This window comes from Macadamia integrifolia, chromosome 12, assembly GCF_013358625.1.
Source record: "Macadamia integrifolia cultivar HAES 741 chromosome 12, SCU_Mint_v3, whole genome shotgun sequence".
Taxonomy (NCBI): domain Eukaryota; kingdom Viridiplantae; phylum Streptophyta; class Magnoliopsida; order Proteales; family Proteaceae; genus Macadamia; species Macadamia integrifolia.
Genome location: NC_056568.1, coordinates 16,943,362 through 17,087,540, shown reverse-complemented (window position 1 = coordinate 17,087,540; position 144,179 = coordinate 16,943,362). Strand labels below are relative to the sequence as shown.

Below are 144,179 nucleotides of genomic sequence, written 5' to 3'. Positions count from 1 at the left end.
CTTGGTAACACACATCAGCATGACCCGCAAGAACCTCAGCTACCCTAACAGGTACTGTGTAACTACTATCATTCAGAGGTTCTCTCATCCTATACATACTAAGCATATTTTGGAATTGGTGTACTATAACCATGTCATCATCGTCTGACGATGACCCTGTGATGTCGGTTGGAAATTGATTTGACATCTCTGTATAAATAGACACATTCAATATATAAAGAAATAGAGTCCATAAATGTACCATCCTATAGCATTGATTGTTTAAATGAAGAAAAAAATAACACTTCCCTAAACCTGTCTACAAGGCTCCATAAGCATTAGCTTAATTGTCCATATGTAATATCTGTATTTTAAATTTTTTTCAAACCTATTAACAAGCAACAATCCATCCAGAAATCGTAATAATTGACAACGACTTACTTTCCTGTTAATATAGTGAAATTAATACAATCCTATATCCCAAAGCTACAAAGAAACACACACTAAGGTAAAACGCATAATATTTGACAATCCTAAATAGTTATGTACACTACTGTAAGTCTGAAGCACATGCAATCAAATTATAACAAAGCAACATAAGTCAAACATCAATATCATTCATAGTAGGCAAAACATATTAAGTGTGTTAGTCAGTACGAGGCATATAAAATCCAAACAAACTAACAAGTCATTCATTCTCCCTTAAAACCATTCATTTCAAAAACGGTTACTTCCACTCCTTCAAACCATGTAGCATCCATAACCTCCTGTCAGGTCTCACTTCAACAAAAGACATGCGCCATCCAAGGTCACTGTGTGTCTTACGCTATGCCAACACTTACAAATCCGTCGGGATATTCTCTAAAATGTCTAGTAGCTTCTGATAGCCCATCATGCTATATGGTCCATCAACAATAGGGTCAGGAGGTCAGATAACTATTGTGGTGGTAGTGGTGGATCCATTTTCCATCCTCCATTGGATAAAGGTTCTAAAGTCCTCAACGGAGTTCATGAGGGTCCGTGTCTGGCTCTTCCTCCTACGATCCGTAGGAGTCCCATCAAGTCGCCGCTTCGAAGGAGCTGACCCCTTGGGTGTCCCAGTACAAGCATCACTGTCATCATTATCAATGTCCTGTAAATCATCATCAATTTCAAGGTTAGTGGACGTAGGAGTTACAACAGTTGCCTGTGACAGACCTCTATTCCCACAGGCACTAGAGTCAGAGAAGATCTCTAACAACTCTAGCTACAAGGGGAGACCATTTATTCTATACTTTGCCCAATCTTTGTTTCCCTAAAATTCAAAAAAATTTCAATTAATCATCACATTTTGTTCAAAAAGTGAATAAAAATCCATTCTATAAACCAAAGATTATATCATACTTGAGTAGCATATTCCCACACTGAATCATCAGTTGTCGCAGTCCGAGCATTTGCATCCCATCCGAAACTAGTTGTTTCTAACAAAGGCCTGAAGCTGTTGTACTTCATGCGGAACTTATTCATCTTATTACGCAGTTGCTGCTTCGCAAAGGGCCTTTTGAATTCGGCTTCACGCCCTTTTGTAATGTTGTCCCGACCAACCTTTGTGAATGTTGAGTTTGTCTTCAAACCTTTTCGGACATTCTCAACCATGTGATTGATGAATGATCTTAGCTCTGCTTCATTCCAGATTATAGTAGTACTTTTAGGGGTTTGGTTCTTGGAGATCTCATACCTCTGAACATGCGTAATTGATTTAGGTAACATATTCAAACACAAACAAGAACATAGGAAAAAAAAATTCAAAGAAATAGGAATAAAAATATTGAGAAAAGAGAGAAAAAAAAAGGCCCTTTCTTCTTCTAAATTTTGAAATGGTGCTTATCTAATGAAGGAGACATGCATTAGATGGGGAATACCATAATCAATTGATAGTTCAGAATTTGCAACTAACAAACATATTTCTTAACAATGACACTCAGTAGGTGGTTTAATTTTGCACTTACTGTTTTTATGAAGGGCACAGATATCAGCTACAAGGGATGGGATGTGAATGTCATAGAGAGGGATGCAATTGAAAACTTCTGCTATGACCACGATCGGGAAATTCTGAAGTTTAAGGACAAACACTGACCAATATGAAGAAGTTATATTTAGGAATTCAAAAATATGGCTTGCATATGAAATTACAGCATAAATATATTATTAAATGTAAACATATACTGCACACATTCACTTTTTTAGATACTTTTTCTGCATTTAGTATATTCAAGGTTGGAAAAATTCCATGTGAGAAACATACCTACATATATCAGGCTGTATTATGGAGAGAAGTGGACCCAAATAAGATACACCTAGTAGTAAGTAGAAAAAAATTTACAAAATAAAGTTAAACTCAAATAATAACAAAGGTAGATACCTAATCTCTTAGATCTTAACTTCTGATGGTAGCAGTCTATTTTTAATGAAAAATTATGTTGGCTCTTGGGGTGGCCAATGAATTGGCTTGGCTGAGTTGACTAGACCACATTTGTATAAGGGGCTCTGTCCCATTGCCTGCCAAATTTGTTTTAATTCATTCTTGCTTTTACACTAATATCCATTTCTCAAACACTGCAACTGTGTCTTAAAGATTGTAGAACTCCGATGTCCAATTTCCAATACATTAGATGAAATTTGCATTCTTTTGTTAACTAATAACAATGTAACTTGTTTATATTATAGGATTGTGTTCAAACTTTGTTACTTAATGGATCATGCAGACATCAATTTTTTTTTTTTTTTTGGGAAGGTCATTTCAAATTAGTTATTACTTACCAGAAACAGTTAAGCTTCTGCTTCTTAAAATAGTTGAAATATAAAGGATCATAGGGATGAATATGGCCTAATTGCAAGAATCATCTCTTTGGTTTACCCTTGCTTAAAGTGGGGCTCTTGGCTCTTGATCAGCGTAGGTGTCACCTCTTCTTCATGATATTTGGGGTCACTTTCTCCCCTGAGATCATATCCAGAGATCAAAATGCCCCTGTTCATAATTGGGTATCTTCAGCCTCGGGTTTTGGGATTTCACTCAACTAATTAACAATTTTGAGTGGGGTTCTTGCCCTTTGGGGCGGGGCTCGATGACTGAATATATTTGCCGATGCTTGACTACCCAAAACAAATTCCGAAATGCATGAACTGATCAAGGTTTAAGAACCCAGAAATCATACCAAATTCAGCTTGGACCCAACAGAGGTTGAAGAAGAAGAAGAACAAAAGGTCACCAAAGCTCCCCTTTGTCCCTCTCTGGATTTTCTTCCCTTCTCATTACTTCTCTAAAAAAAAAAATTCAGATCCCTTCTACTATCACCCAATTTCTCCACTTCAACTTTATTACATGTAAAGCTGGAAGATGATAAAACAATTAAGGAAATGTAGGTACTTGCAGTAAAATGAGCCATATTGTAGGTAGAAAGACAATCAATTCACATGAACAACATCAACAACAAATGAATATATTTCTTAATCTACTATACAAACAACAGGGAATCGAAATGATATCTTTGACATGGATATGGAAATTTCAGCATTCAAAAGAACCGAAAAAATAGAACCCCCTTTGTGCAGAATTCATCTACAGAAAAAACCCTTAGCATGGTGGATGTGGAAATTAGGGGCCAATTTCATTAATATCAGTCCAAAATCCTCTACTATCATGAGAAAAATCCCAAATTTTACCTGGAAGGCAACTTTTGATTCCTCCCTTTCAATTGAACGGCACAATGTGTAGTTCCTATGAAATTGATGCTTCAGAATCGCTGGAGACAAGTTGCCATTCGCTGATGACAGGGTTTAAAGAAAAATTGATGGGACCTTAGTTCTTACCGAGCAGATGTGAGAGATCAGTTGTGGGAGGAGCAGCAGGACCTTCAAATAGAGAATATATGATGGTATACTCTTCAGATTTGAGGGGGAAACCTAGCCTTTATCTTTGGAGGTGACTTATCGACGAATCTGGACGAATCTCTGCAATAATGAAGCGAATCTGCCGCATGGGTTCACAAGGATGAAAAGTAGATAGTAAACCCTAGGGTTCACGAGGATGAAGATGGGGAAGGATTCGTACTATTTCAGAGGCTGAGGAGGCCCTATTCTGCCGTAGGTTTCCTTCTTTGCAGGCGAATCTAGCAGAGCTCCTTCTGGATGAATAGTAGAGAGTAAACCCTAGGGTTCACGACGATAACGAAGGGGAAGGTTCCATACTGTTCACGAGGGTGACGAGGACCTATTCTACCGACGGGTTCCTTCTTCGCAGGAGAATCTAGCAGAGCTCCTTCAGGTACTGTGGTGAAGCGGTGAAGCTTCAATAGGGAATAGAGGGAGGGGGTCCGTTTTATCGGGGATGAGTCAATATATTTGTCCCATTTTTGTTTCGAGAAACGGGCGAAACATGTGAAACTTGTTTCGTCATTCATGTTTCTTGAAACATAAATTGTTATAAATTTCAATTTATGTTTCAAGAAACAAGTGGAACAGAACACTTTTATCAAATGGTTTTAATGTCATTTCTTCGTTTCTGGAAACAGAAAAACACAGAAACACGTTTCTGGAAAAGTTATCAAACGGGCCCTAATATATTCCACAAGAGGCTTACTGGTTTGGTCAGGGCAATGGATGACGTGTTAGTTAAACTCATTCGTGTTTTGACCGAGTTGTATGACGCTGTCTAACCGTAATTAGAGGTAACTCAATGTCAATTGGAGATGAGCGTGTGTTTGACAGTTGTCGTGTAGTAAGATGCTAATTTGATTGGGGAAAAGCTGTAGTTATTCCATTTTTCTTCTTCTTCTTCTTTTTTTTTCACATTTTCTTCTATGGTTTTCCCTATTGCTTTGTTTAATTTATGTTTGTTTCTTTGCTGGGAATTTCTGCGTATTACCTTGTTTTACTGACAAATTTTTCTTTTTTTTTCCTATTATTTGTGTGTTGCCATGTGCAAATCGTCGGATGTTGAGTTTCTGCTAAATGGAAGCTATAGGGATGAGGCAAACGTGGGATTGTGCTATGTTTGTTAGGCTTCGACAATTTGGGTTGTTGGTAGTGTAACAGAAGTGGACAATAATATGAAATGTGTTGTACTTGTGTTATGTCAAGGTATATGTTGTCGTAGTGGTTAAGTCGTCTTACTGTATGAGCCACAACTTAGGCCAGCCATTGTATTGGTATACGTTACTGTATTCGGCTTTTGTATTTCCCCATATTTACTGCATGGTTTTTATAAGAATTACGGTGTATGCTACTTGATTCCTACTTGATTCTGTCCCTGTCTGTGAGTAGATGAGGGGGGGTTGCTATGTAGGACAAAAATTTTGCTGCAAAACTACCGACTATGTTGCATCGCCTAATAGATCCACGTATGTATGAAATTTTTAAAATTTTATAAACCAAATTACGATTATTTTAGAAATATGAGTTCATACTTCATAGTCGGTCAAGGATGGGATACATAATTTATCCTTTTACGGTTACAACGACTTCCTATTTTGTATTCCAAAATAACAGAGGGAAACTTCAATGTCGAGAAATGATTCAATCCAAGTCCCTTCATTACTTAGTATGTAAATCCACCTCTTTATTGCCCCCTATTGCTGCATAAAAATCAATTAATTGCCCAAAAAAGAGATGTTTTTGAATGATATGCCGGACCTCGAACGATTACTAGGTTGGGCCTTGATTAGGGATCTGGACAGAGGAGCTAAATACATATTAATAATTTGATGAATTTATGTCGGACAATATCTAATATTAAAGGGAAAAGACACCTAATAACCAAGAAGAGTGTGCAATTAATTGAGTCACGGGAGGAAAGAACGTGAATTATTCCTCGGCGAAGGGGTAAAACATGGAATGGTGATTTGTTTCTACCATGCCAATCGCCAACCAATTCAGGTGATGTTTCCACTATGGGTTTATAGAAAATATTCTCGTTAACTATAGGTTTTCTGTTAGTGACAGGGGTATGAGCTTCATCAATTTCTAAAAGAGTGCGACTAAATAGGATTGGTTTCATCTCTGCCTGGCAATGAACTCATATCTTGTTTAATTGGAGTATAAAGTATTAAAATTTTAGAAAAACATGGATATATGAGGCCCTGCCACGCATGGGTTACAACTACTTATCTACAACCCCTTCACCCTTCCCCCTTCCCCCTTCCCCCTTCCCCCTTCCCCCTTGTAGCTAAAATTTGAATGAGAAGTAAGGAGAAATGTAATCTACGCAAATCAACCATTCTACACAGCCGAGATTTGAGGATTGTCAAACTCATTTGGTACATGAGAGAAATAGATGGACCCTGATCCAAACCCCAAGCTTAGTTCAGAGTGTTGTGGAGCAGGCGACAATGACGATCTTGAATGACATTGAACAACAATCACATAGGGGTACTTGATCGCATCTGCTTCCTGATAACCATTTGATGACAGTTGTAGGGAAGATAGTCAAACCCTTTTGGTGCGGGAACATCAACTATAGATGGATTAGGAGATCCCATTGTCCTTAAATAAAGGTTGTTGACTCTTAACATTACGATCCCTGGTATCCTTCAAGGGAATGGAATCAAATCGGGAAAAAAATGGCAACTTACATGAGGGAAATAAATGTAATATTTATGAAACCCATAGGGTTCACAGATACCAAACAAGGATATTGTATTTTCGCGAATGGCAATTCAGATTCCATTTATATGGCACCCACTGGGGCTGCACCTACTTGGATATAGTTTGCTGCCCCCGCTCGAATTCTCTGTAAGCAATTTTGCTTCCCAACCCATACAAAAAGGATAAAAATAATTATAAAAAAATAACTTTCAAGATTCTAAAACAACTCACATATTTGTGTGTTGGGTCACTTTCTCCATGTGAGAAATGTCAAATATTAAGTTGTATTTATGTTTCAGACTGGCCTTTCCATAAAATTTTGTCTTGTGTGTGTCTCATTATCCCAGCAGTCGTACAAAATTGTATGACAATCGAGTATCTGTCAATTTAACTTGCATGTTAGACTTTTTATTCGATATGAAGTGCATTACCAGTAGTAACTAATCACGGTTTTGCCATAGTATTTTATAATTTTTTTCTCATTTCCAATCATACCTTGATTATAATATAAAAATAAAGTCTCACTCGAGGCTTGCAGGCAAGAGTCTTTCTCTTGGTCAGAACGTTCGGTTAGGGCTATGGATTAGAAAATATAAATTATATCTTCCAACAAACCAATATTCAATAAAATAAAAAATTTGGATTTTAGAATACGGGCTATTTCATTGGGTCCCAAGTTCATTTTCGTAAAAGTAAAGGAGCATGAGAAGTTATCAAGATAGGACTCTTGGGATTGTAACTTGATTTTTTCTTTAAGTGCCTTTTCATAAAAAGAACAGATTCGGTGGGTTATTGAAAAATCGGCCAAATTAACGATTCAATGTAGAATCATCTTGACCAGTATACATTCTTGTTTTTTTCTTGGTATTTTACATATGGCGAGTCTTCCTGACTCTTGACCATGAATCGCAATTTTTTGACTCGATTTGTACCAGGATTCCCTATCAAAACCTGGGTTTCAAACTATTACGTAAACATCTAGACCAAATTTTGATAGATAAATCAAAGGCCACAGTTCAAACATTAAACAGTGCTACAGACACATTTGAAATGGTGAAAAAGAGAATTCAAAATTGCAATACAAGGGGATAGTTTTGGGTGTATAATAAACTTAAGGGATACGTTTGGTAAATATACAACCGCTTCCATTAATACATCATCTTATTAGTGTGAACTGTCATAACTTAGGATTATTTGAAATTTGGACAAACAGTTGTTCCTATTCGTCGATCTATCTCCCACCGTAGTAAGATCGATGCAGGTGGCTTTTTCACCCGCCGACTTCCATAATCTCCATCAATGAAAATCTACCTTGTCAATGTAATCTCTAACCACTATTAAACCACCCTCATATTACTTCTCATTCTATCCACTGACCATGTTTGGACCACTTGTAGCGACCTACCCACCTCCATCTTTCGTGAACAACCCCACCATTTCATCTTCCTACTTTGATCTTGAATCTTTACAGTCCTTTGGATCTTCTACTGGCTCCACTTCCCTGCAGAAGATGGCTGACAGTTTGTCCTTGCCTACCACACCGTCTTTGGCAACCACGTTTGCATCTTGGATGGCTCCCCCTCTAGATGTCTTCCATGATCCTTTATCGGTCAGATGGAACCCTTGTTCTACAGCACTGTTCGGAACCATTATTGGTCCTTAACTTCCTTGTAAAGAGAGACTAAGAGATGTATTTGTCAGTATTTGGGAGGCAAAGGGCCTACTTATGGCTAGTTGCTCAGACGTCGGATCCTTTTACGTTGACTTTGCCTCTGATGTGGAGAGGAAAGCCATTCTGGATGCTTTGCATTGGTGGTACGATGATCAAATCATTCATCTTAGGACACATGCCCTGGATACTGAGTCGTCAACGAAAGAGCTTGACTCCATTCCGATGTGGTTACATGTTCTTCCCATCCAGCAGAGGTTTTTGCCATACCAAACCTCAAATCTGTAGTATCTTGTCTCAGTAGGATGTAAGCATTACATCGGGTCAACGCTGAATTGGGGCTTTCGAATGATACAGCCCGCGTGAAGGTAAGTATCAAGAAACATAGATCGGTTCCCCTTACCTCCAAAATCCCACTTCCCACAGGTTCATCTACCCCCATTCGGTTCTTGTTCAAACTCATTCATATCTTCCAACTTTGTGGCTGTATTACCCATACATCCAATGACTGTAACTATGAGGACCAAGTTCCCAAAGGGAAGAAGTCTTCCCTGCAGCTCGTTGAATCTCTAACCAAGCCCCTGCTCGCTAATGTTCTCACCACCCCTACTTTGGATGTATCTGGCAGTGCTACCCACCAGATTGAGGTTGACAAGGTCTCAAACCCACTGGATATTCCTGCTGCTCAGGTATGTGGCTCAGAGTTGCTATTGCCGACGTTGCCGGAAGCCTGTGGGTTTGGGCCTCTGAAGACCTTTGTTGGTGGTGATACTGTCATGATGAATGTGTTGTCCAATGTAGGGGTTGATGATCCTATATCTCCCCCTCCTGGTTTTGTCGATCCAATATGGTCTAAGATATCCATCTCCATCGACCATAAGGGGCCCATTCACTCTTTCTCCTTATCTAAGTTAAGAGCCCTGAACATTACCGAGCCGTTTGACCGCTTGTGCTTTTTGGTGTTCTCCATGCCTGAGCCAGTTGTATTTACATCTTCTCAACTACAGTCCATACCACCGCCAACTAGTGAACCATCCCCACCGGCTGCAACAGGAGTTGCGTCTGTTATTCCTACTCGTGTTTCGGACCCCATTCCCATCCGTCTTACTGAACTGCTTCCCATCCATGTCTCCGATTCGATTCCAATACATGTTTTTGAACCACTCCCCAGATGTGGTTCTGATAATCTCTACCCTGCACCATCCACTAATCGAAGAACCAACACCAATGCTGCCACGTATTCTGGAATTATCCGTGAACTTCCCCACTTCAGCTTTCGCGTTGATCAAGTATCAATACAATACAATATTCTGGGGTCATCTGATCAAGTGCCATCTCCTTTTGGTTCGTCTGACATAATGGCTTCTAGCCGTGCTCGCCAGAGGAAGTATCTTTGGTCACCTTCGCCAAATTGCGATTCATTCAATACTGTGGCTGAACTCATAAGTCAATCGGATAATCCGAATGAGACGCTTCAACAGTTGCTTGAGCATTTTCGGGTGAAGGTAACTTGATCCGATGACGACGGTCGCACGGATGACATTGAACATTTGGCCGAAAATGGGAAAAGGTACTTCATCTGCAACGAGGGAAGCAGAGGTCACAAATCTGTAAAGGGTAACCTCCTTTTCATTCACAGTACAGTAGTCAAGCTTTTAAAAGTTTTTAACTAAATTTTTTATTTTCTAGTGTGCTTCCTCATTTCAATTCTACAACCTCATTCGTGCTCAATGTTTATTTCCTTGTCGTTAATGGCTGGATTCAAAGTATATATTGTTTGTTATGTGCTGCTAGCTTTAAATTTTGTCTAATTTTTTTCCCGCATATGGTCTTTTAACATCTAGGTTACTCGATATGGATATGCATGTGTACATGTCTGCGATGACTATCTAAGTCTTAACTCATGATGAGCTACTTTCCTCATTACATTAATATTTATAGGCCATTTATTTTCCTCCCCAACTGCAAATTTAGAAAACCTTTGGTTTTGCAAACCTTGTTATAGTTTTGGCACTGTGGTGGACGTAGTGTATGGTACGTTCTGTTCACCAAATACCCGTCTAAATATAGTAACATTATTTGCATCATCAAATTGTCTATGGCTTTCATATTAGTGTGTATATGCACTTGTCTCATCAAGTACGAGAATCACATTTCTTGCACGTGTATTGCCTTTACTAAGAATTAAAAAACATAGTTGTTGGGGGGAGTGACAATATTTTAATCTACAATGACAGGTAGATTTTTTAATTCTTTTTTTTCCTTTTGATTTATTTAATTCTTATGACTGTGCACATGGTTTACCAACTGAGTACGTCTACCTTTCACCATTTCTAACTTCTTTCCTTCCTTTTGCTCATACTATAGCTTGCACTACATATTTACTACATTGGTGTCATCTGTCTTGGGTCTACTACCCCCGGTCTTAAGAAGCACTTCTCTACATATTAATTTTGATCTGTTATAGTTTATGTACGCTATACCCACTTGACAAACCTTGTGCAATGTGGCAAATGTATGTTCGGAGTAGAGACGACCCCACTTCAATTCTAATGTCGAAATTTTTCCCCTGTATATTATACTAAATTCTGTTTCTATTCACAAGGAGAGTTGGCTCATCTACACTTGAACACAAGGATATGACACAACTAAATTGAAGGCCCATTTTTTCAAACAAAAATTTTACAAACAAGTTCCAATTAATGCAATAACAGGTGTGCATGCTTATGTCTTTTCTCTCAATGGTGGCGCTTGTTTCAAAAAGTCACCTATCATCAGGAAATAACTTTGGGATTTTGGAGAATGGAACTGCAATGGAACCCACCTAAAGCCCTACTGTGTAATTGGATGGATGTAGATCCAGTCAGTGATCTATGTTTCTGAGTAGGATAACATACAACATATTTTCCTTGTGACTCATTATTGTCTGTGTGGAAGATTTTGGAATGCCTCTACTTTAATAATTCTAGCCGAGTGACTGCTTTAACTTCTTTGTTGTTTGAGTACTTATGTATTCGATTTCCGTTTCATATGTCGACTTTCATTGGCTTGAAACATATTATATATGCCTATCTGCATGGGTGTGTTGAAATTATGATTTCTCTTCTCAGTAATAAGTGCCGAACCACCAAGTGGGTTAAGGTATAATATTGGGTTACTAATGGTGTTCATTCTATGCGAGTTACTAATCACCTCGTTGAGGTGAATGGTTTTTAATATGACCAACAATTTTGATAAAACAAATTACTGAATCACATGGGATAATATCTCCCTTTGTTTTTTTGTAATTTCCACCCCCTCCTTTTTTTTTCCTAATTTTTTTTTTTCACTTTTTCTTTACAACCAATAAATCCTATGGTCTGTTACCAACACACCCTCGCTAGCGCCTTCACAGTGTCCTTAGCTTTACCCCATTTAGCTTATCAAACACAACATGGATTGGTGGGCAACATCACTATTCTGAGATAATGGGTCATTATTCCTTTTTTCCTAACTATGTGATAAAAGGAGAGGATGTTGAAGCGGCCGCACTGGGAGTCCCTTTCAGGTTAACGGATGGCATCTAGGCGATGACGGGAAAGATCATTGTGCACGTTCTGGATAATCCAATGGACATAAACAAATTTTTTTGTTAACTTTAGAAGGTCCTACTGCAACATTTTTTGTAACTGGGAAATGGTGTTGTGGTAGTACTTTTTTTTTATTTATTTTTTTTATTGTAAAGCCTGTTAACTTCATTCCTATTCGTCGAATTATGGACGTGACCTAACTAGATATCAGGTAATTGTAGTTGTTATGAAATCTTCAGGTTCTATGTAAGATGTTGCAACTCGTATTACCTTATGCTTCAAAGAACGACTACTAAATCCAACTCTATCTGTGTCACTCTTTAGTTTCTACCAATGTCATTGCCTATAGTTTATGTTATTGACTTACAATTTCCCATTCTTAACGGTACTATAAATACACCACTCGGGTCTCCTTTCGATATCCCTCTCACCCATTCTGCAAATTCCTTTTTTCTAGCTAAATTTTGTGAAATCCATTACTCTTCCAAACTTCCCATGATTATTTTACCATTCTCCTTCCCATGCTCTCTTCGTTTGTTTATTCATTTTTTCTTTATTTCTTCGGAACATTAATTATTTGATAAAGAAAATGGTGGTTCAAAATCTTGCTATCCTAATCCAAATTTTAATGTGTTAATTTGTTTGCAGGCTGACCGCGTATTATACGTCTGCAATATCTCCCCTGACTACCAATGCTTCCAAACACCTTATACTCATCTTTCGAGGAGAATAGGATAATGCACCTACTCTTCAATCTATTTGGTTTGAACCATCAAATTTCCATTAACTCTAAAACTAAATATTCTAAACATGTAGTGTCACACCCCGCTCGTACAAAGCTAAGTCGGTGACTGAGTTAACACCAGTTTACTCACAAACCTGCTAGGATCAACAATGTAGTAACTGCAATACAACATATCTCTACTAAACTAAGACAGTTGTATTTTCAGCGGAAGACCTGTTAATAATAATACCAGTAATTGTATCCCAAATACTTGATACTCAAATTGAGTTATAAAAGTTACATACATTTGGACCCAAAAGCATGATATATACACAAAAATATAACAATTTAAGCATCAAGTCCTCAAAAGGGAGTACATCAAAATAATCTAGAAGAACCACACAAGAGTCACTGCAGCCTTGCAGCACAATCCTCGCACGCGTAATAGGCACCGTGCTCAAACACATCGGGGACCCACCAGTCCTCAGATGGAAACTCCATGATGAGGCCCAACTCCTGATCTCCAGGTGGAAAACCTGTAAAATCACCTAAAAGAGTTGTGCACGTGGGGTAAGTTCACTAGCCCAGTAAGTGGAAAGGAAGACCACACAAGGAAAACCACACAAACAGTCACAACATAAATGCACCTATATGCAATTCATTTTAACCCTATTAGCCTAACAACATTACGAGGTCATAGGTTATGTGCTACTCACAACCATAGTGCGTGTATGCCCCAAGTACGAGCCGCGAATCCCATCCCACGATACGCCCATAGGGTTGTCAGAGAAGGCCCACCGTTGACACCGGAATTTAAATACACGTCGACCTCCGGCAAATTTAAATGACAGAAAATAAATGGGTGACTCCACCCGAAATAAAAATAGTACGATTGACCCTCTGAATATATCACTGGGGTTATCGACTGTCCTAGTGATCAGTCATGTGTACTTCTAACCGCTGCAGGAGTTCGATAATCGCAACCCAATACTTCCCCTTAATAATCCTTCAACACGTAAACCCCTGTTGGGAAGGGTCGTAGCACAAGGGTAAATCATATCCTAGTTACATGCCTCTACATGAGCATGGTACGATTACACAATGGCACTGCATCCCATTCCACGAGCTACCATGCACTCGTTTTCAAGTCGACTACGACATCTAATCTAGTATATACATCATGTTCAAATGAAATTTTTTCATCACATACATCAAGACATAAAAGATATTCATCATAAAGCAAAACATAGCATGTTATATAAATGCACATACAATGCGTGATATGGCATATGTGATGTCTAGTCTACACACAAGTGGTATGATGACATGGATAGACTAACACATGTTAAATGATACATAATATTTTGAAATTAAATCAGAGTCCACTTCCCACTTACTTGTATATGTACACGGTGCTTGTACACAGTACGAAAAAGATCCGATGTGTGAGTATACATATATTGAGTGTAACCTATCATAAACATAATGGTTTATCATTTCACTATTTTGGGGTCAAAATCATCATGTTTAAACACTAAAATCGGGTTTATAATCATAAATGGGGGTTACTCATCAAATTTGGACCAATTTTGAGAATTCTGGAAAGACAGGTGGGCTAGAGCGAAAGACATAGCCCACCGGTTACACCAGAGCCCAAAAATTGAGTTCTGGGAACTCAGGTGGACCAAAACCTAAAGACAGGTGGACTAAAAATACCCCCTAATCTTGAAATGAAATTCTTCCAACATCTTCCCGACTTTTTTCCAGCTTAAGGAACTTGTTTGGGGTCAATCCGGCAATTCAAATCATTCATCTAAGATCAAATCATGTATCCTCAACCTAGATCTAAGATCAAATCAAAAGAAAAAGGAAGATTCTTACCTCTTTCTCAAGAACACCAATGAAACCCCAAATTTCACTTCTTTTGCTTAAGAACCTCAAAATACTCTAGATCTTCACCAACACTCCTTCCAAATCTTTCAAAATCATTATACACACATTCCATTAGAACTTAGATTTGATTATCCAAATAGGATTAACAAGATCCAAGTGGGTTCTTTCCCAAAAATCAAAAAGTGGGTTTAAGAAAGGGGTTTTCCTTAGAATCTTTGGATTGTGTACAATACCTACCTCAAATCGAAGATCTCGACGAGTTGATCATTAATCTGGGTTCAAAATACCAAGACCCAACTCCGGTGAAGCTCTACGGTCAATTTTCCCTTCTTCTTTCTTCTTCTTCTTTCTCTTTTCCTTTCTTCTTCTTTCTCTCTCTTCTTTACTCTCCCACCGACCAACTATCATTAATGAGGGAAAAGACAATTAATGTCACCTCTTTAATACCTGCCCCCCCCCCAAAAAAAAAAATCTTCTATTCTCAGGTGAGCTATCTCAGATGGGTAATCTCAGGTGGGTTATCACCTACCAAATTTTCTTCTTTGATTCCCTAGAAAAGCAAACTCACTTCTCTTTCTCCTGCTAATTTTAAACCCCAAAAGTACCCCTGCTCCCTCCCACAACACTCCCGTGAGTCCTCACTGTTACAGCCTATCTCAGATAGCTTCCCACCCTTTTCCCCATGACCACCTCTCAACTGTGGCTTCCCTCTACTGTGAGTCACCCCCCTCTCTGCAACCCGTGTCCCACCCGCTCTATGCAACTCCCACCCCACCCGTCATCTCCCCCCCTCAAAATCTCGGTTGACAATGCTTGTATACCCTTTATTATGTGCCTGAACTCTAATTGATTATGGCCAAACTTGTGCTGAGATTGGTGGTAACCAATTGGATCCACGGAGTGGTAATACATGGCTATAATTCATGATATTTCTTTCATAGGATTAATAGGTAATGTCCCTCTAGTGCTAGCCTTTATTCCCTTTCCTCTTTCAAGCGGTTGACATGTTACAACTGAAGTACTACATCCACATGGTAGGTGAGTTTCTTTTTCCCAAGTTTCTGTTGGGGTTTTTTAGGCTATTTGCTTTATTGGCCGATGTTCGGATGATAATTTCTGAAGATTCAACAGTTAAATTTTGATGATCCATATGTCATTGGAAAAGACTTTCCAAGTATCATCTAATGATGTAGAGATCGACCACAATTTCTGAAAAAAAATAATAATAATAATAATAATTGTGCTTGAAGCGAGGGATTCACAAAACAGTATTTTTAATGAAAAATGGTGGCAAAATGAAGTCTTTTTTTGTACCAAAAGCTAGGTTTGGACTTGAAATGATGAAACAAACATATCCCACAAGTTTCAACTGAAAAGGTTTGGGCACTCAACGCACCTTCGGGAAAAATGGTCATATTTTACCGTATGACCTTTAAGAGTAGTGAAGGACCCAAATTATGGTACTCTGAAGGGTCCTTAAGTGTGGCAAAATTATAGTGTCTATACCATGTATATCATCTCGGAGGTAAAGAATAAATATTATTCTCATCATAACATTTGTACCCTAAACACATCATCAAAATATCTCCAAATGTGAAAAGGATCTCCTTGCCCCTTTCCAAGCTTCTCCTCAAATCTTGCTTATCCCTTAGACACAACATTGGCTCCATAAATTGAAGGTACCGGCAGAAGCAAGGATTTAGTTATTGATATTGGTATCGGATCGATGTGCATCAATCACTATTATCCCTAAAATGATACTAATAATCGATCCAGATCAGGCAAATATTGGTATTAGTCTCGAGGATGCCGATACCAATATGATATGGCCTATCCAATACCGATGCTTAAATCCATGTGCAGAAGTGATTCGATATAATATCTCATTAAAAATATTTAGAAACAAAGATGTCAATGAATATATCACATAAATCAAATAATCTGAATGTAATGGTTACCTAGAATACCAGGTGGCATGCTCTTCCAAGAGAATGCAGTGCTTGAACGAGATCGTTATCAATTGCACTTTCTCCAATGGTAAAATCCCAAGCTTGAAGAAGAAGAAAAAGACTCCTCTTTTACTTTCTTCATTTTTTCTTAGTCTCACTTCGTATAATAAGTTGTGCAAATTAAATTTCAGTCATAGCCTCTCTATATATAGACAAGCTAAGTTAGGAGATTACAATCTAATGGTATAGATCTTGCCAAGTGGTATGATCCTAATTAGATCTATTAAGTAATCCTTAATTATATAAAAAGAAGATATTACAAAAGGTGTAGCCTGGAAACCCCTAGTGGTAAACATTTCTGTACATTTAGGTAGGGGTGTCAATTCTGACCCCGCACCTGTAGGCCTGTCCGAGTTCGACACGTTTATGGCCCGATTAATAAACGTGTCGGGCCTTAAACGGGCATTCACGGTGCAAGTAGGTAGCCGTCGGGCGCCCGACCGAATCGATACGTTTATATGCCCGACTTGAACCGACTCGCTGTAGCCCAACCTAGCCTGACTCCCTTTAATCTATAGAAAATTTCTATTTTGCTACTTCTAGTAAGAAACTAATTAAGCTTTCTTACCCTCTGCTTTGTAATAGGATTTGATTTAATTAAGTTTTATTTTGTAAATTGTAATGGACATAATCTCTTCTTTTTTTAAAAAGAACAACCATATCTCATATCACTTATCTTCTTTATTAAAGATTTGAGTCACATATTTCTGGCCTTTTAACCCACTTAAGAATAGAATTTTACGGTAGACACATTTAAAGCCCGTTTAGAGCCGTTTAGACTTAAATAGGTCCGTAGTTCGATTAAAACCCAATTAAGGCTTGTTTAAGGAAGCCTGATTAAACCGTACCATGTCCCCCAAAGCTAGGTCCGTTTACTTAAACAGACGTTCACGGTGCAAGGCTTCCAAGTGATCAAGCCCGATCGAAATTGGCCCGGCCCGACCGGTTGACACCCCTACATTTAGGTACCTGAAAAAGTACATTTGGGTGTCAATTGACCTAGGGAAATTCCAAGAATTTCAAGAAGCTGGAAACTATTAGTCTATCCCCCGTCTGAGTTAAAAGTAATGGAGGAAGACTCTGATAGGTATAGGAATCTTCCTTAGCTATTTCAATCGTAAAGCGAGAGCTTGAGAGGTAGAACTGCCCTATGAAAGCTTCAGACACTTCTTTTGTGATCTTGCTACTGGCTCAAGATCTAACTTCACAGGTGCTGCTAGCTAAGGGAAAATTCCATCACAACTGGGTAGGGAGAGAAGGGGGATTTATACTTTTCTTTAAAGCAATGGGAGAATCCTGCCAAACCCAATGCGTTAAGGATATAGTCATTTCACCAATACGGATATTGATTCTCAGGAGAATCTTTCTTTGGATGATCGCTTCTTGCATATTCTTAATCTACGTTGATTACGCTCCCCAATACTACCACATCTGCAATGAACCTTGTAATCATGGAATAAAAATCTTACAAAAAAAAAAAATGGAATAAAATCACTACTATGATATTAATGAATTGCATTTAATTACGAGATTCTCTTGACATCAAATTGGACACATTTGAAACAATTTTTAAAAAATTATTTAACAATACAAGGAGAGTATGTGTCAAATAAAAAGGGTGTTTTAGGTCATTTCAGCTCCATTTTGTGAGAGCGGGGACAGGATTGTGCACAGCCATGCATGGAACCTTTTGTCATACAAAAATAAAAATAAATACCTTTTATACTCTTCACAAAACATTTATTAGACTCTGGATCTGAATCCGACCAACCCAAGTCTGACAACTCTCTCTTGGATGTTCTCTTTACACGGGTGATGAAAACTGATTGAGTGTCACCAACATTGCCATTTAGTGTACATTGAGCGACGGGTGTGTAGTAAGAGTTATCGGTAGACATCAACCATTGGCTCACCACAAGTGTACAAATACAAATGTAACACCAAGTGCCTCTTAGGTATAGGAAAAAGAGACCACCAGAATTTCTTGTTGCTTTACTCAACGTAACGGTTAACGATTTTGGAATTTCAGTGGATCAGTGTTTAACACACTAAAGTGTCTGTATTTATATTTTCATCCAATCCCCATTGGAAAAATATATAATACAACAATCTTAGAACTGCACAAATTTGTCTCTAGTTGAGAACAAGTAACGATATAATAAGGTTGTTGTATAAAATATAACTATTATAACAAACACATAATCAAAAAAAAAAAATTGATTTAATTGACACATCAAAATGTCAAAATATCTAATATATGCAACGGCCTTTTGGTAATCATCTATTATTTCTCACAAATGGCAACAGTTACCTAACAGATTCCAATGAAGCAGGATAGACATCAATCTTCTTAAAGCAGCGAGAGATTAAAGATAATTTCATTGTTTGGTTTTGTTGGAAACTTCAGTGAAGCTGAGGCAAGAGAGTCAAATAAAGAATCAAACAAACTTTGTCAATGGGAGAAAGCACCATAGAGTAATTAGCCGCCACTGGCCATGGAACTTTTCTTAGTACTTTTAGACATTGAATCATATTGTGATAACTTTATCTCTGTTAAATTAATCAAAAAAGGATAGAATGGATATAGACATTGCTCTACGATTGGCTGCTAATGCTAAAAAGGAGAAACCCTCTGGCCTACCATTTTTGGAACATAATATGTACTACTTTACAATAAGGACAGAGATGTTAGTTTTCTAGAAACTAACAACTCCAACCAGTCGTAACTTCGGACACTATTTTTCATGGAGCGGGAGAGAGAATGACACAAGTCTAGACAGCCCATTGGCTTGCCCATAGAACTTTCCCTTCCAATTATTATTATCATATATATAACAAGGGAAAGCAGTAGCAACTACTCATTTTTTGTAACTGCTATATTTTATTGTAGATAGCAGTCTCCCAACCTATTTTGAGTAAAAAAGTGATGCGCAAGAAAATTGCTTTCAACGTATGAGACAACCCATTCGAACAAGTAAGCTTGAAGACAATGGTTTCTGGACAAAGGGCTTTAACGCAACCGTAAAAGGTTTGAGATTTAGATATTTAACGCAACCTAAGTGCAAGTGGGTGGTGGCCAACCAACTTTTTTTTTTTTTTATTGCTGTGTTGAGGAAGCTAATAGCTAGATTCAGATAGGAACTGCAAAAATTATTGAAATATACTTGCATTGGGTTCATATTCATCGATGCAAGTGATTGCGAGGGGCAGAAGCAGATGGGTCGTTAATCAGAAACCAGATTGAAAGCTGATGAATTGGGGCCGTAGCCATGAACGAAAATGGACACAAAAAAAAAAAAAAATTGACAAAAAGAGAGAGAGAGAGGACACAAAAGCACCAAGTGCTTTATTCTCCAGCCACTGACTTTCCTTTGTCCTTTTGTAAATCTTTCTTCAGTTTTTGGGTTTTTTAATTATTCTTAAAAGAATTTGACTCCCGTATAAATTTTGGGTTGGAGAGTAGAGGGTTGGGTTTTGTAAAAATATGTTTCACCAGACTTCTAGAAATTCAAACATTGAGAAATCCTGATTTTTTTTATAACTTGATAAATCAATAAATTGTAAATTTATCATTTCAGTTTCCAGTTCCAACTTGATCGATCCATAAAAAAACAAATCATCTAAAAAAAGTTGAAACCTTCTGAACGACCCTTTTTACGCCCGGCCAAGTACCACTTTAAGGCTACTTATTTAGCCTAGTCTTGTTTAGAAAAATAATTTAAGAATGTAAATTGGAAGCAAAAAAGAAGTTAACACATCAATTACTTAATTCGTATTTGAATAGTGAATTCGTTATCTAAATTTGATCTAACATCTTATGGATATTTCATATGAGCATAAGTATATGCAAAAGAGAGGGTAGACATCGGTTGCTTCATGGAAATAGCCTCTTCGCAAAGCGAGGTTATGATTGGGTATATTATGGCCCTCCCTAGATCACTTTTACGCCCTTTTTATTTGTATTTACTAAGGATTCGAATGTCCAAATTGGAATCCGATAATATATGATTAAAAATTTTAATATAAAAATAGAACAAAATAATAAATAATTATTTCTACTTTATAAGAAAATATATAAATAAGGGAGAGATAAGGGAGAGGGTTGGGCATCTTGTTAACTCTCTTGGTGCTAGTGGCTAAACCAATGGGGGTTTGGGATGGATGGGGCATTAGGGTAATTTCCAAAGACAAATGAAAAAGAGTGACACAGGTTGGGTGCCCCAACAATATGCCCAACCTTTTTCCTATAAATAAATATAAAACATATAATATATATGAAACATAAGTTTTTAAAGAATCATTTTTTTTTAAATAATTATATAGACATGGAGTTTCCAATGGGCAAGTTTAATAAAAGATAGATGTTTCCAATGGGCAAGCTTTTGATTTTCTGCCCACCCCCACCCCCACCCCCAAAAAAAAGAGTAAGGTCACAAATATTGAAATTGGCTTTATCAAAACACATAATCGATCAATAGTGATTATAATTGACCAATGATGCTAATCACCTTGGATCTAGATCCTCTCCAGCGGTTGTGCTTCCCAAAGAAGCATCTAGTGGTTGGGAGGACCAGGGAACGCACCCCAATATATGGTTGGGTCCTCCCAACCACCGGATGCTTCTCCAGGCAGCCCAGCCGTTGGAGTGGATCCCTATGGAATCACCTCTTAGGAGAAATTGCATTGGAGCTTCTCCACCCAAGGAACAAACTTGAGTTGACCATAAGGGAGTCGTGATACCCAAGAATACAGAAAGTGTACCAAAAATCGCCTAGGAGATTGGTGAGGTGTCCCTATCAAGAATACAGCAAGTACCAGAGGGTTTGAGATATCAGTGATTGCATGCAAACTTTAGTCCCACATCGTCTAGAGGGAGATTGCCGGGCTAGTTGATAACCTCTAGCCTCTTTAACAAGGTACAATGCATTTTAAATTATTGAGGCACATGGGCTAAAGAGGACAATATTGTGCCCAAGTTAATAAGGTCAGGGCATTACAGATAGTATCAGAGCTGACCCCAACAACGTGTGGAGCCACAGCGAGGACGTTGTGCTCAAAAAGAGGAAGAATGTGACACCCAAGAATACCACACAAGTATCAAGGATTGGGAGATCGGTGAGTGTGGACAAAAGTTAGTCCCACATAGCCTAGGAGGATGTTGTTGAGCTAGATTGATAACATCTAGTCTCCTTAACATGACATAACGCATTTTAAAGCCTTAAGGCACATGGGCTAAAGAGGACAATATTGTACCAAGGTTAATGGGGCCGGAACATTACAGGAGTAACATAGTGTCCATTTGGAAGCATCACCATTATCCCCACCTAAGAGTACTAGTACCAATTACTAGTACACTTAGGGAGGTGGTTGTAGCACAATGGTGGAGGTTAGCCGGTGTCTTTGGTGTAAATCCAAGGAGCTCGAGTGATTGACTCTCCAACTCCCCACCCCTGGAACACAATCCCCCTCTAGGCAAGGATGTGAATTTGAAACCGAAACTGAAACCAATTATCAAAATTGAAGTGAACCGTTTACATCGAAATCGTAAAACTGTTTATTAAATGGTTTGGTTGGTTTTCAAATCGAAACTGTGATTTAGTTTTGGTTTAAAATTTTGAATTGTTGGTAAATCGTTTAAATAAACCGTTATACCGAGTAACAAATATCTAGTAAGTTTAGTTTTACATATATTTCAATAACAAAAAAATTAATTTTAAATTAAACAACTATTAAAAAAAAGCATATAACAAAAAATAATTCAATTCAATATTACAATTTATTAGAAAACATAAGAAAACTATTTAAAACAGTTTAAACTGAAACCGTTTATTAATGGTTTCGGTTTTAATATATGACACCATCTATTAAATGATTCGATTTTTGGTTTTACCCAAAATAACTAGAAAAAATTACATGATTATCCACTTTTTGAGTTTCTTTATACAAAATTATCTATCCAAAATCGGGTTTATTATTACAAAACTACCCACTCAAAGTTTTAGTTAATAAAAATACCAAAAATCGGGTTTGAGTTTACGAAGTTGCTCAAAATGGTGACTCTCCTTCATCTTCCACACACAATCAGATATTTTTGTTAACTGCAACTTTTAGTGGGTGGTTTTGTAAATCTAAATCTGATTTTTGAATATTTTTATTAATTGAAACATTGAGTGTGTAGTTTTGTAACCATAAACCTGATTTTGGGTATTTTTGTTATTTGAAATTTTGGATTGGCAATTTTGTAAAGAGAAATCCAAAAATGAGTAATCATGTAATTTTCCCAAAAATCTTGCACTAAACCGAATCAAACCATCTACCCCGGAACCGATTAACACCCTTACCTATAGGCCACCATTGGGTGGGCCCACCAAGTTTGGTTTCTCTATCTGCGTGGGGTGCTCCCTCATGTGAAATAGAATCTTCAGCTCAACTGAATCTACTATAAATAAGGGAGATTTGATTTCATAAGTGCTGAAGGTGCTTGGTCCAACGGTAAAGGTACAAATGTTTCAACTTGGTGGTCAAGGGTAGAAACAACCTCACGACAATCTTGGGATAAGGCTGCATAATTCTCGCCTCCCACCCCCACCTCGCACATGTAGGAGCCTCGTGCATTGGCTACGCCATTTTTTTCATTTCATAGGTGCACCCCTGTGTGGGTAGAGAATCTAGACTCGGGGCCCACCTTGGCAAAAAAAAAAAAAAAAAAATCAAAATGCCATGGTAATATGCAAATGGATGCACAATAGCTAATTGAGTTCCAACAAATACTTAGATTCTACTGCGCCGAGAGGAGCCCGCAAATGTGAATAGGTGATGGCTCTCTTCCAAGTAAGAAATTGGCATAATGGCTGAAACACATGACAATGATCTATCTTCTCAGTTGGTTTGTATAAATGGTAATGTCATATTTAACACTAAGATCGCGATGAACTGCAGTGTTAAATAGGGGGTAAGAAAATAAAATTATTTAAAAATTTGTGATCTTGGAGTTTCTGTTTTTATTTATTCACAAAGCAAAACATTAGAAATTTTCGGCTTGAGATGGAACATCATAGCTTTGCACCCTTCAGAAATGGTTGGGGCGGGGGGGGCGGGGGGGGAATAAAAAAGGGGGAAGAAAAAGGGAAACACATATATCAACTATTTATTACATTATGTTTGCTATATATGGCCTTCTGGTTCATCTTCACACTCGAATAGAGCCTTAACTACAGCATCCATGGTTGGTCTTTTGCTTCTATCCTCATCTAGACAAGAGATCCCTATCTCAACCACTGTTGCTGCTTGGTTCCTGTTGAATTGCCCTTTCAATCTTGGGTCCACAGCATCTTCAATCCACAAATCATCTCCATTTTGAATCTTCCTTCTCACTTCTCTCATAAATCTTGTGAGCATTGCCTCTTGCTCCTCATCACCATCCACCAAGGCCCAACTTGTAAGTCGAATCCCCTTTACAATCTCTAGAAGTACAACTCCGTAACTATAAACATCTACCTTTGCAGTGATGGGAAGGTTCAGTGCCCACTCTGGAGCCATGTACCCCTTGGTTCCCCGGATCCTAGAGAACTCGGAACCGGAACTACCTCTTTGGGACAATTTTGCAAGTCCAAAATCTGCAATCTTGGGTTCAAAATCACGGTCCAGTAGTATGTTTTCAGGCTTCACATCACAGTGGATAATCCACTCCAGACACTCATGGTGAAGGTATGCCAAACCTTTGGCAGCCCCTAAAGCAATCTTAAACCTCTCCTTCCATCCCAGCAAAGTATATCCATCACAATTGTGATAACCACTGCTATTGACATTGGAGAACAAATGCTTATCCAGTGACCCATTCTCCACATACTCATACACCAAGAGTCTATGGACCTTTTCTGAACAGAACCCCCACATTCTCACTAGGTTCATGTGGTTAATTCTCCCAAATGTGCTCACTTCAGCCCAAAACTCTTCTTCCCCTTGAATTACACCTCCTAGTCTCTTCACTGCCACTACCCTGTTGTCACCCAAAACTCCTTTGTAAACAGCCCCAGAACCTCCCCTTCCCAATTCTTCTTTGAACTTATTGGTTGACCTCCTCAGCTCTCTGTAAGTAAACTTCCTGAATTGGTTAGATATTGCTTGGTATCCATCCTCTACTGATGTTGGCATTCCATTTCCCCTAAAAATAAACCACCAACCCAAAGTGATGAACAAAATTTCTATTGCACCAAGGATCGAAACGAATGCATATAGATACACCCATTTTGTCTTTCCACCCTGCATTGCATATGTAATAGAAGATGAGGACTTTTGGATTTTGGAAGATCCACAAATGGCATCAGATCCATCGAAGAAAAACTCTTCTGAGGTTTTCAAAGTTTCAGGCAGTTTCAAATATATGCTACCTGGGAAGTTTGGAGAGTTGTACCCGTTGAAGAGTGCACTTTTCATAAAACATTTTGCTTCCCCTGTCAACCTATATCCAAAAGCCTGACAAGAGCAATTATTTGAGCAGAGATCCCTGCAAGCTTCAAACGATTTGTCTTGCAGAGTATCAAGGTCAAATCCATAGAAATCCACTTGTGGTAGCTTAACAAACCTTACCTTTCGGTTTGGGTCACAATTCTGATGATCAAACTTAGGTTTGCAACCTTGATTCCAGTCCTGCTGGTCACTCATTTCATAACCAGGAGGACATGAACACTTGGGTTCCGGTGTATAGACACAAATCCCATTTCTTCCACACAACCCATGGACATAGCACATCTGTTGGAGAGCTTCCCAGGTGATGTTCCACAACCCATTTGATTCATTCAAGCTATAGAGTCTCAGATTACCATCATAGTCCATGGTGAGTCTCCTTCTAATCCCAAAACCCAAATCAGAAGCAGAAAATGTCATTCTATCACTGGATGTAAATCTACCCATCTCATCAAGAATGGCAATTCTGCTACTATTGTAACTTGTTCTGCCATTCTGAAACACACTTAAATCAACATTGGGCCAATAAATGCTAGAAATCTCCGGTCCATCATAAATAAGCCTCAAAACATTGTCATTGTCAAAAAAGAAATTATAATATCCCGAAGAATACATACCTTCACCCTGAGCAGAAACGAGTTTCTTGATTTGGGAGAAGGTTTGCAAAGGGAGAAGCGTATCAGTGGGAGAATCAAAGCTTTGCCAGAGGATTATACCTTTTGGGTCTCTTAGGACAAGATTTCCAGTGTTGAGGAGCTCCGCTTTTTGGGCGTTGGTTACAGTATCGTTGGAAGACCAAACTATTGAGCCATCGAGATCGGCGAGAACCATGATTCCATCTTTCCGAAGTGAAAATGTAGAGCGACGACCATTCACAGGCTTGTCTCGATTGGCCATCCATAATACGGTTCTGTTCAACGAATTGGTAAACCAGATTGAGAAACAGAAAGCATTTGAACCGACTTCGTAAAACCCAGCTGTGAAGGATTTATCTGGAGAAGTGAGAAGATCTGATTGATCTTCAACAGACAGAGAAGAGCCTCTATCCAGAAAGTTTTGGGTTGCTGCAGACGTGAAAGAAGAGAGGAAGGAGGCGAGAATGAAGAGAAGAATAAAAGATAAGGATGGAAAGAAAGAAGGGCGTCTCATGCTTGCAGAGAGGAGAGGAGGTTTGTGGTTTGAACTTTCAACTTCGAACTTCATTTTCTATCAAAAAATATATATATATATATATATGAGTATCAGGGTATCTTTTTCCAACTTGGCCAATATTTCCTTATAGATAACTTGATGGCACAATTGGAAAACAAAGCAAAAGGTGCGATCAGCTGTGGTACTCCCGGGTAAAATAGTGGGACCCATGGTTTCAAGTATGGGTCCTGTATAGGTTGTATCGGATTAGTATCAACTCAGATCGATCTCAATCCTTGATCGATCCAGAATGATTATCTGTATTGATTCAAGAGTAAAATAGTAAAAACTTAATATTTTTTAAGAAAGTAAAATTGACCATACCCATCAATTCGATTTGGAATCGAATCGGTATTGACAGATATTGATATTGATACCGTCCCCTAAATCATTGGTGGGACCATAGTTTGAGGTATCGATCTTGAATCGTTTATATCAAATGGTTTGTGTTAGTATCATTAACCTTCGATCTTGATACTTAGCTGATATCATATCGATTAAACAGTAGATTGTAGGTAAAACTATAGAAAAAAGAACTAATTCTATCCATATTAGTATTGTATCAATTTTTACGATACCCGTTACCTTCTATAACATTCACCACTAAATCCACGGTGAGATCGTGACTTACAGAAGAGTGGGATAATGACGACTCTCTTTTTAGGAGCAGATTTTAGTCTATTGTGTTTGTGGCCCAGCTTTTTGTATCACATAATAGGTCTACTTGGCGGCTGAAATTAATACAGGTCTATGAAGGTCCCCATTTTTTATTTTTTTTAATAAAGAAAAATATACAAATATTGCCAAAGATAGATAGTTGATACATTACATCAGCATTATAAATTGACAGTTTCCTAATCATAGCCTCTATGGTCATCTCCTTAAAAATCAGGATAAATTTATTGTTAGTTTTTAGACAAAAATTAGGGTAAGTCACAAAATACTCCATTTTCTAAATGAAGAGGTCCAAGAGTCTAAGGCCAAGATAGTAAATAAAAATCGATGGTTCTTGCCAAAAAAAAAAACCCTTTAACTCCTTCTTCATCGCTTTAGATGATTTTCACCTTTCATACCTTCTCTCATGCCTTCTTTATCCAAGGCCAAGAGTATAATGGTCTCTATTTACGTATCACTGGTAAATGGTGCCTCTCTACTTGTTCAATTGAAGTAGGTTAAGTGGCTAAATAAAAATTTGAATCTTCTCCAACACGGGGTGAGAGAGAGAATTCTCACTAGTACCTCTCCAAAACCTCCCATGTTTAGGAGGATCCTTGTCCGACAAAATAAGAAGCATACCAATAATAGAATATCTTTTTTTTTTTCTAAATAATATCAATAAATATCAAGAAAGTGAATTGAATATATGAATACTAGAATATTTATATATATAATATCAAGAAAATGAATTGAATATATAATTAAATTTAAATATAAAATTTGTTAAGTGGTCAATCTAACCCATATGTTAGTATCCAATGGCAAAATTATGTATCACCATATAACCTATACATAGAATATTGATGAGGCAATAAAAAATTTTGGCTATTTTTCTTTCCTCATGTAAACAGAAGACTAGAAGTCTACCAAAAAAACAAAATAAGGTTAGCAGACTTACCATGGGTTTTCCCAAGCCCAATTGTCTATATAGTTCAAAATATCTACACGGAACCTCACTTTCGTTTTTCGTAGAACACATGAAATATAAACAATGAGCACTCAAAGCGACATTTTGTCAACGATACCTAAGGTGCACACATCATGTGTCAATTAAAGTCTTACTAAATTTGGTATCAATCGTCTATTATAGGAGTCAAGGAGTCAATGGTCAAGAGTCAAGCCATATTTTTTTTAAAGCCCAAGGCATTAAATTTTTTTTTTTGGGTGAAAACATTAAATTTGAATTGAAGAATTGAATATGTAATGCACATTTGCACATGTTTAGGAATTCATACTTAATTCTGTTGATGTAAGATCTTGAATATATTATTCATTAAATCCAATTTAAAATACTACAACAACAACAAACCAAAACCTTTTTCCAACTTAATAAGGTCGGTTATATAGATCTAAACATATTAATAATGGGACATGACAAATGAAATATGAAAAACGAGAAGTGAAAGATGAAAGATGAAGAATGAAAGTAACAAAATAAGAGAAAAAGGACACAACCCAACAAGATAGGAGGATTTCACTTAAATAAGGTCAGTGACATTGATCTTTGCTCTTCAATAGGATCTATTTGAGGTCATACTTCGTATGGGGCCTAAACTGCACATGTTATTCGTCACAACTTCTCCTATGGTTATTTTAGGCCTGCCTCTAGCTTTTGTAGCTCCGTCAATCTGAATCCTATAATCCTCTTTACTGGGGCATCGCTAGGTTTCCATTGAACTTGACCATATCACTTTAAATGGCTTTCTTGAAGCCTGTCATTGATTGGAGCAACTCCCAACTCTACTCTAATATGCGTTGGAGCATCCCCACCCAAGGAACAAACTTGAGTTGAAGCCACCATAAGGGAGCTGTGATACCCAATAATAAGGAAATTGTATCAAAACTACCTAGGAGATTGGTGAGGATATGCAAACTTTAGTCCCCACATCGCCTAGGGGGAGGTTGTTGGGTTAGTTGATAACTTCTAGCTTCTTTAACATGGCATAACACATTTTAAAGCCTTGAGGCTTATGGGCTAAAGAGAACAATATTGTGCTAAAATTAATAGGATCCAATCATTACATATAGTATCAGAGCATACCCCAACAGTGTATGGGGCCACAGAGAGGACGTTATGCCCAAAGGAGAGAAGAATGTAACACCAAAGAATATGACAAGTGTATTGAACCCGCTTGCGAGATCAGTGCACTTGGGGAGGCTCTTGTAGCACAATGGTTGAGGCCAACCAGTGTCTTTCTGTAAATCCAAAGAGGTCGAGTGATTGACTCTCCAACCCCCCACCACCCCTGGCACCTAATCCCCCTCCAGGTAAAGATGTGAATTTGACACCAAAATTGAAATTGTTTATCGAAATTGAACCGAAGCATTTACACCGAAATCGTGAAGCCATTTATTAAGTTTGGTTTTGGAATTAAAATTGAAACCGTGATTCAATTTTGTTTTTAATTTTAAACTGTTGGTAAATCATTAAACTGATTAACATATGCCTAGTAAGTTTAAGTCAATGTTAAGTTTACATACATTTCAATATTATTTTTTTATTTATTTTTTATTTTTTTACATTAAACAACTATTAAAAATAAGTAAATATAACAATAAATAATTCAATTCAATGTTACAATTTACATCTATTTCACTAAAACTTTTAAAAATAAAGAAATTATTTGGATAAAAAATTAGAACATAATAAAACTGTTTAAAGCGAAACTATTTATAAATGGTTTTGGTTTTAATATATAAAACCATTTATTACATGATTCAGTTGTGGTTTTACCTACAAAATCTTGCACCGAACCGAATCAAACTATCTATACCAGAACCGATTAACACCCTTACCTCCAGGCCATCATTTGGTGGCCCACCGAGTTTGTTTTCTCTATCCCGTGGGGTGCCTCCCCACATGGGGGAGCACCTATGAAAGAGAATCTTCACCTCAATTGAATCTGCTGTAAATAAGGGAGATTTCGTTTCATAGGTGCTTAAGGCGCGCTTGGTCCAACAGTAAAGGTATGAATGTTGCGCTGACCTTACACATGCAGGAGCCTCATGCATTAGCGACACCTTTTTTTTTTTTTTTCAATTCATATGTGCTCCCCCATGTGGGTAGAGAATCCTGACTTGGGCCCACCATAAAAAATAAAAATTCAACCCACATAAAAAATAGAAGAAAAAAGCAATGGCAGTAGTATTGAATGCCATAGTAATATGCAGATGGATGCACAATAAATTATCAAGTTCCAACATATACTTAGGCTGCCTTTGGTAACGTTCGAAAAAAAAGTTTCTAGAGTTTTAAATGGAATAAAACATTTGGTGCATTTATAGAGGGAGCGTTTCGTTTTTTGGGAACAAAAAGTGAAAAAAAAAAAGGGTAAAAACGAGAATTGACGGAATGAGAAAAGGCTGTTCCATCGTTCTAGTTTTCTTTAAAAAAAAAAAAAAAGGCATTTTAACACAGAAACTGAAATTTCCGTTTCTGACATGAAACGTTACCAAATGCAGCCTTAGATTCTACTACGCTGAGAGGAGTCCACAAATGTGAATAGGTGATGGCTCTCCTCCGTGTGAAAAATTGGCATGATGGCTGAACCACGTGACAATGATCTGTCCTCTTCTCAGTTAGTAATTAGTAAGTATCAATGGTAATGTCATATTTCCAATAACTTCTTCTCACACTGAGAACACGATGAACTGCAGTGTTAAATAGGGGGTAAGAAAATAAAAATATTTAAAACTATTTCTCAGACACCTGATAGGATCTTCACCGATGCAAGCATTACAAACTCTGTGATCTTAGAGTTCTGTTTTTATTTATTCACAAAGCAAAACGTTAGAAATTTTCGGCATGGTATGGAACACCATAGCATTCCACGCTTCACAAAAGGTGGTGGTTTTTTTTTTTTTTTTTGAGGTTTGTGGGGGATGAAAGAAAAAGGGAAACACATATATCAACTATTTATTACATTATGTTTGCTATATATGGCCTTCTGGTTCATCTTCGCACTCAAGTAGAGCCTGAACTACAGCATCCATGGTTGGTCTTTTGCTTCTATCCTCTTCTAGACAAGAGATCCCTATCTCAACCATTGTTGCTGCTTGGTTCCTGTTGAATTGCCCTTTCAATCTTGGGTCCACAACATCTTCAATCCACAAATCATCTCCATTTTGAATCTTCCTTCTCACTTCTCTCATAAATCTTGTGAGCATTGCCTCTTGTTCCTTATCACCATCCACCAGGGCCCAACTTGAAAGTCGAATCCCCTTTACAATCTCTAGAAGTACAACTCCGTAACCATAAACATCTACCTTTACAGTGATGGAAGGTTCGGTGTCCACTCTGGAGCCATATATCCCTTGGTTCCTCGGATCTTAGAGAACTCAGAACCGGAACTACCTCTTAGGGACAATCTTGCAAGTCCAAAATCTGCAATATTGGGCTCAAAATCACGGTCCAGTAGTATGTTTTCAGGCTTCACATCACAGTGGATAACCCACTCTAAACACTCATGGTGAAGGTATGCCAAACTTTGGGCAGCCCCAAAAGCAATCTTAAACCTCTCCTTCCATCCCAGCAAAGTATATCCATTACTATTGTGATAACCACTGCTATTGACATTGGAGAACAAATGCTTATCCGGTGATCCATTCTCCACATACTCATACACCAAGACTCTATGGACCTTTTCTGAACAGAACCCCCACATTCTCACTAGGTTCATGTGGTTGATTCTCCCAAATATGCTCACTTCAGCCCAAAACTCTTCTTCCCCTTGAATTACATCTCCTAGTTTCTTCACTGCCACTACCCTGTTGTCACCCAGAACTCCTTTGTAAACAGCCCCAGAACCTCCCCTTCCCAATTCTTCTTTGAAATTCTTGGTTGCCCTCCTCAGCTCTTCGTAAGTAAACTTCCTAAATTGGTTAGATAATGCTAGGTATCCATCCTCTATTGATGTTGGCATTCCATTTCCCCTAAAAATAAACCACCAACCCAAAGTGATGAACAAAATTTCTATTGCACCAAGGATTGAAACAAATGAATATAGATACACCCACTTCGTCCTTCCACCCTGCATTATTTTAGAAGATTAACAAGTGGCATCAGATCCATTGAAGAAAAAATCTTCTGAGGTTTTCAAAGTTTCGGGCAGTTTCAAACATATGCTACCTCGGAAGTTTGGAGAGTTGTACCCATTGAAGAGTGCACTTTTTATGAGACATGCTGCTTCCCCTGTCAACCTATGTCCAAAAGCCTGACAAAAGCAATTGTTGGAGCAGAGATCCCTGCAAGCTTCAAATGATTTGCCTTGCAGAGTATCAAGGTCAAATCCACAGAAATCCACTTGTGGAAGCTCCACAAACCTTACCTTTTGGTTTGGGTCACAATTCTGATAATCAAACTTAGGTTTGCAACCTTGATTCCAGTCCTGCTGTACACTCATTTCATAGCCAGGAGGACATGAACACTTGGGTTCCGGTGTATAGACACAAATCCCATTTCTGCCACACAACCCATGGACATTGCACATCTGTTGGAGAGCTTCCCAGGTGATGTTCCACAACCCATTTGATTCATTCAGGCTATAGAGTCTCAGATTACCATCATAGTCCATGATGAGTCTCCTTCTAATCCCAAAACCCAAATCAGAAATAGAAAATGTCATTCTATCACTCGATGTAAATCTACCCAACTCATCAAGAATGGCAATTCTGCTACTATTGTAACTTGTTCTGCCATTCTGAAACACACTTAAATCAACATTGGGCCAATAAATGCTAGAAATCTCCGGTCCATCATAAATAAGCCTCAAAACATTGTCATTGTCAAAAAAGAAATTATAATATCCCGAAGAATACATACCTTCTTCCTGAGCAGAGACGAGTTTCTCGATTTGGGAGAAGGGTTGCAAAGGGAGAAGCGTATCAGTGGGAGAATCAAAGCTTTGCCAGAGGATTATACCTTTTGGGTCTCTTAGGACGAGATTTCCAGTGTTGAGGAGCTCCGCTTTTTGGGCGTTGGTTACAGTGTCGTTGGAAGACCAAACTATTGAGCCATCGAGATCGGCGAGGACCATGATTCCATCTTTGCGAAGTGAAAATCTAGAGCGATGACCATTCACAGGCTTGTCTCGATTGGCCATCCATACTACGGTTCTGTTCAACGAATTGGTAAACCAGATTGAGAAACAGAAAGCATTTGAACCGACTTCGTAAAACCCAGCGGTGAAAGATTTGTCTGCAGAAGTGAGAAGGTCTGATTGATCTTCGACAGACAGAGAAAAGCCTCTATACAGAGTTTTGGGTTGCTGAAGACGTGAAAGAAGAGAGGAAGGAGGTGAGAATGAAGAGAAGAAGAAAAGGTAAAGATGGAAAGATAGGAGAAGGGTGTCTCATGCTTGCAGAGAGGAGAGGAGGTTTGTGGTTTGAACTTTGAGCTCAAGGATGGAATTTCAGCATAGGTCAGTTGGCATTGGCAACCCAAAGTACCCAACAAGTCAACAACCTCACCCTCGTAAAGGGCTTTCATTTTTTACCCAAAAAAAAAAAAAAGCAAGAAGCTATCCTTTTTTACGTTCGCTGTATCAGGATAGTTAGCGTCCCACTCAAAGTCAACCTCTAGAGCCATACTCATACTCAACAGCCTCTCCTACATTGTAGGCATTTTCAGTGAGCACAAACTCTAGAGACTACTTGCAGTCCAATACTACCTCATGAGACAGCAGAGTTGGTTGGAATAGGATCCCACATGTGATCATAGAGTTTGTCTATAACTCAAGAACTGTAATCTCTATATAAGAGCAACATTGTACACTCATTAAAGTTAATGCCAATAGACTATTTCAACATGGTATCACGAGCTGCATAAAGCTCCACCGAGCACCTTTCTCATCCCCACGTTTTTCCTCCCTTTCTCTTATTACACCCCACTACCTCTCCAATAACCCACGCCTCCCCATCTTCCTCTCTTGCAAAAAAAAAAAAAAAAAATCCTAAAGGGACCAACGTCCCTTTCACCATTCCCACTTCCCTTTTCTTTCCCAACAACCCACATTCTCTCCCTCTTCCCTTTCAAAAAAAAAAAAAAAGAAACCCCAACCCACGTTTCTCCCCTTTTCCCCTCACATACCTTTTTTTATACTCCAATCCCTAATGACCGAACCACCTCCTCCCTCTTCTACCATGGCCGAACCATCCCCACCTCCCACATCCCTATCTAGTGCTCATCATATGATATCTCTAAAGCTCACATCTAAGAACTATGTTTATTGGCGCACACAGGTCGTACCCTATCTCACTGGCCAACGCCTCTTCGACTATGTCACAGGTGACAATCGTTGCCCTCAAGACCCTATCAAAGCCAAGGCATGGCGTGAATAAGATGCTTTTATTATGAGCCTTCTCATCGCCTCTCTCTCTGAAGAGGCCTTTTCATTAGCAGTCGGACGGACCACTAGCAAAGAGATCTGGAATGCACTCCATGCTGCATTCAGTTCTCCGTCTACAACCAGGATTCTGTCTCTCAACGTCTCCCTTCAAAATCTGGTTCACAAACCAGATGAGACCATTACTCAGTTTCTCCATCGAGCCAAGCATCTCTCCGATGAGCTAGCAGCTGCAGGGAAGCCCCTCCCATCGGAAGACTTTAACATCCACATCTTTCGGGCCCTACGCCCTGACTATCAAGCCCTTGCCTCCATTATGATGGCACAAAAGGAGCCCATCTCCTACACCGACATGCATGGTCTCCTTATGAGTCACGAGAACCTTCTCCACTCACGCCTTCCCATTGTTGATCCTGCCATCGATGCATCAGCCCATGTCACTCACCAAGGTCATGGCCCTCCTTCCACTGGTGGTCGTGGTACAAGCTCCTCCTGAGGCCGCGGTCGTGGTCGTGGCCGTGCTAGTGGATTTGGTCGCTCTAATGCATTCGCTCACAATCCATGCACAATCTGTGGATGCACTAATCATCAGACAGACACTTGCTACTACCGCCCACAGGACCTACCAGAGCAGCCATTCTACCTACCCCTCCCCGTCCCTACAATAGACCACCACCTCAACCCAACGCCTATCATACTACACCCTTCCCTATCCCTCAACCCCCTACCATCGCACCTCCACCCCATCACCCCACACCTCCACAAGAGACCATGCTTACTGTGTCCAGTGAAGAGGGTTTGAGCAACAGGGAACAGTTGAACGTCGTAATAGGCACATTGTTGAAATTGGGATTACCCTACTATCCCATGTCGCTGTTCCCTAGGCTTACTGGGATTATGCCTTTGAAACCCCAGTCTTTCTCATCAATCGCATGCCCTCCTCTATCACAGGTAACAAATCCCCCCATCAGTTAGTTACAGGAAATTCTCCGGACTACTCTTTTCTAAAAATCTTTGGATGCCTTTGTTATCCATGGCTCCGTCCTTACAATCATCACAAGGTTGAACCCCGTTCTACCTCATGTGTTTTCTTAGGATATAGCCCTTCCCATCATGGTTATCGTTGTATGGATCTCATCACCCATCGTATCTACATATCTCGCCATGTCAGATTTGACGAATCTACCTTCCCATTTCACACTACACCACCATCCTCATCAATCCAACCCCCTCCTACTACCCCTCCCCCGTGGGGCATTGCACCTAACATACCTACCCCTCAACCTCACCCTAGCCCTCTGCCTACCCTCCCAAATCCACCATCCCTCTCCCTGCCACCCCAGAACCGCCCCTACCCGAACCACCCTCTCCCATATCCCCTCCTTTCTCACCTCACCTAACCCTAACCGGCCCTAACCCTGACTCCTCTACCACCCCACCCCGTCGCACCAGAACCCTACACGATCTCTATGCTGACCCCCTGACCCTCTCACCACCACCTCACCTGACACAGCCGAACCTACATGCTTCTCCCAGGCCCACAAGATTCCTCATTGGCGTTCTGCTATGTCTGATGAATTTAATGCTTTATTAAGTAATGGTACTTGGTCTCTTGTGCCTTACAGGGAAATTATGAATCTGGTTGGTTGCAAGTGGGTGTACCGCATCAAACGGAAGGAAGATGGCTCCCTTGAGCGCTATAAGGCCCGTTTAGTTGCTAAAGGATTTCATTAACAACCTGGTCTTGACTATCATGAGACCTTTAGGCCTGTCATCAAACCTACTACCATACGAACGGTCCTCTCCTTGGCCATATCTAACGGATGGGTTGTTCGTCAGCTTGATGTTCAGAATGCATTCTTGCATGGTATTCTATCTGAGGAAGTCTACATGGCTCAAACCCAGGGTTTTGAAGATGCCCTGCGCCCTAATCATGTCTGTCGCCTCCACAAGTCCCTCTATGGGCTCAAACAGGCTCCTAGGGCTTGGTTTCATAGGTTAACTGAGTCCCTCACTCGCTCCGGTTTTCGGTCATCCCAAACCGATACATCACTGTTTATCTACATGCAGGGCTCTATTGTCACATATGTCCTTGTCTACGTCGATGACATCTTGGTTATAGGGAACCAACCAACTCATGTTTAGACTCTCCTTCATCAGCTTGCTTCAGAATTCTCTAACAAGGATCTTGGTCGTCTCAGCTTTTTTCTTGGTATTGAAGCCCTATATCGGTCTGATGGTGTCCTCCTCTCTCAACACCGGTACATCACTGATCTCCTCCAGAGGGCTGGCATGACTGACTATAAGCCCGTCACTACTCCCATGGCCACCACCTTTGCAGCATCTTCCACAGGGGGTGTTCTTCTTTCGGACCCCACCAGATATCGCTCCATTGTCAGTGCTCTCCAATACATCACCCTCACCAGGCCTGATGTGGCTTATTCAGTGAACCGTGCCTACCAGTTTACGCATGCCCCCACCGAAGACCATTGGACACTAGTCAAACGAATTCTACGCTATCTCCAAGGAACCAAGGATCATGGGTTGTTCATCTCCAACTCTAGTTCCCTCCAATTACAAGCATTCTCTGATGCTGACTGGGCTGGTGACAGTATGGATCGTAAATCCACAGGAGGCTATGCCATCTATATGGGTTCTAATTTGATCTCCTGGGCCTCTAAGAAGCAGAAGACAGTTGCACGCTCCTCCACCGAGTCTGAGTACAAAGCAGTGGCTGATGCCTGCGCCGAACTCACTTGGCTTCGTTCTCTCTTTGAGGAATTAGGGATCCCTGTTTCCATTGTACCCATTCTTTGGTGTGACAATATTGGGGCCACTTACCTTTCGGTCAATCCGGTCTTTCATGCTCGTACCAAGCATGTTGAAATTGACTTCCACTTTGTTCGTGATAAAGTCGCCTCCAAGGAACTTCAAGTGCAGTTCATTTCAACCCATGACCAGATAGCCGATATCCTTACCAAAGCTCTCAGCTCTACACGGTTCTCCTTTCTACGGGACAAGCTGCGGATTCGATCATTCAAATCCCCACCTTGAGGGGGTGTATCAGGGCAATTAGCGTCCCACTCGAACTCAACCTCTAGAGTCATCCTCATACTCAACAACCTCTCCTACATTGTAGGCATTTTCAGTGAGCACAAACTCTAGAGACTACCTCATGAGATAGCAGAGTTGGAATAGGATCACACATGTGATCATAGAGTTTGTCTATAACTCAATAATTGTAACTACCTCATGAGATAGCAGAGTTGGAATAGGATCCCACATGTGATCATAGAGTTTGTCTATAACTCAATAATTGTAATCTCTATATAAGAGCACCATTGTACACTCATTAATAAAAAGGCCAATAGACTATTTCAACACTCCTCAGCCCTCCATTGCCATTCATATATATATGGTTTATTAGGTAAGTTCATGGTGCCAAAATGGGGGTCGGTAATGATCTCATGTTAGCCATTTTGTGTGGCTCCCACATGTGATGTTGATTTTATGTTGAAAATAACATATGCTTAGTTATTTACTTTATTATTTGGACCTTTGGGGCGTAAGCACAAATTTTGGGAAAACGACATCTCTAAAGTTTTACATTTTGGTACTCAAAATATCTCAAGTGGGATCCTTACCAAAGGCTGTACATTTACTTGTGTAATGTGGAAAGGTAATGCGATAATTCTAACTATAGGTACCTTGAAGGGAAATTTACTATCACTCCCCTACATTTGTTCTATATTTACTAAAACTCTTCAATCTTTTATTTTTTTTCTAATACTCTCCTACTTTTTAGACTTTTACATCTTTCTCCTCTGCTCTTTTTAAATACCCAAATTAACCCTCCTTGCACTTGTAACCTATTAAACTTTTTACAAATTGATTGTGAATGAAAATCAATACTTTATATGGGTCCCATTCCTCCATTAGAGGATGGAGATTTCCTATAAATTTAAATCTCTTTTCGTTGTCCTTACCAAAAAAAATAAAAAATCTTTTTTCACTGTGGAATGATTAAGTGGTCAATATCGGTATTGGTTGAGAACGATACAGATCCAATACTTTTATCAACATTTTTTATAATTTTTCTAATCCCTAAAACCATTTGTCGCAATACTAACGGAGAATGTAACATTAAAATTGATAATGATCCAAATTAGTATTGGTTGAGACCGATATCAATTCAATACCGATAAAAAATAAATAAATTACTAAACTCGTGATGATGGATGAGACAAAAGAAAAAAATAACAAATAAACAATAACCTTGATGAAGGATGATACAAAAAAAGAATAATAAATAAACAATAACTATGATGATGGATCAAAAAAAAAAAAAAAAAACTAATAAATAAATAATATCTTTAAGTGACTCAATACTAATTCATTAAAAAAAAAATAGAAAAATAATGTATGAAAGCCAAGGAGGAGTTGAGTTAACAAAGCAACATTTAAACCAAGTAATAATAGAAGGACAGTCGATTGGTTGTTTACTTAGATTAGTAAAAGCATGTTTTGAACAAAAAAATTTAAGAAAATTTAATATGTTACAAGTGATTTATACTTTAATTAAATCAATGGAATTGATCTCTCTATTCTATACATAAAATAACATCGTTGCTCTCCCATGCATGGTTCTAAAACTTGGATCAGATTGGGTCGGTCTATATGGCCAATCCTCGATCCTACTCAATTTGATATCGATCCACTAAAAAGGCACAAAGCTAAAATGATAATAAAAATGATTTTTATTGAAAAGTAGAGGTAAATCTATCAGATATGGTCCGATCCAAGGTTATCTCGATCCATATCTGCCTCGACCAATCGTGAGTTTGAAACCTTACTCCCATGTGAGAAACCAATCTCATTGATGCGCTCCTCCATACCGAGAAGCTTCTCTCTTAAATCATGTATTCTCCCATATATGTTTGACCATCCTTTGCCACTTGGAAAATTCTTCGTGTTAAAGCTTGACAACTGATAAGGGAATCATGGAATCTACTAACTTTCCTTCTCATATGTCTTGCCATGTGGTGGTGATCGTGAATGTGTTCAAACTAGATAAAGTTGGGAATGAGTTTCTAGCTTAGTTGTTCGACTCTCCCTGCACAAAAGAACACACACAAGAGAGTGAGTGTTGGGCTGATCTGAAAGGGGACTCTAAAATGCCCAAGTCAGATTTCTATACAAATAGATAATCTAATAAGAATGGAAACGTTTTGATCCCTTGGAAAAGGGTTTACTTGGGTATTTATAGCTGGCCATGGTGGTCATGGAGTGAGAGTCCCGCTTTGGTAGCTTCCTAGTGCAGGTAAGAGTCCAAATATGGCAAGAGTCGTAGTAGGAAAGTGAATATGGGGGGATGTCCATAGTAATGTAAATTCAATGTATAAACCATATCTCAGGGGATAGGGCGAGATGTCCTTCTTTCTAGGGAAGATTCGATATCCCTTCGAGAATCCTTTCCAGACTGGGATATGTCCGCTCCTTGCTCATAAATAACGTGTCAGACCTAGATGGCATGCAAATGCTTATTTTGGTGAGGAAAACCGTAGGCCTCCTATGCTGAGCGACCTAGATCAAGTGGCCTGATTGCTGAGCTACCTCGAATGATGGACCTTACATGCTGCTTGCGTTTTGGCTAGTGAAGCCTTAGGTCCATCTTCAGTCATGCACCTAGTGCCGTCGAGCTTGTTTAGTTTTTTTGATTACCGTGTACTAGACATCCGTGTTGACATCCTCATACCAGTGTTTGGCCACCCATTCGATAGTTGAGGTTCCTTTAGTAGAGTAGGTCGGTCATTTTTCTCCCGATCAAGGCGTCAAACCGAATAGTTGACCCGATATGGTCCAGACCATTTGTCTAGGCTTGTATTAATGCCTTTCATGTTTTTGGCTTATTACCCCATCGCCCTGGGCAGTACACCTTTGATGGTAGCAAATTTTTGCCATAACAATATCCATAATCATTCCCATACTATAAACTTACATAATCTTAAAATCAAAGCATATAGGATAGTCTATTTGAAATTCCAAGCCATGATTTAGAGAGCTCTTTTGAGTGAACACTATTCTCACCTACTCCTAAAAATGGGAAAATTATAAAATCTCAAAATATAGGTTTCATTTTTTTTCACACCAAAGGGGTCTCCACGTCCTGCACAGGGACACATGCATTAGAGAGTGAGTGTTAGGCTAATCTGATGGGGGACTCTCCGATGCCGAAGTTAGACCTCTTTGCAAATACATAATTCCAGTAAGAATGAAAAAAAGATGAATCCTCTTGAAAGAGGTTTACTTGGGTATTTATAGCTAAAGATGGCGGGCAATTGAGTGAGAGTCCCGCTTTGGTAGCTTTCTAGTGTTAATAGGAGTTTGAATATAGCAATATTTGAAATAAGAAAGTGAATATGGAGAACTTCCCAACTATGGAAATTCCATGTACTGGCCATATCCTAGGGGATATGGCGAGATATCCTTCCTTCTAGGGAAGATTTGATATTCCGTGAGTCTCCTTTTTGGATTAGGACACGCTCAGATCTTGTTACTCACATGCCAGTCCCTGTAAGTCCTTTTAGGTGTATCTTAATGAGGAAACCCGTTGGAAACTTAAATCGATCAACCGAAGTCGAGTGGTCTAATTACCGAGCTACTTATCCCAAGGGACAAGTTGTACATGCCACTTTTGGCTCAGCTAGTGAATACTTAGGACCTGTTGTTCGGTCAAGGAACTAATGCAATTAGGCTTAAGTGGTTCAAATAGCTGAGCAGCAGAACATTCATGTAATGCCCTCCCTATGTTGGTGCTTGCTTAGCCGTTTGGTTGTCAAAGTCTCTTTAGTAAAGTTAGTCGACTAGTATGCTTCTCATATGGGCTTCTAACTTAGACTGGATAGACTACCTTGTAGGGCCCAGGCCATTCATCTGGTCATGTATGTTCAGGGCCTGCTTCATGCTCGGCCTGCCCGCTTGGTTCACTCTGCATGCCCTCGACGATTGCATGTTTTTGCCATAACAGATTCCAATCCCCCAACTCCTACCAAGCTACTTGTAAAGGGTGGGAGTGTTTGGGTCATCTCATAGTCAAGGACATGGCTCTCTTCCTATCGTGGCTGAGCGCGAGGCCTGGTTGGAAGGGTAACCACCTCAAAGGCTCGACCTTTCACGTTTTGAAACTCTCTCCCATACATTAATGTGCCGCAGCCTTTTTAGGAGGTGTGTTGATGCGGTGGCAGCTTTTCATGCTTGGAAAGATGCCCCTCTTGATGGTTGAAGAATAGGGAGGTGCCATGTCAGCCTTCTTACCACTAATCTTGTGCCAAGGGGATGGAACCGGTATGATCTGTTTGTTTGGTTCACATTTTTCTCATTAGGAACATCTCATGACGTGTCCCTCCATTAATGCCCCCCACTCATGCTTTTGGAGGACTAATATATTAGACTTCTTCATTGTCTATCTTCTTCATGCTCATCTTTTTCCTTACACTCAAGAATCCTCTCTTCTAGTACCTCCTTCCCTGTAATCGGTACACCCTGGGATTACTCCGTTCTCTCTTTAGGACCGTCACTGCTGTCATCGTGGTTTCTCGCTTTCCAAACTTCATTCTTTTACCAGTAAGCAATCTTCTAATTTTCTCTATTTCATTTCCCATTCTAGTCTCTACTTTTCTTCGTTAATGGCTTCCACCCGAATCTTGGAGCAGAGATTACAGTGATCTTCGATGCCAATAGAGCTACATTCGCACCCTCTATCCCTATTATGCCAGACATCACTCAAGAGGGTGACTCTTTTCCTTCAGTTACATTGACTTTGGTGACCATACTCTCTTCAGGGGTTGGTCCCAACATCACCGTGCCTGGCGTCCAAAGGGGCATCGAACCTGCCTTTATTTTCATGAGCATTAGGCTCGAGGCCTTGAACTTCCATAGCCATCTGAAGGTAGAGGACTTGGTCAATATTAGGTCTAAGTTCAACATCCCCAAACCATCACTCTCCGAGCGCACGCCTTTAATGAGTTTTCATGTACACCGGCTAATGGCAATGTCTGTTTGTTTCAGATGGCCTTCGGTTTCCTATATATCGTTTGGTGACAGAGGTGTTTCAATACGTCGGCATCTGTCCATCCCAACTCCTGCCGGACAGTTGGCAGATCTTAATAGGGCTTTGTGTTCTTGTTAACGAGATGGACCAAGTGATGTCCCTCAACCTCTTCTTATCCTGTTTCACTTGAGCTCGTAGGGCGATCATCATAGTTGGTATACACTAAGTCAACAATGTAAGACCAAGATCATGGAGGGGAACCCTTTTTCTGTCAACGGATGGAAAAATAGGTTCTTCTTCATGTCTAGAGTTTAGGGTCTGTCGATCGACAATGTTTAAATCGAGCTGGATATCACCGCGGTGAACATCCGTTCATCCTTGGCAGGTACTAACAAGCAGACCTACCAGGCATTGAAGGATTCAGGCCACACCATCGATACAAACCTATTGGGGGATGAGGAATTTCCCTCCCAGCATGGGTTATCCATAGGTAATCTCATTCAAGAGTAACCTTTTCCCTTTTTTTGTACTGACTTTCATCTTATCCGCGTGTCGTAATGTTGCCAACCACAATACGATCTTTGTAACCTTCGCTTCCCATGAGGCTTCTAATAGATGTTGCACGGAGATCTAATAGGAGAGAGAGACTAAAGTGGCCAATCACCTACAGAAGAGGAGACATAAGAGGAGAAGGTTGGTGTTGGCTGCTGACTTGTCTGCTCGACGAGACACGAAAGTGATGACTGTGGCCACCCATCAAATCCTTAGGACATGGAGTTGGTGAGCGAAGATTTTGCAGCTCACACTTCAAACGATGTGATCCCGCGCACTTCAGTCGATTTAAGTGCTTAGGTTACTTGGTCTGTAGAAGGTCAAGCAAAAATGGGAAATCCCCATAATTGGGTTTTTCCCCGCATGGAGAATTGGAACAGGTGGAGGATCTACCTCCCTATGTGACCCATGGGTTAGGGAGGACTTTACTACATGGTCGCACTTCTCACCAAGCAATCTTTTCCGAGTGCCCTAGTGGGCATGGTCGTGTCCATGGTAAATAGCCTACAGATGAGAAGAATATGAAGAAAGGAATTCCTCTTCCCTCACAATGTTAGATTTGCCTGTCAAAAATGGAATTTATTACCACATTTTTATGGAGTGCAAATTTTCTAATTAGTGTGGAATTTCTTTTTGGAATGCTTTGGTGTTATGTGGCAGCTATTTATCTCTATTGTGGATTTTTCAATGTGGTGGAAGAGGAAATCTCACATTCTATCTCTCAAAGAAGTGTGGCTGGCTAGACTTGTGATAATTCTCTACTTCATTTGGTTGGAACATAATTCACGTCGATATGATGGACAAAAGGCGAAATCCAACCAAATTTGGGGTTTGATTAAAATTGAAATTAGACTATTATCGATTAAATTTGTGGAAGAGGAAAGCCCGAATTTTTTTTATCAATACTATTAGAAAAGAATCAGAAGCAGAAACGAAAACACACCAAGGACCAAAAGCAAAACCAAAGAAATCAAGTCAACATTTTCCCACCTACGGCATTGCCATCAGAAGAAAGAGGTCAATTTAAAAATTAACAGAATCTAAATCTTGGTTGAGCCATAGCATCAATAGCTACTTCCTCATTAATATGGTATGGCAGGGCCACCATGTCACTCGAATAACCAGTCTTTGCAAGCTAGAAGGATAGGTATTCACTCCTCGAAGCCGCAGAGATCTCCTGGAAATTTTCTGGTGTCCTCCTGTACCAGAATGAATGAAACTTGATGTGGCTGGATGCTCATTAGGGAATCTGAGAACGTCTGGTGCGAATGGGATCATTTGTTCAGTCTGGTGTTCTCTATTCTCTTATGAATTTCCTAGGAATGAAGACAAACTTTGAAGCTGAGTTTATAGCCTTCATGTGTGGGTTGGAGCTGGCATGGTTAGGAAGTTGGGCATTCAGAAGCTATGCTTGAATGTGATTCAATTTTTTGTTACCAGTCTATTAGTGAGGAGATTTGTTCCTTGGTTTGTGCGGCAGCCTTAGATTTCTCTTCAATCATACCATGCTTCTATTGAGTAAAAAATCAATCGTTACTTTGAAGTGGCGAACCCAATTGAGAATTTTTTGTGAAATCTATGGCAAAGTTGGAGATATCCTTGGAGATGGGCCTTCCCCCATCAGTGCAAATGAAGCTTTCTTATGATGCCCAGCTTCGTCTAAGATATCATTTTACTAGTTAATTATAAGTCTTTGTCATTGCTAGTTAGTCCCTTCTGCTAATGGCAATGCCAAAAGTGGGAATATCTGATTAAGCTTTTTTATTGGAGTTTCTGCCAATTTCCAGTTGGTATTTGTACATTCTCTTTTTTCTTAATTTTTAATACAAATGATCCTTTTAGAGGAAAAAAAAGAGGAAAATGTTGAAAGTCTCTTTATTCATGGTTCCTATGCATGAGAAATTGTTCTGTTGGTAAAATGTCAAGAACAATGATTGAGGTGTTCCATCGTTTCCTATCTGACTTTAGTCTGGTAGAGTCAGTTTCAGGCTGGTAATAAGCCAAACTGAATCCAAACCGTTAAGTCAAAAGTTGTTTTCAGTCTCATTTAGATTGGTTTTTATTCGGTTGATGTAAATGGATCGATGAGGATGCTACCAGTCCAATATGGGTTTTTCATGTACAATCATTTCAAAAAATACTAAAAAATCAGTGGTTTGGCTGCCTTTGTTTTCCCTGGCTACGTCCCTATGCTCATAACAAATTAGAGCCTCGCTCTAAACCTTGTGTTTTTCTTGGATATTCCTTATCTCATAAGGGGTATAAGTGTTTGGATCCTATAACTAATTGGCTCTATGTGTCGCGTCATGTTACATTCGATGAGGCTGTGTTTCCTTTCTCTTCTTCTCTTTCTTCTTGGACTGGTTCTACTACCGTTGATATTGAACCAAGGTTTACAACTTCTCCCCCAATTATTTTTCCCTGTTCTGCTAGCCCATGCCCTTTTGCCTCTCCCATGGATCAGCCCACTATACCCATTCCTACATCTCAACCCATTATGCCTATTCAAACATCTCAGCCCGTTATGCCTATTTCCAGAGAATCTCCTTCCATTCTCGGTCCATGTCCTTTGGCTCAATCTAATATGCCTATTCCATTTGATCTGATCAACAAGCTTCAAACACATAGTAATGGCGAATTATCGAATTACTTAGGCCGATATCAAGAAACCTGAGAATTTGCCAGAATAATTGCATCAGCTCCTATAGCAAGACCAAATCCTTCTCCTAACTATAACACCAATGGTAGAATGTTGGGTTCAGGCCATATTGGTCCAACCCCATATGGAGTTGGGTGGTTTGGCCAAAGTCGATCCAAACTTAATAAATTCTAGTGGTGAGTTGGCATCCACTATCTTTCTCTTAGTGGGTTGTAGAACCCAATGAGTCACTTGGAAAACCGTATAGTGTTTTCCTGCAAGGCAAGAAAGGAGGAGAGAGAATGAGTGAGATTTCTCAATTAATGAGAGAAAAATTATAAAGGGTTTAAGAACAAGAAGGGTTTTGTTTGCTTAAAGCAAAGAAGAAGAAGAAGATATTCTTGAGCTATTAAAGAAGTATTGCAGAATTTAGAGAGAGGGTTACTCACTTTTGGGTCATTTCTTTGAGGTGGTTTTGCTAGATAACCTTGTAATCTTGGTGGGGTTATTTGATAGCATGTTGTTGGTGTGCAAGGTAACCTGGTAAATCTTCAAGTGCTTGCTATTTCTTTTCTCAATCTTGTGGTTGTCTCAAGTTTTGGGAATAAACTTAAGAGATGAAATTTGTAATCTTTTACCTTGATTTTTAGTAGATTGCTCTTAGAGTTGCCCTATGGTTTTTTTCCTTCACATAAAAGGATTTTTCACGTTAAATTTTGAGTATGCTTTGCTTGTGTTTATATTATTTCCATTTCATTTCTATTTTGTTATCTATTTGCTTTTTCAATTTACACAAATGAGACGGTTATTCCGCATCTCTTCCGAACATGTGGTATCAGAGTTTGGTTGGTTGTTTGATTTGTGTGTGGGTCAAAGATTGATGCAAATACCTCTTCAAGAATGCTTAGTTTGAATGGAAACAATTGGTTGATTTGAAAAATTAAGATGGAAGACCTTCTCTATTCAAGAGACCTCTATTCACCAATTGAAGAATAGAGAAGAAACCTAAAACCATGTGTGATGATGATTGAAAAAAAAATTAGATAAAAAGGCTATTGCTTGTATCCGACAATGGTTGGATGATGTGGTGTTCCATCATGTGTCAACGGAAACTAGTAAATTCTTTGTGGAAGAAATTGCATGATTTGTATGAGAATAAAATGGCCGAAAATAAGACATTTTTAAATAGAAAACTTGTGAATTTGAAGTTTAAGGAAAATTGATCAATTGCAGAGCACTTAAATGAAATTTAAAACATTGTAAATTAGTTGACTACAATAAAGATGGTGATTGATGACAAGTTACAAGCATTGTTGTTGCCTTGTTGGTAAGTTCATTACTTGACAATTGGGAGACTTTTGTTGTATCCTTTAGTAACTTGGCACCCGATGGTTTTGTCACCATGAGTCAAGTTACAAGTAGAATGTTAAAAAAAAAAAAAAAAAATCCTCAGATTCTTCCCATCCACATGCTTTGGTTACTGAAGATCGAGAAAAATCAAATAATAGAGAAAATCATAGCCGAAGCAAATCAAGGGAGAGATCGAAATTAAGAAAATGTGTGACTTGTTATTATTGCAAGAAGGCCGAGCACATAAAAATGATTGTTGGAAGTTGAAGAAAAATCAGAAAGGTGAAAAATGTGGTAATGGCAACAAAGAACAATGAGAAACCATTGTAGTTGATTTTGATGGAGTTCTACTTTTTTCTATGTGTGTTGAGTGTTGTGTAAATGCAATAGGTAATGAATCAAATTGGGTGATTGATTCATGAGTATCCTTTCATGTTACTTCCTATAAATATATTTTTTACCTTTTATAAATCACGAGATTTTGGTCAATAAAGATGGGAAATAATGAGAAATCTAAAATTATTAGAATGGATAATATTTGTATGACAACCAATGTTGGCTACAAGTTGGTTCTCAAGGATGTGAGATATGTTCCTGATCTCAAATTAACTCTCATTTCGACTGAAAAGTTTGATGATGAAGGGTATGATTCATTGTTTGACAATGGGGTATGGAAACTGAAAAAATGGCTCTCTTATTGTTGCAAGAGGTAATAGATGTTACTTTTTTTACAAGACCGAAGCTCAGTTATCTAAAGGTGAGGTGAACACCACTTTGGAATATTCTTAAACTAATTTGTGGCATTGGTAATTTTACAACATGAGTGAAAAGAGTATGGAAGCTTTGGTGAAGAGAAATTATCTTCCAAATCTCGAAAGTACGTCCTTGTCCCCTTGTGATAATTGTTTAGTTAGAGAGCAACATAAGTTTTATTTCACATGCTTTAACTAAATGGAATACTGAGATTCTTGATTTAATTTAATTTGATATATGTGGTCCCTTTAGGACAAAAATTATTGGTGGTGCATTATATATTGTCACTTTTATTGATGATGTATCCAAGACGATTTATTAGGTACACTGCTGTTTGGAAAGCATAAAACCAATATTGGGGAGGGAGATGAGCATGAAATAAAAGTGCCAAACCTGACTCAACAACATGGTGATGCTTGTGCTCAGCAGTGCCATTCTGTTCCTGGGTATAAGGACAAGAGATGCGACAGGAAATTCCATAGGTTCGAAGGAAAGAATCCAATTTATCAAATTCACCTCCTCCATCAGTTTGAATACATTTGATGGGGCTGGAAAAAGATTTTTCAACCAAACCTTTGAAATGAATAAAGATTTGAAAGACATCAGATTTGCGAGCCATAGGATAAAGCCAACAGTATTTACTGAAATCATCAACAAAAACTACATAGTAACGAAAGTCATTAGCTGAAACTATAGGAGCAGGGCCCCAAACATCATATTGTAAGAGCTTCAATGGAGTAGAACTAATTGAAGAAGAAGCAGAGAAGGGCAATCTGTGGCTTTTAGAGCATTGACACGCATCACAGAGATGATGGGTTAATGTTGATGTAGGTAAGTGGAACCGAGAAACTATCTGGCGAATAGTCCGAAATGAAGGATGGGCTAGTCTGCAATGCCAATCAAGAAGCGGAGCACAAACTGCAGAAAGAGCACTCGAGGAGAAATTAGCAAAGATGGGCATTTGGTACAGCCGATGCGCACTCAGACCTTGATAAATTGTCTTCTTCGTCTACAGATCCTTGATAAGGAAATGAGAAGAATAAAATTCAACAGACACATTATTGTCTTTAGTAAATTGATAAACTGATAACAAGTTGCGCTGAATTTGTGGTACATGAAAAACCTGAGACAAACGAAATTTAGAAGAAGTAGAAAGCAAGACAGAGGAACCAACACTAGAAATGGTCAAACCTTGGCCATTGCCTACAATCATCTAGTCCGGACCATGGTAAGGAGAACTTATGGCAAGGTTGCTGATGTCTACAGTAAGATGATGGTTAGATCCAGTGTCAAAGAGCCAAGAAGAGGAAGAAAATGTGCAATTCATACCAAGAAAGGCCTGATTGAATCTCTGTGGGCAGTGAGATGCCTGATGACCATCCTAGTTGCATATTTGACAAGGCATGCGTGAATGAAGAAAGCGAGCAGAACCTGGTGGAGTAAAGCCGCAATTAGGGGAGCGGCCATGGTGGGAAGAACGTTGCGAGGAGGAATTCTATGAAAAAGAATTCTGGTCTTGGGATTGTGAACGAGATGCTGAACCTCGGTGAGATTGATTGTAATCTTGGTGTTGGGAGTAACGAGGCGACCGACGATTTCCCTTATAGTGGGACCGGTAATTGGTATAACGTCGGTTGTTCTATGACGAGGAGCGTGAATCAGTCAGATAAGCCATATGAGCGGTAGAAATTCCACTGAAAACATCATCTATAGATTTAAGAAAACTCTCTTGGCTTAGCAGGAGACCGGTGAGTTCAATGAAGGTGACCGGAGTTGCACATAGGCAGATGGAGGTTGCAAAGTCTCGATACTCCGAGCCAAGGCCTTGAAGGACCGCAAGAACTACATCTTCATCACCGATTGGTTAATCAATGGCTGCTAGGGTGTCGACGATCATTCGAATAGAGAGAATATAGTTAGAAATGGAATCGGAGTTGCGTTAAAGACGAAACAACCGATCTTTAAGATCCATCACTCTAGTTCTTGATGAAGGAGCAAAGATTCGTGCAAGAATGGACCAGGCTTCGAACGAGGTCACAGTACTCACAATATGAGAAAAAATGGATTCAAGCAAAGACAAGATGATCCAGCTTAGAATAAGTTGATCTTGACGATCCCAAAGAGTGTCAGGAACCGTGGAAGCAGAGGAAGACGAAGGAGTTGCAGACGGACGTGGAAACAAACCGTCAACATATCCGAGCAGATTGTAACCCTTGAGAAGAGGAATAAATTGTGCTCGCCACAACAGATAATTTGTGGTCATCAATTTGAGAGAGAGTTGTGGAGAAACATTTTCCAAGATCAAAGGAGCAACAGAGTCCGTGCTCGTCGCCGAGGATGACGACGCCATGAAAAAGTGCAGAAGCGAAGAAGAAGTTCAAGAAGTGAAAAAGAGGATCAAGAAACGAAAAAGACTCAGTGGAGCATTTAATGCTCTGATACCATGAACTAATTTTCTATTATATCATTTATGAACAAGATATTACATATATATAGACAGAACAAAACTAGGTCTAAATACAATTAGATGATCCACTAGGAACAACTATGTAACAGCATGTGAACTAGACACTGTTGGGGCGACACACTGTATCATTACTCTATCAGTTTCTTTCTTCCTCTCCTTTTTATCATCGGTCTGACCGATTAAAACTGGTGGCAAACCAAATTCAGAGTGGTTGAACCGTGGTGTGGGCCGTGTGGCCGGCTGTTCACTCCTACGTAATGCAGTTCGATCTATGAATGGAAGGTTACCCTTGGAGAAAACGTCGGCCAGGTTCTCTCCACGAGCAATCTTAGCCCACGTGTTAATGAAATGTAATGCGGATTGGCCATCCACCAGAGCGTGAGAGATGGCAAGACCAACACTGGTTCCACCACAGCTGAAATGGGTGAGTTGCACTAGAAGGAGAGGGAGTTCATTGATAGGGTGGGTGTAATTGATGTGAGGGATGAGTTCTCCGATCTTTGGAGTTGGACTGAAATCTCCATAGTCGGAGAGTTTGGTCTCGGAGTCCACTTCGAAGAGTTGAGCTCCCATGGAGTTGCAGTCTAGCTCAAGCCGGCCTCCTTTGATCCATTGAAGCCTACCTGCTAATGGGTAGAAATGCACTAGAACTTTACTTAGAGAGTCTCTCATGGTATCAATTGCAGAGGTGGTGACAATGGAGTTATCAGTTAAGAGGGTGGGGTAGAAGTAGACGGTTGGTGAATGGGTCAAGGGCATAACTTGACCTCTGATAGCCAAAGTTTGCCGACTGGAGTTGGTTTTGCTGAAGTGACTGTGTAGGAACCCTTGACTTTCACCATCTCAAAGTAGCTTTCTTTTGGTATTTGTGTATTCTTGTTCGTTCACAATTCACAAGCCAGAACATCTAGGGGATATATAGAAGCAAATGAACAAATCAGGTGGCGTGGCTTCATCATTTCCATTTTTTTTTTTTTTTTTTTTTTTTTTTTTTTTTTTATAGGTCACAAATTGATTACTAAGAAAAATGATGACAAGGGATTTACAATCCTCCCACACGATTTACTAAAATCCCTACTCTACTTCTTTTTATACTCCCCGCTTTTCAAATTACATCTTTTTCTCCCTCCTCTTTTTAAATACCTAGATTATCCCTCCTTTTCACTTATAACCTATCAAATTTTTTAGTTCAAAATATGTTTTTGCTAATCTAAGAAAACAGCAAATCAGCTTTGTTCTTTTATTATTACTTGATTTAAATATTGGTTTTGTGGCTGAAACTCAAACTCCTCCTGGACTCCCATATTGTTATTCTTCTATTTTATCTTCTCTTCTTCTTTTTTTTTTTTTTTTTTTTTTTTTTTAAATGCATTAGCATTGAGTCACTTAAAGATATTATTTATTTATTAATTTTTTTTTTCTTATCCATCATCAAGGTTATTGTTTATTTATTTATTTATTTTGTCTCATCCTTCATCACGAGTTTAGTAATATAATTTTTTTTTATTGGTATTGGCAACCGATACCAATTCGGATCAATATCAAATTTTGATGTTGCATTCTCCGTTAGCATTGCGACACATGGTTTTAGGGATTAAAAAAATTATTAAAAAATTTGATAAACGTATTGGATCTGTATCGTTCTCAACCAATACCGATATAGACCACTTAATCCTTCCACGGTGAAATGAAATTTAAATTTAGGGGAACTCGCCACCCTCTAATGAAGGAATGAGACCCATGTAAAAGTTTGATTTTCATTCCAAATCAATTTGAACCAATCAATTTTAAAAAAAGTTTAATAGGTTATAAGTGAAAATGAGGGGTAAACTGGGTATTTAGAAATAGCAGGGGAGAAAGGGATGCAAAAATCTAAGAGCAGGTGAGTATTAGAAATTTATTTTTGTTTCATGGGGAATAGAAGGGGTTCATTTACTATTTTCTCTCCTCCCTTATCATTATGGGATTCTTATTGGGAAGCCATTAAGTGTGCAGCCATTGGTGTGGCAAAGATCTCTCCCACACAGGCAGCATGGGGAATCTTTCTTTTTATTTTATTTTCAGGTGTGAGAGCACTCTCCGCTGGCATTCTCCCATTTCCAAACACATGGAGCTGGCAATCGAGGCTAGGGGCATCTTTTCACAACTCGTCCCATGCGTTTGGGCATGGCAAACGCAACCAGACAAGGTTCTCTTTCCCTTTATAATTTTTTTTTATGGTATGGGGGGAGGAGTTAAGGGGGGGGGGGAAGCTAGTGGATGTTGAGAAGAAGAAAAAGTATGCATCAAACCATCAACCTTTATTTTAACATTTTCACCAAAAAAAAAACTTTATTTTAATATTTTTACACGTGATATTATGCAAAAGGCTTATAGAATATATCCCCTACTATAGACATAAGATTTGGCAAAATACAAATAGAAAAGCAATCCCAGAGCACTTAGACCAAGAAGAAGCCAATAGAAATAATCAAGATGAGCTCTATTAAGATTGTTTGAGAACCAACTGTCATGGCCATACTCACCCGTTAACTTCTCTATGGTAGAGACAAGGAAGCTACTTAGAAAGCTTCCTACACCAAAGATGCTGAGATAAAGAGCAAGACCAAGACTCTTCAACCCTTTTGGCATCTCATCATAGAAAAATTCTTGCAGACCAACCATGGTGAAGGCATCAGCAATTCCAATTAAGATGTATTGAGGAACCAACCACCAAACACTCATAGGAACTGCTGCTTCTGGTATATCCACTATCTTGGAATCAATGGCAGTTTGAAGCCTTTTCTTCTCAACTAGTGCTGCTACCACCATGGAGATAGTAGATAAAACTATTCCGGTTCCTATTCTTTGCAGCGTTGTTATCCCAGACGGTTTCTTGGTAAAAACTCGGGCAATGGGAATGAGGACGCGATCATAGAAGGGCATGAAAATAAAGATGGAGAGGTTAATAAAGGTTTGAAGTGATGCAGGTGGTATCTGGAAACCTGACCATATTGTTCTATCCATTGTGGCTCCTTGCTTAGTGAAGAATGTGGAAGATTGTGCATTCACAGCTGCAAATATTAAACATGCCGCCCATATAGGAACCAGTCTTAGTAATGCCTTGGCTTCTTCCACCTGATTGACACTACATACTACCCAATCTTTCTTGGAATTTTCGGATACAGTGACCAATGCCTTGTCAAGAAACCTGAACATACGAATCTTCACTTTACTTTGCATCCAAATCTCTTTTAGATTTGAAAGTAACATATTACTTACATTGAAAAGAATAGTTACTATTGACAAAATGGAGTTACGGAACTAAATTCAATTGTCACACCAATGCTCTCTTTAGTATGATTTCTATTTCAAATTTCATTGATTTCTTAAAATGAAAATATTAATCCATTTTTTGTCAAGAAATTAATATTTTTTGGTTGCAAACATTGAAAAAGTTCCATTAATAAGAAATTCATTTGGTAACAGAATATTTTTTTTTTTTTTTTTAATACCTAGGGTGACCGGATCTTTGACCCAACTATTCCTTAGGGTCATTGTGATACCGCATACACAAGACAGGATCAGTTCGAGAAGGAAACTCTCATGCAATGGCCCCAAGAAGTTAGGTGTAGCGGCAAGGTTTGATCATAGGACCTCGCTTCCTAAGGCCGAGTACCATGTCCCCTCCAAGCCAACTGTACTAACCCCTTGGGGTTTCACAGAAATTAGTATTATTCAGTTGCAAACATTAAAAAAGTTTCATGAATAAGAAATTCATTTGGTAACTCTAATTTTTTAAGATCAATTTCATCTCCCATCCGTCTTTAGTGAAATCAATAAATAGCTTTCATCACTTGCCTGAATTGGTTGGCACCTTGTAGGGGAAGAGTTCCACCACCTTCCTCATCAACAGTGGCTGGTGGAGGAGTGGCTAGCCGATTCCTTACCGCTGCAACAAACACTTGCACAATACCTCTGAATGGATTATCATTATCATCATTGAAACTGTAGCGATAAATGTTGGTTCCAAACAAGAAAACTACAAGTGCAACTATCATGCAAACACATGGAATTCCAAAGCCAAGACTCCAATTCAGGTTGTCCTGAATGTAAATTAAGATCAAGTTGGAGAACACAATACCCCCACACATTCCAAAATACCACCAGTTAAAGAAAGAGCTCTTGGACTTGCATTCCTCTGGATGTTGGCCGTCAAATTGATCTGCACCAAAAGCTTGTACACAAGGCTTGTGCCCACCTTGTGCAAGAGCCACCAAATATAGAGAGGAGAAGAAGAAGATGATTTGGTATTGAGGAGGATGACAGGATGTCATGTTAATGTTATTGTGGCAATTTGGTGGACTGAAAGTAGGAATCATCGTTGATAATGTTAACAACCCCAATCCCTACAAAACATAATCAGCCTTTAGTAGGTGTTAGTCTTCAAGTTCTCTCATGGCATACTAATCTTCCCGATCATGCTATAAGTGCCCATGAGAGGAAGAAAAATTATGCGATTGCAACTGCTAGGGTTAGGTAGCTCAGTTGGCAAAGACCAATTTCTCACATTAAAGAGTTCAAGAGTTCAATTCTCCTTAGAGCCTATCTATCAAAAAATTGAAAGATAAGGATGATGAATGGTAGAAGATCACAAAGAGAAAGTAAAGAAAAACACTCCATGGGTTAAAAAAGAGGGTCTTTCGAAAGGGGTGGCACACTTAAGCCAAGAGGTTTCCTTAGAAGCCGCCACCCTTGAAAGAGTGCGTAATAGCTCACTGATTGAGTGCTCTTATACAGAATCTTGTACAGAATTCCGATTTTGAAACCCTAATAAAATACTACCTGTCAATAGAAAAAGGTTGAATCTCTCTAGTGGTAGGAAAAGCATACATATAAGGACTCAATTTATTATATCATGCAATCCCCCTCCACAGATTTGGTACCTGGACAGGACCCTAATCCTCCTCCAATTGCTTCATCTTAATTTATTGACAACTTTGTCATCAAGGAAAAGTTTCTTAAAAAAATAAATAAAAAATCCCTCGCCTTCAAGATACAAGGATACAAAATGACCATTGTACCTTTCTTGATCATGCATGCACTCAAATTGACTAAAAAAAATAAAAAGAAAAAAAAGATTTTGTGGAGGAAGTGTGGTCCCTGACCCTTATACATCTATGTGGATCATGGTTATAAGTACTAGTATCGGATTAATTGTATTGATCGTATCATAATGATATAAATTTTTGACTGATACGAATCAATTACCAATACCGATTGAGAAATAAAATCATAAAAAATATACTTTTGTTTAAAAACTACCTTCAAATGTGATTGATATGCATTGATTTAATTCAATTCAATTCAAATCAATATCGACAAAAACCGATATCAACACTGATAGTGATAACAAAATTCATGATGTGGACGCTTCTTGACTTCTTGAGCAATACGGCACTCCCCCCGGTAAAAACACTTCCCAAATTAATTGCTAGGAAATGGGAAGACAGAGAAGTTAGAAGGGAAATATATATATATATATATATATATATTTTCCCACGTTGGGCTACCACTGTGGAGGCCTGGGCAGAGACTGGAACCTAGTGAAGCCGTAGGCGGTGGGGATGAATATTAAGAAGAGAAATTTGGTAGGTGCATATGTCATCATTACATCATAAGGGTAGAATGGCAGATGGACATTTGAAATTTCATCCTTCCACCAGTAATTCTCCATTTTTCTCTGATTAATTCCGACAATCTCCTATGATGATTTGCCGGTCCCGGTTACGAAATTGACAAAAAATTTAGAGAGAGAGAGAGAGAGAGAGACTAACCAAAACATAGAGGAGAGAAGCGAAGATAATAGTCCGGTATCGGCCAAGATAAGCATCGGCAACAAAAGCTCCCAAGAGAGGGGTCATGGAAGCCACCCCTGACCAGGTGTTCACGTTCACGGCGGCACTCACCGTCGTTTGCTTCAGCGGCCCAGTCAAGTAGGTTATTAGGTTGGAACCAATTCCACAATACGAAAACCTCTCTGCTATCTCCACTCCTGCTCCACCACATGAAAGATTTAGGTAACAAGCAAAACCAAGTTAGGCAACCTCTGTAATGCATAGTACATACCAATTATGAAACCAGAAGATCTCCATCTGCCGGTTTTGGATCGAATCGCCGGGCGACCTTGGTAGTCAACGGCACCTTCAACGGTGTTACTCAGTAGGGGAGCATCCATTATTGATGAAGCCACTTTAAAGCTTTCTATTTTTTTTTCGCCAGGGTCGTCACTATTTTTGGAGCTTTTGAAAGAAAAAATAAGTGCTTCACTGATTGGAGCCATATATTATCCCAAAATTTCCACTTTTCCGACCAAAATATTTCAATTGGGGTTCCTCCATTAGGTTCGGTTAGTGTTATATCAAATATCAAAATGTAACCGAAATCGTTTATCAAAATTGGAATCAAAATCAACTTTTTATGATTGAACTGAACCGCATCGTAGAATAAAGATTTGATTCTGGTTTTGGTTTCTTAGGTCATTTTCCTAGTTTGATTCAATTTAGAGTCACAAATCGACGGTTAATGGCCACCAATGGTGTTATGTAAAAGTGTACCCATCAATACTTGCCAGACACGTGGAAATGGGCCTAAGTAAGACAAGCCTAGGGCTGAACCGCTGGACCCAACTTAGAAATCAAGAAAACGAACAAGGACTAGCATGTGGATCGATCATCATCTATTGCCCAACTACCCAATGATCGACCTAATCATAGGCGTAACCTAATGATCGAGCTACTTGTGGGCATTTAGGGAATCCTTGGTTTGAGATCAAAAGGGAATCCACATCCGTAGCTTGGCAACCAAGCAACTGAGCCACCATCACTCAGAGAATCTGTAAATGCCACATTTTGTCACCCCTAGAAAGGCTATGCAATGATGAGATGGGAACCCCCTAAGACACGGATGGATTATGTATTTACGGTCGAGGCTACATCCTCACTCTATGCAATATATTTTTACTTCCATGCTAGCATAGGATAGTTAAAATGAACAACGATATTTTCAAAATAAATGGTAAATGGCTTTGGCATACTTAAAATTGACTAAGACCACCTAACATACCATAGACCAGCCCCAAATTGAGTCACAAACCCCCTGAGTCAACTCAAGCAAGAGTTGTACTGACTCAGAGCCGACATCGGATGCATTTTGTTCAACAAAGAGAGAGTAGGGATTTGCAATGATGAACGAAGACAAAGAAAGAGGAGGAAGAAAGAAGAGGGAAAAGAGAGGAGGGATTTGCTTCATATTCGAAGCCGCTTAATAGAGACAAAAATGGAGGAGGGTTTGAAAGGGAGAGGATTTCAATTTTGACCTGAAAACCATTCCTTTTGAGAGCCAAATCCAAGTTTCATCCTCAACCGTTGAATCGCTCGTCGCCACGTGTCAACAGATGAAGCCCTCTCCACCCCTCTTCGCCAGATCTCATCTCCACAGACGACTTTTCCTACACCACCTAGGGTTAGGACCTAGGACCTGATGGTTGGGTTCAATCCATAAGGTAAGGACCCAAAAATTGGTCTGGTCAAGAGATAGGATAAGTGTCAAGTTACAGAGTTAGGAAGGTGTTAGACACCCACTCCGCCCAGTTGACTGGTCTTCTTATTAGATGCTTAAGAACAACCATTTTCCCCTAATTATTCCTACATCGCATGTATGGCTAAGTTATTACTACACTACTATGTATACTACCACATGTAAACTAAAGGATTTGTATTATGACTAGTTGAATTGAGAGTTTATACCTATGATCAATCCCTGTTATGGGTCAAGAGTGGGCCTCTGCCGATATGGTCACAGACTTTGGCAAGTATCCCTCGGCTCAGGGTGGAGGTGAATTTGATCATCTACTTTCCTTCTTTGGAGATTTCTACCTTCCTACAACCATTCAAAGCTTCTAGGGATCTATGGAAATTTCAACAAAGTTCCAAGGTCCTAGGATGATGCCGACAATACTCAGGAGAAGATGGAGAAAATGGGGCTACTCAAGGCTCTCTAAGACAATTTCTAAATGTTTAGAGATTTTTTTGGATTTTTTGGTATTATTGGATTTTTGTTTTGACATGAAAACCAAGGTAATGGGATTGAGCATTCGAAAAAACTTTGGCTAGTGGATATTAGGATGAGAAAAGCGAAGGTTGAAGGTCTTTCCCCACACTTTAGGACACTTGAGAGGGTAGACAGCTCATAAGGAGGGGGGAGGTGAAAGGGTTGAACTTTGTGTCTTGGGATAGGTGAATAGTCTCATTTTTATAGTGATTCAAACCCAAAAGGGTGAATATTCGCAGAGCTGCCAAAACTGATAAAAGTAGTGCGGGGCTACACACATTTGGGCCATAGCCTATTATAGATTTTTTGTGGGCCGCCACTCTTTCATGGAGCTGTATAAAAAAATATTCCTTGGATCAAGAAGATGCTGATCCTACCCTCCTCAGGGCTTAGGTGTGATTCTCATAGGTCTAGTGGTCCAATTTTTGCGAACCATTGATACTTGTAGTGAAGAATCCCAAAAAATGGGTTATCAACCTTAGGAACACAAAAATCCCAAGTCCCAATGGATTCAAGTCAAAGAAATAAATAGAATAGCCATATAGAGCTACAATTTTGCCATATCCCTTGACCAACTTGTTGGATTCCCAAGTCGGCAGGCAAGCTATGTTCCAGCTCTCTCACCGACAGCCTTTGCCCATTATACTCTGAGAACTATTTGGTTCTAAGGGAAATTGATGCCCACCAATTCCATAATCGACTCACCAGAAAAGCCAAGTGGCTCACTGTTCAGGCCCAAAAATAGGTTTTGAGCTCAAAAGTTTGGATTTTTAATCCTAAATTCCAAGATCCAAAATTGATTTGCATCCAATAATCAAAATCTATTCCATCATTTGACATATCAGAGCAAAAGAGAAATTCAAACAAAACAAAGATCTATTGACACACACAATGTCAAAATGCAACCCAAAACCATAATTTTTCCTTCAACCAAAACTAAGCAAACACAAAATCCGAATGAAACCAATAGCCAACAGCCAAACGCCAAAATGCGATCTAGACAGGATGGATTCGAAAGTGCTAGGGCTCCTACTTCGTTTCTCGTGAGGTCGATGATGGATTCAAATATACTAGGGTTCTTGCTTCGCTGTTCATGAGTTCTATGATGTATTTGAATGTGCTAGGGTTCCTTCTTCATTACTCGTGAGTTCGAGGATGAAATCGAATGTGTTAGGGTTATAAAGCTTTGTTTATGAGGTTAAGGAGAAGAGGTAATGAGATGTAAATTTGGTCGGGTATGAATCAAGTAGGGTTATGTGGGTAAAGTTCAGGGAAGGGATTTCTGTTCCATTGGATTCGTTTCTCTCACATGTCACGCCTCCAGACCTCTAGGGGAATTATCTGGGCAATGGCCACTATGGAGAGGATCTTAATCCCTCATTTCGTTATTCTTTCTTTGTTCATTAATTGCATTCAGTGCAATTCTGCCGACCAAGAGATACGTGAGTGAGATAACTCTTATTTGTATTCTTCATATCAATAAATTCCAACAACCCACTTCTTTTAACTTTATCATTTATGACATGAGTTTATTTCACAATGTGTTGGTTGCAGTGGGATGGGGATTCGGTGATACCACTTGAGCTACTCAGAGTCTAGCTATTAAGGCCTCATACTCTGCTTCGTTGTTGATGGTGGTGAAATTGAATCGTAGTGCATATTGGATTTCGAATCCCTCAGGACTGGTTAGGATCAGACCAACCCCACTTCCTCTTCCACTGCTTGAGCCATCAACTTACAGTGTCCAAACTTATTCGATATTTGTGAGCCCACTCTCCTCTTCTTCATCTGCCAGGATGCACTAGACTTTGAAGTTTGTCAATGCTTGACCTTTGATTGTCGTCCGGGGGTAGTAATCGATATCATGCTCGCTCAGTTCAATTGACTAACTGAAGAGTTTCCCAAATATACTTGGCTTGTGCAATATCTTTTTGAGTGGCCGATGGTAAGGAATCCAATTGAATGGGCCTGGAAATACGACCTTATCAATGACCAGGGGAAGACCAGTTTTTCTGCGCCTAGGTATCTTGATTTTACATTTAGGACAATATGACTGACATAATAGATTGGTCGTTGCTACCTTTCCTACTCCTTCACCAAGGCCTCGCTGATAGCCACTAGTGAGACTGTTAGTTAGATATGTAACTCGTCACTTGGCTATGGCCGAACGAGAAGTGGAGGTGATGCTAGATAGACCTTTAATGCCTTAAAGGCGTCATGACATTCTTCCATCCTGAGAAAATCCTTCGGGGACTGAAATTTTTTTAATGTTTTAAAGAAGGGTAGGCATTTGTCCCTTGTTCAGGAGACGAATCAGTTAAGGGTCGCAACCTGACCGACAAGCAGGTGAACTTCTCAAACGATCCTTGGTAAAATCATTTCTGGTATGCTTGTATCTTGCTTGGGTTTGCTTCTATTCCCCTCTTCGAGACCATGAATCCTAGGAATTTAAGTGAGATGACTCCGAACACATACTTTGAGGGGTTCAACTTCATCTGATTTTTCTGCAACATCCCGAATGCCTTCTCAAGGTTGGCCACATGTCGGTCGGATTTCACACTCTTAACAAGCATTTCATCTACGTACACCTCCATGTTTCTCCTAATCTATTTTGAGAACATACTGTTCACGATCATCCTTTGATAGGTAGTCCCAGCATTCTTTAGGCCAAACTACTACATTCAGTTTGGAAGGTTGTCTTCTCCTCATCATCATCCTTCATCCTTATCTGGTTGTACCCAGAGAAGGCACCCATGAAGGTCAACATCTTATGGCCTACTATAGCATCGATAGCTAGTTGATCCTCGAAAGTGGGTAGCAATCTTTTGGGAAGAATTTTTTCAAATCAGTGTAGTCGATACAAATCTAGCATTTTTCATTTGACTTCGGGACCATTACAACATTGGCGAGCCACTCGAAAGAAAGTTTCTTCATTGATAACTTTTTGCCACTCGAGAGCAAAGTTTCTTCTCTTCTGTTTGACTGCTTTCACCCTTGTTCAGCATTGAGGGCGTGTTTTGCAATGAACCTGGGGATGCCAAGCTTGTCTTGCATTGACCAAGCAAAGATGTCTGCATTGTTTTAGAGGAAGCAAAGTATTTCATGGGCCAACATGCCAAGCTGAATCGTTCAATACAATTCTCCTTCAATCAATGGTACTTGTACTAGCTCCTCTACCGGTTCCCCCTGTAGTAACCGAGATTCATCCTGTACATCTCCAACTTCAATGATACACACCATGGATGAACTATCGCCTTTCTTTTCTTTGCTGAAATTTGTGTAGCATTCTCGTGAATCTTTCTGACTCAAGCAGCACTCTTCGACTCCCTACTCAGTTGGGAACTTGACTTTGAGGTATATCCTAGAATAGCATTGTAGGCTAATGTCATCTTAACAACTATGAAGTTGACGAGTGCGGTGGCCGATCGGGGGTTGTCCCCAATGGTCACTGGTAGCTCTATACAACCTTGTATGTAGGTCGTTGTCATAGAGACTGGTACAAGGGTCCAGTAATGGGCTTGAGCTTGTGATTCCCCATGCCGAGCTTCTTATAGGCATCGTAAGACATCACATCAGCTAAGGAGCCTGAGTCGATCAAGACCCTATGGAATGGGCAGTTAACAACAACCAGCTAGACCACAATGGTGTCATTGTCAAGCTTGTAGATCATCATCCAAGAATGTTATCACTGAATCTTCTCGAACAACTTTCATTGGTTCTTCTGCCATGCAAACAAAATGGGTGCTTTTCTTATCGACTCGGACCATAAACCGCCAAAAATGGCATGTATGGTGGGACTGATCGACTTATTAGAATAATCAGGCCTTCGATCGCTCGACGATTTCTTATCCATCTCATCCTCTTCCGTGAGTCACTCTGTTGCCGACTCGATTCTCCTTGTTCTTTCTTGATTGGATCACCGGATTTTAGGCTCTTGAGGTACTCCTTGAGATACTCTACTTTAATCAACTATTCTAGCTCTTTCTTCAGTGCTTGATGATCGTCTGTTTTATGGCCCAATGTCCTTGTGGAAGCGGTAGTACTTCTTCGGGTCACGCTCTTCTGGCTTGAACAACATAGGACAAGGCTAGCATATGATCTTTTTGTCCTTGATCTCAAGTAGCACCTTAGAAGGTGTTCTGTCTTGCTAAGCGAATGGCAAAGTCTCGAGTCTTGTGGCTCTCATTCTTTTTGGATCTCGCTCATCCTCCTTAGGGCACGCAGTTCTCCTTTTCTTCTCTTGATGTGGCTGAGCCATCTCCTTGCACACTGTCAGATTCTCATCCATCACCATATACTTGTGGCACCTTGTTAGGTGTTCGGATAGATTTTTCGATAGACCTTGGACAGAGAATCAATCAACTTCTTATGGCATACTCTCTAGTAAAGTGCACTAAAGGTTGTGCCATCTTCCAGGTATTGAACTACTACAATCTCTTTCATGAAGTGGGTAATACAGTCATGAAGTGACTCGTCCCAACACTGCGTGATGCCCAACAGGTTATGCGTGGCCTGCTGTTGCCAAATATTGGTCTAGAATCTAGCGATGAAGGCAGTCCCTAGTTGATCATAGTTATGATTAACTGAGGCTTCAAGGAAGAGTACCATGTCAACGCAGCTCCCTTGAGAGAGGCTAGAAAGGCCCGATCGAGCGCTACTTCCGAGTAACTTTGGATGGACATCACCGAGATGTAATGTCGGAGGTGCTCCACAAGGTTGGTCATCCCGTCATAGAGGATGAAGGCTAGTGTCTTAAACTTTTTGGGAAGATCCATTGTTGCAAGCTCAACCAATAAGCAGTTATGCATGGGACAACTGGCATGCTTGTCACTGCTTTTTTCATGTTGTTCACATTCTTGTCTAACTCCTGGATGCGGCTCTTTAGGCATGTTTCTTTGCCAGGATGAACAACCTCCAAGGGAGTTGGGTTAGTTTGAACGGCTCCAAAGGTTTTGGAACGTTCAGGGGATCGATGGTCACCATGCTTAGTTTTATGCCTCCTATGACCACAGTCAGTTGCTTAGGTGTTAGGTACTTCATCGCTGTGTAGTCTCTCCAGTGTATAACGTGAACGAAGTCATGGTATTCCTCCCTATCCGCGTCGTCGTTACTCAACTCATTCTTGAACAAGGGTCCATGGGGACCTATTTCCTGAGCAGGTCACTCTCTTTGGGATGATCCTCAGTGGCAGATAAAACCTCCTAACGATTTCTCCCCTCAGGAGGGTCGGTTCTACAATAAGGGCTTCAGACCCGTGAATCAAATCTTCGGGCGGACCTATGCAAGGTCTGCTTTTCTATTTATGTCCCCTATTTTCGCCTTGCATGTGCCTGCTAGCAGCCCCCAGGGTCTGGACAGCTAAGGGTTATAGTGATGGCACCTGTTGGGGGTCTAGTGCTGCTGCCTTCGTCTCCCAGTCAAATGGCTTCTGCAGTATTCGGACGTTGTCCATTTGCAGAGCCCACTTGGGCATTGATTCAATCGACGTTTGGTCTTAGGTGTTGTCCATTGGCATGTGGAGTGATAGGAAATTGTCCTTGGGGAAGAGTTGCCCCAAACTTATGGATAAACCTATAAAAAATGTCATTGGTTTCCAACAATTGTATTTGCAAGTCGTTTACCTGTGCATTGGTTGTCGGCGCACCGGGGTTCAGCAAAGCGACTAGTGGAGGTGGTGGTAGGCTCCCTCCTACTGGTAGGACTTGGCCATTGGCCAGTTGTGGTTCTCTCCTTATTCCAGGTGACACGAGCCAACATAAGGTGTCAGCGGAGGCTGATCCTCAGCGTTCTCCTGTCTTGCTTGGTTCCCTTGATCTCCTTATCCTCTTTGAGTGGCTGGAGGAGGAAATAAGAAATGTCTGGTACGCAAATTCATGGTTCGAGTGGGTGGTTTGATCATAAGTGTTTTCCACGGACAACACCAATCTATTATGGCAAGAAATCGTCCTAGGCTATCATGGAACCTGCACAAAGAGAAAAACACAAGAAAATAAGTGTCGGACTGATCCGACGAGGGACTCTCTAATGTCTAAGTCAGATCTCTCTATAAAAATTCCTGTAAGAATGGAAAAAGTTTTTTATCCTTTAGAAAGAGGTTTACTTGAGTATCTATAGCTGGAGATGGCAATCCTCAAGTGAGAGTCCTGCTTTAGTAGCTTCCTAGTGTTGATAGGAGTCTTTAAGTATGGCAAAAGTTATAATAGGAAAGGGAATATGGAAGACGTCCCAGTTATGGGAACTCCACGTATTGGCGATATCCTAGGGGAGAGGACAAGATATCCTTCTTTCCAGTGAAGATTTCAATATCCTCTCGAGAATCTTTTCCGGACTGGGACGCGTCCATTCCCCGCTCATAAATCACGTGTTGGGCCTAAACAGCTATTAGAGTGTATCTTGGTAAGAAAACTTGTAGGACTTCTATGTCGAGTGACTTGGGTCAGGTGGTCCGGTTGCCGAGCTACTTATCCCAACCGACGGGCTGTATGTATTGCTTGCTGCTTAGTTAGTGAGGCCTTGAGCTCGCCGTTCGGCCATGAACCTGGTGTCATTGAGCTGTTTAGTTGTTTGAATTACCGTGCGACGGGACATCCACACTGCTTTCCACATAATGGTGTTCGACTAGCCATTCGGTAGTTGAGGCTTTTTAGTGGAGTAGGTCTGTTGGTCCTCTCCTAAACCTCGCGTCAACTTCAGATCGAATAGGTGACCCGGTTAGGCCTAGACCGTTCGTCTGGGCCTGTATTAGCGTCTTCATGCTTAGGCTCACTACCCATTCAGTTCACGTGATACACCCTTGATGGTAGCACATTTTTTCCATAACACACATAAAAGTTGTTATAATAAAACTCATATAAAAACTGGAAGTCTAAGTCCCTCTGTAACCACCCCCATTCTCATATGCAAAAGACTTCCCTAACAATGACTTATCTGAGTAAATGAATTTTTTAACATATCAAATTAACTCTGAATTTAATAAAAATTCGAGAGATTATCTACACACATCAATGTACTTTATATAATTATTTTAGACCATAAAACAATTTGTATCTATGGTCAATAATAAGAACAATCTTAGATTGTTGTTCTGTCCAACTCATAAACTACTATCAACATGCAAAAACCCCAAAACCCCATTTTCCCTCTCATCACCTCTCAATCTGAATTTATATACTTTTAAACCATTGTTTACCCCTAAGTAGTACATCAAAATGATAAATCATAAGGTAAAATTCTAATAATTCTTCTTCTCCTTCTTCCACTCTTAAGATTTTTGTCCAACCCTTTTTCTTTCTTTATTTCTCTCAATTCAGACTCTCCCTCCTTCCTTTTTTCTCTCAAACTCTACCTCTCTCTTTCATAGTTGGACTACAATCCTCCTTCCAATTTTGTAGTTAGTTACTGGAGGTGTCCACCCAAAATATAAAAGAAATATCCCCTTCTAAGGGCACATTAAGATTTGAATTATAAACCACCCTCTCTCTGAGTTGGGTCCTGACCACTAGGCTAGATGTGAACTTGTTTACGAAATCCACAATTATTATGCTAGATGTCAACTTGTTTTCCAAATCCACAATTGTTACCCTAAAGTTTGAAAAGTCCAAATTAGCCATTCCTTTTTGACAAAAATATTACAGGTGTGGCAGAGGAATTCTCTCCCACACAGGGAGCATGGGCAATGTTCCCTTGTTTTGGGAGGGGGTGTTGGGAGGAAGAAAAATATACATCAACCGTTATTCTAACATAACTATACACATTTAATAATAATAATAATTAAAAAAAAAAAAACAAAACAAAAAAAAAAACAAAACAAAACAAAACAAAACTGTACACAAGTGATATTATACCAAAGGCTTATATATTATATCCCCTATTATAGACATAAGATTTGGCAAAATACAAATAGAAAAGCAATCCAAGAGCAACTACACCAGCAAGAAGCCAGTAGAAGTAATCAAGATGAGCTCTATTAAGATTGTTTGGGAACCAACCGTCGTGACCATCCTCACTCGTTAAATTCTTAATGGCAGAGACGAGAAAGCTGCTTAGAAAGCTTCCTACACCAAAGATGCTGAGGTAAAGAGCAAGACCCACACTCCTCAAGGCTTTGGGCATCTGATCATAGAAAAATTCTTGTAGACCAACCCTGGTGAAGGCATCAGCAACTCCGAACAAGACGTATTGAGGAACCAACCACCAAACACTCATAGGAACTATTGCTCCTGGTATATCCACTAGCTTGGCATCAATGGCAGTTTGAAGCCTTTTCCTCTCAACTAATGCCGCTACCACCATGGACATCATGGCTAAAAAAATTCCAGTACCTATTCTTTGTAGCATTGTTATGCCAGAGGGTTTCCTGGTAAAAACTCGGGCAATCGGAACAATGACACGTTCATAGATGGGCATAAAAATAACGATGGAGATGTTAATAAAGGTTTGAAGGGAAGCAGGTGGTATCTTGAACCTTGACCCTATTCTTCTGTCCATGGTGGCTCCTTGCTTGGTGAAGAATGTGGAAGTTTGTGCATCCGCAAGCGCAAATACTAAACATGTAGCCCATATAGGAACCAACCTTAGTAATGCCTTTGCTTCTTGCACCTGATCAACACTACATACAACCCAACCTTTCTTGGAATCTTCGGCTACAGTAGCCAATGCTTTGTCAAGAAACCTGAAACATATGAAGAAGAATAAGAATAAGTTTCAACCCAAAAAAAAAGCTCTCTACTGGGCACTAACTGAAGCGGCTCTCTGGTATATATAATTACTACCTATGGTAAGAAATTTAAATAAACTTACATATTCATGTTAGGTAATGGTTACAACAATTTTATTTTTTCTTTGTAAAACCAAATCCATTTTCCTTCTCTTCTCTTCCCTTCATTTTTCTACTTGTAGCCAAACAGAGCTATATATCTAAGAAAACCTCTAAAAAGGAGAAAGTGGGGTCTTCAAAAATTCAAAGACAAAGCTGTTCGGATAAATTATGAAGCCTATTAGGAAATGGTTACCGGACCATTCCAACAGTAAAATCTTCCGGGAATGGTAACATCCCAAACTAGCTCTTAGCCACTGAACCAAGGTAATAGCAAGCAGTGGGGGTTGTTTCTGTCTGGGAACATGGACTATGCTAGTGCTCTTGTGTCTCTCTCCTCCCTTATGAAATGACATCCCCCCCCCCCCTCTTTGTGGTAGGAGAGAGATAGACATTACACCAGCACTCCCAGACAGAAAACATTCAAAAGGTATTTGTTATGTCTCAAATGTGACCCCAATGAATAAGATAATATTCCTTACATATATTTTGTTATTCAATGACTCAACTGAGTTGATTCCTAAACTGATTATCAAATCCACTTGACCAAATGGAAGTATGGAATTAAATTCCCCTATTAAATAGTCACACTAAGAATTAAGAAATGCTCCCCCTTTTAGTGAAATCAATAAACAGCTATTTCATCACTCACCTGAATTGTTTAGTAGCACCACGTCGGGGAAGAGTCCCACCATCACCCTCCTCATCAACAGTGGCTGTAGGTGGTAGAGTGGCTTTTCGATTCCTTACTGCTGCAACAAACACTTGCACAATTCTTCTGAATGGATTATCATTATCAACATTGACACTGTAGCGGTAAGTCTTGGTTCCAAGCAAGAAAACTGCAAGTGCAAGTATCATACAAATACATGGAATTCCAAATCCAAGACCCCAATTCAGGTTGTCCTGAATGTATGTTAAGACCAAGTTGGTGCATACAATACCCGCACACATTCCAAAATACCACCAGTTAAAGAAAGAACTCTTGGACTTGGACTCCTCTGTATGTTGACCGTCAAATTGATCTGCACCAAAAGCTTGGACGCATGGCTTGTGCCCACCTTGTGCAAGCGCCACCAAATATAGAGAAGAGAAGAAGAGAATGATTTGGTATTCAGGAGGATGACAAGATGTCTTGTTAATGTCGTTTTCGCAACTATGTGGAACGAAAGAAGGAATCATTGCTGATAATGTTAACAAGCCCAATCCCTACAAAACATAATCTTCCTTCAGTAGGTGTTACAGTCTTTCAGTTCTCTCATGGCATAATACTTTCTCCTGTTTGGCAATCGTCCAGGTCATGCCCTAGGTGCCCAAAACATAGAGTGAGAGCAAGAGCTAGTGTGCAGGAATGAAATACAATCTAAAGTTGAGAATTGAGAGTGGCTTTAGAGCATGCTAACATAGATATGGTCCTCAAAGCTTCATTGAATTGAAAGACAAGGGTGATGAATGACAGAAACACTTTCAAGGTTTGATCCATTAATAAGATTTTCAAGTTGGGAAGTAGTATCCTATTAAGTCAGAATTTCATTTTACTCCAGAAACTCTCGATTTATGGAGTGGTTTTCTTTACTCTCATTTTGAGAACATAAATTCATGGATTGAGAGCAGCGCAAGAGTACTCAATCAGTGAGCTATTATGCATTCTTTCAAGGGTGGCTCCTCCTGACCATAGTTAGCAAATTCGGATTCGGGAATTATTCGGGCAGAGAATTATTCGAAATAATTCGATTGGTTAATTTAAGGATTCGGTCAAAAAAGTGAACAAAATAAAAATCGGAGTCGGATTCGAATTCAAGAATTATTCTATTAAAAAAATAAAAGTCGGGCAAAAAATTCGGATATTATTTTTATAGTTTATTGTATATTTTTTATTTATCAAGTTATTAACTTGATTTGTATACTTAGAGCAAATTACTTTATACAATAAAGTAAAAAACTATGAAAAAATTGTCATTGAGCGATGGAAGCAATGGTTATTGTAATCCAATTTCTACTCATGAAATAGATTACGCCCCAAAACAGTGAAAGCAAGATTACAAGTATAATAAAACAAATAAATAAATTGACCACAAAAAATTTTCACTATCCTTATGCTTGGGTTCACAAGACCCATATTGCATTAAGACGCACTAATTTTTCAAAATTAAAGCAACAATATAAAAGAAGATTGATTGATACGGCGATATGAATCTGTCCTGGTCCCCTGGAACCTCAAATTATCCATCAAGGTTTGATATCTCCCCTATCTTAGGATGAACTGATGAAGTTATGAGAAAGAAATGAAACAAAGAGTAGATTCGTACGATTGTTACAGAAGAATTAGGTGGAGAAAAAAAATGGGAAGAAGGAGGCGGAAATTTGGGGGAAAAGAAGATGAAAAAAAAAAAAAAACTATTTCGGTGGTGGGTACCGTGGGTTTCATATATGACGTTTTGTTTGTTTTGTTTTTGTTTTTTTTTTTAAATACTGTTTAAGTGGACCGAATAATTCGGTTCAGCCCGAATTATTCACGTTTTAAATTCAAATTAGTAAAAAGCGTGTTTTTTACCGAATTTTATTTTTAATTTGGATTCGGTCAGAATTTTTTATTTAATTCGAAAAAATTCTGTTCGGCCAAATAATTCACGAATTATTCAGCCGAATTGTTAACTAGGCTCCTGACTAAGGTGCCACCCCTTTCAAAAGGATTCAATTACAAGGGGAAAAAAAAAACCCCAAGAGATGATGCTGCCTGATCGCGTGGCCTCTGCACCAGCACAAGGGCTAATGAGAATGGCTAACGAATGCTTTAGAAGCCTTTAGAAGTAAAAGTATTAAATCCTCTACCCAAAAAAATAAAAAAATAAAAAGAGTACTAAAGTCCAAAGAGAGAGTATGTGAACACACGCCCAAGGCTTCTCAGCCACCCAATGCTCACTGCACCGGTGCAGGGGCTGCATATTATTTTTCACACTAAAATCTCATCAAATTCAACAGAATCGGCCAATTTGACTCAGGATTGACTGACCGCTGATGCCGGCCAATTCAAATGAGAACTGATTTTTTGCCTACTGAGTCCAACCGCGTTAGACTGAGTCCATCGGAGTGAGGATAATTCCAGCCAAGTCCGACAAACTTCAAGAGTATTCGAATTGGAGTTAAATCGAAATCGATCTAGAGAGAGAGAGAGAAAGAGAGAGACTAACCAAAACATAGAGGATAGAAGCGAAGATAACAGTCCGGTATCGGCCAAGATAAGCATCGGCAACAAAAGCTCCCAAGAGAGGGGTCATGGAAGCCACCCCTGACCAGGTGTTCACGTTCACGGCGGCACTCACCGTCGACTGCTCTAGCGGCCCAGTCAAGTAGGTTATAAGGTTGGAACCAATTCCAACATAAGAAAATCTCTCTGCTATCTCCACTCCTGCACCGCCATTAATTTTCAAGTTCACAACTTTAATTAACCAATCCACACAGCCCATGAAAGATTTGAACAACAAAACCAAATTTAACTCTGTAATACATACATACCAATTATGAAACCAGCAGATCTCCATCTGCCGGTCTTGGATCGAATCGCCGGCCGGTCTTTGTAGTCGACGACACCTTCCACTGTGTCACCTAATAGGGAATTATCATCCATTGCTGATGAAGCCGCTTCAAAGCCCTCTTTTTTCCTCTCTGCCAGACCCATCGGATTTCACTATTGGGGCTTTGAAACAAAATAAGGACTTCCTGTCGGAGGTGCCGTGAAGGCCGTGAAGGCCGTGAAGGTGGAGCCCATCCCAAAATATAGGAAAGTGGAGACAAAGATAGCAAAACCAGATCATCACCAACACGCATACGGCTGGCCTGTGTGTCCAGGTACAGTCTAATGTGCATTCGGCTACGCATTTGCGTCTTTGTGCAGCCAGCCATTTGATGCAAGTTGAAGAAGATCTGGGTTCAAGAATAACTACGGAGTCCAGCGGTCCAGCCTTTTAGAGCTACAGCTATGAGAACCATTGCATTGTCCTAAGCCTCTTGATCCTAATATAGGTAGGAGTATTTATTTTTTCCCCTTTTTTTAAGTAATGATATAGTTCAAGTAAGCAAAAATGACCAAGGGTTTGACTCCATGGATTTGGACTTTGTTTTGGATTCAGTGGCAATTGTTGAATCTTAGAAATCTAGTTCAATTGGCTGCTTTTAATCCATTACGGTATGTAAGAAATAGAGTTTAGGTAATAATACAAGACTAGTCAATAATAATTATATATTACAATAAATAATTATAATTAAAAGAGTAACTTACTTGTTAGACTTGACCCTCCGAAATAATGACAGAAATTCTACAATTAATGTAGAGTTGAGTCGTATGTATTTATATTTTCTTTAAGGTATTTGAACACCTATATATGTATGCAACCGGCTTGACCAAACGTCATTACCTCCAAGATAAACAACTCTCAAATCACTAAATCTGCATTCTAATAAGTGATTCTAACATATATGTCCAAAGATAATACTTAGAAATTCAAGGAAAACAGTTAATGGAAGTGTAAAGGAGAGGACCAGAGCACTTGTAGAGAGCAAAGAACTTAAAACTTCCCCACAGTATGTATATACAATTGGAATTTTGTAACTCTTAAACCGAACTTGAGTTCACTATTTATAGACAATGGGCTTCTGTTTATGAATGGGTATACTTGTACAAGTACCCATATGGATACAAATGTGACTTTATGCATGGGTAGGTGTAAGTACATCGTACATATACATGTGTTAATGTATTAATATAGGTGCATGTGGAATACGTACAAGTATGTACATAGGCGGATGGGCTCATACTGGTACATATACTAAGGTATGTGTCCCTTCAAAATGTGTAAGGGCGTGTTTTACAACTTTGAATTCAAATTGAAATTTTGGATAAAAAATATCAACATGTAAAAAGAAAGTTCTATGAACTCAATTAACGAGTATACGATTCAAAAGCACTCTAAGAACCCCCACACACATGAGAAAAAGGAGTGTCTATTCAAATGACTTGTACCCTTAGAAACAATCATATATACATGTCCAAATTTTCTTTCATCCCAAACCAATGTAGGACTGAACTTGTGATAAGTCTAAGTTCATTACAACTCCACACGAAATGTCAGTAAAAAATGTCAATACTAACCATAGTTTGAGAAATCGGGTCGGACTCATCTGAATCGATAGAATCAAATCGATATCGACCTTGCCCGATCATAATTCTTGGTCGATATGCATTCAAAATGTGGGCCCAATCCCAGACCTCATGCTCATTGTACAACTAGAATTCTATCCATTCATTAAAAAATTAAAAAAATAAAAACAACCAAACGATCTATAATTCTATCCACACCTGTTATGCAATTAATGGTGTACCAACTTAAGAAAAAAAAAAAAGAAAAAAACCACTTTTTGCATTTAATGGGCATGATGTCTAAGCGTGAAAGTTTTGCCTTAACAACCTGATCTTATCTTGTTCCACCCTGAATCTGAATAGGATTTGGATTAAGTTTTCTTACCTTGAGGGCGGGTTAAAGTTGAAAAACACCAATCTTGGGTTGGGATTAGGTCAGGCTTAGACTGAGGCTTCAATCGGACCCGAAATTTAACCTTGAAATTTTATATAAGAAATTAAGGCTCTTATTGATATTTTATTTTTCTATAATTTTTATATTTATAAGATATGAGTGGTTAAAAAAGCTCAATCAAGGTTAATCTAACCATTGCAAAAACCAGGGTCAACCCAACCCAGCCCTGATAGGCCCAACCTAGCCCTGATAGGGTCAATTAGGGGCCAAGTTGGGTCAATATGAGCCTGGCAATGTTGGGCCTGAACATGAACTCGACAAGGATGGATTGGGCTTGGGTTGAATTTGGAGGACCTAGAGTTAAGTTAAGGTTTTAAGGAACCTGGCCCAACCCAATCTTTTTTCATCCCTAGTGGTATTTGTTCTACCCTTATAAATAGAAAACAAAAAATCAGCATGATGCCTGCAATTCTCACTTCTAACTTCTATATCCTTTTTTTTTTTTTTTTTTTTGGGGTAAGACACTTCTATATCTTGTTCGATTGTTACACGGAGAAATGATGTGTCTACCAAACAAAAAAACTAGAAATGATGCGACCATTCTGATTAAAAATTTTTGTTTTATTATTGTTATAAGAGCAGTGTTATTTTTAAAGAGTAAATTACACTCCCTTCCTCTTAACTATGACTTAATATCAAGTTCCCTCTACGTACTTTTATATATACCAACATCCTCCCCTCTAATTTGAAGATTCTTTCAATGATTCTTTCAATCGTCTCATAAGCAGCTGATGATGGTAAACTGGATTGTAAAAAGACCAGTTTACCTTTTTAACATATATTTCCTTCTCTTTTCTTCATCACCATCCCATTTCTCTGAAACATCTCTCACGATTAGAAGAAAGCTCACCCAGCTGCACCTTGCGCTCAGCAGGCTTCCTCTCCTTTGAATGCAATTGCACCTCTCTCTCTCTCTCTCTCAATTAAGGAAGAAATTCGACCTGCGTTCACGATTTACACTTCCTTCAAGAAATGAATTCTGATAAGAGCCTCTTGGAGATGGAAGATAGGATTAAAGTGCTCAACTTTTTCTGTTTGGTGATCTGAGAAAAACTTTGGATTTGGAATATTGGATCATTGTGCCAAAGAAAGAGAGACTGAGACTGAAACTGAAACTGAAACTGAAAAGATAACCATTAACCACTTGCAGTGCTCATCCATGGAAGAAGGAGAAAAAGAGATCAAAGTGGATCTGAACAATTCTAGGGTATGTTGTTCTATTTGATTTGATACTTCTATAATTGAATATCTTAACATAATCAAGTGATACCAGCTTTCCTACCAATTCAGATAGAAAATATTTCTGCCATCACTAGATGAACTAATTTATCTGAATATGATCCTAAAGAGAAAACAAAATGGAATTCGTGTTGTCTCAGTTCAGTCTTCTCGCAGTTAATGGTTGGAAATGGCAGAGATTATCGGAATCCCAAAACGAGTGGCATAATAGAGAGCCAATTAACGTCCCCTAAAGAATCGGGATTGTCACCGTTCGTTCCTTACAAATTTGGACACGGCTGCCTAATGACCCCTTGGTTTTCTCTATCTTCTTCCCTCTTAGTCATGTTCTGCTAATCTCGTAACTGATTTTGGTATTTCTACATTTCTGTCACTCCACCCTAGTCCCTACAATTCACTGCTTCGTTTATTCTTCCTCACCTCCTTCTCCCTATGTCACTCATTCGTCGTCAGATTTTAGCAATTGACTGTGGAGCGCAGCGATGAAGAGGGGCAAATCCAAATTGCGATGAAGAGATCTTCTGTTAGCCTTTTTAGGGCTTAAGGCTTAATTCATATGGGAAGGGTAATTTCAACAGAAAATTACATATTTGAATGATGATATCATCATTTAACAGGGCTATCTAACGGAATGGTACGATTGAAAGCATCTTCAACCTAGAGGGGAGGGTGTTGGTATATATGAAAGAACATAGGGGGCACTTGATATTAAACCATAGTTCAGGGGAGGAGAGTGTAATTTCTTCTTTTTTAAATGTCACTAGAATTTTTTCTTGCTGGCATTCAAATGTTACAAGATATTCATTTTGGCACGTGGAGAAATGATTTTTCATGTGTCTATTCTATTGGATAGAGTAAACATGATCTACTCATATGTCAATTTTTATAATCTAATTCAATAAGAGAAAAAAGATCACTCCCAAGTAGCATGACATCTATGTCCAAAAACAAGGGGCAAAATAATCGCCTTGCCAGGTCATGTGGTGCCTATGTTCAAACATAGTGAAGGCAAAACAATTGTTCCGCCCCTTGTGAACTACAAAAATCTGCCCTTATTGATGCTCATGTGTGTCTTCTCGTTGAACCCGATGGTGGCGCATGGGCCATGCAACTGGATAGAGTTATTCCCTTTCATCTAATAGTCTCTTTTGTATTGACACACATTTTGTGTATGTCCATGCATGGCAAACAATATTGTAGACATCATTGAGCATTCTCCCAACTCTGAATGGAAATAAATGGTCTAGAATAAAAATTGATGGTTTAAATTTGTCTTATGATTTTCATAAATATCACCTTCCATTTGTTATATAAATAATTACTACATATTTAAAGAAAAGCTATGGATGGAAAATTTGCACCATATTTTCTTGTTAACATACCCCCACAAACTGCAGCTAGAGTAAAAAACAAGTGTACAATTCCAAACAATTTTTGTTGGATAAAGTTTTCATTCACCTGCGATAAAGGAAATCTGTTTGTAGTACCTCGTGAGTCCAATTCAACAACAAAGATGGTAGGGAATCCGTTCCTCATGGCTGAAGGAAATCTCGGCCATTTTTGTTTCAATAAGTCAATAAACTGTAAATATGATACATTTGGCTAACTTATGGCCAGCTTTTTCAAGGAAAAAGAGTAAAGGGTATTGGGTGTAAGTCGATTGGAAACACAATTTGGTGCAACTCAGTCAGACTTATTTACCACATGACAAGTAGTGTTAGTTCCAAATTTTACTAATTGGTAGATGAAGTAATTAACAAATTTGGATTAAAAAATTAATTGGATGGAGAATTATTCGAAATAATTTGTTTCATTAATTTAATAATTGGATCAAAAAGCAGTAAAATTTTGGCCAAATAAAATTTGGGGTTAGATTATTCATTTATCAAAAAATAAATAAATTCGGGCATAGATGCTTTTTTATATTTTTATACATGTTTCTCATTATCAGTCAATTATCATATACGTGTAAAATACAAATGATATAAAAAATGAAAAAAACTATTGGTGCTTATAAATGTGAAACAAAACTTGTCCTCGGAAAATATCAGGTCCCACTTTGTCCTCCCAAAGATTGGAGGAGACTTTGACTATGCTAAGTTTCAAAATAAAATATGGAAAAATGCCGAACAATGCAAATTTTGGAACAATTCTAATCATATAAAGAGAAAATGTGTAATACATGGTGACTATACAATTGAATTAAGAACGCCCCCCCCCCCAATCTGATCTATTCCACTACATGGTGGTATCCCTTTTTCCATTCAATGGTTTAGATCTAGCCAGTTAGGTATAGCATGTGAATAAGTGAGAGACATTAGAGTTTAAGAACCTCACTCTTAATCTATGCCACTAGAGTGGTGAAATTTATTATTTTAATTTTTTAATATCAAATTTGACTTAGTTTCTAGAATATGAGGACTAATTACTTACATAGGTCACGCAGGAAGGCCATTTTTGTAAAAATTTAATCGATGTCACAATACATATTAAAGGATCGAAATTTTATAGAGAGACAGGACGACCCATAATCTCTGTTCACATCAAGTTTCAGTCTTGGTGGATTTGACTATACTTAACAAAATAAGCTTGGAAAAAATCCATTAAAAAAATGGTTGAAATTAAATGCATAGTAAAAAACAAAGAAAAAAAAAAAACATGATTATCCACTCTTGAGTCCCTTTATAAAATTATCCACTTAAAATTTAAGTTAACAAAAATATCCAAAATTATATTTAGATTTACAAAATTACCCATCTAAAGTTTCAGTTAACAAAAATACCCAAAATCAAGCTTGGGTTTACAAAACTATCCAAAATTGTGATCCTTCATCTTTCACATATAATCATGTACTTTTTTATAACTGAATCTTTTAGTGGATAGTTTTGTAAATCTAAACTCAATTTTGAATATTTTTGTATAATTGAAACTTTAAAGGAGCTTTGTGAAGGAAAACCTAATTTTGGGTATTTTTATTAACTAAAACTTTTGGTGACTAATTTTATAAAAGAAAACCCAAAAGTAGATAATCATATAATTTTTTCAAGAAAATTTGCTAATGCATGCAAGAAAATAGATTTTGATAATTGGCATGTCCAAGCTTTGTCTTTTTCTATCCATTAGATGGAATCTATTGACCATCACATTTTCAACTGGCAAAACTGGGTGGGCTGCTGAGAGAAGACTTCCTCCTTAGCTATGCCAATCAATTTTCCAAATTGTCCAATGTGATCATGTACCTTCTACTTTCAAAATTTTTTTAGGCAGGGGATTTATAGGCTACTCATGTATTTGAATCTCATATATCCATATGAGGTCTTAAAATTCGTAGACAGAGAGGACTACAGAGTTAGGGAGGAGAGATACTGTACGATGGAGAGTATGTGAAAGAACGATGTACTACCCTATCCTCTTACACATGCCCTTAGCAAACTATCAGTAGGGTTTAAAAACTTGAAATCGGGATCTGGATCTGGATCTGGATCAGTCCCAACTTGAATCAGCCTAAAATCAGCATGTACATAGATCCATTAAAGCAGTTTTTGTACAAGGATTGGTATGATTTAGGATTAACCTCTATCGATTCCATTTTCGGTCAGCCCGAACCACTCGATCTGATCTGATAAATCCTTGACGATCATCTACTTGAGTCCAAATCTAGTGAAGAAATACAATTCCATCATGTATCAATAGTCCAAATTTCGGACTAATTTTAACAGCTCTTATGTATTATAGATGTTTTAAAAGAAGGAAAGTCCAGGAGATGACTTCAACATGAATCCAGCACCGATTATTGAAAAAACAATAACATGGCGACTAGTTTTGATAAGTGGCTGAAGACTCCCCAATCTATCAAATAATTTAGGTGCATCTTATTCTTGTCAAAATGATGATTTAAAAGTAACTTGTCATCATATCATTATTAGGTTATTAAAAAAAATTATATATTATTTTTTAAAAGTTAATATTTTTTCTTATATTTTTAGGGGAAGTATATTTTTTCTTTTAGACATGTGAAATAATTGGATTTACGCTAATTGAAAAATAGATAGAACATTTTTTTTTTGGGTAACAATAGAAAAAGCATGTATACTATAGAAAGATCAAAATGTTAAATTGCAATGTTTTTCATCAACTTTGATACAATAAGATTTTTCTAATAATCAATATCAATTCCTCGAATCATGAATTAATGTAACTAAAAATGGTGTGATTGATGATAAGTATATCCAATACCTAGAAACTATAGCCATGTTTTTGGACAGATTTCGTCTTCTCAAAGTTCTTAATCTTTTATCGATTGACTTACCTTGTAATATTGATTTGATATATGTATCTGTATTAAAAGATTAAGTTAAAACAACCTGAAACCTAAGATCATAGTTGTAAAATTCGGATCGAATCAATTAGTTTTTCCCCATTTCTGATTGACCCAATGTTGATACACAGGTATAGCCCAAAGGTAAAAACATAATAAAATCTGATTTTTATCAAAAAGTAACAATAAATCTATCCAACACAGTCCAATTCAAGCAGATATTGGATCGGAATCAACTTTGATTGATCCTAAAAACAATCGGAAAATCTTCATAACTGTGACGATCACAAATCCAATCTAGAGTTTTCAGACATCAACAGTCCACAGGAACTTTAAGTTCTAAGCGATAATGAACCAGAATCACAAATTCATTGTACATAGCCATTTTCGTTTTTCAATTTTTGACTTCAAATTTAATTTTAAATGCAATTTGATACATAAATCATTTTTTTTTTTTGTATGAACTAAAAAATACATAAACCCAGTTACTTTGTATATCTTAAGGAAAACACATCGAATGTTTTTTTTTATTCTATAATTTTACTATTACAATAATCAAAATTTTATCTCAACTTAATGGGGTCAGCTACACGGTAATTTCAAGTAAAGACAAACACGAGGATCTATGCAAAAAGATTAACAGGTAATGACTAATTATTTTATAATAAATGTCGACTATCAACTTGATGCAACACTAAAAATCAATCGTTTACAATAGAGGTGCAAGTTTGGCTCTGACTGCTCAAACCCGCCCTTAGCCCACCCTGATCCCAAAGAAGTATCAACCGAAAAAATTTGGCCCTAAGGGCCGGCCTAACTCTGAAATTTCTGACTTTAAGTCAGGGTTAGGGTGGGTAAGGGTTGATGTCTTTGGCCCGCCCTGAACCCGGCCTTGATTTTTTGACCCTGACTTTTGACCCTGGTTTGGTCTGACCTAGCCCTGGATTTTATCCCTAATATTGACTCTAGTTGTGACATTAATGTTAACTCTAATATTAACTTAATTTTAAATATTGTTTGACATTGAGTCATTGACACCTCAAAACCCTTAATATATCTTCTCACCGATCTCACTTGCTTTTTGTACAAAAAATATATATATATATATATATCTCTTTTGCTATTTTTTTTTTTTAAATAAGAGCATACCCTACCCTTGATGGTAAATAAGGGTCAAGATCAATCAAGATCATCCTAATCCTTGATGACAAATTAGGGTTAGGGTCAAGGTCACCCCAACCTAACCCTAAAAAATCAGGACCAATTAGGATGGAAAAAAATTGGGATTAAATTAAAGTTTTGTGACCCTGAATCAAGATTAGAACGAATTTGGGCCTAGTTCAAGAGACTCAAGATTGGATTATGATTTTATGAAACCCAAACCAATGCGACTCAGTTGCACCCTTAGTTTATAACATCAAAACTGTAAGTACGAAAATAATTCCAGATAAGTACGAAACGCATAAATTGTCTTTTCAAGATCTTATAATTATTAAAAAAAAAAGAATCTTTCAGTAGTCTGACAATGATGATGGGGAGACAGGGAGAGCACCTTATCGTTCCTGTAGGCCCCACACCACAATGCCTTTGTAGAGTCACAATCAACGACTCAATCCGCATAAATTAATGGGAAAGCACGGTACATTCATACAATCATACCTAATACTGATAACTCACTCAACAAATCACATGGGCGGCTCTGATCTAATCTGATCCGATCCGATCCGATCCGATCGCACATTCGCACATCAACCCTTACCCACCCTTAGCCCATTCTGTTATCGAACAAGTATCGACCCAAAAAATTTGGCCCCGAGAGCCGGCTTGACCTTGAAATTTCTGACCCTGAATCAGGATTAGGATGGGTAAGGGTTGATGTCTTTGGCTCGCCTTGAACCCGGCCTTGATTTTCTTATCCTGACTTTTGGCCCTGGCTTTGGCCTGACCTGGCCCCGGATTTTACCCTGGATCGGCGCCCAGCCTCATACAGATTTTCGACAGCAACAGATTTCAATACTATGATGAAGAAAATGATAAAGGGCTTCGAGCTAATTTAGACCTCTTGAATGAAGTCAGAGAAGCCTCGCAAGAAAGGATCACTGCCCACCAGCAAAATGTTACGAGGCATTACAACTCTAAAGTCCGAAGGAACGAGTTCAGAACAGGTGACATCATCCTCAGAAGGGCGGAGATATCAGACCCAAGGCGATGTTGACTCTGATTGTGATCCTGATGTTAACCCTAATATTAACCTAATTTTAGAAATTGTTTGACAATGAGTCATTGACATCTCAAAATCCCTAATATATCTTCTCACCGATCTCACTTTCTTTTTGTACCAAAAAATAAAAAATATCTTTTACTTTTTTTTTTTCTTTAAATAAAAGCATAGCTGACCCTTAATGGCAAATAAGGGTCAGGGTCAATCAAGGTCATTCCGGTCCTTGATGGCAAATCAGGATTAGGGTCAAGGTCACCTTGACTCGACCTTGAAAAATTAGAGTCAATCAAGGAGGGTAAAGATTGGGCTGAACCTTGAAGGGTTGGGACTGAGTTAGGTTTTGTAATCTTGAATCAGAGTCAAGGCGAGTTTAGGCCTAGTTCTGGAGATTTAGGGTTGGGTTACGGTTTTAAGTAACCCAGCCCAACCCGGCCAGATTATAATAAGTACGAAAATAATTCCAGATAAGTACGAAAAGCATAAATTGTCTTTTCAAGGTCATTAAAAGAAAAAATCTGTCAATAGTCTGTCAATGATGATGGGGAGAGCACCTTATCGTTGTTATGGGCCCCACACCACGATGCCTTTGTAGAGTCACAGTCAACGACTCAATCCGCATCGGCATGTGGAATTGATGGGAAAGCACAGTACATTCATACAATCATACCTAATACTGATAACTCACTCAACAAATCACATGGGCGGCTCTGATCTGATCCGATCTGATCCGATCCGATCGCACATGACCGAATGACGAATCTACGTAATTTACGTTACATTTAAGCGTATCTTGACTTTTTTAGTATCAATCGGCCAAATTGGTTTAAAAAAATGATATAAATTGAACGGATTGGATTTTCCCTTCCTTGTGAATCTCAGTTGGTCCTCTCTTTTTTTTTTTTTTTGGGTAATAATATCTGTTGGTATTTGATGCCGACACAGTATTGAATCTGATCCTGCTAATCCGGTCTGAAAGATCAAAGGGCCGCTCCGGTTCAACCTTGGTCCAGTTCAGTATTTATGTAGCAATCTAACAAATTAGGTAGCATGAATTATAAGAATTAGGTTTTTAAGGAGCTTGTTGGGAACCTGAGAAAAAAGAACTTAAAAGAATTAGGTTTTTAAGAGAGTTACTAGCAAACGAGTACCACGATTTGAAGTTGTCTATGATCGTATTCATTCCTCCATTTTTCAGTGAATGTTGTGGATTTAAAGGGTTCTATCCCAATTTCAATTCTTTGCTTGGACTTCAACTAGAGTTGTTGTCTTCAATATATCTCTATGAGATTTTTCATTTTATTAAAAGTATGTTTCTAATGGCTGTTTCTCAAACAAGAGAATATTTGTCTTTCTGTTTTATACACTGATGAGGTCAGGATCCACATCGTGTCCATGTAAATATTACTCATTTTGGGCATCTTAGTTTGAGGTCCAAAGTTTGACTGATGCCTACACGGTTTTCAAAAAACGTCTTACATGGAAAAGGTTGGCCCCCTACTAATGAGTCACAAGTTTCTCCCTTCATTTATCAATGTGAGATTTTTCTCACCACAACAAAGCCCCATAGTGAAGGGTGAAACTAGGTGCATACATTTGGGTTTCCTATGGACGACGCCAATGATGAAGTTGGGATCCCTGTTGTGTCCATGTGGATATTATCTTCTTCACACATTTTGGTCCAAAGCCCAGAGACCGACTCATACTCGCATGATTTTAAGAACACATCTTACATGAAAGGGACCCCTACTTATGAGTCACGATTTTTTCCCTTTCATTCACTTAATAATGTGGGATTATCTCTCTTCACTCACCCGCTCTCAAAAAAAAAAAAACCCCTTGGCAATATGCAATATATATTCTCTTTATAGGTTCTAGGCTCCTTTATATCTTTCCTTGGATGGAAAATGAAATTTCTTGATTTGTAAAGGATGGTACGTGCCGGAAGTTCCTATCTCTTTTAATGAAATTTTGAATATTATAACCTTTTTTTTTTTAGTTGAAATTTGAACAATATAATAGTGACTAGAACTTATAGGCCGGTAACAGTTAATGTTGGATTTCAGATTTAGAACCAATTTGCTTGGTAGTCTGGTTCTAGTCTTGACCCTGTAGGGCTGACAATGTTACAGAACCAGACCACCCATAATTTTCTTATGAAAATCAAATTTTGGGAGATTGATTAATTTCCCAACAACCAAAATTGAGGCATATGTTGCATCATAATTTTCAGTCAGATCACAAATATACTATTGAAGAGATTGTCCAGCTTATTCTGATTCAAACCTGTTTTTGCTAGCAATCCACAGCAAAAGATAAGGAAAATAGTAATAATAATAATAATAATAATAATAATAATAATAATAATAATAATAATAATAATAATAATAATAATAATAATAATAATAATAATAATAATAATAATAATAATAATAATAATAATAATAATAATAATAATAATAATAATAATAATAATAATAATGATTTCTAGAGCAGTTCAACTGGTTGGATCAATATAATATTTTTTTATGAAATTGCTGTCCTAAAAACACCAAAACTAATAATAAAATTCCATCATAGTTATTTACCCAGGAAAAAAAAAAGCCATCATATTAATTTAATTCTGTTTGACTAATTAAACATACATTTTTTAGGGATAAGCTTCTAGTTCAGTGGCGGGCCATTAGGAAGTTGGGCTCTAGTGTAAGTCCAAAGATTGGGATAGTTGTTGGTTCAACCCTCTTACCCCCACCACATTCTTGAAAAAAATAGTAGCAGCAATTTTTGTATTATTACAATAGTGTTGCCCAGTAAATCCCCTTGCTAGCCCCTCAGTGGGTCATGTTTGGGCCTCTCGTGGGTCTTTATATGGCCTCTCAATGGGTGTTGCCTAAACTAGTGGTCCTTGAATTAGCACCAAAATTTTCTTTCAGATTTCAAATTTGGTTTGGTGTGTCATGCATGTTATCTTGCTTAATCGTAACAACATATAATAACAAGAAACCGTTGTTAAGCTATTACATTTTACATATTGCACGTCTTGATTTTGCAATGTAATCTTTTTTTTTTTAATGAGAACTTTACAACAATATTTTAATGAGGATTTTCATTCACTCGTAAAGGATGGTAGATTTTTCAAAAAATAAAATAAAATAAAGAGACAATATATTCAATGATTCCTCTAAAATACGACCCTCTCAATTCCCTCCACGTTCATTTGAAGGGTGGCAGTGAATGAATTTCCATTCAACGTGGCCTTAGGAAAACTTATCGTAATATATCCCTAGTCTTTGATGTCTTTAAAACCACTAAGCCAAAGTGTTCCACTATGTGAGCCTAATTACGAAGACCCCCATAGACCAGGAACTCATGTGATGTTAACGAAAACCTAGATAATTTAGTGGGCATGGCCCACCGTAAATGATATGAAATAAATAATAAATAATAATATTGAGGAAATTGATTAAACCTAGTATTAGTAGATCAGCTTAGCGCATTAATATTTAATATGGGTACATAGAATTCTTGCATTATCGCATTATTTCATGGCAAAATAGTCTCATAAATAATTCAATTCTTATAGTAAATTTATAATTGTATTTAAACTTAAATAATATATTCGTCTTTTTCATATGAAGATCTTCTTCTTTGTCATCTTAATATGATTGTGACAAAAAATCACTTACTTATTAGACAAAAGTTGATGAAACTATCAACACTAATACTATTAAATTTTCAATGAATTTATTAAAAATTTTGGATTAACATATAGACGAAAAATATATCTCATTTGTTCTTCTTTTCTTTTATATCACTCACATGTCAGTCAAGTACAACCATAGTCATGCATTATAAGTTCTAACTCAAAACAAACAACAAATATTGGTACTTTAGTTACTTAAAATACAATGAATACTTGTTACATAATTCTTTTGATCTAGTTCTCATCTTGATTTTCATTCAAGATCAATTTTTGTCGTTTCATGCATGGATGATATGGATCCTATGTGGTGTTGGAGGAGATGGAAAATTGAGGGAATTCCAATTTTTGTGAAAAGAGTTATTCATTGATCCTCACATGCATGGTATTATACTTAGTGGATTTTAATAATGTAATAAAAAATGAGCCCTAAGAAGATGTTGTAGACAAGCCCTAAGTCCCAACTCCTAATAACATCTAGAAGGGATACAAAAACCCCCAAATTTGGTGATCCAAGGTCTTATCAAATGTCTACTTTTCCAACATCTTCTATTCACTAGTACACCATTTGTATGGGGTTATTGGAACAAATTATTTGGCTTTTAAGCATTCTAGCTAGCTCAATCATGGTTAGGATTAGATAGAAATCTCCAATCCAATTTAAATAATAGTGCCATGTAGTGGATGCTAGGTAGATGCCCAAACCTCATTTTTATCAAAATCAGTTTTTACTTTGCCAAAAGCAAACTCAAATTGAATCAAGTTATTTGCAAATCTTGTTAGGAAACAGAAAGCAAGACGTGATAAAAAGGTATTGACCACAAAAGAAAACAAAAAAAAAGGATCTAATTTGGATTGTTTTGCCTTCTTCAGTAAGAAGGTTTACCTTCCAATTAACAGTCTATTTTATTTTCTACAAATACTGGGAGTAAATGCTTGACTTACTCCTAATATCTTTACTATTGTCAAGGACATTTTGTTTTAAAAAATATTCTTTTCCTTTTGCAGCTTTGTGAAAATGGGATGGCCCACTCTATTGCTAAATGGGCACTCTCTTTCCCCCTAGAGGTGTTTGAGAGTCGACTTTTCCAGAGGACCTTTGGAATTTTGTATTAGCGTTTTTGCCTCAGTTTTTTAATAAATTGATCTTTGCACCCAAAAAAAAAAAAAAAAAAAACGTGACTTCTGGATTTTGGAAAAAATAGGTTTATCCCTAGGCCCTAGGCATAAAGAGCATCTTTGTTCATTTCTTTTATTCCCAAAAAATTTCTAATGGTTCTTCTAACAGAGTCATCAATATTTTCTATTAAAATGAATGGCACATTTAGAGAGATTAATTTTATGCTCCGTCTTCAAGCCTCTTTGTTAGGTCACCTTGACTACAGAGATAAGACACTCTCTTATGTTATTGGAAAAATCACTTATCTTTTCTCACCTATTCCAATGGGATTTTGTGTGGAATCTTCTTTTTTGGTCATTTATTATAAATCATCAAAATGTTTTAATTTCTTTTTCTTTTTTCTTACTAAATGTGAGAGTATTCTTTTTAAGGGAGTCCTCACAGTCAGTCTCTCTCCTTCATTCATATAGATCATTTTACATGGGAGGAAAGTGAGACAAATTGTGGCCACAAAAAATTAAATAGCTAAATTGCTTTATATAGGCAAACCTAATAGGCTTATTATAAAGAACTACCCATTTAAGAAAAAAAAAAAATATCCACCAAATTTAACCAAATGGTAAGATAAATATTGCAATTGATGTTGGATTGAATATTGATAGGTCTAGAGTTAGATTAGTAACATGTCAAATTTTATGATATTTTTATAGAGAAGGCTGAAAATTATTCCCCTTCTTATTCTTCTAGGAGGTCACTACCCTCTAAGTAGTGGAGTGTTAATAGAATCGTATCATTTGGGTGCTTTCATTGAGTTAATGTTCTATTCCTGCAACCGCCATGGCTGACGGTACTCGCTTTCGTCAAATCAACGACGCCATTAAAACCCTTCTTGAAAACTTCGAGGGTCACGGTGATCGCCTAGACTCCTTTCAATCCACGCTAGTTTTTCAACAGCAAGCCATCTTTGAACTGGTTTTACGCCTTACTTCCATGGAACAAAGTATAATAAGTAAATAACAATGACCAGCACTCCTTCGTACAAATACACAATAGCACTCTTTTGTACTTACTTGATTTTCATTGTTTGTCTTACAAAGAAGAAAAATAAAAAATTCATAATTTTATTTTATACTCCTAGACCTATCCGATATATTCTGGTAGGGTTCTAAGTATTGGTATTAGATCGGTTGAATTCTATCAATATTAATTAATGATTTTGAGTCACGTATAGTAATGAGCAAAAACATCATCTGCAGTGAGCATCAGATGATTGAGAGGATTTCAGAATGTGTGTCTAGATACTCTCAATCATCCGATGCTCACTGTATCTCTACACTATTTGCAGAGAATAATCACTCTCTTTATAAAGGTAAAATTGTCAAAAAAAAAAAAACACCTTTTAAAAATAAAAAATAAAAATAGTACCGACTGATCCAGGCCGACGCGGACCGATTCCAGAAATTTATATCCCTTTATAAAAGGTAATAACTAATGGCTAATACACCATTATGCATGTGCCCGACACGTGGTGCCGAAATCTAAAGCATTCATTTTGACATAACATATTATAATACTTCGTGTAGTATCCCAGTAAGCTCTCTCTCTCTCTCTCACAGCTGCAGAGATAGAGAGAGACTCCTCTTTCATGCCTGTCGTTGTTCTTTTTTTTTTTTTAATATTCTCCTCTTCGTACATATTCTTCACTTTCCAATTCAAAGATTCCAGCTTTTCTCCAGAAGAGCTCCTCGAATCAAACGAATTAGCGTTTCGAAGTTAACAAAATCCGCGTTTTGTCTCTCTCTTATAGAGCGGCGACTTCTGAGATCCAAAGTCAGATGGTAAACCTGTTAAGTGAAAGCTAGCGATTGGATCATAATCCCATTTTTTTTTTTAATCTTTTTCTAATGGTTGTCTCACGTGCTCCTTGAAAACCCAGGCTTTTGGTTTCTGTTTCGTCGTCGATTCTTCTATGTGAATCTCTCTTAAGTTTCTGAGCTTGGAATTGAGAAAGGGAGACATGGAGAGAAGCTGAAACTTGGAAGAGGTTGCAGAATTAGAGATCTTAGTTGGTTGGTAACGGTGACTGAAGTTTGATAAATTAGAAGAGGAAAAAAAAAAAAAAATGGACAGGTACGAACTTATGAGGGATATTGGGGCTGGGAATTTTGGTGTGGCAAGGCTTATGAGGAACAAGGAAACTAAAGAGCTCGTCGCCATGAAATACATCGAGCGTGGACACAAGGTTTGTAATTTTGATTCAAGGTCAAATTCGTTGTTTATGGGTTGAGCTCTGTTTCAATCCTTTGTTATTTATGTTGTTGCAGATCGATGAGAATGTGGCGAGAGAGATCATAAATCACAGATCCCTTCGACACCCTAACATAATTCGATTTAAGGAGGCCAGTTTTCGTTTTTCTTTTCCTTTTAAAATTCAAAACCTGTTTCGCGGCTTATCTTCAATGACTGTACTTAGGGTTTTTTTTTCTATTATTTCTCAGGTTGTTTTGACACCAACCCATCTCGCTATCGTCATGGAATACGCTGCAGGTGGAGAGCTGTTCGAGCGAATCTGCAATGCTGGAAGATTCAGTGAAGACGAGGTTTTCTTTCTTTCTCTCTCTCTCTCTCTCTGCATCTTCTTCATTCTCAGATATTTTACTCTCTTTTTTTTTTGGTAATTTTCAGGCCAGATATTTCTTTCAGCAGCTCATCTCAGGCGTCAATTACTGTCATTCGATGGTAGAAGACCCAAGTTATTTTTTAAAATTCCCACCTTCAATCTCTTGTCGCTATCGATTAAATCTGTTCTTTCTGCTCTGCAGCAAATCTGCCATCGAGACTTGAAGCTCGAGAACACTCTGTTAGATGGGAGCCCTGCCCCTCGCCTGAAAATCTGTGATTTTGGTTACTCCAAGGTCTGCAAATTTAATTCTTGTGGATTGACACTAACGATTACCTCTAAAGCCCCAAAATTTTTATGCGAAAATGTTGTTTCTTTATTGGGTTTCTGTATTTCTCTGAACTCTGCAGTCGTCTCTGCTGCATTCAAGACCCAAGTCGACGGTCGGAACGCCGGCATATATTGCACCTGAGGTGCTTTCACGGCGAGAGTACGACGGCAAGGTACGTTTCGTAATTTCGTTTCTGTTTTTGGACAAACAGATAACGACCTCCAGGGTTTTTCTGCCTAGGCGCCACGTTTATGTTTCTGCTTTGCTTGCGTATTTAACACGGTGGGGCCTACTGTTCTTCTTTTGTCGTATATGTGGGGCCTTTACGAGGTGTATTGTAGTTTCCCCAGTCTTGGCCTATTGATTAACGTTAAATAGATTAGAAACTTTTGACTTATTTGACTGGTGATTAGCCCTAGGATGTTGCCATTGTTTCTTCAGAGTCTAGATTCTGATTGGATGGCTTGGATCAATCACTAGCTTGCCCCATTTGAATTCGTTGCAAATGATTTAGTCCAAAGGCTTGATTGATGATCATAGAAGATCCAAGGGTGAATGTTGATTTAGTTCAAGGAAATTGCCCTTCTGGTGGAATGGTTAGGATTGTTTAGTACGTGTGTGAACTCTTGTTTCTTGCCAATCAAACAAATCAAACTTGATTGAGTTTTGGAATTTAAATTTTTTGCTTCATGAAGGGATCCCTTGATTGTGCCTCTCTTGTTGGTCGGAACCCGAATTTTGAATGTTTCACCAATAACTTCTATTGAAGTAGAATGGGAATTGTTTCTGAAGTCTCAGTAACTTGGTTCAAGGAATCGGTATCAGATAGCCTGAATTGCGCTATTTGTATCAGACTCGGCAGGCAACGATACAGTCTGGGGTCGATCCGTATCGGTATGGACTAAGTAAAAACGTAAAAAATCAGGTTTTTAAAGAAAACCAGGGGTAGATCTGTCCAATTCAGACTGATACGGGCCTGTCCGGATTGGTATCTGTTGAGACCGATTATAATTCCAATTACTAAAACCATGCTCTGTATTGGTCAAATGAATTTCATCTTAGCTTTTCATTCTATGTTGTACAACTTGGCTTCCAACGAAAGCTGGTTTAACCTTTTCTGGTGGTGGGCCTCCATTTTTTTGTGCAATAACATGAGTTTCATATAACTGAACTGTTGACATGGATGCTAACCCACCGAAAAAGGAAAAAGGATACAGAAGCGTACCTGATACGATTGTGAACGATGTGATATCAATTGTTGACTACAGGTCCCCAGTGCATATCTTAACTTGATGATGACATCTGAGCTGCGTTTTCTATGGAGATTGAGGATAGCAATAGTACCTGGTTGAAAGTGTTTCTTGTTTTTTTTTAAGGGGGTTATGTATATGGACAAGCTCCATTCTTTTCAAGCTTTTATCCAGACCATACTACTCGTCCCTTATCTGATGCAAATAAGTCATTTAATGGGCTTATTTTATTGCAAATAAGCCAAGTGTTGGGTTATGTATATGTTGGGCCTTTGATCCCATGGGTTTTATTTGTAATGGACCACTTTAATGGGTCTAAAATATGGGTAGAAAGTAGAAAAACGGGATTTAATTCATTAATTTAGTTAGAGTCCAGTCTTGAGTCTATATCCTTTGCTATTTTGGTTCCTAATTAGAAGATAGAGGTAGTTTCTATTTTGCATTAGTTGCTATTTTGAATTAGCTTCTATTTTCATTAGTTGCTAATTTGAATTAGCTTCTATTTTCAAAGAAGTTTCTATTTTTGTAATTTAGGTTAGTTTCCTTTTTATCATTAGTTGTTAGTTTCTAATTTACTTTTACTTGGTTAGCAAGTTAAAAGTTAAATTAGAAGGTTTCATTTTCAGCATTAGTTGCCTTTTTTTATTATGTCTTTGTGTCCAAGCAATGTAACGCTATTTGAAGCCCATCAATTTTAATGAGAAGACAGATTGGAGTTAAACAATAAAAGATGCTTACACTCTTGTGCTGTAGGATGCAGTTGGGTGAGATGCCTAAAACCTAACCTTCTTCTTCCCCCTTCTCAACCCTCCATTGAATTCTCTTTTTTTTTTTCCTTTTATTTGTTTGCTGTGAGAGAGTGTTTGAGAGCTAGAACTAAGCCTATTGGAGGACATCTTCTCTATTTGGCCAGAATTTCAGATCCTGCCTGGGATTAGGATCACTTATGATTCTAGTTCTATATTATTATCCATTAATCTAAACCATCCACCGCTCTTGAGTTGAGATGGCTTAAAAAGCAGAATTATGATAGTTCACCACATTCATTTATGAGCATGACCTGCTGCTAGTATATAATTAATTCAAATTTTCACCTAAATGTGTGTTGTATGTGCGTGTGTCCAAATACCTTTACAACATTTTCTTCTGGGGGAACAAGTTTTCCAACTTCTATTTTGTAGATCTGAGGACTAGTGCGATGTTGTTTACTTTGTAGTTTATTCTTCATCCAGGATGTTGCCACTGGCTGGCTGCTTCTATTTTGTAGATTGGAGTGTGCATGTATGAAAATATTAGAGTGCCTACATATATTGAAACTATCATTTGCCAAAACCAAATATTTTAGTTGTATTAATTTTATCCATAGGGTGTTTGTGTTTTCAATCATGCCCGCCTAAGGTTTTCCGTTGATCTTTGTGCATTTTTTGTCCTTTTAGATGGCAGATGTTTGGTCGTGTGGAGTTACTCTATATGTTATGTTGGTTGGGGCTTATCCTTTTGAAGACCAAGAAGACCCCAAAAACTTCAGGAAAACCATCGGAGTTAGTGTCTCTCCTTATTGATTGCTTCTAGTCATTCATGCTTACCTATTCTCTTAATCATTTATGTTTTCCTTAATTATAATTTTTTGCAGCGAATAGTGGCTGTTCAATACAAAATCCCAGACTATGTTCATGTATCTCAAGATTGCAAACACCTCCTTTCCCGCATATTTGTTGCAAACCCATCCAAGGTATGTGTAGTGTAGAAACCACCAAAGTATTTCAATTCAATAATATATTCTACCTGTATTGTCAGATGAATGTAATTGAATTGGTAAGATCTTCCATTATACAGGTACTTGGTTATAAAACGTATCGCTATATTATCAATTTTGAGGGTAAGATTTCTAGAAAGGGTTGGATTGTTCAGGCCCTTTGGTGAGTGGTCTAAACAGCCTGATCATCCAGTCCAATGTTCTAGGGTCCCAATAATCCAACGAAGTAAAATTGCCTAGTCTATTGGTCTTTCAAAACATAAAGTGAAGGTACTAGGCAACATCTTTTTGCATTGTTCACTTGCATTTGTGCTGAGCTCTGGGTGTATATGGGCCTACTAAAAAGAAATTGTCGTTTTTTTCTATGACCATAAGTAAATGGTTCTCGGAGGCCATTATTCTGACTGCGGACGAAATGTTGACATGACAATTTTTCTTTAGAGATTATAACAATGAAGGGGAAGGAAGAAGAGTTGTTTCACTTGAGGTAGTCTTGGTGGCATGGTCACAGCTTTTGCTTGTCCCTGTTCACCAAGAGTTAGTTTAGGAAAGGATCATGGCATTAGGTTCATGATTCATTGTCTTGCTGTCCTAGGAGCTTACTGCAGCACTTAGGATGAACAATGTCAAGCTCAGGTGGTCATTGACCTATTTGGGTCCATCAGCTAGTTAATTGACAATTGCAGGATTCATAGGATTTGATGCAAAGTTGTTTCTCAGTAGTGTGTATATATAAATATATTTCTTTTCCATGGTCAGCCTTGGGTAGCGCATATTATTCCTCAGCTACATAACAATGCCCCATTTCTTTTGTGTCTTTTGGGACAGGTATGGCTGTTGTGGGGTCAGATTGGATCTGATAGTTGTCAGTACAAACCCATCCTATGCAACCTCTGTATGTATGTATGTGTGTGTCCAATTATATAGTAAGTCAATAGCTGTGATGTAGACACACATGCTGGCCTACATTACCAAAGGAGGAAGAAGGCCAGCCATACCCGCCAGCCCTTGGGTTGATTGAGTCCAGCTGACCCTCACAGTTTTGACTCTATGCTGGCCACATCAGCAGCCATCGAACCAGCATAAGATCCCCTTAGATTATGCATATTTTATTTCCTGTTTTGGGCTTCTAGAGGCCCCCACAAGCTGCCATCTTTCAGCCTTACAGCAGCTGTCCAAAAGCTGCCTTTTTTTGTTGCCTGCGATGCCCCTCTACAGCTGTATTTTTTCTTTTGTGTGACTGGTCAAACCTTAGTTGGACAAGTGAAGTTTAGCTTCTAGAAAGTCCCTTTTGTTTATGTTTTCTTAGTCTTCAAGTTAGTGGTTAGTTGCCAAAGTATGTTAGCTTCCTAATTGGTTAGTTTCTATTTTTGCAAAGCTGTGTCCTCTCTATAAAAGAGAGATTGCTTTACCACTTTGAGAAGGAATGAAGACTTAATGAATTGCAGCCACTGTAGCTTCAAAACCTCCTGAGATAGGATGGTTCAACAGCTGCGATAGGTGTGGGTGAAACGCCTAGGCTGAGATAGCCATATCCCACCCACATCTATCACAACTCCATCTATCTCTTTCTTCTTATTATTTACTTATTATTGTTGATTGTGAGAGAGTGATTTGAGAGAACTTTGATCACATTTGAAAGGCCGACTCAGGGTGGAAGATCCACCTAAAGAAACAGCCACCCAGCCAAAATCGATTTCAGCTGACAGGGTTTTGAAACCCTGATCGGTTTTCCTTGGAGCCCCACTTCTGCAAGTCTGATCAAAGAGCCCTTTGGAGGGTTTGAAGATCACTACAAGGGGGACACTCTACCAGCTTTTGGGGACCTTTTGACCAGCCAAAAGCCAGCCACAGCCTTCTCTCTCTCTCTCTCTCTCTCTCTCTCTCTCTCTCTCTCTCTCTCTCTCTCTCTCTCTCTCTCTCTGTAAAACCCTGACTATTGGGAAAGTGATCCCAGTGTTGCTGCCCTTCTTCAAAGTCTGATTACAGCTTCATTGATGAACTTCAGGCAGTGTTTTTGGGATTGATTTTTATCAGGTGGGACAGTCCTAATACTCTTCTAATTTGTGAGTTTCAGTTCAGCCCCATTCTAGGCTTTAGTGTTGCTCTGTTTAATTCCCTACTCTGAATCAGATCTGTGATTGGTTGTGAGTTGCTATACTATTGGGGTTTGTTTGCCTAGGGTGAACCCACCTTACATCAAGCTTCTTGACTCTTGCGTTTTTTGCGTTGTTAATAAAATGATTTTCCTCACCATTAATGGGCAAGCACATGGTTTGGAGAGGAAAAATGCATTTAAGTCTTCAATGTTTCTGTTTCTTCTTCCATCCATTCATTACTCTCTCTCTCTCTCTCTCTCTCTCTTGCTCGCTCGTTCGCTCGCTCGTCCTCCACATTGTGTTCTAGTTTTCTATCATACAAAGGTAATATTGATTATCCTCTAAACACCAAAATCCATGTGTTTTCTTCCTCGTGATGACAAGTACAGAGACTAGATTTTTTTTGGGGGGTGAATAATACAGAGACTAGATGTTTGACCCTTTGTTTTAGTTTTGATGAGGGAGACATTTTCTGGAGTCAGGAAAGTGGCTAGGAGATAGATTGGATTAACGACGAAGAAGAAGGATATATTAGAAAAACACTAGATTCATTTTCTAATATATCCTTCTTTAGAGCAACTCATTGCACGAGGCTCCCACTACTGCTGCGTACAACTTGCCCCTCCCAGACCCTACAGTAGCTGGAGCCTCGTGCACTGGGTTGCTCTAAAGAAGGGAATGTTAGAAAATGAATTTAGTGTTTTTCTCAGAAAACCCTTTATTGTATTCTAGGAAGATAGTGAACTGTGAAGTCTTGATTCGAAAAATGAGGAAAGGATGTTGACTCCCCTATATATTTTGGTTGGGGGGCGGGCAGGTGTGGTGTTGGATGGGTGAGTAGTATGGGTCGATGGCTTGGGGCATATATGGTTCAGTTGTTGGAGCTGCCTTACCAACCAACATCCCCTACTTTTGCTATCCAAGGAATTTGATAGCATACTTTGGAGAGCTTAGGCAACCTGGAAGTTAGGTAAGTATTTCTTGTTAATGTTCGCACAAGGTTATCTCCAGAGATTCAATTCTTTGCGTCATGATCACATGAAGTGGTCCAAGCTGATTTATCGATGACCACTGTATGATATAGTTTTGTAATTTTATAGGCCAAAAAATGACCTCTATAAATTTTAGTTTACACAAGTGGTACATGGAGATTATGACAAAGAATGACATTTAAGAACTCAAGCAGGAAGCTCTGAAATTGCATTGAAGGATCCCAGATTAGTTGAATAGGGAAAACATTGAGAAGTGTATACTGACCTCCAGATATTAACTGGAAAAAAAGTACAGTAGATTTCCATAAATAAAATCATTCTTCATGAATCATAGAGGCCTATAGTGGTGAGCCTGTGGCACAATGGTTAAGTTGCACTATTGCAAGATGTTGGCCATACATTCAAAACTTGGAAACAGCCTCTCCAGCGAAGCAGGGGGTAAGTCTGTGTACATTTGCCCCTCCCAGACCCTGCAATAGCAGGAGCTTTGTGCACTGGGTTACTCTTTGTGCTATAGCTCATGTCTAACAGACTGGCTTTAGACTGAAGGTATAAAATAGGAGGTTTCATGACGGAGACAAGTCAGTGAAGGCTGTAAAGAACTTGTCTTCACCTAGTAAACTATTCAGCACTTATTTTCTTGCATATCATAAATAACAAAGCGAAGACATGAATGGTCGACAGCTTTATGCCTTCCTTTGCAATTAGCGTGGGCAGTAGGAAGCCCTATACACCTACTGGCAGCTATTGATGCAGCATGGTGTTGCAGCTTGTGCCCAAGGCTGTATAGCATCAGCCTGCAGATAAGCTAATGGATCAATTAGTCTATAAGCTGGCCTCCCAGGTTTTCTTGGTTTATTCGATGCTGGAAATCAGTTCTCATCTACTTTGTATGATGAGGAAATATTTTATGCTATCTATAAGTTTCATTGTTGCAGAAGTTTTAGGAAGAGGTGCTTTAGGTAAAGTTTTCTTTCCGTCTTTGCATGATAGAAGATAAGTGTTACAGGTTGGTGAAAGTAAGTGTGTTACAGGATATTTATTTCAATGTGTTTTCATCATCTTTTGCAGGAGCTTTGGCTGCAATCCCCTATCTGACAAGCATATTTTAGGCTTCTGTTGAATGGTTGCTTGACAATTTTAGGCATCTCTTTGTTTGTGCTTGCGACCGTACTATGTATACTTGTCATCTAGCACATATCTTGACACACTGCTAACAAAGTTCATTATTTGATGCTCATCCAACACACATTCCATCTTGAGAGGAAAACACATGATTAAACTTATTTCTTTGTATCGTTCAATTTAGATGAATTTTCCAATTCAAAATTCTGACTGATATTTGGGAGGAAATTCTTATATGGGGCAGAATAAAAATTCAGACCAGTTGATCTCTTTAACAGCTGAATTTATGAACTATTTACCTATTTCCCCACTCTTTACCTCTAGATTGGCATCATAGTCTGATGTTTTGGCTATAAGCCCCAAATACAAGGTTGAGCTTTTTGCTTTTAACATTTGGATATAGATGAGCTGATGAGCCTACATGTTGTACAAAGATCAATAATGATAAATAGTCATTAGAATATCATGTTAGCTTACATGACTACTTTACCAGTTAGTTTTGAAAAAACTTGTTTGTTTGGTAAATTTGCAGAGGATAACAATTAAGGAGATCAAGAGCCATCCATGGTTCTTAAAGAACTTGCCAAGGGAGCTGACAGAGACTGCTCAGGCAATCTATTATCAGAGAGAGAACCCAAACAACCCAAGCTATTCCCTCCAAACTGTAGAGGAAATAATGAAAATTGTGGGAGAAGCAAGAACACCGCCTCCAGTCTCTAGGTCTGTCGGGGGCTTTGGCTGGGGTGGTGAGGAAGATGAAGAGGATGGCAAGCTAGAAGATGACTCAGAAGAGGAGGAAGAAGACGAATATGACAAAAGAGTTAAGGAGGTACATGCTAGCGGAGAATTTCCAATCAGTTAAGGACGATGCTCTTTTCTTCTTCATTATTAGGAAAATTTTAATTTAATTTAATTTTGGAACTCCATAGACTAGGATGCTTCGATGTGTGTATAAAAGTTATGTACTGCCGCTTCAAACTTCAGGGTTTAAAGGATTGTAAACTTGTACTGTTGTCCCATAAGAGGTCTACATATTTAAGAAGTTTGGTGCCAAGCATATAATTCAAAGGAATGATGTAGAAAGACATCTCAAAATAGTGAAAACTAGTACAAGAAAGAGTTTTGGACATTTAAAATCCTTCCAAGAAGGCCCAAGACATCCCAAGACATCCTTCCATATAGAGGAGAATGACCCTTTGGAAGCACTTGTTCCAAAGGAGTCTCAAGTAGACACAAAGAAACTAGCAGTTACCTGTGCTCATTGAGTGCTAAATGGCTCAGAAAGAGGAGTCACTTCAGACATTTAGCACTTAGCACTCAAGACCTGCTAGTGTCTTCTTGAGACATCTTTATGAGGTATCAGCCACTACAAAAGATTATGTTGGTGATCCATATATCCATATTCCAAATTGCATTGAAACTACAGTTACAAGGTACACATGTCTGCTATTGATGATTTCCGTTGACAAATGTAGCTGTCTAGATATAGTGTGTGAAAAGACTGTGCTGCGCCAGCATGCCCTCCCATTAGCCTGTCTACTGGCACAGACCTGTGCCAACAGGGTAACACTCCCTTGCCTTTTTTTTTTTTATCTATAAAATCATGAAACTACTGTAATAAATGTTGTAGTCAAGAAGTAACATTTTAGGTTAAATCTATAACGCTTTGTTTGTTTCAATGGGAAAAAGAATTTCTATAAACCAAAATTTCATGTCTAGAATTTTATTTAATTTTTTATATTAAAAAATTTTGTATTCATTTTAAAGTATATTTAGGCATTTTTGAATGGGAAAAGAATCAATCCATATCCGGGGATTGGTGTCCATCGATGCAATGCATCTTTGGCGCAAGATGTTGGCACTTATTTTTCTCCTCTAGAAAATGACATTCCAAAATTTAAAATAGAATTAATTTTTAAAATTGATATCATATTCTTAGTAAAATAATTTCTATCTTTTAGATCAACACAAATTCCTTTCGATTTTAAGTGATTCTCCCAAAATAACTTCCTTTCAAAGAAATGAAGCCTAAAGAAATCGGTCTTTGAACATAATAGTTTCAAAAATCCATTAACAAAGCAAACTTTTGAGAAATGGTTGAAACAAATGAATAGCTGAGACCAAAAGGAAAATATTGAGACATGATGATTATATATAGGTGAGAATTTTCCTCCACCAGGGATGAAGAAAAAAATACATAATCCATCTAGGACAAAAATACTTTGCCCCCTATGTATGAAGTCGATAATGCCCTCCTTGTGAGATCATGGGAGGAACCTAGTAACCAAAACCAAATGCGAAATTAAATATTTTGGTCTACCTCCTCTTGAACCATAGTAACCTATCATTGCCAGATATTGGTGAGATCCTCTTTTGTTTGTTTGTTTGTTTTTTTTTTTTTTTTTTTTTTTCTTACTCTTTGACAGATTTGGTGTGAGCAAATATCTCACACTCTTAGTCAATCTCCTTCCTTTATCTTCTCTCAATTCTTGTCTTCTCAATGGGACAAGACAAGATGCTTTGAATGGAAAGAGGGACTAGAGTCCTTATTTATATTAACTACATTATCCCCACCCATTATGGTAGATAGCCAGTTAAATACAATTATATCACATTTGCTTTATTTAATATTTAATTAAGTATACTGATTGTGACATTTGTAGCAACATAAGGCCACATTAGCCAACATTTATTTAATTAAATATCTTAATTATGACTTATATGGCAACATAATGCCATATCAGCCAACATTCTCCCACTTGGCCTAGATTGCCATATACCAAATAAATGATTAAGTTCCAAACTTTATGTATGGCCATACTAAACTCAATATGATGGAGAACTTTGCATTCAAGACGAAAATTTTAACTCAATGAATCATGGCAGTTCAAGTTTCCAATACTTAACTTTTTCCTTCCATGTATCACGATAAGTCATCATTTTCAACTTGAACCATTATGTGATGAAGTTTAAACTTTATGGAATTAATCCCATGATTAATTTTGAATTGACTCAGTGATCTACTTTAGTCCAAACTTTATTGCCTAATGAGTATAGGCATCTGTTATTCAGAATAAATGTGCACTACTATAATTGAATAGCAAGAAAATTGAATTGACAGCAACTTTATTGATACTTTAGTCGGAATCAAACTTTATATTGTAATATCTGAAAATTACAATTAAATACACAATAATTTGCTTAAGCTCATGTTCCTTACACGATCTACAAAAATCTTAGGTGCAAGCTCTTTGGTAAATGGGTCAGCAATGTTATCATTGGTACCTATATGTTTGATCGAAACCTTGTGATCCCGAACATCTTCCTTTATGACAAAATACTTGTTCTCGATGTGTCTGCATCGACTAACTGAACAAGTATTGTTAAAAAAATCTAACTGCTGTTGTGTTATCACAGTAAACACAAATTGGCTTCTCAATGGATGGTACTGTCTTAATGTCTATGATAAATTGCCTTAACCATGATGCTTGAGAGATAGCCTCATACCATACCACCACTTTGGCTTCCATAGTAGATGAAGCAGTTTTTGGTTGCTTTATGCTTCTCCAGGATACTGCTCCTCCAGCTGATAAAATATGTATCCTGATGTAGATCTCCTTGTATCTTCACATCCAACATAATCTAAATCTGTGTATTCTGTCAACTCCAATTCATTTACACGCTTGTAGGTTAGCATAAGATCTCTGGTGCCCTTTAGGTACCTGAATACTTTGTTTGTTGTTGTCCAATGTGACATACCTGGATTCTTTTAGAACCTTCATAAGACTCCCATTGCAAAGGCAATGTCAGGCCTTGTACAGACCTGAGCATATATCAAACTGCCCACCGCAGATGCATAAGGGATTTTCTCCATTTCTTTTAACTCCATATCATTCATCGTGCATTGTTCAAGATTAAGTTTGTCACCTTTTGTAATTGGTGCCACACTTGATCTGGAATCTCTCAATCCGAAACAATCAAGAATTTTATCAATATATCATTTTTAGAACAATCCTAGGTCTTTATAGACCTATCCCGATGAATTTCTATGCCCAAAACATAGAAGGCTTCACCCATGTCCTTCATATCGAAATTTCTTGTCAAGAATTCCTTGGTGTCATGTATCAATGCAAGATCACTGCTCGCCAAAAGAATATCATTCACGTATAATACTAGACTAATGAAACCACTTCCCTTAGCCTTGATGTAGATACATTGATTTGCATGATTCTCCACATATCCAAATAAAGTAATCGTGTGATCAAACTTTAAGTACCATTGTCGAGAAGCTTGTTTCAACCCATATATGGATCTCTTCAATTTACAAACAAGTTCTTCTTTTTCTGATGAAAAACCTTCAGAATGTTTAATGTAGACCTCCTCATCAAGATCTCCATTAAGAAATGTAGTTCTGACATCCATTTGGTGAAGCTTAAGGTCAAAATGAGCCACCAATGCCATAACAATACGCATTGAATCTTTTCTTGATATTAGCGAAAAGGTTTCTTTATAATCTATATTTTCCTTTTGATTATAACCTTTTGCCACTAATCGGGCTTTGTAACGCTCAATGTTACCATTGGAGTCTCTTTTGGTCTTGTAAACCCATTTACAACCTACAGTTTTTGCTCCATTTGGTAACTTCACAAGTTCCCAAACTTGATTCTTTGACATTGACTCCATTTCATCCTTCATGGCGTTAAGCCATATATTGGAGTATTGACAGTTCATGGCTTGTTTAAATGACAATGGATCATCCCCAATTCTAATGTCACTTCCATGTTCTAGGAGATAAACATAATAATCTGAAGGTATGGCCGACTTTCTAACTCTTGAGGATCTTCTCAATCCTTGTTGTTCATCAATTGCATCCTTATGTTGATCAACAGGTTCAACAATAGATCGATCCATCTGTGGTAACGGCTCAAGAGTAGGTTGCTCATGAGTCAGTTCTTCATGTTCCACATATCTAGGACGACGTGTCATAGATAAAGGTATTATTCTTGATCCTTCGCTTATTGACATGGAAGTATCATCAAAATCTATATGTTCTTCAAACCTTATATTCTGAACTCATGAACTCCCACTGTTATTGCCATCCTCTACCTTGACTCAACAATATTCTGTCTATATGAGGGACAATAGAATCTAAAACCCTTAGTGTTATCTGGATATCCAATGAAGAATCCACTAACAGTTCTAGAATCAGGTTTATTCTCATGTGGATTGTCAACCCTTACTTCAGCTGGGCACCCCCAAACACAAAAGTGATTTAAACTAGGTTTCTGTTTTGTCCAAAGCCCATAAGGCATTATAGGAACAGACTTTGATCGAACCCTATTTAAAATGTGCATAGATGCTTTTAGAGCTTCACTCTACAATGATATTGGGAGAGTAAAATTACTCACCATACTCCTAACCATTTCTATTAAAGTATGATTCATTCGTTCAGTAATTCCATTTTGATCCGGAGATCTAGGCAGGTTATATTGTGCAATGATACTTTGCTCTTGAAGAAAATGTGCAAATGGACCAGGTTTCTGTCCAAATTCTGTGTACTTATCATAATATTCTCCACCTCTATCTGATTTAACAATTTTGATTGTTTTATCAGTTTGTTTCTCTACTTCTGCCTTATAGATCTTGAAAACGTTTAATGCTTCATCTTTATGATCTAATAAATAGAGATACATATACCTAGTGTGGTCATCTATAAATGAGATAAAATATCTCTGACCATCTAGGCATAGTGGAGAAAACGATCCACAAATGTCTGTTTGTATGATCTCGAGAGTTTCTGTACTCCTCCTTGCACCTTTTTTTGACTTGTTGGTTTGCTTTCCTTTGATGCAATCCACACAAGTTCCAAAATTAGTGAAATTTAAAGTACCAAGTACTCCTTCTTTCACCAATCTTTTCATTCTCTCAATGAAGATATGTCCTAATCTTTGGTGCCACAACACAAAGGATTTTTCATTAATAATAATTCTTTTGATGCCTACATTATTGGATGTGGATATTAAACTGCTTTCATAAGAAGTGTCTAAATTTAACAAATATGAACCATCAATTAAAGCACCAGAACCAACCATCATATTGTTTTTCAAAATCTTTAAACTAAAATGAAAAACAAATCCTAATGGTGCCAAACATGACATCGATATCAAGTTCTTCTTGAAAGATGGAATATAAAATGTTCTATCCAAATCCATTATAATACCTGAATGCAAAACAAATATGAAAATTCCTATAGCTACTACTTTAGATTGCATTATGTTGCCTAAATAGATGCACCTTTCATTTTTCGTTAGTTGCCTTGTTTCTAAAAAGCCCTGGAAAGTAGTGGCAATGTGAGTTGTGCAACCAGAATCAACCCACCAATTATTGTTATAAGAATCAACTAATAATGACTCATAGCATACAAATGTTTCAAATATACCTTTCTTTTCTAACCACTTCTTGTATTTGGCACAATCTTTCTTTTGATGTCCTGGTTTCTTGCAGAAGAAATACTTTGCAGAAGCCTTCATGCCTTTAGTCTTTATAGACAACTTTCCTTTGTCTTTCTTCCCTTTAGACTTGTTGGATTGTCCCTTATACTTAGTAGTTAGATTTGCACTTTCCATTTTTGAATCTCTTTTCAACCTGTGTTCCTCCTCAACATAAATGTGAGCTAAGTCATTAATTGACCACTCACCCTTCTATATATAATAGGAGGTCTTTATACCAGTAAATTCCTTAGGAAGAGGATTCAAAACATGGTATACTAGATAATTATCTGGTAGAACCAACTTAAGTGCCTTCAATTGAACCACTATATCTCCCATTTTCTTAATATATTCCCTCACTCCTTTGATTCTGTCATACCTGATGGAGTTAAATTTTCCAGTGAGGGTCATAGTTATGGACTTATCTGACTTAACAAATTTCTCATCCATAGCCTTAGGATAATCAACTGCCAAATCACAATCTGGGATTGAGCTCTTGATGGTTTGACTTATATGTCCTTTTATTATAGCAAGACAAACCTTATTAGTTCGCTCTCACTCTTTAGAGTAATATCTTTCTTCTTACGTATTTAATTCCATGAGAGGTGCAGGTTTCTCTTCACAGATCGCAAAGTCATTGTCTATAACTATTAATGTCATTACGACATTTTCCTTCAATTCTTGGTAATTATTCCCAACCAGCATGGAAACTCTATAAACATTAACCAGGGGTACTGTAATTAATTTAAGAGAAGCAATCAATTAAACAAATAAATAAAGCATGCTAATATTATACTAACATTTAACTCATGTTAATTTTAGACACCACATGTTGATATCAACCAATGCCAATAACCAACAACATACTAAAGCTCATTGTATCCCATCACTGGACCGCAACTATAATTTGTAATAGTTTGTCAAACAGTAGTTTCATTAAGAATTATGTATTCCTTAAATGGTATCAGTATCAAACAGTAGTTTCATTACAACTTGTCATTGGACTGCAATTATAATAATAAAAGTTTGATTCTTATGTGGTAAAACTAATTTGCATCACACCAAGTCAAAACTAAACCGTTTGATGTAGTGCCTAGTGCTTATCACAATTATCTTACCCCAACTTATGTGTATGTAAAATAATTTTCTCTCGTTGGGATAGAAAATCATCTACATACTTTAGTTACAAAATAATGATGTAATCTATGTATTTAAGAAATTCCCATCACTTTATGGAATACAATATAAGTAACAATCCCTTAATAACATTTCTTATAATACTTACATCTAGATCCCTTATATGTTTTCATAAGCTTGATTCTTTATTCCATAAAATAATAAATAAATAAAAGTGTCAATAAAAATGCATAGTGACTTGTTTAAATGTAATCAACTTTAACGCATTTTCCATTCAAGTAATGTTAACAAATAGCATCATGTGGAATAAGATTATAATAAAACAACATATGAAAACATGCATAATCAATATCTAGATAATATCAAAATTACAAAAGGAGGTCCAAAACATGGTTCCATAAGTACACAGTCCCAAATAATGAGGTCGTTTACCTAAATGACATAGAATTCGGTTTTGAAATAAAAAAAAATTAGATTTAGAGGATCTAAAATATATTCTTAAAAGGACTGACCTTACAACTTCAGAGTGACAAATTACCAGCTCTGAAAGTATGAAAATCTGTACTATCATGTATAAATTGAATAGGCAAAACAAACAAACAAAATCGGATCGAACCGATCGAGTTAGGTTAACCCATCTGGATCGAATTACATGAACCGTGACTATATTGTGTCTACACCTGGATCACCCATATAACATTAATTGAGTTAATGGGTTACCCATATATCATTAATTGGTTCTTTTATTAAATAGTCTATATGGTTAATGAGAAACTCGACCCCCTTTATTACCCAAAGAATATTTCATATACTTTTAATAATCACCCATTATCTTTATCACAAAATAAATTTGGTTTTGAAAACTATGTAACTTGTAAGTGATAAAGTAACCACCTTTTATATGAAATTTTAAAACTCATCATTAATGAAGTGTTATAATGGGCTTAAAAACTTCTATGATTATAAATCAAGGACAATAACTATCCATCACATCATGTCATAAATAGTTGTGAGTTATCTAAACTTTCAAAACCTAAACCCTATACGTTAATGAGTTGTGGGAATTATTATTATTATTTTTTAATTAACCTGAGGTAACTTTAGCTTTATGGGGAGAATTAAGGCATGTTTGGTTGCATAGAAAAGAAAAGAAATGAAAAAAGAATCTAGAAAAACAAAGAAAAGAAAAAAAATAAAGATTTATAGGTGTTTGGTTGACAAGGAAAAGAAAAGAAAAGAAAAGAAAAAAAACTTTCTTAGAGATTGGTTGACATAATAAGAAAAGAAAATAAATTTTTCTCCAATGTCACCTCAACTTCTGGAGTCTTCAAAATTTTACCCTTATAATGACTTAAACCTTGCCCCATGCTTATGCTGCATTCTACATAGAGTCACTAGTATTTGTTAGCTGGCCTATTATCTTCTTATGCCTTCATTGTTGAAGGATACTTTCCACTAGGGTTGTCAATTCTAAGCCCACACCGGTAGGCCCGATCGAGCCCTATACATTTATGGCCCAACCTAGACCGGCCTGATTAATAAACGTGTCGGGCGCAAGCCCGACATGTTTATTAAACGGGCATTAACAGTGTAGGTAACTAGCCCATTAGGCTCCCAGCCGAACCGACACGTTTATATGCCCGACTTGAACCGACTCGTTGTAGCCCGACCCAGCCCGACCCCCTTTAACCTTACATAAAATTCCTATTGTGCCACTACTAGTAAAAAACTAATTAAGCTTTCTTACCTTTTGCTTTATAGTATGATTTGATTTAATTAAGCTTTATTTTAGAAGTTGTAATGGTCATAATCTCATATTTTATTTTAAAAAAGAACAACCATAATCTCAACCCACTTAAGAATATAATTTTAGGGTAGGCACGTTTAAAACTCGTTTAGAGCCCATTTAGGCTTAAATAGGTTCGAAGCCCAGTTAAAACCCATTTAAGGAAGCCCGATTATAAACTGTACCATGTCCCCCCAAGCTAGGCCCGTCTACTTAAACAGGTGTTCACAATGCAAGACTTTCAAGTGGTCATGCCCGATTAGGCCCGATCGAGATCAACCCGGCCCAACCGGTTGACACCCCTACTTTCCACTACCTTCATTTTCCTTCTCAGGTAAATTTCTTTGATAATCTAGTTCGTTCAGGTGTAAGGATTGAAGCTTGATCTGTTTCTATGTGGTTAACTTAATCCTTGAGACCTCTTGAATCTTGCCACTACATCTCCTCATTGATTAATCCATGACTTGGTATTTTTTCTTGCATCCGAGGTCAAACCAATAATGAAAATGCATACATCAATCTATATAATGCGATACATTCTAGGTTGGTGGTAACTCCAAATTTTAACCCAAAAGATGATACTGAAGTTGTAGTAGTTCTTGAGAGGGACTATTGTGACTAAGGGGTTGTTGAGAAGTATTACTGGAATGCACTCCAACAGGTTCTCAAGCACCCCAAGCATCCTCTCGAAGTTGTTCATGAATTCCACTATACATTATTTTCATATGACTTGTTAAATGAAATGATACTGCCCCAAACTCTAATATCAATTCAGCAAAGAAAAGGAGAAAGAAGAATTTTCTCACTTCTAAAACATCACTTTCCCCAAGCTTTTGACATACAAATATATTAGGCAATAGATTCTCAGCCAGCTTTTAGATCTCTCAATGTACATTTCAGTTCTTTCTTACATCTAAGCTGGCTCCATACTAGTGTCCTTTGACCTTAGAAAATAATGAATCACCAAAGCCATGCTGATCATATGTGGAACATAAGAGTTAAACACGAAGGAAGAATAACCTCATTTTCTCCATTCTTCCACACAAATTACACTATAGCCTTCTCTCTAATACAGAATCATTTAATTCTTGTCCACAGGTCTTACAATTAGTAATTTGTGGAACCAATGCCCAAAAATGTGTTTTATTATCATGACATTGATCCAGTATAGAACCTCATTGATTGCTTCTGCCTTCTAAGTGTTTTGGTTGAATGGACTCAAAGTTCTTTTTGGGGTCCTTGTACCTGCCTCCTCACCAGTGCATCGTAGATGCCATCCTTCATAAGGAGTTCTTTGTGTGCCATTTTAGACTACCTTACTATCAGATATAACTACCACAGTGTTTGCACTTTTAACAGTCGAAAGCCAATGAGCTATTACAAGAACAGTTCGTCCCTTCATGAGAGAATCCATGGCATCCTATACAACACATGAGAATGATAAACTAAAATGTGGAATGAAACAGGAAAAAAAGTATTTTAGAAAATAGGACATTAATTGGTTATAATCTGTACATTATGTTTTAAGAACTCAGAAAGGTCTGATAAACAATGAGGGGCATAAGAGATTCCTGGTGAAACTAATTTTATGAAGAAAAAGGTGTGGATGCCAGTGTCAAACACTGGCACTGGCTGAGACAGAGATTTCCTTTGAAATTAAGTACATAAAGAGAGTACTACTGGCCTTGTCAATACATGCAGGGTGCCATAACATGTCCCAAAATAGATGTTTCTGAGAAAATTTGGGTAACTACCTAAATCAAGAGGAGCTTTTATCACTATTGAGAAATTACAAAACCTATTGTCACTATGTCACTGGCCTCTGTACTCACACTGCAGCTATGGGTTTGGTGTTAGGTAATCAGTTAACTGACAAAAACCAATGTTGTCAAATCAAACACCAACCAATTGAGAATACCAGCTAGTACTATCGCACAAAGTGGCAAAGTCCAACTCCATCAATAGTGAAGAATGTAATATAATATCTGCCTCGCCTGAACAAGATATTCACTTTCAACATCCAATGCACCTGTTGCTTCAACTAGTAAGAGGATTCTTGGATGCATCAGAATACTTTATCCATATTTATTTCTGGACATATAGTGTTTCTATTCTCCTGTCCCCCTGCTTCCTCTCATTTTTCTCTTTTTCAGATATAGTAATAATATAATTTTCCAATATGGACAACTCAATGCAATTTTAGTATATGTAAACCTATCAAGATTATTACATTCAGCACCATATGATTTGGTGGAGAAGGATATGCAAACCAAACATCATCTAGCTCCACTTCTCCATCTTAATCCCTATCATGAGGACCACATCAAAAACATCATGGTGTCTGCTTGTAAAACTATTTATAAACAGCAATATGGACATGAAGCACAAGTGGCTGAGATAGAGGGTTGGCAAGAAGACATCCAAAATGATCACTAAATGTAACTTTGAAGCATAAGGATCCCTTATGCTTGTATGAATGAATCGTTGATTCTACTCTACATGAACAGAAACACTGCCAATCTTTTTTTCACTGTTAGGATTTTCACAAGATTGATCATTTTTCTTTCCTTCAATGCATATGAAAGTTTCCCATAACCTCACTTGAACTGTTTAAATTTTGAGCACTATTCTCATGTTATGGGCGTAACTGTCTAGGGAAGGGATTTTCTAAAACTAACTAAAAAATATCATCAAAAAGGTTATCTTCAAGTAGTTGTTTCACTGCAAAAATGCAAGAGAACAGAACTGATTTCTATCTTCCAAATATCTTTTCATTAAGCATGGCAATATCAGATGAAAAAAAAAAAAAAAAAAAAAAAAAAAATGAACCTATAGAAGAAACATCTTGAACCAAATTTATGCAAGAGAACAGAACTGATTTATCTTTAGAGCTTGATTTTAATGGCTCACATGCATAAACCACTGCAAAACTTAGCTTCAATTCAACTATGGCTCGCTGCAATAATGGGAATTGTATTATGAAAAACAGGGGAAATGAAGAACATACCATTCAAGTAATAAGTCTTTCAAAATCTATTTACAAATTGATTTAGGAATTGGACATGATACTTACAAAATACACAATCTCTTCCCCCTACAAAACAAGTAAAAACATAATGAAGAAGAGAAAAAGGGAAGAAACAACAAAAGATACTAACAAACTACTCGTAGTCAATCGTGTCCTAACACAACTTGACATCAAAAAGTAAATTTTCCAAGCCATGGAAATCTATAAATACTTTGTTTCCTCCCTTTTTAATTTCATAAGATTTCTCAGGACCTACTTAAAGGAGACTCAGTAGTACATCTAGGGAAAGTGAAAAAAAAAATTGTACAGAAATCCTAAATCAAAAGGGATTACGAAGATAAAACCTAATTTGTGAAAACAGAAATGAAGGAAAGATTAAATGTAAAATGAATGACTTCAAGCAAAAGAATAAACCTAAATCATAAGCAAATGGATATATCTAATTGTAATGTATGTGTGTGTGTGTGTGTGTGAGAGAGAGAGAGAGAGAGAGAGAGAGACCTGTGCTTGTCTTTGTAATCAGGAAATCTGTTGTTGATGGAGAGCAGTTTCTTCATCGGAAGAGGGAGACAGGGTTAAAGAACAGTCCCCAATTTTCATTAGGACAGGACGGGACGGAGGGGCTTCTTAGCGGAAAATTTTCTCGTCTCATAGAATTTATCTCATCTCCACAGGAAGAAATAAATTTTGGCGGCGGGTGAAAATTTCACGTATTCTAAGACAAATTCGAAATTCAAATTGGTAGAATCTCCCTGCCTTATGTGCTAACCAAGCACAATGAGTTTCAGAGGAAGAGAAAATCGTACAAGAATATGTACAATTTTCTTTTCTTTTCTATGCTACCAAATATAGCCTTAGAAAATATTTTATTTTCTTTTCTCCTCCCACAACCTATCTAAATCAAATCAAGATAAAGAAGTAAAGGGAAAATATGATCATGGCTAACCATAAGGCTGCCACGGTCAACAACCAGTGGCTAGAGGGACGGTGACCCTGCTGACTTTTAGACCACTGTTAACTATTGGATTTTCGATTAATGTTGGATTCCAATCAAAATTTCGATCAAAATCTTAAATTATCAAAAGAAAAATCTTCAATTCCAAATTCAGAGACAGGAAAAATCTGCTCTGATACCAAATGTGAGATCATGAGAGGAACCTAGTGATCAAAATCAAATGCGGAATTAAATATTTTGGTCTACCTCCTTTTGGACCGTAGTAACCTGTCATTGTTGGATATTGGTGAGATCCTCTTTTGTTTTGTTTTTTTTTTTTTTTTTTTCTCTTACTCTTTGACAGATTTGGTGTGAGCAAATGTCTCACACTCTTAATCAATCTCTTTCCTTTATCTTCTTTTAATTCTTGTTTTCTCAATGGGACAAGACAAGATGCATTGAATGGAAAGAGGGACTAGAATCCTTATTTATATTAACTACATTATCCCCACCCATTATGGTAAATAATCAGTTACATACAATTACATCACATTTGCTTTATTTAATATTTAATTAAGTTTACTAATTATGACATATGTGGCAACGTAATGCCACATCAACCAACACTCCTCACTATTCTAATGTCCATCCCAAGACACCCAAACCATCGAAAGGCAAACTGCCAAGTGGGGAATTATGTCCGCCATCGAGTAATCATTTGTTTGACATCTGAGCTAAAATGGCTCTTCATTACTATAAAGCCCTTTTACAATTTAGATACACTTTTTAGTTTCAACGCATTTCGGTCTGCTACTTTATTTTTTTATCAATAAATCAAATTTATTAAGAAATAAAATGAAAAATTTTTACAACCAAAGATGAGCAGCCCTAGAGCTTCAATCGGCAAATCTGAGAGAGGAGGAGCACTTCCATAACAAGAAGAACATAAATGCTCCAAACTATACTTAACCCAAACACAACACCTTCAAGAATCTGAATCAAAAAAGAAAAAAAGAGAGCAAAGGGAGGGAGGGAAAAAAACCCCAACAACAAGAAAACCAATCACACAAAGCCTCAAGAAAAGAGAACTCAATTGGTGGTCCAAATTGCAGTGTTTGAAGCACAAATGACCATAATCATATGAAAATTACTCTCCATCCAAATATGAGACATGATCTTACAAAAGGCAAACTTACCTATATAACCTCAATAGCATTCCTTTTAAAGGTCTTCATCACACATTTAGCTTAAAACAAGGAACTATTATTTGATCTTCTTAACGGAGAGCAAAGCATAAGAATGTCACCCCAAAATTGAGAAGCAGAAGGGTACTAAAAAACAAGAATAAGTGGTCTCTATCCTCAAGGCCCACAAAGCAAATACAACAAAAAGAATGTATACTACATGGAAATTATGGATTTCATGTTTAGGTTAAAAATTAAAGAACGAAATAAGTGCAAGATCGTCAATTTTGTTAACCTATAGATGTATACTACATGACAATTGTGACTGAAAATAGTTGTTGAAAGTTCAAACCTTGATTAATTTTAGGTTAAGAGATTCCTAGGATGCTTCTTTTTGGTTCTTTTCCCAGACGGTGGAACTTTGCGTTTCTAGTACAGCAGGTCATTGGAAAAGCAATTTTTTTCTTTTGCTAAAATATCATGTATATTAAAAAGAAAAAAAAAAAGAACGAAAAATTATTATACAAAGAAAGAGGCCCTCAACACTGTAAGAAGAGGAGACACACACTTTTCACCTTCGGCATGGCCATCAGCAGAAAGAAGCGACCACCAAATCAACCACTACTAAAAAGGGAAAGCAAACCCTAGAACATCCTATATTTAGGACGACCAGAGGCATCCATGTCTAAATCCATCTTCACCAAAGGCGACCAAGTTGTAACCAGAGACGAAATCTCAAAGCGAGCCACTGATTTAGATAGGAAATCAGCTACAGAATTTGCCTCACGGAAATAGTGAGTTGTCTTCCTTTCCACCTCTTCCAAGTAGGACATGCAGTTTATTCATCTCTGGTATGTTACCCAAGGAGGTTTTTTCTTTCGGAAAAGAATCACCACGGCTGCCGAATCACATTCAATCCAGAGCCAGAGGATGCCAAATTGCTGTGCCACCTCAAGCCCAATCATAGCAACCAAGAATTCCGCTTCTATCATTGGAAAAGCATGTAGGAGCATAATCAGTGCACATAACTAGGGGGGTATCCTATTCTTTCACTCTTGCACCAATCTGGGTGTTTTCTGCGCGCCAAAGAAGCAAGTTCTTTTTCCCCTGTTTTTACCCCATCTTATATGAAAAGGGTTCAAATTTTACCCCATCCTGCTTAACTTTATGTTGCCAGTGTAGTTTTAAAAATAGGATCAGATTGATCAGCATCACTCGGATTGGATCGGTATTGACAAAGATAGATCCCCGATCCTGAACGATCCAGAACCGATCCATGCTAAGGTATATGGATAACAATATAAAATGATCCAAAAAAAAAAAATTCTAGAAAAAACAGAGATAAATACCGATACCGTTCCAATTCGGATCTGTTTCATTTGAACCGATCCCCAGTTGTAAAGCCTTGGTTGCCATTCCTTCGCTTCTCAAATCTCAACTACCAACTTCCAAGACGTGAGAAAGATGTTTCAAAATCCTTTCGGCAAGTTAAGGAGCGAAAAATCAAAGCAAGTTACAGAAGGGTTCTTCGCTTCGTCTTCAAGAGCAAAGGGGTTTCTTCGCGTTCTTTCTTTGTTCTACTAGTGGAACGGTGAAGATGGTAAATTCCTTTCCTTCTTAATAAATTTGTTACTTTTTCACGAAATTTTCTTTATGGGTTTCTGCTTACAGTTTCGTGGTTGTTTTTGTCTTTTTTTGGGTCTAGTTGTTCTTCTCTTATTTCAAGGATTTAGTGGGAAGAGAAGTGACAGTCGAATTGAAGAATGATCTAGCGATTAGAGGAACTCTTCATTCGGTCGATCAATACCTAAACATTAAGCTCGAGAACACGAGGGTTGTTGATCAATACAAGTATCCTCACATGGTATTTTTCTGCTAAATTTATTATACTGTTTCACTTGTGCTCTCTCCCTTTTTTTTTTTTTTTTTTAATTAATTTTGGGTATTGTTACTAGTTTAATTTACTAGCTGGGTACATGATACTTGTCATGTAGACAACACTACATTTGAAGGTTAGGATTTAGGTTTTGGATTAGGATAGGAGGGATTTGAATTATAAATTTACGATCTAATATGCTCTGAGAGTTTTAGGAATCATGGTTTGATGTCTATGGTACCTAGTTTGAAGGATTGAGAAGAGTCTATTGTGCTCACCAATTGAGCTGTAATCCATCAAATAAAACCCCTAAAAAGAGAAGATGCATTAGTGAGATCAACTGATTTGGGGGCTGGATGGTTCTAAAGGCCAGCTGACATGCTTCCACTTCCATTTGGAACGCCATGAAATTCATGGTGTGAAGAGGAGCAAAATGGGGATCTAATCAAGATTGTGTTGTCATAAGATGGTTTTTTGTCGTTGCAAATGCATAATGGGGTGCATTAATCTTGATGAGTAACAAATAAATGTCTTGGAAAATCAACTATATGATGGAGATAAAATTTGAATTGATAAATATCATGTCAGTGCAATTAGAATGCAGGGGTGGGGTACTCTAATTTAAAATAGTGATCAATTTTGGTATATTAATGGTACAATGAGGTCAGAATTGAATCTGATCTGAGATTATATTGATCCAGGAAGGGCTTGTCACTTTTCCATTAACACATTGGTTGGGTTTGTTAATATCATAAAATCACCCGAATGTTGTAACATGTTTGAGATATAAGTGTGGCATGTATTGCTAGACTTGCAATAGATTTTTTTAAAGCTAGTTTGTTGGTATATATTGGCAAGTTACACTTTGTGTTTCTTTCCAATTCTTTAGCATATTGTAGGATCAGATGCAATCCAAGACGGTGGGGGGTGAATTGGATTGTTACAATATTAAAAATGATGTAGCTCATACCCATTATCACACAATGGAAAACACATCCAAAGATATATGAAATAAACATATTGAGGACCATGAAAGATCAATGTATTTGATGTGAAGTGAGTGCAAGAAGAAAGAGAGAAATAAATATCAAGCACACAACCAATTTAGAGTGTTTTGGATTCGATTGATTCTATGTTGACAACCCAAGTTACACAAACCAAGGATTTCCACTATCCAATGATCCCTTTGCAATTGGCAGGAATCAAGCCTTACACCAACCCAATCGCGGTCCCTTCGGATTGAGCACCCGGGTCGCATAGACTAAGAATTTTCTTAACATAGCTAAATATATCCACACAACAGAACACATCCGCTTACAAGTACACAAAGTACAAGAAGAGCTACACAAGCTCGAACAACAAAATGGATTCTTACTCAACCCGGAAACTATGATAATTAAGCTCAAACTGATTCTCACAAGATCACAACCCTTTCTCAAGATGATGTTCTCGTTTAGGTTCAGGTGTTGTACAATGCTTTAATCAACTCAGCCTACTTATAGGCAATAAACTAGCTAGGGGTGTCAAATGGCTGGGTTGGGCCTGGTTTTCTTAAAACGCTAGTGATGCAGTTGGACGATTGATTTAATTGGGGTTGAGTTGATTCCTTTTTCTTTTTAGAGTTAGAAACAATAGGAGTTGAATTAGAGTTGATTTTTACTTTTATTTGAGTGAGATTTTGTTTCTCTCTTTAGATTTAGATGCAAGCTTATTCAATTTCAGAATAAGAAATTAGATTTTTATTTTGTATTTAATTAGTGTTATTGTACCCAACGATGGGACTTGATTGATTGAAAATTGAATGAATGTTTGTGGTTAAGCAATGGCTGCCATGAGGTGTGCGAAGCTTCCTCTCCTCTAATCTTCCTTTTCTGGTCTTTATTTCTGTTTGTTACACCTAGCAGCTGCTCTGTTCCTGTCGGTACATCTGAGTGGAGTTCTTGCAGTAAAACTCATCACGAACCCATCCATCAGTTCTGGAACTTTGGGCGAAGGATCTTCAATCCTAAGTGACCTAAGCCCTAGGATCTTGTTCTCTACAACACTTCCTGGTACAAGATTGAAACCTGAAATCAGAGTGGGGTCCCTTTCACTGCCCAGATTTGTTTCAGCATCACCTTGGTTGAATAACACTTGGGAGTTTGGAGCTGTGTTTGGTTGATCTCAAGAGGCCTGAAGATTACGAAGTCTTACCCAAGATTTCAGATCAAAAGAAACCCTGTTTGCTGAGATTATCCCCTTGAACCAGATCTGGTTTTCATGACCTTCGCCTCTGATTTCTGTCCAGAGGTGGAAGACAACCCCAATATCATGAGTGATTCAATCCCTTTGTTATTGTTCTTTCCAATTTTACCCTTCTCTTCGTCTATAGTCCTCTCTAATCTTTATTTAAGTTCCCTTCCTAGTTTACACCTGAACTGTAAATCACAATACCTGTTATGTTCTCTTTTCTGTACTTATCTATTTAAACCTTGGGAATCTTATTTTATTACCATATTACCACTACTGGTTCTTTGCCTTCACAAAGTGCTTGATTGCTATTGAAATTACAAAATTTCCATGAGAGGCTTGAGTGAGTTCAATTGTTCTTGTGGGCCCATAAGTGATCCAAAGCCGATTTTGGTACCCGGATTTGCATTACCTAGCCCGACCCTAAGGTTTCTTAACTCAGCCCAGGCTTTTTACCCTAGGTTGGGTTGGGTAGGGTAGGTGTTAACTGGTCGGGCCTAGTTAAGCTCAGCCAAATTCTAGGGCTGCACCATGAACACCCATATAGCTCTATTTAGCTAAACAGGCTTAGCTAGGGCGAACACAGTATGGTTTATAATCAGGTCGGTCAGTCTTGGGCCATAATTGAGCTGCCATAAACGGACCTTAACCGGGCCTTAGTCAGGCTACGGCCCTTCCCACCGTCAACGCGATAGTTGAAGTTCTCAAGCTTATTCTCTTGTTTATCTTGAAAATTGGAGCAAACCCACTTGGACTTTTGCTTTACTCTTCAATTTTTGGTGGAAAAATGAGGATTTCAAATAGTATTAAAGGGGTTGGGTTAGGTCAAGCTTAAAGGAATCAGTTCAATTCGGGCTTATAAATGTGTCGGGCTTGTCGGGTGCCCGTTGGGGTAGGTGGCTGCACCGTATACTACCATTTTATAAACGTGTCATGCTCAAGCCCGACTCGTTTATAATTGGGCTGGTCCAGGTCGGGCCATAAACATGTCGGGCTTCAGTTGGCCTACCAATGCAAGCTTGGAATTGACACCCCTAGGGTTGGGATATCTCAACCCATGCCTAGCTCTTTTGGGCTCAACCCAACCTAGCCCGGCCCTGATTGACCTTGATTGGGCAAGGTTGTGGTTGGCCATAATTGACCCTAGTCAGAGCTGGGGTTGCCTTGATTGACCATGGCAGCCCCTATGTAATGCCACTTGGTTGGGAGAGAGAGAGAGAGAGAACACATTCACCTACCCATTCTCAAACTTTGTTTACCAACAATTTATATTAAAAAAAGAAAAGAAAAAGTAGAGATAAATGTGATGCAGCTCGGCGATGGATTTAAGGAACTATCTTTTGACTTGATTTTTATTTGCTTTCCTTTATTATTTGGATATTAGATTGGCAGACCTTTATTTAGATTTGATTTTTATTGTAGTTGCTATCTAGGTTTAGTTTCCATTTTTGATTAGCTTCCAAAATTATGTCATTATTTTCTTTAAATAGCCTTGTAATGGAGAATAACTCAGTTTTACATTGAATAAAATTGATTTAAGTTTTTTTTTTTTGGTTGTGAACCATGGCTGCCCGTGGGTGATCCCCTTCTTCCCTTTCTGAATTTCCTTCTCTTCTTTTCCCTTCTGATCTTCTTTCTGTTCTCTAATTTTTTCCCTATTTCTTGCTGTTTAATTCTTGTACCTGAAAATTACTCTGTTCTGGGTGATACTTCCAGCCCTAGATTTGGAGGTTGATCTCCATTGGTACCTATCAGAAGAACCTGAGATCTGGAGCGAAGGATGTCTTCCCTTGGGCGACATCAACCCAAGAGTCTTAACCTCAAAAGGGTCCTTCTACTAAGAGAATCAAACTCAGGTTCAGACCTGGTTCCATACTGTTGCGCCAGATGCTGTTGCAGGCCTTTAGATCTGTCCTTTCCTGCACTATTTGAAGCTGAGCTCAACTGGGTTAGGTAGAGACTGCTGAGGCGACCCTTCACACAGAATTTCAAGTCCAGCCTACAAGAATTGGTGGATCTTCCCCTGCCGAAGCTTGCTGATCTACCGCCTGCTATGGTTTCTATTGGGAAGAAGAAACAGGTTCTTCTTTTGTTTTAAAAGAGTTATTCCTCTTATTACAACTAAGCCCCTATTCTCTATAGTTGTGACATATTATTTCCCCTACTCCTTATAATTCCAAAAAACCCCTTTTTCTAATTTTCTATGCTAGTTTGACCCTATTAGTTATTTTCCACTCTTTTAAGTGCTTGAGTGTTCTTGAATTTACAAGATTGCCCCTCAACCATTACCTTGAGATATTTTATAATTGTTGTGGTCCCTAAGCGATCCGATTTCAGTCCTTGGAATCCGGTTCCGCATCAAAATGTGGTGTTGTGATTAAAAAAAGGTGTCGATGGTGAATGGAGATATTTGAAAAAATTATGACATTTTATATTACGGTCCTGAAAGAACTCAACCCCATAAACCGGCTTACAAGGTGAGGGGACCCAAGACCATATCAACCCACATCAATTTTCATAGGAACCAATGTGGGATCAAACCTCATAAGCTGATATGGGATCGTAACATACCACCACGCTTTGGAACCAGACATCCTATGGCGGCCCACTCCAGATCAGGTAGCCCTTTCTAAGTTGTGTTTTTGCCTGGAGGCAGGTAGCCCTTTCCTAGTGGCTCTCACTCTAGAACCAGGTCGCCCCTTCCGTGAGCTGGTTGGGCCAAGGATCGGCTGCTTTGATACCACTGTTATGGTCCTGGAAGAACTTAATCCCATAAACCAGCTTACAAGGTGAGAGGAGTCAGGGGACCCAAGACCATATCAACCCATATCAATTTTCATAGGAAACCGATGTGGGATCAACCCCCATAAGCTGACATGGGATCGTAACATTTTATATGTTATTATAGTAAGACAATATATTTATTGTATGTGATAATATAATAATATTATTGTAGAAGTAATATAATATATTTATTGTATAGATAGGGTCAGATTTGGTTGGGCTGGGTTGGGCTGGGCTGGGCTCAGCTTAGGGTTAGGCTGACATCGGGCCTGAAAATTCAAATGGGTTGAAATGCTTGCCCCAAGCCTTATCTGGGCTTAAGGCAGGCTTGGGCTGGCCGAGCTTTTTTGACACCCTAATGGACATACCTAAGTTAAGCTAGATTTGAAGGGATTTAAGTTGAGCTTAAGAGATGACCATCAATTGCGTGTGTGATCACTCTAACTCACCATACATATGTTTTAATTTCATTTTTCCCAACCTAATGTGGGGTTAGAATGGTTGGTTATAGAAGATTTGGGCAAGGTTCACCATTTCTAGGGCTTAGTTGCCTAAACTTGGGGTTTAAGCTGGGGAGTTCATAATATGTGGTTTATGGACTCAAATTGAGCTTCCAACCTTGCTATGGTAAGTCTTCTACATCAAATCCCCCTCCCAATTGGTAGTCTTGACAAGTGGGGAGGTGAGATTCGGTTGGGGTTCTCCATTGGGTTTAAGGATAGTAGAAAAATGGGAGGGAGAGAGAGAGAGAGAGAGAGAGAGAGAGAGACGTGTGTGTGTGGAGAGGGATAGAGAAGATAGGGCTTACCTTAGTTGGTAGGACCCTTGCTCCTCCCTTGCTTCCTCCTTCCTTGCTCTCCTTCTCCTTCTTCTTCTCCTTCTTCTTCTTCTCCTCTTGTTCTAATTTGATAGGTGGAGAAATGAATGGGCAAAGGCTTCTATTATAGCCACTTAAGTTGCCTTATGTCTGTTTGGGAAAATAATGGGTTCTACCCATTACCGATGTAAATGGGTCACCCCTTGGCGTCCCAAAACATTAATCCACTCTTAATTATGTTGCTCCATCATTGGAAATGGTTTTGACGTGCACGGGTGCGAAGAATCGGGCCCCATGGCAAAATAACCCAATTTTGGCCATTACACTCTCAGGATGTGTTCACCGGCTGATACCTATCAGCCGGTGAAGGCTGAATTGGTCGCTTCTGAGTAGAAATGGATCCTTATGTTGAGTGGGGCCTTCCCAATATGTTTCCAGGGTGTAGGACCCACATCTTGGTACATATTACTATTAGGGTTTGGGGATTTCCCTAGTGTTTGGAGGGATTATACTAGCCTTCTCTTATGTGTTCGGAAGCCCTTCCAATTATCAAAACATGAGTAACAGGTACAGGTGGGGTCATCCTTCCGTTCTCGGAAAAATACAGCTGCTACCTAATACTCATTAGTGCTGGTATTCTCATGTGCCTCATCTGTACAGTCATAAAGAGGAAATTTAGGGTAAGGGTATAACACCTTTATGTGAATTCAACTGCTCCCTCTCTCTCTCTCTCTCTCTCTCCCCCCCCCCCCCTTAATAATAGGTGAATGATCCCCCCACCCCCACATGCCTTCTTCCATGACTGATACCCATCCTCCCCCATAGCAGGTCATAGAATTTGTTTTTACTTTCCCTCTTTGATAAATGATACCATGCCCTTCTTTGTCCCCCCTCCCACTGGCTGTTCTCTCTCTAAAAGTTAAGAAAATACCCACAAAGCCAAAATATATATTTTATTAGTTGAAAATGGTTTATAAGACATGACAAGATGTAGATTTTGTAGTTGTATTTTATTTATTTTAAAAGTAGAATTACAATATTCTGCATGACGATGGATAAATCTCTAACTAGACATGTATTGTAACTCCTTGGATACATAACTAGTCATGATCCAAACCCACCTTTAGTTTTTGTTATTTTGATTTTTCTTTTTAGAAGATGTCAAGATCTAGAATCTTGGGCCAGACTGTTCACTAATTTTTTTTTTCTTGGTAGATGTTCCACAGATCTTGGGATGCATATACTTGAAATACTATTGTATTAAGAATATCAAAACTACAATGGGATTGATGCCATCCATGAGATTAAGTATGCCCAAAGATTAGATTCACCAGCAAGCAATTTGAACACTGGAATTTCTCTGTATTAAATTGGATTAAATAAAAAGAAAAAGGAAACCATTGCATTGTGCTATTTATGGAGATGCTATTAAGACTTTTCCCATTGAATCTTTTAAGGTGTCCTAGAAGTTGTCATATGTGGTACTCGTTTGATGTTCCTTGGGAGTTCACATAGGTAAGACTGGTTGGATATTGGGTCCTCCAGCTATGAATTTTCCCATCTTATAGGCTTTGTGGTCCATATGTCAAAACTATGGTCTATGAGAGCAAGTGCCAATAGGTTAACCTAATTCCTTTTAGCTTGACTTGGTGGCAAGGGTCGACATATCAATCTCGAGGCTGCTTTTGACAAGCCCGAAACTGAGATATCGGTCGAAATGGTGGACACCTGATTTTTCTGGGCAAAACTCATGTCATAGACTGGCCAAAACTGGTCAAAACTAGCCGAAACCAGGCTGGTAAAAACTGGTCAAAATTTGTCGAAATATGGTATTTTTCAGTCGAAACTGGTAAAAAAAATACTGAATTATGAAAAGTATGGTCGAAACCAGGTACAAAAAGTCAATTCAACCCTTCATCTTGGTCAAATAGCCATGATCAATCAATCATGTGGAGGTTATGTTATTGGTGCTAGTGGGATGAAAAAATGAATGATTTCGTGCTAGTGGTGAATATCTGTAGATGTTTTGGTCAGGGATTGAGTGAGCCTTGAACCCTCAATTGGTTGAGATTGTTCAATTTGAGCAAGTGGAATCTCCAAGGTTTCCTTTTGCCTGCTCTTTCACTTTTCTCCCTTACATATTGTACGTGGAGCAGAAAATAGGCAACTAGAAAACCATTTCCTTTGGCATGCAGCCCCATTAACGGTGAAGGGAAGGTGATCATGGTTTTAAGTATCGGTGCGTATCGTGTCGTATCGGCCGATACTTATCGGTATCAGTAGGCATTGACACGATACATACCGATACGCTGCAGGGAATTTTGGGACCTCTTTTGTGTATCGGCATATCGGTAGTACCGTATTGTGCCGTACCGATACGTACGATACTCTGCGATACGAACTTTTAAAAATATGAAAATTCCCATGAGTATCGGTACGTATCGATTGTATCGTACAGTATCGAACCGATACGTATCGATACGGTACGATACGGCTACTTAAGTATGAATGTGCCTTTTGTTGTTTGAAACAAACACATCAAACTCTCACTAACAGTTTTCTATATTTCTCTTCTTTCTTCCCCTTTGATTCACATACCTTTTTGGAGACTCAAATGGTAGATTGAAAGAAACATTGTGGAAGTGAATGGTTCAAAGAAGGAGAAAAACATGGTCCAAGAATCTAAGGAATCATAAGGATTATGAAGGATCTGATATCGAGGCAGAGGATGAAGATCAACAGCTTGCACGAGCGATGCATATTTCAAGGGAGGAAACAAAAAAAAAACAATGGATAGCAGAACAGCTGAGAAGAAGTCAATCTGTAGGACCTAGGCGTGGTGGCCTGATGATTTATGAATAAGGTTCTGGCTCTAGAAGTCGTCCAAGTAAAGATATTGGAGGCACTGTGAAGGGCATGTTTGATAAATTTTCCTCCAGTGGTAAAGGTAAGGGGAAAAGGAGCCCAGAAATTAGAGATATGAGAGATGCACCATATGAACATCATGATGAAGGGCAACAAAGGATTGAAGAGGCTTTCCAACAAAAAACAATGAGTAAGAAAATTGGGAAAGCAATCTCTAGGTGGTTCCACAGTTCTATGATTCCACCTCACAAAGCTAAAGATCTGTACTTCAAGGCTATGGTCAAGGAGATTCAGACATATGGGAAAAATGTGAAGCCACCCACACCCTATGAAATTGCAGGGCCATACTTAGATACCATTGTGAAAGAGGTGGATGAATACATTGAAGAGTTTAAATACAAGTGGCCTGAATATGGAGTGACTATCATGTGATGGGTGGAGTGGACCGACGAGGATGTCCATCATCAATTTTCTGATATATTGTGATGGAAAAACAATATTCCATAAGTCTTTCAACGCATCCTCAGATATCAAGGACTCAAATGTATTTGTTTAAATTAATGGATGAAGTTGTTCAGGAAGTTGGGCCAGATTATGTTGTCCAGGTTGTGACTGATAATGCCTCCAATTTCAAAAAGGTTGGTACTTTACTTATGGTGAAGTATCCCACCTTATACTGGACACCTTATGCAACCCATTATATTGATTTGATGTTCAAGGACATTGGTGAAATGAACAAAGTGCAGACATTGGTTTCTGATGCCAAGATGATTACCAATTTCATCTACAATCACAGCTGGGTGTTGGCATTGATGAGAAAGTACACAAAATGTGACTTGGTGAGGCCCGCAGCAACAAGGTTTGCAACAAGTTATATTGCACTTGATAGTATTAAAAAACGGAAGGAAGGGCTAGTTAAGTCATTCACCTCTAATGAGTGGTTCAGTAGTAGTTATGCAACCACTGAAATTGGAAAAACTATTCAAGATCTAATCACTTCAACAAAGTTTTGGGAAAGGATATACCGATTTACTAAGATTATGCAACCACTATTTGTGATACTTAAAGTAGTTGATGGTGATAAGGCATAGGCGATGGGAAATATAGTGCATTGTATGGAAGTTGTCAAACAAAAGATAGAAGAGGAGAACCCAAAGTCATTTAAGGCATTTTTGAAGATTATAAATCGTCGATGGAAAAATAATTTGGTTCAAGACCTTCATCGGGCAGGTATTTTCTCAATTAAATTTATAAGTTACTTTATTAGTAATTTGATATTTTTAATCGTTAACAATAAGTGATATGTAACAATGTCAATGTGCAGCCTATTATTTGAATCCGGACCTGCACTACAAGAACAATTTAAGGTTTAGGAAAGATTTGATGGAATCTTTGAAGGATGTTATCAACAAGTTAGCTCCTAATATTAATTCGGCCAAAGATGCAGTTGAAGAGGTTAGTAGTCTACTAAACTTACATATTGAATCATTGATTAATATTTAATACATTGAGTGGCATATTAATATGTTAATACATGTATAGGTGAAGTACTTCCGAGAGGCCACTCAAAGGTTTGCTGATCATTTAGCTATCCGTGCTAGAGGAACACAACGCCTTAGTAATTTAGGCTTAATCAGTTATCCTTATATTTCAAATTTATTTTAAACTCCTAATGTTGCAATTATCTTTGTACAACTAATTGGTGGATGAACTATGGATGGAGCGCTCTAAGCTTGAGGCCAATCGCAATGAAAATATTATCATGCACGGCATCCTCAAGTGGTTGCGAACGTAACTGGAGTACGTTCGGATTGATACACACCAAACCTCGAAATCGTCTGAGTTATGAGAAGCTGGAGAAGCTAGTGAATGTGCACTACAAGATGAAATTGAAGATGAAATATTTAGAATTGGATAAATTAGGGGATGATATTGATGTCAACCCAATTGACATCACCCACATACTCGACGAGGAAGATCCAGTTAGGGGATGGATTGAGGAGACTGAAAATGTTTTAGTGTTGGACAAATTGTCTGAAGATCGACAAGAAACCACACCTGATCCCATTATAGATGACCTCATTAGAGATATAAATGAAGATTTTAAAAATATTGTTGATGATGAAACTCAAGCACCATCAGCTATGGAAGAGGATGATGATAGCTCGAATGATGGCGATATTAGGAGGACGAGATCAGGTGCTACATATAGTGTAACTCAACCAAATAGTGATGATGATGATCAAGACAAGGATGGTGCTGCTGCTAATGATGATGATGATGATGATTATGGTAATGATGATGATGATGGTGGTGGTGGTGGTGGTGGTGGTGGTGGCAGTGGTGGTGATGGTGGTGGTGGTGGTGGCAGTGGTGGTGATGGTGGTAGTGGTGGTGGCAAAACTTATGTACCACTACAATTCACAGAGGAGGCTGCATTTACACATGCAACCCAAGATAGTCATCATGGTGCTCGCACACAACCAAAGTCTTCTAGTCGGAGGGATAGGCGATCCCACAATCCGAGTGCTACTGATGCATTGATGAGTAGCATGGAGTCAATGTGCATTAGTTCAGATCTTGCTGGTTCTTCATCTGGACATGGACACCATGTATCTTCAGATGCATCTTCAGCCTATGGATATGGGACTTATGCAGGACAATCATTTGCCAATCCAGAGCAGTACAGAAGTTCAGATCATGCTGGTTCCTCATCCGGACACGGACATGGACACCATGTATCTTCAGGTGCTTCTTCAGGCTATGGATATGGGACTTGTGCAGGACCAACATTGGCCACTCCTGAGCAATACATAAGATTCTACAATGAATGGGAGACCCACTACCATAAATATTTTGACTGGGGTAAATATTGTGCCTATATTCGACAAGTGCAGAATATCATCGTAGTTGCTCCTATTAAAGAAGAAAGTCCTAGCCAAGGATTTGAACCACCACGACACTCTTCACGGCACTCATCACAGTGACAAAGGCAATGAGGAAAGAAAAAACTGTGAGAAACTCAACCTCATCATTTTGAACATTTTCAACTCAATATATTTGTTTATCAATACGATACCCTCTACTTAAGTATTTATGCATTCTACATGTTATATATAGCTTTTTTTAACTGTTTTTTTTTATGCAAAAGTGTATAAAAATGTGTTCCCTGTCCATTTATGTGTGTATCTTTAGCGTATCTTAGCGTATCTCCAATACGATACGATACCCTCCAATACGTATCTTAATTTTGACCGACAGATACAGTGACCGATACCGATACTTTAGTCCTTGGGTATGACTAGATATCGGACCATTGGGGTACTACTCTCTCTCCCAAATACCAGACATGGCCCCAAAGGCTCCAAAAAGGACTCGATTCTCAGATAAGTGTTTAGCTAATATGAATCCTTCAGAATCTGGAAATACATGGCAATGGAATGGTCTCCAGGTGACCTACAAATACAAGGAAAAGTAAGTATAGCACAAGATAGAAGGAATTTCAGTGTCAAACATGGCATACCTCAGTGAGACTGTTCAAAAGGGAATGAGTAATGGTCCCCCAAGGATGGCACCGAGCCCTGATCACCTGATTGTCCCCCCACCTCGTGGCTATAGGGAATAAAAATGCCTGAGGGTCCCTCTGTCTGGGAGCTATGGTCTCCAAGTGCTCAAAGCACCAGGACTGTTTCAAGAGATTAAAGTAAGAAAGTGCAATCCAAATGAATGAAAGAAAATGGGTACAAGAAGGAAAGTTACCTGAAGAATGTAGCCTACGCCCTTGAGGCCCCTGTCTCCATATAATAGCAAGTCTAGGGTCCGTAGGATACATGCATAGGAGGCCCACCCCAGTTCTAAGATCCTGCCGTACGAAGATCTCGGAGGAAGAACACCAGGCAGATGTTTACTCCCCCTCGGAGGTCACTGAAAAGGCACTAACCCAGAGCAAACAGCAAGAAAGAACGGGCCACCTGTGACATGCTGTCAAGGTTCTCCTTTAGGCCGAATTTCCACCATCAGGCACTAATCTCCCCTAAATGGATGTGTGTCTGGCCAACCGCAATGGTAATGCCTGTCAACTCTGCATACTCCTTGATAGTCGAAATCCTGGGTAAGGTCATGGGTCTACCCCCAAATGGAATGCCTATCAAGGCATAGAAGCATAGGGTGTGATGGTGATCTCGCCAATAAGGAGATGAAAAGAATGAGTACTCGGCCACCACCGCTCCGTCAAGGCCCCCACCAGTGCTGGATTGAACTTTCGGGTCTCTACAAGGGCTAGGCGGCATAGGTATGATGCATCAACTACCTCCTTCACTCTACTAGGAAGCATCTTATGCCATGACTGAACCATGTTCGAATGGCCATACAAGGCCTGGGTAGGTGGTTCCCTTCCCTCATGCTAATGGAAATAAAGAATATATAAGAAAATAAAAAATATAAAACAAGAATAAAATATGATCAAAATAATAAATAAAATATAAAGACTTACCCAAGAACCTCATACAGAGTTGCAGATGTGGTTTCGACTGTTGTGAAGAGTCTGCCCGAAGTACTAATCGGCCAGGCCCTCATCCCCGTGGGAAGAACTGCTACAACTCTCAAGCTGGACTTCTCCCAAAGTCTTTCTCTTTCTCATTTCAACCATATTTCTAAAAATCACAAAAATCCCCAAGAAGTTTCCCAATTTACTAGAAGCCCCAAAAGGTTTTCCAATTTATAAGAAACCCCAAAAAGTTTTCCAATTTACACAAAAGCCCATAAGAATATAAAATTCTCCAAATGACTCCTCCCCCAAGAATAATATGAAGATCTTCAAGAACAAGATGAAGATCTGCAAGAGCAGGATGAAGGTTTTCAAGAACAAGATGAAGAACTTCAAGAATAAAACCCACTCACTTCACTCTGAAATTTTAGAATGAGGAATGGACAAGGAAGGGGGACCATTTTATAGGAAAAATTTTGTTTTCTCAAAAAAATAAATATAAAAATAAAATAAATAAATAAATAAATATTTTGAGATTCCAAATCAAGCATAAAAATTCGAATAAAAAAGTAAATATCAAAGATTCCAAATCAAAAACCAAAATTTTTAGACCCAAATGATTAAGAACCAGGGGCTTAAACCCAATGGTCCAATCTCATTGACCCGGTCCCAAATAGCCCAGATCAGTTAGAAAGAACCCACCTAGAGACCAAATAGCCCAACCCGGTTCGAAAGATCCCACCTGGAAGACCAAATTCCCTAGGACTGGCAGATGGAAGTCCAGCCTAGGAAGAAAATTTTTCATGTACTAACATCTTCTGTAGGGAGGGCTCAAATCTCTGCAAATGATAGACAAATCCCTAGGACTGGTGGATGGAAGTCCAACCTAGGAAGAACATTTTTTTATGTACTAACATCTCTGCAGGGAGGGCTCAAATCTCTACAAATGATGGACAAAACCCTAGGACTGGCGGATGGAAGTCCAGCATAGGAAGAACATTTTTCATGTACTAACATCTTCTATAGGGAAGGCTCAAATCTCTGCAAATGATGGACAAAACCTTAGGACTGGCAGATGGAAGTCTAGCCTAGGACGAACATTTTTCATGTACTAACATCTTCTACAGGGAGGGCTCAAATCTCTGCAAATGATAAAAAAATCCCTAGGATTGGCGGATGGAAGTCCAGCCTAGGAAGAACATTTTTCATGTACTAACATCTTCTACAAGGAGGGCTCAAATTTCTGCAAATGATGGACAAATCCCTAGGATTGGTGGATGGAAGTCCAGCCTGGGAAAAACATTCTTCATGTATTAACATTTTCTACAGGGAGGGCTCAAATCTCTGCAAGATGTTAGTTTAACATCTTCTAACAGGATTAGAAGAGTAACAAATTCCTTTCTCGTAATCGACAATCCAGGTAAGTCCTAAAATTATAAAAAGTTGAGAGATATTATCTGTTGCATTTTTCAACTCTAACATTAACAAGTAAGATGATGGCAGTACATGCTCTGGGTGATAAAATGTGGTCATTCTTTTCTTTGCCCTTCGGCCATTGGCACTGGCCTCGGCCAAAGAGGGGCATTCTGTAGACACCCAATTTTTTCACCCTCCTCTGGCTATGATGAAATGTGGATCTTGAATGTGACTTCCAGCTTCCGATCAATAGAGATGATGATGGAAACATTCCCCGACTCGAAATCCTGGAAATCCCCGTGTGGGAGAAAGGGGGTCCAACTTTGACTTTTTATATATGAAGGAATCTGGTTAAGATGATCACATAGATGGATAGTGCTCGAAAATATGATTTTGACAATATATGGCATGTCAAAATTGGATCAATAGATCTCCCGTGATCATCCCCAGAAAATTATACGTTCCCGCAAGTATGCCATGCGTGCTAACAGTCCCGCTGGAAACCTGAAAAAATCCCCTACCTACACCAAAAAACCCCACCTCACTCCATAGTAGTGAAGCTCTGCCCTCTCTCCTCCCCTCCCCCTCTTGAGTTTCTTCGGGTCTTCGAAGCAATCTTCGTTAAGATCCAAAATCTTGTTCTGATCTTGACTTTGAAGATCTTCAATCAAAGTTCTTAGTCCAATCCAATTTTTTCTAAAAGTAGTGTGTTCTTCAACCCCCTCCTTTGAGTGTTCTTGAGTTTTACCAGAAATAGAAACCCCCCTTGAGGTTCTTAGGGTCTACAAAGAGATCTTTGTCAAGATCTGAAACTCTATTCGGATCTTCAAAGTGTTCTTCGGGACTTTGGAGATTTTCAATCCATTTTAGGTCAATCCGTTTCTTTCCAAAAATATCCTTTCCTACCGGAAGCCCTGTCTGAGTGCCCCTAAATTCTTTCCAGAAATAGTTATTCCAAGCGAAAGCTCTACCGAAGTGCCACCTTAGCGTAGCCCTCCTGTGGCCTATCCCTAGCAGAAGCTCTGCCAGAGGGCCACCTTAGCCTAGCCCTCCCCTAGCCTATACTCAGCGGAAGCTCTGTCGGAGTGCCACCTTAGCCTAGGACTTCCCTAGCCTATCCCCAGCGAAAGCTTTGTCGGAGTGCCACCTCATCCTAAGCCTGGGAATAGCCTTCCTGAGCTAAAGCTTTATTCAATCCAAATCCAGAAATAGTTTTCCCTAGTCGAAGCTTGGTCTGAATCCAAATCCGAAAGAAACCATTCCTAGCCGGAACCCTATCCGTCTACAATCACAATCAAAGAAAGGAAGTTGAAGGTCAAGACCATCTTCCCCTAAGCCAGGAGAATCCAAAAGACAATCCGAGCTAGTACTAATCAGGGGCCCACCCACCCCTCTTGACCCGAAACAGGTGTTAAGTTCAGGTACAGTTTCTCAACCTAATTATCATCATGTAGACTTTATATAGACCTTGTTTTAGTGTATATAGTAGTTTGAATTCAATTAATTGGGTGCCTAACACCTTCCCAATTCTAGTAGAAAGATCGGTCGAACCGGGTAGATTGGGTGCCTAACACCTTCCCAATTCTACAACCTGACACTTACCCTAAATCTCTGGACCAGACCAAATTTTGGGCCATTTTCTCAGGAATTGGGCCCACCCCAGTGTCTTAGGCCCATAATCCTAGGTGGTGACTCCAAACCCCCATTTGTATGATCTCGATCCCCTAATTGGACCATCATCAAACCCCCATCTTAAATGAAGAATTTTACACTCTTATGAAATAGGCCTCCATGTATCACCGAGCGGCGATACGGTGATGCGGGGCCCACAGGGTAAGTACACACGACGACAATCACCCCTCCCGTCATATGAAAGTGTGAAGGATGATTTGGGATCATCCAAGACTATCTACGATGTGAGTGGTGGGACCCACGGGCATGGGAACCTTGGTAGCAGCATATTTGGCTCACCAAAAATAGCCCACCGGATTCAGGCCCAATGCTTCCAGTAGCTTATTTGGGGTGGTCAAGACAGCTGTCTTGACTGCTTACTGCCCACCAACTAGCCTTGTACAGGTAGTTACCTTCAGCTGTGCTCACGGACTTTCGATAACTTTAGTACATGTCAGGATTCATGTGTGAGGAGTCGGGTCACTTACTGTCTGGGATCGAAAGGTATAAACCCCCTCCAGTTAGATTGGCACATGATGCACTAACATTTGGGGTCATCTCTTCTCTTTCACCAATGGGTGGCCACGGGCCAAAACCTGATTGTACTTCTAACCTCTGATCCGAGACCTATCATAACAGTTCAAATTAGACCGGGTCAGGGCACGGGTGTAACAGAACAAATTGACTATTAAGAACCAATATCCACTACCCTGCATTGATAATTTTTTTGATCAATTGCAAGGTGCTACTAATTTCTATAAGAATGATCTAGGATCTAGATACCATCAGTAGAAGATCAGGGAGAGTGACATAGAAAAGACAACTTTCAGGACTAGGTATGGCCATTATAAATTTGTGGTTATGCTATTTGAACTGACTAATGCTTCAGCACTCTTCATAGGACTGATGAACAGGGTATTCCATGGTATGTTGGATCAGTATGTCATAGTGGGCATAGATGATATTTTGATATACTCCAGAAGTAAAGAAAATCATGCAATTCACTTGAGGTCTGTGTTGCAAAGATTGAGGGAGAAGCAGTTGTATGCTAAATTTAGTAAATGTGAATTTTGGTTGTCACAAGTCAACTTCTTGGGGCATATTGTGTTTGCAAGAGGTATTAGAGTTGATCCAGGAAAGTTTAAAGCTATGTTAAATTGGGAATCACTAAGGAATGTCAGTGAAATCCAAAGCTTTATGGGTTGAATGTCAATGAAATCCAAAGCTTTCTAGGTTTGACAGATTACCATAGAAGATTTATTGAGAATTTTGCCCGAATTTCTACCCCTATAACTCGGTTTACCAGAAAAGGAGTCAAAGTTTGAATGGACAGAGGAGTGTGAAAATAGTTTTCAAGAGTTGAAGAACCAATTAGTAATAGCTCCAGTCCTTGCAATTCTAGATGGTACCTCAGGTATGGTAGTATACAGTGATGCTTCCAAACAAGGTTTGGGATGTGTGTTAATGCAAAATGGAAGAGTGATTGCAAATGCTTCCAGACAATTGAGGGATTATGAAAAGAATTATCCTACCCAAGATCTGGAATTGGCAGCAGTTATCTTCGCATTAAAAATTTAGCATCACTATTTGTATGGAGAAAAATGTGAAATTTACAATGACCATGAAAGCCTCAAATATCTCTTCACTCAGAAGGAATTGAACATGAGGCAGAGAATATAGTTGGAGTTGTTGAAGAACTATGATTGTACTATCCATTACCATCCAAGGAAAGCCAATGTGGTAGCTAATGCCTTAAGCCGGAAACATAAGACTACCACACTTGCTGCTCTCACTACCAATCAGATGTTGATAGAAGAAACAAGGAAGTTTGATTTGGAAGTAATTACAAAGATGGAGACACCTGAAGATGTGACACTTGCCACCTTTGTGATTTTGAGAGAATCAAATAAGCTCAACCCAAAGATGATATATTGAGGAAGACAATCAATGCCATCAATGTTGGAAGATAGAAGGATCTTAGATTTTCATTGCAAAATGGAATTTTGTGGTTTAAAGACAGATTATGTGTTCCAAGGGAATAGAAACTGATAGAATTGATCTTAAATGAAGCTCATGACACTCCTTACTCTTTGCTTCCTGGAAGTACCAAAATGTATAAAGATCTGAAGAAGCTGTATTGGTGGCATAACATAAAGAATGATGTGGCAGAACATGTAGTTAAATGCATGAATTTTCAGATGACGAAGGCAGTGAGACAAAGATCTGATGGACTGTTACAGCCTCTTCCAATGCCAGAATGGAAGCGGGAACATATTACTATGGACTTTTTTACAGGGCCACCATGGACTAGAAAGGGGAATGATACTATCTGGGTGATTATTGATAGATTAAAAAAGGTAGTAATACCTATGAAGATATCTCATTCTATAGAGAAATTGGCACAGTTATATATTGATAATATTGTGAGATATTATGGTGTGCCTATCAGTATTGTTTCTGATCATGATTCCCAATTTCCTTCTAAATTTTGGGAATGTGTGTAGAAAGCAATGGGGACGAAGCTGAATTTTAGCACATCATTTCATCCACAAAATGATGGACAATAAAAAAGAACCATCCAAATTTTGGAAGATATATTGAGAGCATGTGCTATAGATATGAGTTATAGTTGGGATGAGCATGTGCCTTTGATTAAATTTGCATATAATAATAGTTACCATACAACAATTGGTATGACACCATTTGAAGCTTTGTATGGAAAGAAATGCATAACTCCATTATATTGGGATGAAGTTGGAGAAAGAAGAATTTTGGGGCCAGAACTGATACAAACTACTTGTGAGAAGGTTGATATAATCAGAGAAAGAATCGAGGCAGCTCAATCCAGACAAAAGAGCTATGCAAATAGTAGAAGAAAACATTTAGAATTTGATGTGGGTGATAAGTTTTTCTAAAAATCTCACCAGTAAGGGGTATAAGAAGATTTGGGAAAGGAGGAAAATTGAGTCCCAGGTATGTGGCACCATTCGAGATTTTGGATCGGATTGGCCAGACAGCTTACAGGTTAGCATTGCTCCTAGAGATGGAAAGGTTTCACAATGTTTTTCATGTATCAATGCTGAAGAAGTATATTTTAGGTCCTTTACATGTACTACCTACTATAGAATCATTGGATCTAAATGATGATTTGAGTTATGAACAACAACCTAAAGGAATCTTTGATAGAAAGTACATCAGCTCCGGAATCGTACTATCCCTTATGTAAAGGTAAAATGGAGAAACCACCCAGAGCAAGAAGCCTCTTGGGAAAGAGAAGATGGGTTAAAGAGAAGTATCCAGAATTGTTTGGATAACCAGTTATGCCTCACGAATTTCGAGGAAGAAATTTTTATAAGGAGGGGGAAATCGTAACACCCTAATCTGATATTTATACCCCTACATGTGGACAGGTGAGAAGAAAGAGGAAGCAAAGCATGGTTGGCAGTTGTGGAGTGCAAAGAAGGAAGAAGTGACCCCACCTGCTTCTGTTCAGTCTACCAATATCACTGGGGAACCCATCAAGAGGTGTGGACAAAGAGGTAAATTAAATGTAAGACTAAGTATAGCAAAAAAAAAGAGTGCTACACGAGGACTTCCCAGGGGTTCACCCATCCCAGTACTACTCTGGCCAAGCATGCTTAACTACAAAGTTTTAATGGGATCTAATGCATTAGTGCTGGTATGATCACACCCAAACCTGTAGGTTTAACCCTGGCAGAATACATAATTTTGGGTTTTTCATTTGTGGGGCCCACACCTATACTGTGCAAATTCCCATATTGCCGCTATGTGAAGAAGCCTAAATAAGGCATGAAATGTATATTTTAATGTCAGCATATAAAAATAATAATAATAATTTATATATTTACTTACATAATACTTAAGTAGGTATTATATACATAAATTTAATTACATAAGGAATTAGATCGGTTCCAGCCAAACCGGCCCTTAGGTGTTACACATGTGCCTTGACCCGGTATAATTTGAATTGTTGTGATAGGTCTCGGATCGGAGATTGAAAGTATAGCTGGGTTTTGGCTCATGGCTGCCCATTTCTAAAGGGGAAGAGATGACCCCGCATATTCGTGCATTGCATGCTAGTCCAACTAGAGGGGATTCATACCTTCCAATTCCAGACGATAAGTGACCCAGCACCTCACACTTGAATCCCGACATGCATCAAAAATTTCTGGAAGACTATAAGCATGGCCGAGGGCAACTACCCGTGCAAGACCAATTAGAGGATAGCAAGCAATTAAGACAGCAGGTTGTCTTGACCACCGGAAACAAGCCACCGGAAATAGCCTGGGCTTAAATCCGATGGGCTATTTTCAGTGGCTAATCTGGTTGTTGGTTGTGTTCCAATGCTCTTGGGTCCCACCACCCACGTCGTGGATAGTCCTGGATGATTCCAAATACTCCCTCACATCTTCCTCATGACATAAAAACTTTATGGACCAAAGTAGTCGGGTCCATGATCCTCGAAAGTTGGATTAACCAGTTCGGTCCCGATTAGTGCCAAGCCAAATAGACCCTATGGTCTGTTTTACCATATAAGTGGAAATGAGGATCCTCATTTCCTCATTTCCCACTTATACAAATTGTGGGAGAGGGAAGGAGAAGAAGAAGAGGAATAAGAAGGAAGGGAACTTACCTTGGCTCCCAGCTCCCGCCTAGTTGCTGGAATCCCTGCCGGAGGTGAGTGCATCCTCTGTTACTACCTCTCTCTCTTCATTTTGACCTAGGTTAAGCTAGGTATAGGATTGATCTTGGGCCTCAAACCATGTTGAGCTCGAGGAATGCGTATTTTATGTCCCTAGTGCATTTACCGAGCTCAAATCGAGTTCAGTGAGATCCAGCAATAAGATTGGCCAAATGACCAACTAGGGTTTCGATTGTTTGACCAACATATCTCCCAAATGGCTTAGTGGAATCGAGATTTTATTAGCTTATAGTGATGCTAGGAGCATCCCCCACAAACTCCACAGAACAAATCCCCGTGATCAGACCCAAGCTGGAAAGCCCTAATTCACCTGGGCAGTTACTGTACTGCCATTGTAAACACTGGGCCTACTTCTGATGGGAAATTTTTGATGAACATTCGAGCCCTATAAGCCCTCTGCCAGTTCCACCAAAAATAGGACTGATATTTTTGGTGGATATCCCTTATTTTCGATGGGTGTTTCCGGCGACATTACTGTTACTGGTGGACTTTGTCTATGCCCTTTGGGGGTGACCCATGTGGGCCCCTCCCGATGTTCTTGACACGTATTAATGTTCAGTTCCCTTTGTGTCTAGGACAGTGATGCACACAAACCCTGAAGCTAGAATTGAATCGAGCTATCAGTGGCCATACTTGAACCCTAATTCATACGAGCATAATCTAAGGGATGGATTGCTTTTATTTTTAGAATGGTTAATTATGTAGAATTTCTCACATGAATAGATCTTCACATGTTACATTTTGATTAGATTGATATGAGATGTTTATGTATATGTATGGCGGGATCTGGTGTGGCTAAGGTGGTACCGGTACCGGTACCGTGATCATCGTGTGTTTGTTGTATATATGAGGTGAAATCCGGTGTGACCAAGGTGGTACCAGTACCATGATTGCCATATGTCTATTGCATTCATGCATTGATTATGTGCATTAGAGTTAGTTTTAGTCATGGATTACACTTTGTGGCCGATGTGTTATCGGTATCGTGTGCTCCAGGATTGTATTTGGAAATGGATATGCTTCATGGCCGATGATTGGTACCAGTGTTGCGTAGTCCATACTCAACTTTTATATGCATGCTAGATTAGGTAAACGGTCACGGGTTATACTTTGTGGTCGAGGTGTTACCGGTATCTTGTACCTGAGACTATACTTGGAGATGGATTTCACTTTGTGGCCGATGTGTTACCGGTATCGCGTAATTCATACTAACTGTATCACTATGAAGGCATGTAGAATATTTATGGTTAGGCATTACTCCCTATGCTACGAACCCTTGCCAACAGGGGTTAAGGTGTTGGATAACACATTGTCGTATGTTCGATGTGCCTTTTCGGAATGCCACACCCGCAGTACAATGTGATTGTTGCCAGAGGTAGGAACTTGTCAGGCGTGTCCTACGATTGGTACCGGTGTTGTGACAGTCAGGAGGGGTTATCAGGGGTTTACTAGGTGACCCGTGGTCGCATACAGGGACCGACAGGCTTCTATTCATGGCTAGGATTTGTATCCCTGTGTAATCGTTAGCTGTTTCGAACCGAGGGATACAGCCTAATGTGTCGTGGTAGTATTTATCATACTTGTTGTATTTTTAGGTGGATAATAAAATAAATGAATTGCATCGCAAGCATCATGGACTATATGTTTAATTTCTATAATCATGCATCATATTTACTTATGCAAATGCTATGCTTGGATGTGTATGAACCCCAACCCTCACTGAGCGAGTTGGAAAACTCACCCCACATATACACTTTTGTTTAGATGATGATGCAGGTATTGTGATGCCGATGGCATGTGACCTCTTCTCTGGGTTAGAGTACGGTGTGAGTGACTAGTGGATACCAGAAGCGAAGGAGCACGATCAGAACTGTGCTTGCGATCACTATGCTTATGCCACACCATGAGATGTGCAGCGTACTTTTGATCTTTTTGATATAGACTGTGGATGGTATATTTTGGGATTTAGTCCTAGACAATTGTAACAGAATAACTTGGTTATGGATATTATTTATCATTAGATAGTTCCCCATTGTATTGATGATTTCGCTATTACACTTTAATTTCGCTGTTTTTGGTTGGTTTGTGATGTGAGATTGTGAAATGTTAAGGTATTGGGATCAGAGATCCTGGTAGGTTGTAAGACAGGTACGTGTCTTACTCACACCTCTAATATTCCTAATGATAAGTTGGGTCTAATAGAAGTGGAGTGTGACATTAGGACTATTGGGCTGGGCTATAAATATTCTTATTAGGGTTTAGGGTGGGGATTTACTCACTCTAATTGACTCCTACTGCTAAGTATAGAAGAGGAAAGAAGGAAGAGAAGAGAAGAAGAAGAAGAAGAAAGAGAAGGAAGAAGAAGAAGAGAAGGAGATTAAGAGAGAACTCACCTATCTCTGATTTTTACTGGAAAAATCTGCCCCCAGGTGAGTGGAATTACTGTTGTAGTAAGGGTAGTTTAGGTATTGTACTTTAATTGGAAGGTTATGGTAGGATTCTACCCAATTATTTGCTGCCTAGGGAATTTCTGTGAGCAGCACAACTGCTCAAGGAGAAAAACCCTAATGTTTGTGGGCTACTAGGGACGTAATTGGTAAGAAAACCTATCCCTACAAACCTTGAGAACTAGGGCTGCTGCCAATTCAGTAGCAATATGTTAATTAAGGACTAAATTCTAGTAAATTGAATGCAGAATTTTAAGCCCTAGAATAGAGATTATTTTGTTATATGACTTTATATGAATTAGGGCAATTTCTCCTTGGGAATTTCTGCTAGAAATCAATTGGGGGCTGAATTAATTCCAATTCGATGGCCAAGACATGAGAAATACCCTAATTCTACAGATTTCTCTAAATTCCTAAATTACTTTAGGCCCTCTTTGGTATCATTTTTCTTTTTGATTTTTGTCTATTCAACAAAAAACATTAATAAAAATCATTTCTTTATCAAAACATAAAAATGGTTTGGTAATTACAAGACAAAAATGGTTTTTTTTTTAAAATAGATTTGGTATCCCAATGTGTAAAATGGGCTTTTGAATAAGTGAGTGAAGAGATGTCCCCTTCACCCATCTTCCTCATAACTCTCTTTCTCCACTTTCTCTTTTGTAGTTTGCTACAACTTCTTTCCCTCTCATCCTCCCTCTCCCTTCTCCTTCCCCTTCTTATTCACCCTTCTCTCTCTCTCTCTCTCTCTCTCTCTCTCTCTCTCTCTCTCTCTCTCTCTCTCTCTCTCTCTCTCTCTCTCTCTCTCTCTCCCTCTCTCTTTTTTCTCTTTATTGAATGATTTCAGATCTGCAATCTGATATGCTCAGATCTAAAATCGCCAATAGCTGCAAGGGCCTTGTTGCAGCCTACTGTGGCTAGCCTTGAACCTGTGGCTACTGCGTGCGGTTGGTCATGACTAGTGGACAGCAGGTCGGTCCTCTTCTCCTCCACTTGCAAATCTGAATACCTGTAGAAAATATCTTTAAATATATATAAGGCTACAATCGATTGATGGAAGGAGAACAAAAGGATGGAAATGGGGATCGGTTACTGCTAGAGTCGACTATCGCTGACAATAACCTCCATCGCCATAAGTGATGGATTTGCAGGGAGGAGAACAAGTGTGTCGGCAGATGAGGGTAGCGATGGAGCAGAGATGAGTTTCTACTTATTTTTCTTAAAATAGAACGGAATGACATTTTTACCCTCCATTTTGGGAGGTATAAACACATGCTCATTATTGTTCAATGCAAAAACAATGGTTTTCAGTGAAAAACCATAAATGGCTTTCAAGTTCTTTTAATTTTGTGTTGTTTCAATGTTTTTAAATAGAAATAGGCTTCATAAACAATACCGAATGCACCCAAAAACAATTTTGAGGAAAAAATCAAAAAGAAAAATGATACCAAAGAGAGCCTTAGAATTTCTATAGGAATGGATATGATAGACATAGGTTAGTTAATTGGAACCCAGAAATGGGTCAACCTAACCTCTAACACTTCCTCTACTGACCTATTGTGAGTAATAGCAATTCAGAATGAGGAATTGACCCTAAGCCCAAAATTGATTGTCATGAATGGGCAATAAGCCTGACCTTAAATTGGGAATGAAGGATAGTTCTCGGGAACTACTAGTATGGTTAGGACACCCTACCTAAGTGTGACCCACTAGTGGTTCCCTCTCTTGTGACCCTAGTAGTGAAGGAAATTGAAAACCCAAACTGTGTAGTGAAGAACAGTCAAATGTCTAACTAAATTTGGGAATTGGGACTTAAGCAAGCTGTGGTAGGAATGTAAGATTTATTCTAAAAATAATTATTTAAATATCTTGTAAAATAAGAAATAAGTTACAGTAAGAGCACTTAATTGAACCACAGAAGTGAACTTTTCAGGAGATTACACACTAAGGTGAGTGGTTGTTTGTTTTATTTATGGAGCGTTTCTATACTCTTATGTTTATGCCTGCTCATGTGGAGTGTGATGGTTACTGTGTTATAGATTTATTTTATAAAAATTATATATTTCACATGTTGCATGATTTTACCGACATGATGTGATCGAAGTTTTATGAATGTGTAGTATGATAGTTGTGTGGATGATGTCATAATAATGGCAGTCTGAGGCACAGTGTGGCCGAGGTTCTTTCCGATACTATGGGCTCAGAAGTCAGTGTTACAGTTGTGACCACGGATATGTGATTGGATGCTATGGATGCTATGGATGCATATAGATGCATATGGTTAGGATCACATCCCAGCACTACAAGCCCTTGTCCGTAGGGGGATAGGTACAAACTAATCCCGACATATGTGGTTGTCCGATCAGCAGTACACTTCCATGGTATGTCGTACTATACCTAGAGATGGATAGCAATAGGTTACGACGTACTATACACTTGACTACTCAGGGTTACTAACTTAGGGGTTAGCTGGGGGACCAAGGTTCCTTCTGAGACTGGCTGACTCCTGCTTACAACGAGCTTGTATTCCTGAACCCCAACATATAGGGTAGGGAATGCCACTTACGTTGCATAGCACTATACCACTAATCTCAGACTTAGCAATGGACTAGGAAGTAATGTAATGTTAAATGAACCCATACGCATCATATAAGGTGTGGAGCGTGCATTGTATCATTTTTATTATGTTTGATGGCTTACCCCCAACCCCTCACTGAGCATGACGAGCTCACCTCCCCTCTATTACTCCTTATAGATGTCGAGACCAGTATTTTGTCGACTTCTTGCTCTGATCATGAAACAGTGGCAATAGATGACTTGGCCAATCTTCAAGAAGATGAAATTGACCATGGACCCGACTGTGAATGTGATGACTATGCCTATGGAGGCCAGTTCTTCTGAGGAGTAGATAGATTGTTGGACATTTACTTTTTATGTATATATATTTATATATGGTTCCGCTGAAGAATACTCTCTGATGTCCAAAGCACTCTAATGTATTTAGTCTACTACTGAGATATTGTAACTGCGTAAATGTTCTTTTTTGTAAGGTATGTAACTCTCACCTAGATAATTGTAAATATATCTTATCACTTAGTTGGCATTGGAGTTTCTATAAAATATCTTATTGTTGGACTATGTATGTATATATGATCTCTGATCTGTAGTAGTGCAATTATAGTGTTATGATATGCCCTAGTTTAAATCTTGGGGAAATAGGCTGACTGGATATGGTGAGGTGTCCAGTGCCGTGTGTCTATTAGAGGTAGGGTGTGACAGAGTAAGTAAGAAACACCTTCGCCTTGTAAGGGGAAAAAAACTGAACAATTTAAATTTTTGGTCACTTGTTGCGTGAATCAACTGTCAACATGCCGGTGAGGGTGCTGATCTAAATTTCTATCCATAGTGGATCCTAAAATGTCACTAATATTTTATATAGAAAAGAGAAATAATGTTGCCTTTAGGCTTTGTTTGGTTGCAAGGGAAATGTAAATTTTTATATAAAGTGATTTTTTTTTCATGGGAATATATAACGCGTTTGGTTGTCAAGGGAATATATTTTACATGTGAAATTTATTTTCTATATTACATTAGCATTTTCCCTATTATTTCCAGACCAAAAAATTAAAGTAAAGTAAAAAACTTACTCTCATGGCCTCATCCTCACCTCGCTTGCACCTCTTGTTGGCTTTCTCTAAAGAAGCTCGAAGGAGACTCACATCGCTCGCGCCTCATATATTTTTGTTGTCTATTCGTTCCGCGTGAAATGGCACACCAAAAAATACCGCCATTGTCAATCCAAAGAACTTGTCGTCTTCTCTCATGAATTGGTATTAATTGATCACAACCCACTACGAGTTCAATCTTAAAACTATGTTCGTTTACTGCCTCAGTTCTGGGAGAGACGGTGAAAAGAGAATAAACATTTCTATGAGGATTACGGAACACTATTTGCCAAAGAAATCCCCTCCGAATGCTCTTCCAATTGACTCACTATGGAGGGGAGGTTTCAGTTTAGGGTTGGAACAGTGAATGTCATCTAGTACAGATTTTGTACGTAACAAAAGTGTCTCTTCTCGCTCTAACTATACTTACTACTAAATGTTTAAATTGTGTTTCTCATCTATTCTCACTATTTCATTGTAACTCATTGTTATCAGATAAACAAATTCATGCCCACGTTAATAAATTTAGATGTGTTTGTGGATAACGGCTTGGTGACGTGCTATGTCATATAATTTAATATTAAAGATGCCCAATATTTTTTTGAAGAAACTCCTAAGAAAAAAATGATAGTTTAGACTACGATGGTAAGTGGAAATGCACAAAATTTTTGCTCAAATGAGACATTGATGTTTGATTGAATAATCTCGGAAGAGATTGAACCTAGTGGTGCAACTCTGGCTTCGATATTGTCTGCCTACTTGTGCCAAATCAGGTTGTCTAGACTTAGGTGAATGTATTATTGCCTTTAGAAATGCCCAAGGTATGGAAATGGGAGTGATCATTGGCACATTCTCGTCAAAATGGAGCAATTCTGATGGCTTGAAGATTGTTTGATGAAATGCTGAGAGAGATACAGCTACTTGGAATGCAATGATATGTGGTTGGTTGTTCATGGGCTTGCGCAGAGGGCTCTATAGCTCTTCCTGGAGTCGTGGAGTTCAATTTCTTAATTGAACAAAGTTAGTAGTGCGGCTGGAAGACGTAGTTCATGCTACAGAGGCTATGTGGGTCAGAGACTCAAAATTAATTTCACTTCACTTCTGCTGTAATAAAACATTTCAAAAGGGAAAAAGAATTCCCTTTCCCTTCCCATCACTTCCCTTCACTTCCCTTTCTCATTTCCCCTGCAACAAACATAGGCTTAAGGGAAAAAAATGAAAATTATGAAACATTTTTTTTTTTCAGTTCTTATATGTGTTGATTTGTCAAGAAAAGATATACTTTTTTTTTTTTTGTTTAGAACAAGGACATACCGATCCAAATACACAACTTCGATGAATTCTATGATGCCACTAATATTTTATAGAATTAAATAATATAACAAGTACGACTATATTGTAAGAAAGGTTTTAAAGAGCTTAATAGAATTCTAGATCTGTACCTAGTTAGGGATCGGCCACAATTGGATGAAATATGCCATAAGGGCTAACCTTAAAATTTGGAAGAGGGTCAGCTGAGCTGGATCAGCCAGAGTCATGATTGGCCTCAGCTAATTCCAATCCAATTCTTGAATCAAGGGATTTTTTTTTTTTTTTAAGAATAAAAAATTATTTGGGGGTAACTTGTGGAGTGTAGTCCTTGCACTAGCCTAGGGGCTAATGAGAACGCATAGGGAAGCATCAATAGGGGAGAGATTTGCCTTTCATTGGGGTTCGGGTGGTCATTTCACCCCATCTTGAGCTTAGGCACAGGTGCTGCACTCCTGGACAATATCCTTTTTTCTCATTTTATTTTTTCTACTTGTCAGATGCATATTGGTCCAATTTCCTGATTAGGGTGGATCCTACGCTACCACTATATCGTATAAATATTTTTCTTTAAAAGATAGAATTACTATTTCCTTGCATGACAATTTTATGTATTCGTTGCAGGAGCCCTTGGAGAGAATCGTCCACTCATTGCTTGATGTTGGGTGGGACGACGACAAAGATTTAGGATTATTTTGGAAGATTATTTGACGTGGATTTAATTCCAACCCATGACATCAGGAGAAAAATTTTATTTTGGTAGTCAAGGCTGGGCTTAAGGGTGCTTGTGCATTTATAAAGGGCTTATTACCGTCGCTAATAGTATGGGAATTATGGTGAGAAATGAACATCCGAAGGCATGGAGAGGATGCTCGGACGTCTGGATTGATCATAGAAAGGCTAAAAAGATGGGAGCATGAGATCCCTCTTTCATTTAAGTTTAGTATGTCTCCGTCTATGAGGGAGAATATTATTTTGCAGGTTTTTAATATTAATCCTCCCATGTCGAGGCAAAGAGCTCCAATTCCCACATTCTGGCTTTCCCCTATAATGTCAGTCAAGTTAAATGTAGACAGTGCTACCAAAGGAAATCCTGGTATTAGTGGAGGAGGATGCCTCATTAGAAATAAGGATGGCATGGTCGTTGCGGCTTTCTCTAGTTTCTATGGTGTTTGTTATAATTCTATGACCGAGCTGTATGTTTTGAGGGATGGTTTAAGGTTATGTATGGATTTGGGTTTCTCAGATTTTTCTATTAGTTCTGATTCTACTTTGATTGTGAACTCAGTATCTAATAGATATTGTGATCTATGGAGTTGTTGTTATTGGTTTCAGGAGGTTATGACTCTTTGTGACTCTCTTCAAACTCGAATCATTTTCTCGTTTCGAGAGAGAGTAATAGAGCGGCTGATTGATTGGAGAACTTGGCATGTGCTTCAATTAATAATTCAGTTTTTCTTAGTGACCAAACTCTTCCTAGAGGCTTTAGCCAGATCATTAGGGAAGATAAAGCTGGGTGGACGATATTTAGAATGTAATTTTTTGTTCCCATTGGGTCTTTTGGTTGTTCTTTAGGAGTGCGAGTGCTTCTGTTTGTGGGGTTGGGGTACGGTGGGTTATGTCCCCACCTTGTATTCCTTTTCTATTTTATTAATAATATCTTTCCCGGGTCCCAGATAATTTTAGGGATAAAAAAATAAAACAATTTTATGTATTCATGCTTGATACAGATACCTTGCTGATACCATAACCATGGTAAAGGTATAAGGGATTTCTATGAAAAAAAAAAGGAAAAAAAAGGTAAAGGTATAAGGGATGATGATGATGATTAAAAAAAAAAAAAAAAAAAAAACCACTAAGGTATCAGTATTTCGAGTGCATTGTAATCTGATCCAACCTAATACAATTGATTGATCGAGATTGGTACATTTTTTTTTTTATTTGGTAAGCGAGACCGATACCTAATAAAATATTTTTATGATAAAAACTAGAAAAAATATAGATTTTTTTTCAGCCATTTATGATAAGCCTAGACATGTGAAGAGGTATCAATCCAAAATTCCAAATACCCAACTTAAGAAGGTTTATTTACCCAAAATAAAAAAAAAAAAGCCATTGTAATGGGTCTGGTCAATTTCGATCTGGATTGAATTCTAATCGGCTTGAAACGGTTTGGTTCAATCCAACAGATTCTAAGCAATATTGGGTGAAAATGGATCCGTTGAGGAATCGATCCAATCCAACTGAAAAGGCAGAGAAAAACAATTAGTAATCGATTAATCCGATACGGATTAAATCTGCAGCAATTAGGATCGGTGGAAATTGGGGGTCGGTGTCAGCCGATTATAATACAAATAGATAAATTTCCCGATCCGATTCGGATTAAATCCTTTTTTTTTTTTTGGGGTTCAAACGGCTAGGTGATTTTCCTAGTTGTGTGGAAGAAAATCTCTCTCCATCAAGAAACCAAGTGACGTCAGTCAATCTTAAATCTCTTTTTTCTTACCGTTGGAAGGAGCACCGCCCATTAGAATTTTCAATCTAAAATTTTGAATTTTGCATCACTGGCTGTAGACGAGAAAAAAGAACCAGAATCTCGCCGAGAATAGCCGGAACTGCAACTCATCCTGAGAGACAGAGAACAGCCATAGCATCTCCCTCCGCGAACGGTGGGAGATGACGTCTTTGAAGGGAAGTTGTAATATGCCGGATCAGCCACGATCCCTGTCTCAATGCCGATCTGTTGACGGTCCCAAAGTATTGGCTCGTCGTGGAATCGCCATGTTCTCTCGCTGCTCTTCCCTCTTAAACCTTTCCGCAGCTACAAACTTCTTCTGATCTCGGCGTCTTGGAATGGGTGAACGGTTCGGGAGGAGCAGCTTTGAACCAGCCCACAAACGGGTCGGCGAGCTTGGTTGAGCAGCTTCAGCTTGGGAGCTTAGCTGAAGATGGACGATCTTACAAGGAGAAATTCATCGTAAGGTGTTTCGAAGTTGGGATTAATAAGACTGCTACAATTGATGCCATTGCCAATCTCTTGCAGGTAAACTTTGAACCGTAATTTTCATTTGATTATTTTCTGGAATCTTTAACTTTGGATTTCTCAGGGAAACCTTTCCGAAGGGATCCGGCGGATTCAGGATCCCATCGAAGGTCTTAGGAGTGTTGTAATTCTCATTAACAGCATCGGCATACCCTACCCCTATGCGGGGGATTGCAGATCCATGGTTCGGCGTTTGATTATACAATGGGGAACCTTCTCTTTCTGAACCACCTCGCATACCCCTTTCTTTCTGTCTCTCGCACACCTCTCTTCTCTTTCTATACTTGAGTGCAGGTGGTTTCATGGGCCAAACCCTTTGTAGCTGAAATTGACCCGGAAGCCAAAAAAAAAAATCGACATAAAAGCTTGAAGTTCAAGCGTCAATGGCTACGGCTGGGATTGGAGCATCGAGGATTACCTCCTGGAGCCACTTGAATCTCAATGACAAACCCCAGACATCTTTCTTCAAATCGGTGGACCGAAATCTTTCATCTTCTTCACTCACCTCGCTGGTGATAAACTTCCGTTCAAAGTGTTCTCTTGTCTTCCGAAGCATACTTCAAATGCCAGAATTCCCATCGTGGTTTCTCCTAAAGCGGTTTCCGATTCAAAGAATTCTTAGACATGTCTCGAGCCTGATGCCAGCCGCGTAGGTCTCCAATTGTTATTAATTTTAGTTTTCTTCACATTTTAGTTGGAAGCATATTGCCGTTAATGTAGTTCGGAAATTGATTTAATGTGATGCAAGAATGTAAATCATGGATTTGGAGCAAAATTGAGACCCACTAGCTTAATTCCTGTATAATTAATGATCATCTGAAATAATGTAGTGATTTCTGTTTCGTTTTTTGATGTAAGATACTCGGATTCCTCTAGCCTATTTGGATTTTTAATTATGATCCTAGATCTAGCCTCCTGATGGTCTTGCCAATTTGTAATTTTCATCATTTAAGGTGGATGGAAAACTCAGCTTTGTTCATGTAATTCTCTTCAGAGTGTTCTGGGAATAATCCTTGGGGGTGGAGCTGGGACCCGT

General features: G+C 38.5%; 6 protein-coding genes, 2 long non-coding RNA genes and 3 pseudogenes across 11 annotated transcripts; 3 read left to right on the top strand and 8 right to left on the bottom strand.

Annotated features, from left to right (window-relative positions):
• Window positions 1-535: 535 nt before the first annotated feature.
• LOC122094672 lies at window positions 536-4,309 on the bottom strand. Its single transcript, XR_006144958.1, has 2 exons — window positions 1,968-4,309; window positions 536-1,698 (listed from the first exon to the last, which is right to left on the bottom strand). It is a non-coding gene; the product is annotated as an uncharacterized LOC122094672 (long non-coding RNA).
• A 19,132-nt stretch (window positions 4,310-23,441) lies between these two features.
• On the bottom strand, window positions 23,442-26,120 carry LOC122057333 (putative receptor protein kinase ZmPK1). The gene has a single exon (XM_042619385.1). It carries the CDS (start codon window positions 26,077-26,079, stop codon window positions 23,629-23,631), a length of 2,451 nt encoding a protein of 816 aa, XP_042475319.1. The 5' UTR covers window positions 26,080-26,120; the 3' UTR covers window positions 23,442-23,628.
• A 4,605-nt stretch (window positions 26,121-30,725) lies between these two features.
• LOC122057510 lies at window positions 30,726-33,364 on the bottom strand (annotated as a pseudogene).
• A 16,705-nt stretch (window positions 33,365-50,069) lies between these two features.
• On the bottom strand, window positions 50,070-50,750 carry LOC122094758 (spermidine hydroxycinnamoyl transferase-like). The gene has a single exon (XM_042665359.1). The coding sequence runs from the start codon at window positions 50,748-50,750 to the stop codon at window positions 50,070-50,072; it is 681 nt and encodes a 226-aa protein (XP_042521293.1).
• A 1,522-nt stretch (window positions 50,751-52,272) lies between these two features.
• LOC122057452 (protein NRT1/ PTR FAMILY 5.10-like) lies at window positions 52,273-56,412 on the bottom strand. The gene is made up of 4 exons (XM_042619563.1): window positions 56,100-56,412; window positions 55,808-56,025; window positions 53,832-54,379; window positions 52,273-53,181 (listed from the first exon to the last, which is right to left on the bottom strand). Exons 1-4 carry the CDS (start codon window positions 56,311-56,313, stop codon window positions 52,362-52,364), a joined length of 1,800 nt encoding a protein of 599 aa, XP_042475497.1. The 5' UTR covers window positions 56,314-56,412; the 3' UTR covers window positions 52,273-52,361.
• A 9,484-nt stretch (window positions 56,413-65,896) lies between these two features.
• LOC122057228 (protein NRT1/ PTR FAMILY 5.10-like) lies at window positions 65,897-70,871 on the bottom strand. Its single transcript, XM_042619259.1, has 4 exons — window positions 70,414-70,871; window positions 70,089-70,306; window positions 67,550-68,106; window positions 65,897-66,753 (listed from the first exon to the last, which is right to left on the bottom strand). The coding sequence occupies exons 1-4, from the start codon at window positions 70,574-70,576 to the stop codon at window positions 65,934-65,936; spliced, it is 1,758 nt and encodes a 585-aa protein (XP_042475193.1). The 5' UTR covers window positions 70,577-70,871; the 3' UTR covers window positions 65,897-65,933.
• Window positions 70,872-86,689: 15,818 nt separating this feature from the next.
• LOC122058064 (serine/threonine-protein kinase SRK2A-like) lies at window positions 86,690-96,298 on the top strand. Of its 2 annotated transcripts, XM_042620491.1 has the most exons (10): window positions 86,693-86,921; window positions 87,020-87,325; window positions 87,408-87,482; window positions 87,582-87,683; window positions 87,769-87,822; window positions 87,906-87,998; window positions 88,114-88,206; window positions 90,721-90,825; window positions 90,918-91,016; window positions 95,789-96,298. In XM_042620491.1, exons 2-10 carry the CDS (start codon window positions 87,206-87,208, stop codon window positions 96,116-96,118), a joined length of 1,071 nt encoding a protein of 356 aa, XP_042476425.1. In that variant the 5' UTR covers window positions 86,693-86,921; window positions 87,020-87,205; the 3' UTR covers window positions 96,119-96,298. The 2 variants fall into 2 exon arrangements, with proteins under 2 accessions (XP_042476426.1, XP_042476425.1); XM_042620492.1 differs by lacking the exons at window positions 90,721-90,825; window positions 90,918-91,016 and having other exon boundaries at window positions 86,690-86,921.
• A 9,166-nt stretch (window positions 96,299-105,464) lies between these two features.
• Window positions 105,465-108,069, bottom strand: LOC122057017. The gene is made up of 2 exons (XR_006133432.1): window positions 107,675-108,069; window positions 105,465-106,087 (listed from the first exon to the last, which is right to left on the bottom strand). It is a non-coding gene; the product is annotated as an uncharacterized LOC122057017 (long non-coding RNA).
• Window positions 108,070-111,177: 3,108 nt separating this feature from the next.
• LOC122057643 (sm-like protein LSM2) lies at window positions 111,178-122,446 on the top strand. Of its 3 annotated transcripts, none has more exons than XM_042619824.1 (3): window positions 111,178-111,413; window positions 111,519-111,677; window positions 121,709-121,735. In XM_042619824.1, the coding sequence occupies exons 1-3, from the start codon at window positions 111,411-111,413 to the stop codon at window positions 121,718-121,720; spliced, it is 174 nt and encodes a 57-aa protein (XP_042475758.1). In that variant the 5' UTR covers window positions 111,178-111,410; the 3' UTR covers window positions 121,721-121,735. The 3 variants fall into 3 exon arrangements, with proteins under 3 accessions (XP_042475758.1, XP_042475759.1, XP_042475757.1); XM_042619825.1 differs by lacking the exon at window positions 121,709-121,735 and adding an exon at window positions 115,635-116,811 and having other exon boundaries at window positions 111,179-111,413; XM_042619823.1 differs by lacking the exons at window positions 111,178-111,413; window positions 111,519-111,677 and adding exons at window positions 121,295-121,614; window positions 121,927-122,446 and having other exon boundaries at window positions 121,709-121,839.
• A 9,086-nt stretch (window positions 122,447-131,532) lies between these two features.
• On the bottom strand, window positions 131,533-131,650 carry LOC122058549 (annotated as a pseudogene).
• A 10,977-nt stretch (window positions 131,651-142,627) lies between these two features.
• The window catches only part of LOC122057626, a 5,151-nt pseudogene continuing 3,599 nt past the window's right edge, over window positions 142,628-144,179 (top strand).

Bases quoted from the DNA above. Each gene is read 5' to 3' on its own strand.
- LOC122058064 (XM_042620491.1), top strand. From the start codon at position 87,206: ATGGACAGGTACGAACTTATGAGGGATATTGGGGCTGGGAATTTTGGT. The intron at 87,326-87,407 runs GTTTGTAATTTT...ATGTTGTTGCAG, and splicing joins ACATCGAGCGTGGACACAAG to ATCGATGAGAATGTGGCGAG. The intron at 87,684-87,768 runs GTTTTCTTTCTT...GGTAATTTTCAG, and splicing joins GAAGATTCAGTGAAGACGAG to GCCAGATATTTCTTTCAGCA.
- LOC122057643 (XM_042619823.1), top strand. From the start codon at position 121,479: ATGGGAAATATAGTGCATTGTATGGAAGTTGTCAAACAAAAGATAGAA. The intron at 121,615-121,708 runs GTATTTTCTCAA...GTCAATGTGCAG, and splicing joins TCAAGACCTTCATCGGGCAG to CCTATTATTTGAATCCGGAC. The intron at 121,840-121,926 runs GTTAGTAGTCTA...ATACATGTATAG, and splicing joins CCAAAGATGCAGTTGAAGAG to GTGAAGTACTTCCGAGAGGC.
- LOC122057228 (XM_042619259.1), bottom strand. From the start codon at position 70,576: ATGGGTCTGGCAGAGAGGAAAAAAGAGGGCTTTGAAGCGGCTTCATCA. The intron at 68,107-70,088 runs GTTAGTCTCTCT...TATGTTTTGTAG, and splicing joins CTTCTATCCTCTATGTTTTG to GGATTGGGCTTGTTAACATT. The intron at 66,754-67,549 runs GTGAGTGATGAA...CATATGTTTCAG, and splicing joins GGTGCTACTAAACAATTCAG to GTTTCTTGACAAAGCATTGG.
- LOC122057452 (XM_042619563.1), bottom strand. From the start codon at position 56,313: ATGGCTCCAATCAGTGAAGCACTTATTTTTTCTTTCAAAAGCTCCAAA. The intron at 54,380-55,807 runs GTTAGTCTCTCT...TATGTTTTGTAG, and splicing joins CTTCTCTCCTCTATGTTTTG to GGATTGGGGTTGTTAACATT. The intron at 53,182-53,831 runs GCAAGTGATGAA...TCGTATGTTCAG, and splicing joins CAAGGTGCCAACCAATTCAG to GTTTCTTGACAAGGCATTGG.
- LOC122094758 (XM_042665359.1), bottom strand. From the start codon at position 50,750: ATGCCCTTGACCCATTCACCAACCGTCTACTTCTACCCCACCCTCTTA.
- LOC122057333 (XM_042619385.1), bottom strand. From the start codon at position 26,079: ATGAGACGCCCTTCTTTCTTTCCATCCTTATCTTTTATTCTTCTCTTC.